Below are 144,179 nucleotides of genomic sequence, written 5' to 3' on the forward strand. Positions count from 1 at the left end.
TCTAAATTTCACTCTGTCACATCTTTTTCTCTTTTCTTTAATCTCTTTGGCCTAGTAGTGAAATTGCTGGGTTAAAGATTATAAACAGACATAGTTTCTTTGGGGGCATAGTTCTTTCTTTCTTTCTTTTTTTTTTTTTTTTGTGAGGCAATTGGGGTTAAATGACTTGCCCAGGGTCACACAGCCAGTTAAGTGTTAAGTGTCTGAGGCCAGATTTGAACTCAGGTACTCCTGACTCCAGGGCCAGTGCTCTATCCACTGTACCACCTTGCTGCCCCAGGGGCATAGTTCTAAATTGCTTTCCAAAGCAACTGGACCACTTCACAACTCTACCAATAGGCTGTTTTCCCATAGTCCTTCCAATGTTTGTCATGTTCCTTTTTTGTTGACTTTGACAGTTTGATGAGTATGAGGTAGAACCTCAGATTTGCTTTGATTTGAATTTCTCTAATTATTAGTGATTTGGAACATTTTTTCATATGGTTATAGATAGGTTGTATCTTTTCCCCTGAGAACTACTTGTTCATATCCTTTGACCATTATCTATTGAGAGTTGGTTTTTATCCTTATAATAAAAGATCAGCTCCTTGTATATCTTAGAAATGAATCTCATTTAAGTGACCTTTTATATCTATGTGACATATAGTTTGGGAGTTTACCTTGGTATATAGTGTGAGGTATTGGTCTTAACCTAATTTCTGCCAGACAGCTGGCCAATTTTTGTCAATATCTTAGCCTTCCAGCTATGGTCTTTTGATATACTGAACCAAAAGCTACTAGATTTGTTTGCTTAAGTAGGTTGTGGACCTACTTAGTTCCACTGAACAACCTCTACTTTTTGATCAGTACCAAATTGTTTTGATAATTACTGCTTTTGAGTATAGTTTGAGATCTGACATTTCTAAACCCCCTTCCTATGCACTTTTTTCCATTATTACTCTTGAGATTCTTGACCTATTGTTCTTTCTGATGATTTTTTCTAATCCTATAAAGTAGTCCTTTGATAAGTTGATTGATATGACACTGAATACCATTTTTATTATATTAGCTTGGTCTATTCATGAACAATAAATATTTCTCCAATTATTTAAATCTATCTTTATGGAAAATTGAGGATGTTTTGTTTTGTTTTGTTTTAAAGAAACAGGAGGCCTGAGTGTGGTTATATGCAAAGGGAAAATACAGAGGAGAAATTTAAGAGACATTGTTTTTGTTGTTCGTCCTTTGTTCTGGAAAAGGACGATGACATCAGGATGATGTCATGACTTACAGTAAATTGGATTTAAGTGAGGGAGGACAGTGGAAAGTCACCATCCTTACTCTCCTCCAGAGCCAGCTGGGTCCAGTGGCAAGATATAGATCAGAATGACTAAAGAAAGCCCCAGATGTTTAAGGCAATTGGGGTTAAGTAACTTGCCCAGGGTCACATACCTCGTGTTTTTGGTGAGATTTGAACTCAGGTCCTCCCAACTTCAGGGCCAGTGCCCTGATCCACCATCCCATCTAAGATAAGAAAAGATACATAAAAGAGAGGGAATGATTGATGAAGTGAAGTCATAGGGTAAAAAAGAAGGGGATGGGACAGAAGATACATGTGGAGGCAAGAAGGAAGCTTGTCTTTAAGAATGAAGAGAAGGGGGGTGGCTAGGTGGCGCAGTGGATAAAGCACCAGCCCTGGATTCAGGAGTTCCTGAGTTCAAATCCGGCCTCAGACACTTGACACTTACTAGCTGTGTGACCCTGGGCAAGTCACTTAACCCCAATTGCCCCGCAAAAAAAAAAAAATATATATATATATAAATATATATATATATAAAGAATGAAGAGAAAAAAATATATATATATTTATATATAAATATATATATATATTTATATATAAATATATATATTTATATATAAATATATATATATATATATAAAAAGGAAGCTTGTCTTTAAGAATGAAGAGAAGGGGGGCGGCTAGGTGGCGCAGTGGATAAAGCACCAGCCCTGGATTCAGGAGTTCCTGAGTTCAAATCCGGCCTCAGACACTTGACACTTACTAGCTGTGTGACCCTGGACAAGTCACTTAACCCCCATTGCCCCGCAAAAAAAAAAAAAAAAGAAGAAGAAGAAAAAGAATGAAGAGAAGGGAGGTTAGTAGGATGTGGAGTTTTTGAGAGGTAGAAGAGGAACTTTGAGGAAGCTCAAGCCTGAACTGACTGTTATCCTTGTCCTCTGTCTCACTGTGCCACAGTATAATACAATCACCCCTAGGAATGTTCAATTGCACTTGACCCCCATACAGCTGTCTTCTGTGTTATCATGGAGTGACCATCTCCAACTGTTTTTGCCCCAGTGACATTATTTCATAGCTATAGCTCTGAAAAGGGTAAGGGTTGTAATTGAAGGCTTGAGGAGGAAAGAGAAGGTTTAGGGTGGTCCCAGTAGTCCTCATTTAAGCTTCACAGTATATCGCAGTAGGAAGAGGATTGGACTAGGGATTAAAAGGCCTGGTTTCTGGTCCCAAATCTCCCTTTCGCCAGATGTTTGACCTTGGGCAAATCATTTACCTCTTCCCCCCCTCAGCTGCCTCAACTATCAAATTAGTGGGTTGAAGTAAGGTCCCTTCCAGCTCTAACACAGTAGGATATCTACATAAAGACAAAAAATAGTACAACTCTTAAAAAGTAGCATAAGAGTACAACATTTACTCCAATTCTAACCCAGCACTTCTTTCATTTTAGTTATTGAGACTTTTCTACCAATCCGTAGGAAAAAAAAAAAACAACTACTTTAAAAAAAACAAATCCAACCTTGAATGACCACCAGATCATTTCTTTGAAAACTGAATTCAGGTAATCTGAATCAACTTTACAATAATTTTAATTCTTTATTCATTTCTCCCTCTAGTATGTTTTTATTTTGTGCCATGTAAAGTTGAAAATGAGATGAGTCTTTGTGAGAAGTGGGAAATTTTAAGAAATATATCAAATATTATAATCTAATGATTTTTAAATGTAAATCCTAGGTCAATCTGAAAGGACCCTGGGTAGGTACTGTAAAGCTGGGATTGCTTCATGGCACACAGGCAGAAATTCAGCCTGTGTGAAAGAAGCCTGTGCCTAGTGGCCCAAGTTTGGAGCATCACTTGAAAGCTTATGCTGAGATCATGTTCTACAGGAGCTTTGCCACACCTCACCCCTGGGACACTGATTTTCACCCATTTGTCTTTCCTCCTCCAGTGCCTATACAAGGGTAGATTCACCTACCTACCTAGACACACAAAATGGGCTATTCTCAGCTAAACATCTTTACATGTTCTTTTAGCTCTGGTCTGTACTTCACTGTGTTATGATGTTATTTGTAGTACCCAGGGCTCTGATTTCATTGGTGTAGAGAATTTTCTGTATGGAAACTCCCTCTACCATGGCAGGTCAGCATCTACTCTACAACTTATTGTCTTAGAGTTGGCTAGGGTGCTGAAAATGTAAATCACTTGCCTTTGGTTACAAAGGCAATCTATTTCAAAGGTAGGACTTGAACACAAGTCTTCCTGAAGACAAGGCCCACCCTAAATTCACTGCATTAAATTGATTCTCAATTTTGCTGCTTCTCAGATCAGTAAGTGCTATATATGAATATCTCCCGATATTTCTACAAAGGATGTAGAGAACAGGAAATAATTATGGATGTCAAAATGCATCTCACAAACAACAAATCTTGAGTGCATATAAACAAAACATAGCTATATGTTTTACATACTAAATTTCCTCATTATGTAAACAATAGTTACAAAACAGAGGAAAGCATAATTTCTTTGTGTTTGGCTTCCAATTTAACTAATTAGGACAAGTAGGAAATAATAGTATGTTTAGTATTATCTGAATTTTTATAGAGGAGGAAACTGAGACAGAGAAATTACATGATTCATTCAAGGTTATGTCACTGAATGGTGTCAGAGATAGGATGGGAATTCAGGTCTCCTGATCTTTACTGTGTTACATCTGTATGTGGGGGAGTGTATGTGGCATAAGAGCAGTGCTTATATTTTATGTGCAACCAGCTGTTCAGCATTGTGTGTTTCTTTGGGGTTATTCAAAATTCATTTTCAAAACTACAACAAGCATTTTTTAAAAATTTGGTTTGGTTTTCTCTATATTTACATTGAAAGATCTAAGTGAGAGAACAGAAATAAATTTGGTGTTTATCTACAAATAATTTTTTCAGGGATCAAAACCATTTTTTTTTTTAACTGATCAACCTTCTGTGTGTGTCCCTGTGGTCTCCCATTTACTCAGGTCTACTTCTGACCTTGAGCCAGATGGGATTAGCCTCAATAGCTTACTAGATAGACAGGTGTTCCCTATTCCACGAAAATCAAACACTACAAGGGAATCATTTCAGAAAAGAAAAGAGAAAAGACTTGGGCTCTTAACAGGGACTGGGAGAATTTCAAGGGCAGCGTACTTGAACAGGCAGAGAAAAGCAGTTAGAACTGGTCTCTAGTGACTCCCTGTGGTATATGAAGGGAAGAACAGAAAAATCAGGCCCCGGCTCCTCTCCATTCCTAAATGATGCCATTGTGATCTCTGTGAGTTTTTGGTAGAGAGAGAAAATGATCATAATTCAAAAGTACAGAAATGGGTTTTGTCCTTTAAAAAATCACAGAGACCAAAGTCTAAAGCCTTCACTTTTACAGTTGAGGAAACTGAGGTCCTGAAAATGATTTTTTGCAGTTTGTTATAGAGCAGCCTAGGGTCATTCAGGCAGGACATGTCAGAATTGGACATGAACCCAGAGCTTTCTTCCTGAGCCCAGGACAGGTCAACTCTGCTGCCTTTATATGGTATTATTGGCTAAATCAAAAGCACTAGAGGCTTTATTTTGATGGAAATCTTTCTGATTCATTCAATATTTTAGATGTGAGAGTCTGTCACTGACAGATAAAACCCCAAAATATTATACAAAACATAGAATGCCGTTCTCCTGGCCATTGATATTGAGGCTAATGGTGTGTCTCCACCTCACGCTCCTCTCAACCAAACCAGGGGCATAGTTGAAAACCTACAGGCTATTCTGCCTCCATCCCCTGGGACAAGACAGGGCAGGACTTTCTCCTCTTAATCTCTTCCAACTGATACCTCCTCCTTTTGTTCCTCTAGAGAGTGGAGAAAGGAAATGTATAGGGGAGATAGGGGAAAGAAGTAGCTCCCGACAAATGACCTCAATTTTCTCAGTAAACTAAGAGGTGACATCCTCTGCTGAAGGAGGGGAGAGGAGAAAGTGAAACAGGCTCCAAAGGAAAGAAGATTTGGCACAGCCATGGAAGGGAAAGAGATAAAACCAATTAGGGAAGAAAAAAAGGATTGTCACACATTTAAGGCCGGGTTGAAATAAAATAACCTGAATTTGGAATAGCCAACTTCTAGAACAAGGTATCTATACTCATTTCCTCCACTTTCTCACCCTTAACTCACTTCTCAAACCCTAGAAATCAAGCTTGCATTAGCAACATGTGACTGAAACTGTGCTCCCCGGTGATCACCAAGAGTCTCTTTTAGTGCTTATTTAAATGTCTTTTTGCTCTCTCTCTCTCTCTCTTTTTTTTTTTGCAGGCAATGGGAGTTGAGTGACTTGCTCAGGGTCACACAGTTAAATGTCTTTTTATCAGTCTTCATGCTTCTTGACCTCTCTGTAGCACTGAACACTGCCAGTCATCCCCTTTTCCCTGGATTCTCTTAAGTTTTCATGAGAGTGCTGTCATGATTCTTTTCATACTTGACTGGGGAATCCTTTTTTGTCTTCTTTGCAAGATTGTTAGCCATCTCATGCCCATTTCAATGCATTATATGGTTCAGTCCTGGGACCCCTCCTCTCTTTTCCCTCTATACCCTGTTGGTATCTCATCAGGTCCCATAGTTTAATTAACACCTCTATTCAGACAATGGCATTAGCCATAAGAACTCTAGTCCCACATCATTAAATTCCTTCTGGACATCTCACACTCAACATGTCTATCACAGACAGAACTTAACATCTTTTCCCCCAAACCCACCCTTCTGCTAACTTCCCTATGTAACCCACAAGCCCATTGGTATGGGACTCTCTCTTTACTGATCAAAATGAAGGATCTGCCCTATGTGAGGGGTGGAAAGCTCAAGCTTTCACCACTCAGTTCCCTTTTGGAGAATTTGAATCTTCTTCATGACATTCGGTTGCTTCAGGTACTCCTCGCTTCCAGCTGTGAGAGGGAAAATAGAAGAGACCAAACCCACTTCAGATTGCCGAAGGAAAAGACTCTAAGAAACATGGGGCTAGCAGTCTCCAATATGTCCTTATTCCCAGCTTGCTACTCTAGAGACCTCGGAGAGTTTTCCTATGGGTAAGATCAAGGACACTCTCTTGTTTGAGTTATCTCCCAGCGGGAGGGCACCTTCACTCTTTTGTTTGGTATACATTCTTCCATGTAAACCTTCTGTTTTTCTATTATTTGGATTAATTCGTTTCTTGGCTATTTGCCAGGTGTGTTCATTGTGAAACTGGTATTAGGTGGAGAAAGCTCGAGCCTGGGATAAAGAGGTCGGTGCCCCCACTTCCCCTCCAAATGATAAAGTTAGTTCAAAACTGAGCATATTCTTTAGAAGAAGCAGACTGAGATAATTGTAACCTGGTACCCTCTGAGGAGGACAAAACAGTGACCTCCAACTTCAACCTTCTGCTTCCCTCCTGGCAGAAATAAAAATCTCCCTTGAAGAAGAGGGAAAGGGGGTGTGAAGAGGATAGTGATGTCTATTCTGCCTCCCTTTGAGTCACACACATGTGGGACCCCCTCTATTGCTACACCTATTTCTATTGAAGGCACCACTACCTTCTAGTGGGTGACCATAGCCTAGGACATATTTTCGACCTTTCGCTCTCATTCATTGCCCATTACTACCAATCAGTTGCCGTGTTTTATGGATTCTACCACATCATCTCTCACATCCAACCCAATCTCTCCATTCATACCACAACCAACCTATTTCAGGCCTTAATCACTTTTTACCTAGAATTGGTCTCCCTGTATCCAGCCTCTCCCCTCTCTAATCTACTTGCCACATAGCTGCCAAATTGACATTCCTAAAGCACAGATCTGATTTTTTTTTTCACATTCTTGACAAAGGATCTTCAGTGGCTCCCTCTTACCCATAAAATACAATCCAAACTCTTCTCTTTGACATTTAAAACCCATTCATCATTAGACTCCAGCCTCCCTTTTTAGGATGATTAAGCATTATTCCCTCTTAAGCACCTTATGCTTTATCCAAAAAGACCTACATGTTGTTCCTTGTACAAGACTTTCCTTCTGTAACTTCTGTGCCTTTAAGCCAGTGATCCCTCACAAATGATTCTTTTTTTTTTTTTTAGTGAGGCAATTGAGGTTAAGTGACTTACCCAGGGTCACACAGCTAGTAAGTGTTAAGTGTCTGAGGTCAGATTTTAACTCAGGTCCTTCTGACTACAGGGCCAGTGCTCTATCCACTGTGCCACCTAGCTGCCCCTACAATTTCTAATTTGTTAAACTCTCCTGAACCAATCAACAATATTGTTGAATTGTCTATATAAAGATGTGAACCTAAAAGTAAAAGGTTTGCCTAAGAATGTCTGGAAAAGTTGGCCCCAACCAAATTCCCTATTGTGTTTTTACATTCCATATCTGGTGATTCTTGGATTTTAAAGGATAAGTCTAAACCCTTCTCCAGGTCCTGGTTTTAAAGACATTCAAAGCAGCTCTCAATTTTCCTTCTTTTAGTCAGGAAACCTGATTTATTAAAAAATATATAAATTGCTTCAAATCTATAATTGGGAGAAAAAAGCTTTCTCAGTAGACTGACCTATTATTCTTGATTTATCTTGGGCTGTAAAATGAAATTCTATTACTTTACCCACATGATTATGCTTTAGAAAGTCTGATATGCAACAGAACACATCAGCCATTGCTTCTACATCAGTCTCCCAGATTAATTGGCACAGTATGTATTAGATTGCACTTTACTGGAGCATTAAACTGAACTTTCTATTACCAAAATCTGTGGATCAGAAGCACAATATAGATTACTTCATAAACATTTCATTTCTCTACCTAAAGTAGCAATGACTGGCAGGCCCAATCTTAAATCAGAGCATTTGTAGTAGGACAGGCAATTGATAATCTTCTAAAGCAAAATACAGTTAAGAGTGAAAGAAGGAGAGGTATAAAATGCACATTGATATTTCTTTGACTACATAAATACCATAAAGGAGAGTGCTATTCACTTCTGTTGAAATTTTTTTTAAAAACTATGATTATCTTAATTATTTTTAAAGACAAAATCACATTGTTGTTTCACTGAGTTGGGGTATTTAAGGGCAGTAAGCATTTATTGATATGTAAGAGATTTATACTTGAACCTTATGTGAATATTATTCACAACCCAAGAAAATGACAAAAAAGAAAAAAAAAAGAAGACTCATGAGATTACAGAACCACAGTTAGATAGGACCTCATTCTACAGTCTATTCTATAAGTGAGCAGGAATTCCCTTTATAGCATTACTGAAATGATTCAGCCTTTTGCTACATAATCTCTAGCAATCTCACCACCAACAGTATTAATTATGGAGAAGTTTTGCTTTATATCAAACCAAAATCTGCCTTGATAACTTTTTTGTCCATTGGCTAGTGAAGCCAAGCAAAATAGACCTAATTCGTCCTCTACATAACAGCCCTCCAGATATTTGAAAACAGTCTTTATCTCTCCCTCTAGAAGATAATCTCTTTTTCAAGATAAACATCCCCACTTCCTGTAACTGATTTTAATATGGCATGATCTCCAAAGCTTTTGACATCCTGGTTGCCCTCCTCCGAATGTGTTTCAGTTTATTGATTTCCTTCCTAAAATAAATGCTGTATCCAGAATTTAGCACAGTACTCCAGGTGTGGTCTGAACAAAACAGATTGCAGTGAGATTATCACCTCCCTCATTCTGGGCCCTAGGAATCTATTTACAGAGCCTTGGGTAACATTCTCTTGTCTGACTGCCACACAAATCATGCCACTTTTCTGAAGATTTAGTCTACTTACAAATTTCTTTAATGAACCTTGATAATAATGCTACAATATGGCAAGGTAGATTTGCTTGCTGTCTGCTCCTTTTTTCAAGAATGACTATCTATCTATCTATCTATCTATCTATCTATCTATCTATCTATCTATCTATCTATCTATCTATCTATCTATCTATCTATTCTATCTAAATTATATGTAAATATATGCTATAATATAAGTATATATTATATACATATAACATATAAATATAACTCAAATTAGAATACCCAAATTTGAATACAGAACAATTAACTAAGTCTCTCAGTTTTTTCTATGTTAGAGTTCTTTCTTTCCTTTAATTATTTAGATGCTTGTGTCACCACTCTATTTCTAATGTGGAGAAGCCAAGAACTGAGTAAGGTGGTAAGAATGCTATTCTTTTCATAACTCAGAGAAGCTATTATACAGTGTCTTCTATTTTATGCTTGTATTAAGAATGATTTTCAGTTCACTGGCAGGTCAGTCTAGTAGAAAAATATTGGACACCAAACGATGAAGAACAGTCAATACAACCTAAAGATGAGTACAAAGACAAATTTCATGAAATGGCTATGCTATTCCAATATGTGTAACTCTACTACCATCTAGTGGTTCTATTGCACACAAGTGTAACAAATTAATTTACTAAACTGTTATTGTTGGCTACTTTGTCACTACAGAACAAGGAAGTCAAGTATTTACTGGCCAGCATGGTTTCTAGGTTCTTTTGGCCTTCTCATTGTGTTCATCGCATAAATTTCTCAAGGAAGTAGTCCTAGTCCATGACTATATCTTTTCCATTATCCATTTCCCAGTATTAATAGCTTGTCTGGTAAGGTCACACCCAGTATATTGGCAACATTATGTTGTTGTTCCAGTCGTGTCTGACTCTTCATAACCCCATTTGGGTATTTGGGGGTTTTTTTTGGCAAAGCTACTTGGAATGGCTTACCATTTCCTTATCCAGCTCATTTTACAGATGAGGAACTAAGTAAAACAGGATTAAGTGAATTGCCCAGAGCCACACTGGTAATAAGTGTCTAAGGCTAGATTCGTTTTTTGGGGTTTTTTTGTTTGTTTTTTTTTTAGTGAGGCAATTAGGGTTAAGTGACTTGCCCAGGGTCACACAGCAAGTGTTAAGTGTCTGAGGCCGGATTTGAACTCAAGTACTCCTGACTCCAGTGCCGGTGCTCTATCCACTGCGCCACCTAGCTGCCCCTATGGCTAGATTTGACCTCAGAAAAATGAGCCTTTCTAACTAACTATAGGTCTGGCACCCTATCCACTGTGCCACCTCGCTGCCCAAGTAATATGACAAATTAGTGATAAATTCTTTGGCCCATGACAACCACATGTGACACTTATGATATGCTTTTCCTTTCTCCCACACTAGCTCATACAGACACATCTATATGAGACCCTTTGGTTATGTGCAAGTGTATACGGGTAAATGCTTACCAAAAAGCTCTCCATAAAAAAAAAATAAATAAATAAAAAGTTTATATAGGACACACAACACACTTTTAAGTTTAAGTGGATTAAACTTTAAATTTAATCTGCATTATTAACATTTTCATCATTACTTTCTTTTTTTTTTAATTAAATTTAATTAATTAATTAATTAATTTTTTTTTAGTGAGGCAATTGGGGTTAAGTGACTTGCCCGGGGTCACACAGCTAGTAAGTCTTAAGTGTCTGAGGCCAGATTTGAACTCAGGTACTCCTGACTCCAGGGCCAGTGCTCTATCCACTGCGCCACCTAGCTGCCCCTTCATCATTACTTTCTTAAGTCTAGACACTCAACAAAACAATAACCAAGCCCTTATTTGTAGCAGTTGAGGCATAAATGCTCACACTGCCAATTTAATAACCAGCTAGGAAACTAGTTCAGTTGGCTTCCTCACATCCCTGGTTGTATAACTCAATCGCTACCCCTCCTTCTGCCCATAGAAAGACCACATGTCACTACATTATCTAGCAAATATGTGTAAATCTAGATTATCCACCAGGTCACACTCTATTTAAGCTGCCAACCCAACAGTTTTTCTTGTCCCTGTGGGTTAGCCTTGTTAAGAGGTTACAACATTCCCATTGGCTAAGAAGAGGGTATTTAGTGTACAAATACTTAGGCTGCTCTGAGTCACTTGCAAGCCCATGATGCCACCATCATAGCAGCACTAAATGGTTTGGATTAACCCTCCTTGGCAAGGTCCAAAATTAACCTAAGAAATAAAATGGAATGTTTTTCAAAATGTTTAAAACGTGAAATCTGTTGTCTGTATATACTTTATGAATCCCTACTTCATTGGTTCTCCTTTCTCTTAACTTATTACCCACTATATTAAAAAATCTAAAGGCTTAGCATGCTGTGGTCATATAAGTTACATATACATATATCATGTACATCATATATGTATGTGTATATACACACATACATACACAGAGAGGTAGATATAGTTCCAAAAGTCTCAATGCAGGTTTAATCTATTTATTCTTTTTTTTTTTTTTTGCAGGGCAATGGGGGTTAAGTGATTTTCCCAGGGTCACACAGCTAGAAAGTATTAAGTATCTGAGGCTGGATTTGTACTAAGGTCTTCCTGAATCCAGGGCCAGTGCTTTATCCACTGTACCACCTAGCTGCCCCTAGGCTTCTTTTTCTTTTCTTTTCTTTTTTTCTTTTTTTTTTTTTGCAGGGCAATGAGGGCTAAGTGACTTGCCCAGGGTCACACAGCTAGTATGTGTCAAGTGACTGAGGCCGGATTTGAACTCAGATCCTCCTGAATCCAAGGCCGGTGCTCTATCCACTGCACCACCTAGCTGCCCCTGCCCCTAGGTTTAAACTATTTAAATATTCAAACTTAAAATGGAGCTAAAGCTTTTGAGACACTGTATAATATGAGGGAAAAAAGACCAAACATTGGTGACTTGAGGCTGCTACTTGCAGCCATCTTCTGGATATTCTGCCAAAGTTGCCCACTCAGATATTTGAGTAGGGCTGAAGGAAAATTCTGATCAGATTCATGTATAGCTAAGGTAAAGGAATTGGAGAAGGGTGTCCACTCCCCATCTCAGAATCACAAATAGGAAAAAAAGGAAAGCTGGGAGTTCAGTGAAGAGAATAGGTTTTTTGTTGTTTTTTCCCCAGCTACCAGCTCAATAGGATTCACAATGACTGTCTGGCAGTGTTGGGAACCCTAGGTCTTCGCTCCTTGAGACTACTGAGGTGTATCTGTGCTCTAGCATCAGAAGCTTCTGGCTTCATGGCTTCTGGTCACCTAGATGTCATGAAGCTGAAGCTTTGGGCTGCTACTGCATATGGCCCAGGCACATCTTCATGTGTTCTGGCTTCTGGCTGCTCATTCCTGCCCTCTCCTGGAAGCCTAGAGAGGGAAGGTCAGAGGAAAGAAGGCAAGAAGTAAGCAATGAATGTGGGCAGCTAGATGGCTCAGTGGATAGAGCACCGGCCCTGGATTCAGGAGGACCTGAGTTCAAATTCGGCCTCAGACACTTGACACTTACTAGCTGTGTGACCTTGAGCAAGTCACTTAACCCTCATTGCCCCACAAAAAAAGAAAAAAGAAAATAAAAAGTAAGCAATGAATGCAATAATGTTCAGATCATTCAGATTGTGTCAGACTTTTCTGTTTCATAGCTTCCTGACTTCCAGTTCACTAAGGGCAAGACAGTTTCCACTGGTCTCTCCTTGTACAGAAGTATGAGGACAATCTCACTTCCCACTGAGGGAGCTGATGGGGCAGTGGTTGGAGCACTAGGCCTGGGATCAGGCATTTACTAGCCATGTAAACCTGGGCATGTAATTTAACCTCTGTTTGCTTCAGTTTTCTCAACTATTAGAATAGGGATAATAACAGCACCTACTCTCATGGTTGTAGTAATGATGAGATGAGATGTAAAAAGTGCTTGGCACAGTGTCTGGTTCAGAGTAAGCCCTATATAAATGTCTATTCCCTCCTCTTCCAATGGTGTTTTCCGTTCCGTTGTCTATTTCCCTCTGTAGTCAACTTACTGTATCTTAAGGTCTCTGTAAGAATGAAAAAATTGATGTGGAAGTAATATCTCTATATAAAATAAAGGAAACCCCCAAATAATGGTCATTTCTGTGCCATTCCCTTCTAATTATCGAGAGATAGAAGCAGAGTAGCAGAAAAGGGGGCAGAGGGTGCTCACCACCATAGATTTGTGCCATATTGTAAGCATTAATTTAACTGTTGGACTTTTGAATGAGAAATCCCTAGCTAATGGAAATGGTATGGAAACTGACATACTACAGAAGGAGCTAGATCGTATCAGTAGTGATATTCTCTCTTTAAAGGAAGACAGAATACAGAAGAAAATTACAACTAAATACAAGGATGGCTCACAGGCTCTCCTTCAATAGGTGAATAAAAGCATTGAAACGGTTAGTTTTATTGTAATACCAGAGGCAACAAAAAATATTTTCCCGATTTGGTCAACTCATATTAATGTCTACAAAATGACTATCATGAAGACAAATGGAGCTTATGTTCCAATAAGTTTTGCTGAGAATGAGGAGATGAAATCTGCAGAAGCCTGGGTAAAACCCTCTATGTTAAATCAACATATTCTGTGTGAATTTAATGCAAGAAGAGGAATGGTGACAATGGATAAAAAGGTTGTTTTTGTTCTTTCATTCAACCAGTAAACATCTAACAATAGGTGAGTCAATTCCAAATCAGTTTTCTGTGTAGTCAGGTCAGGTCATCAATTTCTAGAGCAAAGATCAAAATCAATTTAAAATTTTAAAAAAAAGGAAAATGATATAAGGGATATAATGAATATAGCTCTTTTGTTTAGTCATTCTTCAGTTGTATGCAATTCTTCATGACCCCATTTGGGGTTTTCTTGAAAAAGAAACTGGAGTGGTTTGCTAATTCCTTCTTCAGCTCATTTTACAGATGAGGAAACTGAGGCAAACAGGGTTAAGTGACTTACCCATGGTCATACTGCTAGGAAGTGTCTGAGGCCAAATTTGAACTCAGGAAAATAAGCCTTCCTGACTCCAGGACCAGCACTCTATTCACTGTGCCACCTAGCTGCTCACATTGATACTGAAAAGTGGAAAATGGAAAAAAGAAAACAAAATTTAAAAGGGGGAAACCACCATTTTGTAAGGAATTTTTCCAATGTAAATGAATTGTCACTGTAAGGCATGTCTTCTTGCCTTCTGCAACCTGTTCCTCATGTCTGGAATGCACTCTCTACTCACCTCCATCTCTTAGAATTCCTGGTTTTCCTCAAAACTCAGGTCAAAGATCACCTTCCAAATAAAGTTTTTCCTAAACTCTTCAGATGATAATGCCATCCCTAAAAATTATATATTGTATATGTGGGAAGGGATTGATCTGGGTATCTCAAAGAATTGAATCCTCCACTCCATTTAATGAAAATATAGGATGTAAAGGGAAGGTAATCGAGAAAATAAGATATAAAGGGATGCTCCTTTGGGTCCTTGAGTGAGGTCACTGAATAAGAAAGAACCAAAGATAGACAAATACAGTGGGCTAACCCCAGATCCCTTTTCTCTGCCCACTCACTGATAAGAGTGAACTCGGAAAGAATTGGAATTTAAGAGGGATTAGCTGGAATATCATTCAATAAGAGAGACACCTATAGAAGAAGTATTTAACTTTTGAAAGTTCTCTCTTCACCCTTTTCCTAGTGTTTCTAGCATCAAAGAGTGGACAGATTTCCATCTCTTCCCCTCCCCTTGAAGCAAGGACATCTTGTGATATTGTCACAAAACAGTATTCCATGGAACAAGGGTTGAACTGTATAGTCAAGAAAGGCGGTGTAAAGGTGAGACTTCCAGGACTAGGAGCTGAGATCTTGTTAGGCAGGTCCCAAATCCAAGCTTCCTAATGATCTTAGGGTATAGGTTCCAGCTCCTTCTGAAAAGCCCAGTAGAGTGACTGGTCCAGCAGACACTGACCTTCTTGAAGAGCTTCATGAAAAGAACTTAGAGGACCTTGTCGGGTCAACAGTGTAAGTTGCCTTGGTCATATGTGGTCCCTACATAGATGCTTCTCTGCTTATAAATTACATGTGTATCCACTCTCTCTATTGACTCTGTGTTGTTGGGTTTGGGGTTTTTTTTTTTAGTTTGTTTTTTTTTAGTGAGGCAATTGGGGTTAAGTGACTTGCCCAGGGTCACACAGCTAGTAAGTGTTAAGTGTCTGAGGCTGGATTTGAACTCAGGTACTCCTGACTCCAGAGCCAGTGCTTTATCCACTCCACCACCTAGCTGCCCCGCTGTGTTGTTGTTGTTTTATAAGAGAATGTACCCTAGGTTTAAGAGGAAATTGTTTTATTTCTAAAGTTCTTATTCTGCCACTTCAGTAAATGTCTTTGCTTTGAGAAATGTGCCATCTAGCTCACTATCAATAAATACATTGGTGGTTTTAGGCACCCACAAAGTACCTTGGATCTGAGAGAGTCACCCCTAGGGGATTAACTTTTGAGTTCCAGTTAGAGGGCTAACCCAGAGAGATTTTATATATACACAGCCCAGGTATGACATGGATCCCTACTCTTACCTTCTGAACTGGTTCACTCTCCCCAGTCTGCCACTCTGGTAAGTCTGGGAATTCCAGGAAAATCCAAACACAACAGTGTTATGACTAAAAATTATCTCAGGATCCTAAGAATAACCCTTGTGTGAGAGAGAGAGAGAGACACTCTCTTTACTTATCACTTTTGTACCTGAGACCTCACAGTATGCCTCTTGTTCACATAAAGTAATTCACCATGAAGCCATTAATTCTTAAACGTAAAACATTTATAAAACTTTGAGTCAAAAGAAACATTGTCATAAAATTTACTCAGCTGAAGGCAAGAACAGTAATAATCCTAACATTTCTTAATAAAAAACAAAACAGGAATAATCATAATATGTCTACCCATAAACAAGGATCATACTCTCCCACTAGTACACAATGTCCTTGAGGGAGAGAGAGTAAATGACACACACTTAGAGAAATCTAGTAGGAATCCACATGAGTAAAGAAACAAACGTACCTGGGACAATTCAAAATTCTGCACTCTAAGCCTGAATGTCCTTGTTATATTCAGGAATAATCTATACTACATGAAGTCAGGTGTTCCCCTCTTCATCCTCACTGTTCTCTCACCTGGCAAAGTTGCTCCTATTCTGCTCTCAGGCCGGTGAAGTAATAACAAGCTCTTTTTGCTCACTGCAACCCTTAACAAAGCCCTCCAAAAAAAAGTGCTATGCTTTTTCAGGAGTTCCCTTAAGCCAGAAACCTGCCAAGCTCCTCACATACACAAAGCAGAAGATTCTGCTTTGTCTAATCAGATCCAAGCATCTTCTCACAGCAAAGCAAAGCTAATAGTAAAGCTATCTTTCTCTTTCTGTTCCACATTGAACCACAGTGGGACGCTGAGGGCAAAACAAACATCCCTGATAATCTCTAGATGGCACTTGTTGTTCAGTCATGTTCAGTCAATTCTTTATGACCCCATGGACCATAATGTCCACAGGATTATCTTGGCAAAGATACTGAAGTGGTTTGCCATTTCCTTCTCCATTGGATTAATGCAAACTGAGGTTAAGTAACTTGCTCAGGGTCACATAGCTACTAAGACCAGATTTGAACTCAGGTCTTCCTGACTCCAGGCCCACTGGTTTATCCACTGGGCCATTTAGCTGCTATACATGGCATTAGAAAGCAATACATTCTGAGAACTCTTCCCTTCCAGGAAGGTTCAGGTCTCTTTCAATGACCCTTCTGCATCTACTCCAGACTTTCTCTAGCCCATTAGGAAAGCAGCATTTCTCTTACAATCAACAAGTTCCCAGCAAAACATTTGGTTCTTCAGATGTCTCAGTCAGAAGCCTTCTACATCCCTATCTCATTGTCTCTTCTACTACACTCAGCTTACTTTCTTGCTTCTTCTATGCTTTCTTATCAACTTCTAATACCTCAAATTAGAGCCTCCCAGTGTTCAATTACTCATCTTTACCTTATGAGGTAAAAACCTAAGAACTCCATCTCTCTCCCAAGTATGAAACCAACAATCCTTGTATTATCTTCCTATAGTCCCCAAACAATGATTAGATCTATTGTTTTGCCAGTTATAAACTTAAAAGAGAAACAGCATGTTGTAATGGATAAAGAGCCAACCTCAAAAACAAAAAATCCTGGGTTCAAATTCTACCTCTTACTGTCTTTGTGATCCTGGGCAATTCACGTAATCTCTAAGGGCTTTAGGCAAATAACTAAAACTATAATTTGCCAACCTAAACTGGTAGAAGGATTTTTTTCTCTGGGAGTTCCCTTTCCCAGTGAAATCACAGGTCCAATTCCTAGCTCTATCGACTTCAAAACTCTAAAAACAGTCATATACAAATAAACTTAATGGACTATAATAAGTCCTACAGCCAGGCTTCAAACAGGTCCTCTCAGTACAAAATCCAGTAAACAATTCTCTAGTTGATCCTCAGATCAGTCTAGGCTCTCCTTAACATTTTGTTTGTTGGTGGTGGTGTGTGTGTGTGTGTGTGTGTGTGTGTGTGTGTGTGTGTATACGAGCGCACAGGGCAATGACAGTTAAGTGACTTGCCCAGGGTCACACAGCTTGTAAGTGTCAAGTGTCTGAGGCTGGATTTGAACTCAGGTCCTCCTGAATCCAGGGCCATTGCACTACCTAGCTGCCCCTCTCCTTAACATTTTATACTCATGTCAACTAGCATTTATTAAGCATCTACCACACGTCAGGCACTATGCTGAGTGCTGGGGATATTTAAAAAAAAGGAAAAAATAAAAATAAAATCCCTTATCTCAAAGAGCTCAGTCTAATGGGAGAGACAACATGCAAACAACCATGGATGAACAGGATACATATACATGATAAATTGGCAGAAGTCTCAGGAGGAAGGCATTAAAATCAAGGAGGAGTAGGAAAGACTTCTTGGAGAAAATGGGACTTTAGCTATGACTTGAAGGAAGTCAAAGAAGCTAGCAGATGGAGATGAGGAAGGAGAGAATTCCAGGCATGAGGGACAGACATTAAAAAAACTGAAATGAAAGATGAAGGGTCTTGTGTAAGCAACAGCAAGGAGGTCAGTGTCACGGGATTATATAGTATGTGGCATGTAAAGGAGGAAGGTATAAGAACAGTGGAAAGGTCTGAAGGAGCTAGCTAATAAAGGGCTTTAAAACCAAACAAAAGTTATTTAATCCTGGAGACAAAAGGGAGTCACTAGAGTTTATTGAGTAGGAGTGAAGTGGGGTGATATGGTCAGATCTGCACTTAGGAAGATTAGTGTTGTGTGTGTGTGTGTGTGTGTGTGTGTGTGTGTGTGTGTGTGTGTGTGGCAATTGGGGTTAAGTGACTCACCTGGGGTCACACACCTAGTAAGTATTAAGTGTCTGAGGCCGGATTTGAATTCAGGTTCTCCTGAATCCAGGGCCGGTGCTCTATCCACTGCGCCACCTAGCTGCCCCAATTTATTTTTTTAAAAACATATTTCCACATTAGTCATGTTGTGAAAGAAGAATCAGAACAAAAGGAGAAAAACACAAGAAAGAAAAAAACAAAAAACAAGTAAAAATAGTATGCCTCAATCTGCATTCAGACTCCATAGTCCTTTGTCTGGATGTGCAAAGCATGAGGTGATGAGGGCCTGACCAGGGTGGTGGCAGTGTGAAAGGAGAGAAGGGGACTTATAAAAGAGATGTGTCTAAGAGATACTTCTTTACAAGTTGATTTTTATCATTTTTCTTTTCCCAAATTATTCTTTTTCTTCCCCCTTCAATGACCAAATTGTTCCCATACAAAGGGGGTGGTACCATAATGCATGTTTTTAAATATTTATTCATGTACATATCGTCACCCTCTATAGAATGGAAGCTCCCTGAGGGAAGGAACTTTCATTTTTGTCCCCATAACCCCAGAGCCTCCAACAGTGCCCAGCACTGGATGCTTAAAAAATGCTTGTTGATTGATTGATTGTTGAACGAATGAGACCAAAACAGCCTCAAAAAGTATCTTAAATACAGCAGATACTTCATCTTGTCTACTAGAGAAATATGGCAGCCAAAGCCAACACTGGCTTCTCTTTTTTATTCTTTCTTATAAAGTGATATTTTTCTGAAAAGATATGTAAAAGGATATCTAAAACAAATCTAGCAAATTCACAATGTTTTTAAGTTTTGCATTATCCCTTAGCTTTCTACAGCAAACAAATAAAACTATTCAAGGTCTTATTAGTAAAATATCATGTAGATATAAGGTAAGTTTATAATAAGGTAAGCTTATAACAATAAGCAACTTGCTTCATGAAAGATCAACAAGCGATGGAAAGAAAGACAGTTTTCCCGAAAGCTTAGCTGAAGATCCAATTAAGACAGATCACTGAGAGAGCAATGAAGGATGAAACTGAAGGGACAGCAAATGGAAAAACTCTGTCACCATTTCTATAATATTTCTCATTGACAGCACCACTTTTGGACCCAAATGTCACAGAACCTGATGGAAAGTGAAAGCATGAGGGAAGGGAATGTGAATAAAAGAAAGGATGCAATAACTATATCTGAACAAGTACACACAAGTACATACAGGTTTGAAGTCTTTGAGAGATTCATTCTCAAAATATATGAAAAAGGAGAGGATGCTGAATGATTGGAAAAATTCATGGACATTCTTACTACCCCAAAAAGCAATTAAGAACATATTAATAACTATAGAGACACATGCCTACTGTCCTGATCCCCATGCCAAGACCACCCCACTCATTTTACTCCTCTCTTTTTATTGTTAAGAGACATCCTGTTTTCCAGAGCTAAGGCCCAGCAGACAAGCTGTGCCCTGAGCTTGGCATAACAACAATTCTTTGCTTTCACCCTCTGGATGAACTTAATCACAGCAAAATCCCAAAATTGTTTCCGCACCAGCCCCAGGTGGTCCCTGCGCTGGGACAAGCATCAAACTTGTCTCATTGTTGCTATTAACCCCTCATTGCCACAGCTGCAGCTCACTGCATAGCCATTGCTATATGTATTAAAGTTTGGCATCATCACAAAGGTTTGGCATCTCCTCCTTATCACAACAGACCCTTGTACATGTGTCTGGTTTCCCTCCTCCAACGGAAGAAAAAAAGCTTTTTGCTTACAACCACTGTTAGATCTTTGGTTTTCTTTTGCTTTTATTTTATTTCATTTCTTAGAGTCAACTGTGGTTGTGATAACCAATGTGAGCTCTGGTATTTCCAGAGTTAACAGTGGTTGAATAGCTGTTGCAGCTCTTTGGTGATTTATTTTGTTTGTCAGAGCTAGTAGTTGGGGCATTACTTCTGTGAGTTCTCTGGTATTTTATTTTTCAGAGTTGCATAACCTCTGTGACTCTTTTGGTCATTTGTTTTCAGAGTTGATACTACTTTTCCAACTTACTGAGTTTTTATGAGAACGATCTACATACATATTAAGGGCCACCTTGATGATGTCATTAGAGGGGAATGAAGAGGTTTTCAAAAGGGCTTGACTATTAAGCAGCATTCGATTAAATAACACAAAATACTGTCTTAAAGTCTCTCCTCCAAAAAGATGTCTCCTATGGAGATATCAAAATCACACAGGTTTCCTTGGGAGATGAAAAATCAGAGATAACTTTGTTCAACAACCCTTCAATAATATCAAGTGAAGCATAAAAAAGGACTCCGGATTCTCACCAAACAATTGTCAACTGGGCAGAACTGGCTGCTAACCTGTGAATGGCCAGAGACAAACAGAGCAGGCTAGAGACAGGTAAGTCAGGAATTAGAAGGAAGTTTTATTTTCAAAGTGAGGAGAAAGGCTTGCAAGCAAGAAGGAGCTATAGACACATGTGCCAGGGCCCCGCCCCTCGTGAGGGGACCTCAGACAGTGTGGGAACATCTCCATACTTATACTAGTGGCTGCCCAGTGAATTGTAGCCCTGACAATAAGGGAGCCTCAAACATGTAACAAGTTTGACATACTGCAGGATTTTCTGAGTTTGTGCTGTGCTTGTCCGGCTCAGAGAACACCTGGTGATTTTTTTTTCTTTTTTTTGTTTTTGTTTTTGTGGGGCTATGGGGGTTAAGTGGCTTTCCCAGGGACACACAGCTGGTAAGTGTCAAGTGTCTGAGGCCAGATTTGAACTCTGGTACTCCTGAATCCAGGGCCGGAGCTTTATCCACTGTGCCACCTAGCTGCCCCTGAACACCTGGTGATTTTGCCACAGTGTGAGATCATCCAGAGGGTGACAGCAAAGGATTGTTATCTTGCCAAGTTCAGGGAACAGCTAGCTTGCTGGGCCTCAAATCTGGAAAACAGGGGTTCTCCTAATATTTTATCATTTCCCCGTTTTGGACATTGTTTGCTTGCAAGCAGAAAAGGGGAGGAGCAAGAATGTAGAGGGGATAAATGCCCACACACATTGAATCAAGGCCTTGGTGGCTAGCTAATAACAAAAGGGAAGAGGAAAAACAACTAGAAGAGTATATTCAGTCCTCATCCAGAATCTTGGGACAGATGTCTCATCTGGAAGTCAGCTGCTTCTAGGTCCATACTAGATGAATCTTGAGGTCTCTGGAGGGTTCTGTTCAGGGGTTTTCTTCAGATGATCCAGGAGTATATACCCACAAGTTTGGCAGCTGTGGGAGTAGTGAGAAGGACCAGGTAGGAGCCCTTAGAAACATAATTACATTGATGTCAGATTAGAGATCACTCATGATGCATTAGTTTTGAGAAGAGAGATTTACATGTCACCAAGGTAACCAAAAAAACTAAGATACAAAACATCTTGAAACAAAAGACCAAAGCAATACAATAGGGGAAGCTAGGTGGTGCAGTGGATAGAGCACAGGCCCTGGATTCAGGAGGACCTGAGTTCAAATCCGGCCTCAGACACTTAACACTTACTAGCTGTGTGACCCTGGGCAAGTCACTTAACCCTGATTGCCCCACAAAAAACCAAAGCAATACAATAATTATCACCAATATTAACTAACATCAAGTCTCCTTTTATCCTAATAACCATTTTTTATATCCATTTAACCAGCATATCTTGAGTCCCGGATGTCTCATATAGTTATCTGCTCTTTAGATATCTTTTCTGGGACAATAGACTTTATTTTCAGGACAGCTCTGAAGAGGTCTCTGCTTCTCTGGCTCCAGACCTATAAGCTCCTCAATAATTCTGCTAGTGACAAAACTTAATACAATTTGGCACAATCAATTAAATTTGGTTCTCCAATTTTGAAACTTCAGAGAATTTCAGTTTATATATGCCATTTGCTATTTCTATCCTTACCTAGACCTGTATCTGATATAAAAATCTTTTAAAAATTTATTAAGATTGGGGGCAGCTAGATGGCACAATGGATAAAGCACCGGCCCTGGATTCAGGAGGACCTGAGTTCAAATTCAGATTAGACACTTGATACTTACTAGCTGTGTGACCCTGGGCAAGTCACCTAACCTTCATTGCCCCACAAAAAAAAAATTATTAAGATCCAACTGTAAAATGAACTCTCCTGCCTTTTAATATTATCAGACAGATACTTTAAAAACGGGAAAATAATTTCTTTCTTTACCATTATCAAAACAATTTATATGTAAAATCCAATTGATCCTTAATTAACAAATCCTTAATTCAATTTTGAGATCCCATTACCAAAATACTCAAAGCCTGAATTTCTATTATAGATACATTTGGAAACCAATCATATATATCTGTATATAAATCCTAGAAGAAAAAAAAACAGTCAAATCCTGTCACTTTTCTCAAAATTTACCGTTCCATTTAACTAGAAAACTTTTATATTACATCTTTGTCTTATTACTTTGTCTAATCATTTCCCCCTTAGGAGGATATCATACCTGTATTATACTTTGACCCCAAATACAGATTAAAATTGTAAAATGTTCATACTTGCACCTTATAGTAGTAACTGAGATATGTTCCATTATCAATCTATTATTTAATCGATCTAGTATTGTACATACAAAACATCTTGATTATAGAAATTTGCTATAAAAGGAAAAAGAGGGACATAGTTATATCAATGTCATATATCACAATATGGGAAGAAACTCCCTTAATTCTCTTTGATTCCAGGCACGAGTCATCACTCATAGCCGATCATGTAGTTAAAGAATGTTTACAGCAAGGCTCAGGATTAACTAGGTGGGAATTTTCCTTTTCAGAAAGGAAATACCACAATGGGGAAATAGAGTCATAAGGTTCATACTTTGGGCCGGGCCAAAGTCATCCCCAAAACTTTTCCCAGGCAAAGACATCCACTTTTGGCAGTTCCCAGAATGCAACACATGGTATTTTCTACTATTGGCTTCATGACAATACAGACAACTATCCCCATAATCAAAACTCAAAATAATAGTAAATTATAGTCCCAGGAATTTTTATCTTAAATAATAAAATTTCACTAAACCACAACTTAGGGCTTGAATATCTTTCCTGGTGTTTCCCTAACAGCTTACATTTTATTTATCCTTGACTTAAAAAATTAAAACTTCCCATATTCTGGGGCTTCAGACATACAGCAAATACCTGATAGTTGACTCATTAATATGTTGAAGCTACATCTTTAAACCACCCTATACACTTTCATAACAGCCAAAATTTCAAATGAATATTCACTATTATAGTAAATATTACTATTATCTGCTTTATATCAAGCATAACTCATTAAATATTGAATAGCTTTCAAATATCTATATTTTATCACATCCTTTTAAAAGCCTAATTCATATGTAACAGTATCCAGATTAAAAAGTCGTTTGGTTTTAACAGCATTTCTGTTACAATGGTCTCTCAAGTTTCACAATATAAGAAAATTTAGAAATACAATAATAACATAAACAATATCATGTATTAAAACCCGAACCAAAACTTCAGATGGCATCAATTGCTTGTTCAAATTATCCCATGTAAAAATCATTGATCTTATTACCTTTGGCATTTTAAAACCACCTTTAAAGTTATCAGGCATGGAACAATTACATCCAATTAAAGAAATAATAATAATATAGTGCTTACTACATACCAGGCACTATGTTAAGCACTTTACAATCATTATATCCTTCTGATCTTACAACCCTAGAAGGTAGTATTATTTATTTCTTTACAGATCAGGAAATCGGGGCAAACAGAAGTAATATAAAGCCTAAAATTACACAGCTAATAAATTTCTGTAACCAGAATGTAATTCAAGTTTCCCTATATTTTTCCAGCATTTTTTTTTCAATAGCTGTATTTTGGACACTTATCTGAAATAAGAGGGATTAACAGAATAAGAAGTATCCCTATCAGTGAGATCATAGATTCATTCAAGTGTCAAAGTAGTGAATTACCTTTTTTTTTTTTTTTTTTTTAGTGAGGCAATTGGGGTTAAGTGACTTGCCCAGGGTCATACAGGTAGTAAGTGTTAAGTGTCAGAGGCCGAATTTGAACTCAGGTACTCCTGACTCCAGGGCTGGTGCTCTATCCACTGCACCACCTAGCTGCCCGAATTACCTTTTTTTTTTTTTTTTTGGGTGTGTGTGAGACAAATGGGGTTATGTGACTTGCCCAGGGTCACACAGCTAGTACACATCATCAAGTGTCTGAGGCTGGATTTGAACTCAGGTCCTCCTGACACCAGGACTGGTGCTCTACCCACTGCACCACCTAGCTGCCCCCGAATTACCTTATTTTTAATGGAAGCCTGTAGAACTGCATGCCTACTTCTCCAACTCAATATTATTTTTATGAGATAATTTACATATATTGGAAGCCTTGATGTTATTACTGGAAGCCTTGATTTTTTAAAATAGTAAATTGTGAATATAATGATATCATTTGTATAGTGCTTTAAGGTTTGCAAAGTGTTTTACAGTTATTATCTCATTCAATCCTTACAATAATTCTGGGAAGTAGGTTGTATTACCATCCCAACTTTATAGATCAGGCATCTAATAACTGTTAAGTGACTTGCCTGGAGTCAAACAGCTAATAAGTATCTGAGTCTAGATTTGAATTCAGGTCTTTCTCACCCCACAGAGCAGCTGGGTGGCACAATGGGTGTCACCACTTCATTTTCTTTGCCAAGAAAACCCAAAATGGGCTCACAAAGAGTCTGAAATGACTGACCAACAACAGTAACTTTTTGACTCCAGGTACAGTACTCTATCTACTATACCACTTAGCTCCCTCTATAAAGATAAAAGAAAATAATGGAAACTGTATGAAAGCTGGCGGGGGTGGGGGGAGTAAATTATAGTGGCTCTTCTGTGATTATAAAACAAATTTCATCTCAAGGATTGAAGGAAGTTAATTGGTTACCACCAAAACAAAATGGGGTAAAATTTCTACTGTTACACAGAACTACCAAATAAAATTTTTGTGCATTGCTATAAAAGTTTTGTATTCTTCCTCCTTTTTTTAAAAATTATTTTTATTATTTATTGGTTACATTTGAGTTCCAAGCTGTTTTCCTCCTTCCCAACCTCACACTTAAGAATGCCAACATTTGGCACAACTCTCTCTTCCTTCTTCCCTCTCCTTCCCTCCCTCTACCCTCCCTCTGTGTGTGTGTGTGTGTGTGTGTGTGTGTGTGTGTGTGTGTGTATTCTTTCTCTGGAGGTGTATAGCATCTTCCTTCATGGGTCATTTGTAGTTTATTTAAATATTCACAGGACTCAAAATAGCTTAGTTATTTACATTTACTCTTAGAACAATATTGCTGTTTTGCAAAAATTATCTTTGTTCTGCTTATTTCACTCTTCACTATTTCATACATGTCTTTCCATGTTTCCCTGAAATGAACCTGCTCAGCATTTCTTATAGCACAGTAGTATTCCATCACAATCAAATACCACAACTTATTCCCCAATTGATGGGTGACCTCTCAGTTTCCAGTTCTTTGCCTTCACAAAGAGAGATGCCATAAATATTTTAGAACATATAGTTTTTTTCCTTTCTCCCTGATTACTTTGGGAACAAATCTAATATTGATATTGCTGAGTCATGGGTAGATACATAGTTTTATAACTCTTGGGGCATAATTTCATATTGCTCTCCAAAATGGTTGGGTCAATATAACCAAAAAAAGGAAAATATTGACCATTGGACAGGATGTGGGAAAACTGGCAAGCTAATCCACTGTTGGTGGAGTTGTGAAAAGATTCAACCATTCTGGAGAGCAATTTGGAACTATACCCAAAGGCCTATAAAACTGTGCATACCCTGTGATCCAGCAATACCACTGCTAGGTTTATATCGCAAAGACCTCCCACCAAAAGAGGAAAAGACCTATTTGTAAAAAAAAAAATATTAATAGCAACTCTTTTTGTGATGGCTAAGAATTGGAAATCAAAGAAATGCCTACCAATTGGGGGATGGCTAAATAAGCTGTGGTATATGATTCTGATGGAATATTATTATGCTATAAGAAATGACAAGCAGGATAATATCAGAAAGGCCTGGAAAGACTTATATGAATTGATGTATAGTGAAGTGAGCAGAACCATGAAAATGTTGTACATAGTGACAGTAGTATTGTTTAATGAAGAACTGTGAATGACAACTATTCTCAGCAGCACAATGATTCAACAATCCCAAAGGACTAATGATAAAGCATACTATCTACTTCCAAAGAAAAAATTGATATTGATTGAACACAGACTGAAGCATGGTACTTTTCACTATCTTACATTTTTTTCTTTTATTTAAGTTTTCTTTTCCTTCCTTCCTTCCTTCCTTCCTTCCTTCCTTCCTTCCTTCCTTCCTTCCTTCCTTCCTTCCTTCCTTCCTTTCTTTTTGTGGTGGGGTCACACAGCTAGTAAGTGTCAAGTGTTTTTGAACTGAGGTACTCCTGAATCCAGGGCCAGTCCTTTATCCACTGCCTCACCTAGCTGCCCCTATTTAAGTTTTCTTATACAAAATTACTAATATGGTAATATTTTACATAATTGAACATGTATAACCCATATCTGATTGCTTACTGCCTCAAGGAGAGGGGAGAGAAAGGAGGAAAGGAAGAATAGAATTTGGAATTCAAGACTTTAAATAAAAATGTTTATTATTTTTAAAAAGAATACAAGAAACTATAACATAGTACAAAATACAAATGCAAGGCTTTGACAATTCAAACGTATAGATCACCACCAGAATTTTTAAAAAACAAACAAATAAAACTTACTTGAGATTCCAAAAAGCAATCAAAAAAAGCCAAAATAGTTGGGTCCGTTCACAGTTCCACCAACCCTCCTTCCTTCTTCCTATAATTAAGAAATTATGGTTGTGGAACATTGCTTATGTTAAATTTGGTTGATGTAGCTCAATTGTGATTTTGTTGTTGTTGTTGTTGTTAAAGGATAGCTCTCTAGGAAGGACTGGGAAGGAGAATATATTGGGAAATGAAGGTTGTATTAAAAGAAAGATATCAACATTTTTTAAAAGAGTTTTCATTGTTCCTTGACTTTCTACAAAAAAATCAAAGCAAGATACCAAATGTCTTTCTGTTTTTCCTGTTTTATATCATGTGTTGATGTATATGTATGTGGATAGATTATATGACTCAGATTTTCTTGGTTTCTGTGATTTTTCTGAAATTATAGTATTTATAGTCAACCATAAAGCTTAGTACTTTGTAGTAATTATATCTTCTTTTAGATTTATCACTATTGTTGCATGTATCTGATTCATTTTCTAGACTAGATTGTAAATTCCTTCAGGTCAGGGCCTAGGTCTTATACTTCTGACTCTCCCTTGGTACCTGGCATTCAATAAATCTTGCTGATTGATGGATCTCTTCCCTCTCCAATCCACCCACCTCACAGTTGTCAATTTTACATTTCCCCTTCTAACCATGTTACTCCAATCCAGATACTCAAAAATCTTCAAAGGTTTCCTATTGCCTGTGATAAACCACACAATCCTCAACCTAGCATTTAGAATTTTCTACATTCTGGCTCCCACCTGCCTTTTCTGTCTTATAACATATTCTTTCCCTTCATTCACTTTTGATTTATAAAATATTTTGGGGGGGCTGGGCAATTGGGGTTAAGTGACTTGCCCAGGGTCACACAACTAATAAGTGTCAAGTGTCTGAGGTCGGATTTGAACTCAGGTCCTCCTGAATCCAGGGCCAGTGCTTTATCCACTGCGTCACCTAGCTGCCCCTATAAAATATTTTTGATAGTTTGGTTGGTATGGAATTTAATAAATAGATTCACTGAAGTAAGATGATCATTTTTATTATATTGGCTCAGCCTACCCATGAGCAATTAATCTTTTCCCAATTATTTCAATCTGACTTTATTTGTGTGAAAAATGTTGAATCACTCTTGATTCTAGCCAAACTGGTCTGCTAGCTATTACTTGTACATGGCCTTTCAGTTCCTATCTTTATTTACCTGCCTCCTTTACCTTGGCACAAGTGCTGTCCTGTCTAGAATAAACTCCTCACCCCTACCTCCTGGAAACTTTTCTTTTGTTTAAGACACATCATGCGACAGCTCTTGTGTGAGGCCTTTCCTGATTGCCCCAGTTTTTAATGTCCCTACTGTAACAATTGGAGTGACGCCACCTGCGGGAGAGTTACTGTAGGAAAGCTCCGCCATGAGGAGAAGGTGTCTGAGGGCAAGCCATGTGGCTTTTCTTTGGCATCAGGAAGTGATGTTCGCTCGTGGGTACTGTCCATCAAAGCTACCAGCCAATTAGCTTGGAGCTGTGTGTGAGTGTGGACGGGATGTTCCCAGTTTCACAGGAGGTTTGTGGGAGGAAGAAGGGGCGAGGCTGGCTCCCTTGCTCTCTTTCGTCAGGACTCTCATGGAGAGTGGAGCAGAAATGCAGGCTTCCTGAGACAGATAGCTGAATCTAGGCCTCTTTCTTTCTCTCTTCACCAAATTCTTATTCTCCTTAATAAATGCTTAAAAGTCTAAACTCTTGCTAAAGCTTATAATTTATTGGTGACCACCCATTAGATATTTTAGACAGTATAGCTAGAATTTTAGCCCCTTACACTTCCAATTGAAACAATTTTATATATATATATATATATATATCTGTGTGTGTGCATATATACATACATATGCACATATATACACACATATATGTGTGTATATACATATATACACACAATATACACACAAATATATGTATATATATGTGTGTATGTATATGTGTATATATATGTATATGTGTGTGTGTGTGTGTGTGTGTGTGTATATATTAGGTATTATATATTAGGTGGCAAAGTGGATAGAATGCTGAACCTGGAGTCAGGAAGACCTGAATTCAAATCCAGTCTTGGATACCTACTATGTGACCCTGAGTGAATCACAACTCTGTTTGCCTCAGGTTCCTCATCTATAAAATGAGCTGGAGAAGGAAATGGCAAACCACTCCAGTATCTTTGCCAAGAAAATCCCAAATGGGGTCACAATGAGTCAAAAACAACTGAACAACAATTTTGTATTTACTTTTATATGTACATATTATGCTCCCCACTCACCTCATTCAAGAGAATATAAACTGGAGGACAACTTTATTTTTATCTTTCTAGGCCCACTTCTTTGCAAATAATAAGCACTTAATAGATATGTGTTTAATTGATTCACAAATTCAGAGCTAGAAGAGATTGTAGCGTCAACATACTAGGCCTATCTTAGTTTATTGTACTACTAGAGTTGGACATTACTACAAATGCCTTTTTATAGGAAAAACCTCATTCTCATGAGAAAATTCAGTAACTCCAAAAAGAATAATGGAAAAGCACATGCCCAACTTGCTATAATCAATAGGCATTAATATTTTATCTTTCTCAGAAAATTCTTACAGATTCACTTGGCCACTGAGCTTCACTGACTCCCAACACTGCCTATCATCATCGATCTTTTAACCTTCTCCTTCTCTCTCCTTCTCTCTCTCTCTCTCTCTCTCTCTCTCTCTCTCTCTCTCTCTCTCTCTCTCTCATAATTTTGTACCATTGTCATTTGATTTTCTTTTCCAAAGATTATAAAAAATGATCAGCCTTGCTCAACCAGGGGAAAGGAGCTTCTTCATGACCCAAAGACTGTATCTGGGTTTGAGTGTCTCTCTCCTCATACAATTGTGACTAATCCATAATGATGTCTTGGCTAAGCCAGAAATGCAGAAAATTGAGTCTGGTTTTCAACAATTCTAGTGAAGGCCAATTTCTAACTCTGATGAGGATGAGGGGGTGGAAGGCAAGGAGGGGACGGGGGAACATGGGTCTTTCTTCACTGAATTTCTGGGCAAAGAGACCTTTTGAAATCTCTAAGTACAGTCTTGATGAAGTTTGGCTGTCTGCACTAAATTTTTTTTTTAAGTATGACTTTACCACCAAATTCATCCAGAAAAGATTCTGAACAGAGAGCTGAATATTCATTTCCTTATATTTTAGTATATAGGTTTTGACAAGTGTCCTGATTTGCAATCTGTTGACTCCTTGATCTGAGATCATCTTAGTTAAGTCAGCTTCCTCTGTCAGAACTGGATGTGTCTTATCTGTTATATTTCTAATTTAAACAATTGTCTTCCTAGGGCAGCTAGGTGGTGCAGTGGATAGAGCACCGGCCCTGGAGTCAGGAGGACATGAGTTCAAATCCTCCTCAAACACTTAACAATTACTAGCTGTGTGACCCTGGGCAAGTCACTTAACCCCAATTGCCTCACCAATAAATGAATGAATGAATGAATGGATAGATAGATAAACAAACAATTGTCTTCCTGCCATAACTTCTCCACACAAACACTTTTTTTTTTTTGGTGAGGCAAATTGGGGTTAAGTGACTTGCCCAGGGTCACACAGCTAGTAAGTGTCAAGTGTCTGAGGCCAGATTTGAACTCAGGTCTTTCCTGACTCCAGGGCCCATGCTCTATCCACTGTGCCAGCTAGCTGTCCCCTGCCATAACTTCTCAAGCCTGGGCAGCCTCTGATATCGATTAAGGTCAGTCTCTCTAATAATTGCTGGCATTCTGTTTGCCCCCTCAGGAAGCTACAGGCTTCTCCTAGACAAGGCTCTGATTTCCTCTGAAGACAAGTCCTGGTTTCCATTTTTTTTTGTCTGTCAGTCTGACTGGTTTTCTGTTTATTTATTTGAAATCTTTAGTCTTTTTTCAGCTTTTGTCCTGTGCTCTGGCCCAATCTGACATGTCAGGTCTCATTTCTAATAATGTATGTTGAAGTGTTTACATGAATGTGGTATGGTACAATGGGAGGGTGAAATTTTGAGATACCCCTCCCTGCACAGAAAGTATTCTGGCTAATTGTAAACTTTATGTAATCCTAAAACCTAATAGGTTCTGAAAAGTGGAATTGTTACAGTCAAGATAACTCTAGAAATTTTCTAAATCTTGCTGAAACAGTTTACTCCATAAGAAAAAAAAAGGAGAGGAGAAGGGAATAAACTCATTGACAGCTACAGGAATATATATATATATATGTATGTATATGTATATACATATGTGTGTGTGTGTGTATATATGTATATGTATATATTTTGAAAATGGTTTTATTTAGTGAGTGCTGAAAGCTTGGCAAAGCAAAATTGGCATGGATCTCCCAAACATTGCAGTTTAACTGTTGTTTTAAGGTTAAATACTGACAGGAGCTTTTCCCTCCCCCCACCCTCTTTCAGAACATATGATTAACCTTTAAGTGACAAGAAAAGAACAATTGGATTCAGTTTAAAATATAGCAGGCATTGTGCTAAGCACTGGGGATACAAAAAGAGGCAAAAGATAGCACCTGCCCTCAAGAATGTTATAATCTAATAGGGGTGATAACATACAAACAAATATATGCAAGGCAAGATATATACCATATAAATAGGAAACAACAGAGAGAATACATTGGAATTAAGAGCAGTTGGGAAAGGCTTTCTGTAGAGAAAAACACCCTGAAAAGAAAACATGTGACTAAGTGTCCGGAAGCTGTCTGGCAGCTGGAAGTTACCACCTGTAACTCTCGTCTATCAATGCTATCAGCCAGTTAGCTTGGAGCTGTGTGTGAGGACGGCCCAGCTTTCGTGTTTCACAGGAGGATTCTAGGAGAAGCGGCTAAGGATCTCTCGCTCTTTTGGTTTGGGAACTGGCTGGTGGCAAGAGACAAATTCTCTCTCTTAGATAGCTAGGTGAAAACAGTTTTTCCCTCTCTTTTTTTTTTGCTAACCCCTAATATACTTTAATAAGTGCTTAATGCCCAAAGACTGGTGCTAAAGCTTCTAATTTAAGGTGACAACTCATCACTTTTTAAACATCACAGTTAGAATTTTAAGCTTAACACTAGCCAGAAGGAACACCATGTCCCCAAGACAAAGATTTCCACTATATGATGTTTATTATTAAAAAAAGGAAGCTATGCTACAGGTAAACTGTCCTAGAAGACTAATAATCCAAGTGAGAGATGATGGGGATTAAGGCAATAGAAGTAGGGATAAAAGAATTAGGTTAGTGTAGCCAAGAGAAGCCAATACTTAGGGTGGGAGGGAGTCAAAAGTGTTATCTCTGAGTATTTGGAGGGCCATAGGGCAGAACAGGGATGAGACTTGCTCTGCTTGAACCCAGAGAGAAAAGCTAGGGTTGATGAGTGTACATGCTTCAAGAGGCAAAATTAGGTTTGATGTAAGGTCACTGATCATCTATCTAGAATAAATTGAGATCAAAAGAGATTAAGTGACTTGCCCAAGGTCACACAGCTAGTAAGGGATAGAACCAGAATTCTAACTCAGGTTTTGTGACCTCAAATTCTTCATTCTGTCCACAGCACCCCAAAAATGTATGAACATTTAGAGCTATCCAAAAGTAGAATGTACCAAGGGTTCCTCTTCATTAAGCAGAGGTGTTATAAAGCAGATTCCTATCCCTTCCAACACTGTGAGTCTGTTGTCATTATTGAATTAAGCAGATCAAATGTGCTTCTGTAGCAAGTTTAGCAGGTATTTAAAAGCATGGCTAAGAAATGCCCCTTCCTGTGGGAGAGATAGTTAGAGGCAGTGAGAGGAAGAGGGAGAGGGAAGTTTTTCTGAGGAGAGGGTTCTGAGGTAAATGGAGACCGTTAGAGGAGCTGTTGGGTTTTTTACCTTTGGACCAAAACAGAAGAGACTGCAAGCTAATTCTCCTTAGAGCTACAGATTTCAGGTGGTGGTGAGTTTGTGTTTTTTGAGGCAGAGCTAGCTCTTTGGAGCTGGCTGGGCCGGAGGCAGGTTCTGGGTGCCTGGGGCCTTTTTACCCCAGAGATTTAGATTCCCTAGATCTATTAACCTCACTTGTGTTTTGAGCATGTTCCCATTAATAAACCTGTTTTGTGTTTTGAAAAAGGCTGTTTCCTTTCTTACCCTAATACTACATTGAGCTGCCCACTTAACTCTTCCCATACTAAATTTGGCCCTTACACTTCTATAGTATAATTTCAATCCCCTAAAAAGGTTAACACCCATAGAGTGACTTAGTCACTGGGAGGATCCAGAGTTCAGAAAATAAGTAGCAATCCTATTGGCCCTTTATTCCTAGTGTCTCAATTTCCTCATAAGTACGTTGCCACACCCTTTTCTTTACTTGAAATCCCTAGAAGAGAAACTTTGGCAAGGAAATCCTCAAACAAGACTCTTTTTTTTTATCTTCATATATAATGTTCTACTAGTCTGAAAAGGAATATCATGTGTATTCAGGGCTGTCTCCTACGTGGGGAAGTAACTGGATGGTTTTAAGGAAGGCACAATAGACATTTCTACTCTCCTCCCCCCACCCTTCTCCTGGGAAGAAATAAGTTAGGCTGCTCTGCTCTCCTCAGAGAGTGGGGTTACTAAGCTATTATATTCACCTGTTCCTGTAAATATTATTAGTCTAGTGGATGTGATTTTCAGGTACAAGCTAAACTTCTGATCACTGTTTCTTTTTCTTTTTAAATTTTCATTCATTTTTAACTTAAATACAAAAAGACAAAAAAGAACATTTCCATGTACACAGCACAATATAGAAAGACAATTCAATATAAAACCACGAATTTCCATTTCATACTTTTTACTTTTTTTGAAAACTATGTAATAAATACTACACATCATTTTCAAAGCTACCCTGTTTTTCTGTGCTTTCTTCTAAGTTTTCTTTTGTTCTCTGCTGTGTACTTTTTATTGTTTTTCACACTCCCTCCTCTACCCTGCCCTAGAGAAGGCTACCATTAGACACAAACAGGTATATATATACACACACACACACACACACACACACACACACACACACACACACACACATATACACACACATATACATATATACATATACATATATATTTGTACACAGAGATAAATATGTGTGTGTATATATATATGTATATGTGTGTATGTAAAACCATATTATGTATACTTCTATTTATCAGTTCTTTCTCTAGCTGTGGATAGCATCTTCTTTCATAGGACCTTAGTATTTAAAATACTCAAAATGACTTAGTCATTCAAAGTTGTTTTTAGAACAATATTGTTACTATGTACAACATTCTCTTGGTTATGCTAATTTCACTCTTCATTATTTCATGGCTTTCCATGTTTTTCTCAAATTAACCAACTCATCATTTCTTATGGAATTATAATATATAATTATAGTAGTATTCCATCACAATCATATACCACAATTTTCTTAACCATTCCCCAAATGATTGGCATCCCCTCAATTTACAGTTATAAATATTTTGGAGCATCTAAGTTCTTTTTCTTTTCCCCTAATCACCTTGGGAAACAACCTAATAGTGTTATTTCTGGGTTAAAGGGTATACACAGTTTTATAACTCTTTGGGCATAATTCCAGATTGCTCTGCAAAGTGGGTGGATAACATTCTGGAGAGCAATTTGGAACTATGCCCAAAGGGCAATCAAACTGTGCATAGCCTTTGATCCAGCAATACCTCTACTAGTTCTCTATCCCAAAGAGATGATAAAGAATGGTCAAGGGATATGAACAGGCAGTTTTCAGACAAAGATATTAAAACTATCTATAGTCATACAAAAAATGCTCTAAATCACTATTGATCAGAGAAATGCAAATTAAAACAACTCTGAAGTATCATCTCACACCTATCAGAGTGGCAAACATAACAAAAAAGGAAAATGTTGGATGTTGGAAGAGATGTGGGATAACTGGGATGCTAATCCACGCTGTTGGTGGAGTTGTGAAAAGATCCAACCATTTTGGAGAACAATTTGAAACTATGCCCAAAGGCTTATAAAACTGTGCATACCCTTTGATCCAGCAATACCACTACTAGGTTTATATCCTAAAGACATCCTTCCAAAAGAAAAGGATTTATTTGTACAAAAATATTTATAGCAACTCTTTTTGTGGTGGCTAAGAATTGGAAATAAAAGGAATGCCCATCAATTGGGGAGTGGCTGAACAAACTGTGGTATATATTTGTGATAGAATATTATTATGTTATAAGAAATGACAAGCAGGATAACTTCAGAAAGGCTTAGAAAGAATTATATGAACTGATGTATAAGGAAGTGAGCAGAACCAGAAGAACATTGTGCACATTATGCACAGTTTGAAGAACTGTGAATGACTTAACTATTCTCAGCAACACAATGATCCAAAACAATCCCAAAGGACTAATGATGAAGCATACTATCCACCTCCAAAGAAAGAACTTATATTGATTGAACACAGACTGAAACATGCTATTTTTTACTTAATTTCTTTCATTTTTTAATTTGAGTTTTCTTGTACAAAATGACTAATATGGTAATGTTTTGCATAAATTGCACATGTATAACCAATTTCTGATTGCTTACTGCCTCAGGGAGGGGTGAGAGGAGGAAGGGAAGGAGAGAGAGAATTTGTAACTCAAAACTTTAAATAAAAATGTTTATTATCAAAAAAAAGGGTAAAGGACCCATATAAAAAATATTTATAGCTGCTCTTTATGTGGTGACAAAGGATTAGAAACTGAGGGGATGCCCATCAATTAGGGAATGGCTAAATAAGTAGTGGTATATGAATGTAAGCAGGCATATTTCAGAAAAATCTGGAAAAACTTACATGAACTGATGCTGAGTGAAGTAAGTAGAAACTGAACATTGTACACAGTAACATTAGCACTGTATGATGATCAAGTATGATTTACCTAGCTCTTCTAAGGAATATAATGGTCCAAAACAATTCCAAAAGACTCATGATGGAAAATGCTATCCACATCTAGAGAAAGAACTGATAGAGTCTGAATGCAGATCAAAGCATACTATTTTCACTATTTGGGGTTTTTTTGTGTGTTTTTTTCCCTTTTGTTCTCTTTCTTCTTTCACAACATGACTAATGTGGAAATATGTTTTACATTATTACTGTGGGGGCTGAAATTTAATAGATGGAGCATTAATTGGGTGACTTGCTGAAATATTGGGGTCCTGGAAATTATGAGGGACCTTTAGGTTCAAAGCTCCCTCCCCTCTGAACTGCCCTTTTAGATATTTCTCCCAGGCCAATAAGAAAGGAGCCTTACAGCTTCTTTTCCACAAAAGGATCAGATTTTATTACTTGGGAATTAATTAAACAACAAAGGTGAAATTAATAAAAATCAAAGATAAGGAAGTAGGAAAAAGAAATACAGATAAATTCTCTTAACTCTAAACTAAGCCTATGCAATCCCCAGATCGTTTCCAATTAAGCTAATTCAAAGGAATTTGTGTTCACTCACCACACTTGGGATGTCTGCACTTGCTTGCACTACCAGAAAGGCAGAAGAGAGAGAGAGCCAGCATTCTGGAAGAGCCTCAGCCTCCCCTCAGGGAGCATTCAATCTTCTTCCCCCAAAAGGGGAGGTCCTTCAAAAACTGCCTATGGAGAGTTCTCCTTCTGGCCTCAATAGCATATGTAACTTCAGCGTGGGCCAGGTGTGACCCCTCCCAAATGAGTCAGCTAAAACTCCAATTTTTTTAGCACAAATAATTTTTACCACATTACATATGTATAACCTCTATCAGATTACTTGCTATCTGGGGAGGGGAAGGAAAGGGAAAAAAATTTGGAACTCAAAATCTTTCAAATAATGAATGTTGAAAATTGTCTTTACACCTAATTGGAAAAATAAAATACTATTAATTAATAATAAAAAAAATGAGAAACTTTTTTTAAATGGTTGGATAAGTTCACAGTTCCGCCAATAGTGAATTAGAGTCTCAATTTTTCCTTATCCCCTCCAGCATCTGTTGCTTTCCCCTTCTATCATTTTAGCCAATCTGATATCTTAATGTTGTTTCAATTTACATTTCTCTAATCAATAGTAATTTAGAGAATTTTTTATATAACTATATATAGTTTTGATTTCTTCACTGAAAAACGGCCTGTTTATATACTTTGACCATTTATCAACTGAGGAACGACTCAGTCTTATAAATCTGACAAATTTCTCTGTATATCTGAGATGAGACCTTTATCTGAGAAACTGTCTATTAAAAAACTTTCTCTCAATTTTCTGTTTTCCTTCTGATTATGGCTACATTGGTTTTATTTACATTTTTTTTTGGTGGGGCAATGAGGGTTAAGTGACTTGCCCAGGGTCACATAGCTAGTAAGTGTCAAGTGTCTTGGGCCAGATTTGAACTCAGGTCCTCCTGAATCCAAGGCTGGTACTTTATCCACTGCACCACATAGTTGCCCCCACATTGGTTTTATTTATACAAAATCTTTTTTAATTTAATATAATAAAATTATCAATTTTACACCTCATGATGCTCTCTATCTCTTGTTAACTCATAAACCATTCTACTATACATAAGTCTGATAGGTAATATGTTTAATGTTTTTCTTATGATATCTCCCTTTATATCTAGGTCATCCATTTTGACCTTATCTTCATAAATGATGTAAGATATTTGTCTATGCCCAATTTCTGCCAGATAATGAATTCTTATCCCAAAAGCTTAAATCTTTAGATTTGTCAAATACAAGGTTACCATAATCATTTGCTACCATGTATTGTATGTATACTCTGTTCCATTGATTTACCTTTCTATTTCTTAGCCAGTACTACCAAATAGTTTTCATCATTACTGCTTTATAGTATAATTTAAGATCTAATACAGCTAAATGTCCTTCCTTTACATTTTTTCATTAGTCCCTTTGATATTCTTGACTTTTTGTTCTTCCAAATGAATTTTGTTATTATTTTTTCTAGCTCAATAAAAATTTTTTTTGGTAATTTATTTTAGATGGAATTAAATAAATAGATTAGATTAGGTAAAATTGTCATTTTTATTATATTGGCTCTGCCTACCCATGACAATTAATATTTTTCAATTTGTATAAAAAGTGTTTTAATTATTTCTGCTGCTCAAAGTTCACTTTGAGGTGACATTTTATCTTGTTTGTGAGAGAAATTTGGAGAGCCCAGTATTTCCTGTTTTATTCAGCCATCTTTTGGTCACTGTTTTTCTTTTTTCTTTTTTTTTTTTTTTTAGTGAGGCAATTGGGGTTAAGTGACTTGCCCAGGGTCACACAGCTAGTAAGTGTTAAGTGTCTGAGGCCAGATTTGAACTCAGGTACTCCTGACTCCAGGGCCGGTGCTTTATCCACTAGCTGCCCGGGTCACTGTTTCTTAATGGGGAAAGGAAGACCTAAGCTTTATATTCAGAGCTTGACTCTCTTCCCACCAAATGCTAGTTCCACAATAAACACACATAGAAAGTAGCAAAGAGGGGGAAGCTAGGTGGTGCAGTAGATAAAGCACCGGCCTTGGATTCAGGAGGACCTGAGTTCAAATCTGGCCTCAGACACTTGACACTTAGTAGCTGTGTGACCTTGGGCAAATCACTTAACCCTCATTGCCTAGGAAAAAAATATTAGCAAAGAAACTCAGTTATCCAAGTTGATAGCAAAATAGAAATCAGAGAAAACATACAAAGGAGAATATATATATATGTATATTTTATATGTATATTTTATATGTGTATATGTATGCTGTATGTATATATATGTGTGTACACACACACTGTACCAGACAATACAGAATGAAGGCATTTTCCCTTTGCGAGGGAAGTAACAATTCAACCAAGAGAGACAATCTTTAAAATCTCACCTAAGGGGAAATTCCCCAAAGTTTCTAGTGAAAAATCTCTTTCTAAAAGTTAATGGAAATCAACTAGTTGATTGATAATGGGAAGCAACCCAGTGGAGTCTCAGGACCTACCTCATGTGACAATTAAAAAGTTGAGAGATATAGTTTCTGGGTAATTTAATCATTTTATTAATAAGGCCAGCAGGTTATTAATAAAGGATGGTCATTTGGCCCTCTCTTATACTAAAAACAATCATAGTGGAAGACTCACAGTTTATACCCTTCAAAACAATAGGTGGTTTATCAAACAGCAATCAAATCTAATCTGTTGGAGGGACCCCTAGACGGAGACTCTCTCTACTCAGACTGCCCCTAGCCTTTGCTATCTAGACCAAAGAATCCATCTCCACCCAAGCTTGAGTAGAACACAATGGGTTTCCCCACTCTAGATTAAATTCCTTGCAAGGTTGGGTGGGGTCTGACCAAGGTCTAGGTGTCAATGCAATCTCATTTTCAGTAATTGAGATTTAAGAAAAATTGGTCTGTCAGGACTTTGGTAGAAGGGGAGAATTCTGAATCTCCCCCCAAATTATTGGTTCTTTTTTTTTTTTTAAGTGAGGCAATTGGGGTTAAGTGACTTGCCCAGGATCACACAGCTAGTAAGTGTTAAGTGTCTGAGGCCGGATTTGAACTCAGGTACTCCTGACTCCAGGGCCAGTGCTCTATCCACTGTGCCACCTAGCTGCCCCCAAATTATTGGTTCTTAATAATCATTTCTCACAGCCAGACCCTGAGGGTTACCCAAACAACCCTGAGGAAGAATATGAGCTGTCTCCCAATTTGAACAGGAGCTGGAAAAGTGGCTCTGGAGTGGGCACTATACATTTATACTACCTACTTCACCATACTGCTGTCTTTTTTTAAATTCAATTTTAAGTTCCAAATACTCTCAGTCTTCCTTCCCTTCCCCCCCTCATTTCTCTTTGAGAAGGCATTACAAACAAAATTCCATGTATATTCATGCAAAACAAATTCCCACATTAGCCACATTCCAAAAATAAAAAAGAGACAAAGAAAAGAAAAAGAAACAAAGAGAAGAAAATACACTTCAATTTGCAATCTGAGTTCCTTAGTTCTTGCTCTAGAGGTAGGATCATGTTTCATCATGAGTCCTGTGGAATCATGTTTGGTCACTCCCAGGATCGCTGTAGGGATCAAATGAATCAATACAGGAAAGAATGTTTGACAACCAAAATGCAGTAATATATGCATTTATTTATTGCTGTATACAAAATAGTACATTGGGTGCTGGAACAGAAGAGAATATCATGAACTATGGTGAACATGGATGGAACAAGAAAAGATAACGATTGCAAAACCAAACCTTCTTCATACCATTGGTTTGCCCACAAGGCACCAGTGGACTGGTAATATCCAATAAGTGATAGTTATGGTTTCAGGACTGAAACAATCACTATTTGTTCTTTCAGAAGACATTACCTGTTAAGTTTTGCCAAGCAAATATAAATACAAACTTCATGCAGATCCATGGGCTGAAATGCTTCCCTTCCCTATAGCTCTATTATGAGGAAGTTGAACTTGGTCACCACTGCCCCAGGCCTAAATAAGAGTTTGGGAGCATCAATGAAACTTTCATTAAAGAACCATATCAGTCAGTAGTAAGACTTTATTATATTGCATTTCAACTCTGACAAAGCAAAACTTAAGGCTAGATATGGGATATCTAGGGGCAGGTTTATGGGGGAACAAGAAAGAATAGAAGAAAGGATTGAGGAAGGGAGTCTGAAAAAATGGAAGGTCAAGGTTGAGCCCTTGAGGAGCATAGACAAAGTAAAAATTTATTATTTTTTGCTAATAGAAGCAAGTGCATTGCCAACACAACACAGTGTCACAATCTGGTAATGATTTTATGATAATCATAATGAGAAGTCACTTCATTCTAAGTCTCAGCTGTCTCAGTGAAGAGGATGGTATGGTAGAGCTTGCCACAGGAAAAGAGCTTTCTGTCATAGTAGACATGACTAAACAAAAAGAAAAGTAAATCAGCCTTCTTATTTTTACTGTTGATGCCAGAGAATGTCTCAAAATCCCTCTAAGCTGTGGGCTAGCTTTACATGTATACAAATTCCCCATTTCCTTCAGAACAAAGCTCAAGAACCACTTCCTACATAAAGATTTTTCTGATCTCTACCCCCAAGTATCAGTATCCTATTTCACCAACTGCCTTATATCCAATTACCTTTTATTTTGTATTTATTCTGTATACTTTTATATATTGTATGTAGCAGTATGGTGGTATAATTGCTCATCTAAACTAAAGAGCAGAGTTCTAGTTACTCCCTCCTTAAGGCCACACCTTTGTGTGGGGTGGGTCACTAGGTCCCAGACCTTCCCTGTTTTCCCCTTTCAGCAAGATTTTTTAGTCACTCCTTAGGCTCCCAAATACAGGAGAAGGGGGTTTCTTTCAAATTATCCATGGGAAAAAAATGAGAAAAATAAGTGATCAAGGGGACAACTTCTAATATCAATTCCAGCTTACTCATTTGTCTAGAAAGATCTTGGTCCACATTTTCTTTCTGATCTGGGAAGTTATTAAAATGACAGTCAGGATGACTGGAGATGGCCCCAGATGTTTTTAAGGCAACTGGGGTTAACCGACTTGCCCAGGGTCACACAACTAATAAGTGTCCGGGGTCAGATTTTGAACTTGGGTCTTCCCAACTTCAGAACCAGTGCTCTATCTAGTGCACCATAGCTGCCCCTAACATAATTTATAAATTACATAATAAAGTAATGATGTAGAGCTTCTCCAAACCCATCTAGAATTGATTTAATTGAGTTTTTGTGCTAAGGACAATAGTTTTTTATCCTAAATTTCTAAAATTAGTGTTATCTATCAAGGCTTGTATATACATTCAGAGTGATGCCGCAACGTTGCCACTATCCCAATTAACTCTTACTTCTCTTAGATACTAAGAAAACTCAAGCGATAGTCAAGGCTCTAAATTGTGCCAATTAGGTACGTGGCAGTCTTTTCATGAGTGTATTCAAAAGCAAGAAGCTGTTAAAGAAAAGGTCATGTTACAACTCCTAGCATAGAATTTACAACCTTTCATCTTCTTCTTTTACCAGTTATAGATTCTACAACAAGCTGGCAATATGGTCAAATCCCACTCACATGCCAATACTGGGAACCCTGGCTATTGCAATTTCCTTACAAAGTGAAGTGATATCTTTATAAAGATTATAAAGATCATGATAACCACTGGTAACAGTCTGAATATCAGTCTTTGTGGCCATTTTGGATACTGGTGTTCATCCCTATCAAATTTCTCCTTAAAGAATCATTTGTGGGGCAGCTAGGTGGTGCAGTAGATAGAGCACTGGCCCTGGAGTCAGGAGTACCTAAGCTCAAATCGGCCTCAGACACTTAACACTTACTAGCTGTGTGACCCTGGGCAAGTCACTTAACCTCAATTGCCTCACTAAAAAAATAAAAATAAATTTTAAAAAAAGAATCATTTGTGACTACTGAGGTAGAGGCTGGAGGGGCAAAGGCACATAGCAATAAGGGCAAGACACACCTTACATTTACTCCCAGCTAAGCCTTAACAATTCCCAACAGAACAGCACTCATCAGGACCAGCTACAAGAGATTAATAAAGTCTTTGACCTGGAAAGAAGGTATCAAGCATTTTTTTAAGTGTCTACTATGTGCCAGGCACTGTGCTAAGTGTTTTACTATTTCATTTGATCCTCATAACAACCCTGGGAAATGCTATTATTATGTCCATTTCATAATCAAGGAACCTGAGATAAAAAGAGGTTAAATGACTTGCCCAGGACCACATAGTTAGAACATGTCTGAGGCTGGATTTGAACTCACATCTTCCCAGCTCTTTCCACCTTGTCACATGAAATGGTAGACACTGCTACAGGGTACAGCCCTTTACCTTGGAAGGTCAAATCCTCTTCTTTGGACGAGGGTGAATTTACTAGCAGTCACCCTGTCCCTTTGCTTCAGATTCCATAGGTGATTAAAGACTTTGGCTGGGGCTGCTAGGTGGTACACAGGCCTTGGGTGAATTTACTAGCAGTCACCCTGTCCCTTTGCTTCAGATTCCATAGGTGATTAAAGACTTTGGCTGGGGCTGCTAGGTGGTGCACAGGCCTTGGATTCAGGAGGACCTGAATTCAAATCTGACCTCAGACACTTGACACTACCTGTGTGACCCTGGGCAAGTCACTTAACCCCCATTGCTCTACCAAAAAACAAACAAACAAACCAAAAAAAACCTTTGGCTTTCAGCTACAGCTGCAGGTGAAGGTCAGGGTAAGAGCAGGTGGAATTCACCTGAAAGTCTTTGAGCCATTTCCTCATAGGCTGTTTAGCAGTACAAGCTCTAATTCATCCTGAACACATATGCTACAAAGAAGGACATAATGATAATTAGAGCATTTAGGTATTTAAATAAAATTTGTAGGAAGCCAGGAAGAAAGCAAGAAGACTCATCATGGATGTTATTCTCTTTGTCCTGACCGATTTCCCAACACATTGTACCTGGCAGATGAGGCAAGCAAGACAATATCATTGGGTTGTTTAGACAATCTTACAGCTTACCAACCAGTTTTTGGTTTTCAGCAATAGCAGTACCCCCTAGCTTCCTTCATTTGCTCCCTCCTTGTGTTATTCTTTGAAGCACAGGATCAAGGTAAGGAATACCTTAGTCATAAATAGGTAGAACAACGAGATCTTCTGAACAGGATTATTGTTATGCCTAAGGGAGGAGAAGGTGCATGTGTTGAAAAAAAATAAAGGTTCCATCTTGAGCTGGAGTCAGCCCAGGTCTTCTTGGCCATTTCCAAGAGTGTGGTTTTGGACTGGACTTCTGAAAACAATAACAGTACTCTAGATAGGCTTCTTTCATGAATTCTAGTAAATTCAAAGATGCAAAAGTTTTGTTCATGGCCTGAAATTTTTATTTAACTCTTGATTCCACTGGATCAGTTTATAATAGCTTGTTATAAGTTTATTGAATAAGTTCATATTTACTCAGTGACTTCTCAGTACTCCACGAACCAGAGTCACCTCCATCCCTGAGAGTAGCCTGCAGACAATTGCTTAGAGCTATATTAGGTCTCATTACAAAACATCAGTAACTGTCTCGGCTATATCAACATGGTGCAGATTTCTAGGTATCAATTACCAAAATTATCATTTAAATTCATCATATTTCAGATTAAGATTACATCCTTAGTATCCCCAGTCCTCATAAACTTTATAGCTTTTAAACTAAGCTCTCTAATTAGACTTCCAGCTTTCCAGTGTCTCCTGCGCTATTTCCCAAAGCCAAATCAAATGAGATAAGCTATGTAACATATTTTGAAAATCTTAAAGCACTACATAAATGCTAGCTATATTATTAAATTATTGGTTGATAAGCAGGAATATGCATGTTTAAATAGACAATCATTAACCAAGGGAAGAACACAATTTCTCTGTTTCTACTACACAAGTGCTTTATTTCATAAAATCAATCATAGCATTCAGATTAAAGAAGATTCAGTCTCCTAATATGAAATATGCATCACATTCTAGGTATCATTACTAATTTTAATAGAGCTTATTGAAAACATTTTTAAAATTATGGTTGTAACACCAAAAAAGCACCAACATAAAACAATCTTATGAAATAAAACCCAGAAATAATCAAAGCTATATAGTCATATGGGAAAATGCTCAAAATTACTATTGCTTAGATCAATGCAAATTAAAACAACTCAGGTACCCCTCACAATTATAGGAAATGACAAATGCTAGAGGGAATGTGTAGCAATAGATACACTATTGAATTGTTGATGGAGTTGTGAACTGGTTCAACCATTAGGGGCTATAAAATTGTGCATTCCCTTTCACCCAGCAACACCAATACTAGATCTCTATCCCAAAGAGATCAAAGAAAAAGGAAAAGGACCCACATATACAAAAATATTTATAGCAGCTATTTTTTTGTGTGGTGACAAAAAATTAGAAATTGAGGGACTGACCATAAATGAAGGAATGGCTGGGCAAGTTGTGGTATATTAATGTGATGGAGTGCTATTGTGCTATAAGGAATGATGAAGGGGATGGTTTCAGAAAAACCTGGGAAAACGTATATGAACTGATGCAAAGTGAGGTAAGTAGAACCAGATCATTGTACACAATAACAACAATATTGTAATGATGACAAACTATGAAAGACTTTGCTACTCTGATCAATACAACCATCCAAGACAATTCCAAAGAACTCATGATACAAAATGCTATCTACCTCCAGAGAGAGAACTGACGAATTTTGAGTAAAAAATGAAGTATAATTTTCTCACTTTATTTTTCTTGCTTTTTTTCTAGCATGGCTGATATGGAAATATGTTTTGCATGATTTTACATACATAATTGACAATGGGGCTGGAGGGAGAGAATTTGCAATTCGATTTTTTTTAATGTTAAAAATAAAAAAAATTTTAAAGCAAAAAAATAAATAAATAAAACAGAGGCAAAACAAATCCCATATAAAATAAAATAGTTGACACCAATCTAAGAATATTAGGTCATTTGAATGCATCTCCAAATCACCCATATGGGGAAAAAAATCTATGCATGTATCTTCCAGTGCTGCCTTTCTGTGCTGATTTCATTCAGAGACCAATATAGAGTAGTTATCACTTTTGGGGGGGGGGGTGAGGCAATTGGGGTTAAGTGACTTACCCAGGGTCACACAGCTAGTAAGTGTCAAGTGTCTGAGGTCAAATTTGAACTCAGGTCTTCCTGACTCCAAGGCCGGTGCTCTATCCACTGAGCCACTTAGCTGGCACGAGTAGTTATCACTTTTAATCTCACAGCTACAAAGGCATGATGGCATCATTCTCCAGCAGTTACTATTCTGAATGCAGACAAATACTGCATGGATAAACATTATGCCCAATTAATTTATCAAACCTAATAGAAATCTAAAATTTAAATTTCTCAAATTTCAAGCTTGCTCAATGGGTTCTGACTACTTCTCTAAATCCATAAGCTTCTGTGAAATTAACCTTAAAAATCATTACAAATTTCAAATCTAACTCCAATTCCTTGAGTTGGAATTATCTACTCAGGGGTATTCTCCTGTCCTGGAGTTTCTAAAAGACAGATTTTCTGTGGCAAATTCCCTTTTCACCAGTACATTCCTTTCCAATGTATCCTAGATTTTCTCCATTGTCCTTGTGTATCTCTAATGTATCCTAGATTGTCTTCCTTGTTATGGCTTAGGAATTCTATATGAATTACTTAAGGGTACAATGTGAGCCTTTACAAGTGGATTGGTTTTCTCATGTAAACAAGATATTTACATATAACAGGTATTTCTCCTAGTGGAGTTTATACCTCTACAGGCATTTCAATTCTGATCTTTCTGGGTATCTTGTCATTTTCTTATCCCAGTGAGACAGATAAATGGCACAGTGGATAGAGTACACTGCCTGGAGTCAGGAAAACTTGGTTCAAATCCAGCCTCAGCCACTTAGTCACAACCTCTGTCTGCTTCAGTTTCCTTATCTCTAAAATAGGAAGAAAAATAGGACCTACCTTCAAGTGGTATTGTGAGGATAAAATGAGATATTTGTAAAGTGCTATATTAGCTATTATCAATATAATTAATTATTTAATATTATTTAATAATTAAATAATATTTATTATTAATTATTATTGATATTATTAATAATTATATATACATATATAATCTAAACGTCCTTAAATGTCTGTTAACATTTCTGTTGCTTTTCGGTTGGCCATTGCTGGAGACTGAGAACTGGAAAAAAAAGGCAAAAATGTAGACCTTGTATTAATCCCTGTTTAAGGAAAGATCTTACCTCTTTCTTCCTGTTGTTTGGAGCCACTGGTCTAAATTATTCCATCAGTCACAGCTTGGTATCTCCATTTTACCCTTATTAAGTTTTTACGGCTCTTTCCCGTAGCATCAAAAGCATCTCTATACATTTCGTGTTGCATTTAATTGAGCTTCAAGTTTGCGCTGAGTTTAATTAATTAAAATAGACAGAACACCCTGAAGGGTAGGTAAGGAATGGAGCTGGCCTGGTGAATGCTGAAATTGTTCAGAGGGTTATTTTAGCTCTATAGGCTTTTTCATGGAATCTTGGTTGACAGTAAAATGATCCAGGAAAAGTTAAATAAAGTCTAAATAAATATCTAAGTATGCTTTTCCAGCCCACCTCCAATTAACCTCAAAGTTGAGAGATCAAGTTAGAAAGGTCCAAGGTTATTAGGCAGTCAATAAACATTTATTAGCTTCGTGCCAGGCACTGTGCTAAGCAATGGAGATATTCATTCGGAAAAAGAAAAACAGCCTCTGCCCTCAAGGGGCTTACAATCTAATGGTGGAAGAGAACACACACACACACACACACACACACACACACACACACGCCCGCGCAAGATGAAAAAGAGAGGGAGGGTGGAACCCAGAACTGGGGCATGATAGCAAAGTCCAAAGGATGCAGCCCAGTGGGAAATGTAGCTATGACTGGCCTGGTCACCCTACTTAAATGGAGGTTGGGGTGTGGGGAAACTCTTGTGTTTTTCCCTATAATCAGAGGGGCCCCAGGGTCAAAGGAAACTGATGAGGACATCTAGTTCAAACTCCTCAATTCACAGATAAAGAATTTAAGCATCCTTGACTCTCCCTAACACCCCATATTGAATCAATCATTGCCAAACCTCATCAGTTCTACTCCCTGTCGCATCTGTCCCCTCCCTCAAAATTATTTTGTATGTACTATCCCCTCTTGTTTTCTATATCCTGTTTTTCCTGTCCTTTTTGGGGGGGTGGGGCTATGGGGGTTAAGTGACTTGCCCAGGGTCACACAGCTAATAAGTGTCAAGTGTCTGAGGTCGCACTTGAACTCAGGTGCTCCTGAATCCAGGGCCGGTGCTTTATCCACTGCGCCACCTAGCTGCCCCCTCCTATCTGTCTTTGAAGCCACAGTGCCTTGCACTTCGTAGGGGGGCAATATTCATCCCTTCTTGCCCTCTCCCTAGCACTGTCAATGAATACTCTCTCCTCGCTAGGTTTTCATGACTTTTTTCACCTAGTTCTCTAGAACTTCTTCGAAGTTCTTTTAACTTTCATACCATTTCTCCTCCAGTCCCCCCCTTCTCTGCACTCACACAACCACTACTGCTGCACAAGCCCTCATCACCTCACAGCCGAGCTACCATAGCGATAGTCTTCAAATTGGTCTCCCGGCCTCAAGCCTCTCCCCACACCAATCCATCATCCACTCACCTGCCGAAGTGATTGTCCCAAAGTACAGGTCCGACCCGTGTCTCTCCTCTCCACGATACATTCCAATTACCCCTAAAACCCACTGTAAAATCCTCAGGGATTATCAGCCTTCTGGCAGGCTGGCTTCTTCCAACTTTTGCAGTCTTCCTCCTTTATTCCCCTCCACCATGATCCAGAGACCCTGGCTTACTACTTTCTGTTCCTCCCACGGGACGCTCTATTTCTACCGCATTTGCCGTGGATGGCCACTATTCCTGGAATGCTCAAGCATCCAAGGCGCTTTCCCTTGCGCAGGAGGCTCATCCCACAGGCTGACTCCCCTTCCCTGCAGCGCCTCGCGCTCCACTTACGCCACCGGTATCTTGTATAGGATTTCATGTTTACACGTTGTCCTCCCCCCCCCCCATTAGAATACGGGCTCCCAGAGAAGCCGGGTGCTCACTAAACACCCGGCACGTGTTTGTTATACCAGTAGACCACTTTGGATCCCCCGGCTCAGTACCCAAGCGCCACGCTCCACCGCTGGGGGTGTGGGGTGAGGGGTGGGGTTGCGGAGGCAGCCTCGGGTTACAGACCCAGAACTGGGGCTCTGGGCTTGTTGGTCGCTAGGGGGAGCCCCGGCTCGCACCCCGCCCCGTCACCCCCTTGATAAAAGCGGATCCCGTACCGAACCCTCTGCCCATCGAATTCGGCGCGCCCGGCCATGGCTTCCCGGCTGTTCTGTAGGTCCCTCCGAACCTGGAGCCGGCTGACCTCCCAGCCTTTGCTCCCCACCGCCCCGAGTACTAGGCGAGTGTCCGGCCAGGGCCCGGAGTGGGGCGGGGAGGAGGGAGGGTGGGAGTGCGGAGAATGGGATTTTTTTTAAGTTTCTGGGATCCCTTTGAGAGTGGGTAGCGCCGCCTGGGTAATGGGCACTGCCCAGGACTGAGGCCCCCATCCCTGCGGGGGCGTGGGTGACCCCAGAGCGTGGGGAGCCGACCCAGAGCCAGACTTCTTGGCGGAGTTCTCCTCCCCCGGCCCGGTCCCGCCATCTCGGCCGCGTCGGCACCAGCTGTTGCTCCAGCTGCGGCTCCAGCTGCGGGCCGCGCGCTCCGCGCCCCCGCCGGGAAGCGGCTCGGACCCTGCAGCCGAGAGCCCTCCTGGGCTCCTCCCGGGGCTGCAGCCGGAGCAAGTGGGCGGGCTGGGCCAGAGGCCGTGCAGGAGGGACCGGGGTCGTGACCGTGAACTTTGGCCTCCTTTCCCCGAGTTGGAGGGACCACGGTCGAGACCCTAAACTTCGGTCTCGTTCCTCCCCCCCAACCCCCCGCGGGGTCATGACGTGAACTTTGGCCTCCTTTCCTCGCTGCAGAGGCCGTGGTCGTGACCGTGAACTTTGGCCTCCTTTCCCGGAAGCCCCAGCCCCGAGCCTTTGCCGGTGCCGCCACAGCCGCTAAATTTAGCCTTTTGGCAGCCTGGCTCTCACGGGACAGCATCACGACCGCGGGTCAAAGGCAGTCCTGGCGGGCGAGGCTCCGGGCCCGGGACGGGAGGGGAGTTGGGGGAGGGGGCCGGCTTTGTCCTAGGGGATCGGATTGGGAAAAGCCCCAGTTAGACCGTGAGCGCCTCGAGGGCAGGGCCCTCTCTTCCACGCCGCCTGGGCCTGGCACGTCGTGGACCCTGCATTAATGTTTGATTGCAGAGCATGACTTGTCTCTTGGGGTTTGACCTGCCTGAGTAGGGACTCGCCCCCCAGACCCAGGACCTCCAAGAGCTCCTTTAGGGGGATTCACCAAGGGAAGTGTGTGGATTTTATCAGTCCATTTTAACCTCTGAGCAGTTCTCAGACTTTTTGGACTTTACTTCCTTATAATTATAAAGGACCCACCCACCCCCTAAGAACTTGTGTTGGTGATGGTGACAGTGATCAACATCTTCTTTTTTAGAAAGGGAAACACCTTCCTATATGCCCTCCAAAGTCCCCAGACCCCACTTTGACAACCACTGGTGTGCATAACATTCTTTTTACACCACGATCCTTCTTTCCAAAGCGAAGGATCCAATGGAAAGGCTCTATTGTGAAAAGGAAATCAGTTAGTATTGATCACTTTGATTTGTGTTTTGTTTCATTAAACTCCCTTTAGGAAAAACTAGCCTGGAAAGCTTAGCCAGACCAACATAGACATTAAGTCAAGGCCCTAGATTCTTAAACCATGGGTCTCTATTCCATATGGAGTCGCATAACTGAATGTGGGGGTCACGAAAAATTTGGCCACAATAAAAGGTTATGTACCTATATACCCCGGGGTATATAGTAAAAACTTCTTCAGTGAAAAGGGGTTGTGAGTGGAAAAAGTTTAAGAAACTCTGGTCTAGGTGACTTATAGATTTAGTGAATAGATTGATGATTTAGTAGTAGATGATTTAGAGTAAGGCATATTTTTGTAGGAATAAAATAATCATAGGATTATAAGACTTTATAAAGGCTTAGTTCCTCCTTACAAGGAGCTAGAAAAAGGAAGGGGGGGGGTGTTGCCTAAGGGCTAAGTTCTGACTGTGGGAGAAAAGGTTAAGTTCTTTCCAGTCTTAGTGGACAAAGCTCCCTTTTTTCTTGAGCTAGAGTCTTGAGTAAGAATCTTCTAAGGTTGGCAGCTAGAAGATTGGGGGGGGGGGGGGAGGAGTGACTGGTAGCTCCAAACTTCAAATACCTCTTTCCTGGTTACAAAAGACATCACCTGTAGGGAAAGGACTTTTGGATTAATTTTACTTTGATAGCTGGATGTTATTGTTGGTTAAGAGAACCTGGGAGGAGAAATAAGATAACCTGTCTTGTCCAATTGAATTATATTCAAAACATGGGTTTGTAATCTATTTTTTTTTTTAATTCCTCGCTTTTGTTAGAAAACTTATCAGGGCAGCTAGATGGCGCAGTGGATAAAGCACCGGCCCTGGATTCAGGAGGACCTGAGTTCAAATCCTACCTCAGACACTTGACACTTACTAGTTGTCTGACCTTGGGCAAGTCACTTAAACCTCACTGTTCAGCCAAAAAAACAAAACAACAACAAAAACTGTCTCTGACTCCAGAGGAGTGAGATGGCCTGGCTTGATATGCAAATGCTAACTTTTGCAACTTAAATCATAAGTGCCTGGTCCTCAGTTTCTTTTTATTTCAGATAATTAATTTTAATTTTTGGCAGTCTTAAAACTGAAATTTAGAACTCAACCAGAATTGGAGGATGGTGTATGCAAGTTGTGTTATTCACAGTTTTTTCTCATGGATGATTTGTTCTTTCTAAAGTGCCTTGTAAACCTCAGAGTGTCATTTTATTCTCATCCTTTTTATAAGATTCCATTAGAAATAGTTAACAATATTAAATAGTAATAGTTTTTATGATGAGGTGAATTCTGTTCACTTGATAAGTGTTTGAAAATTGTGGTTTTGGAATTCACTCATCGTTCAAATAGGATTGTTCTCTCTGGGCAAGTAACTTAACCTCTGTTGGCCTTAGTTTCTTCATCTATAAAGTGGGGATACCATTGGCACTTACCTTCTAGTATTGTTGTGAGGATCAAATGAAATAGGATATGTAAAGTGATTTGCAAACTTCCCGTCACAATATAAATGCTAATTATTATCATTTTATTGTTATTATTATTGTCATTATAAGCCTAGGCAGATATCCAACGCATTATCTTTCTGGTCCTGAAGTGACTCTCCTGAAAAATTGTTCAATGAAGTCATGGATGATAATAGCCTGATGGGGAGAATGGGACAGATTATTTAAAGCAAATTTGCTAATGGGTTTTTGAATTTTTTTTTTTTTTAGGTCCTCACACTCAGGAGGAGAAAGTCGGCTGGAAAGTGCTTCTGCCAAAACCCTGACAGAAGTCGGCATTAGAAGAATCTTCTCTTCCGACCATGACCTCTTTAGGGAAAGCGTCCGGAAGTTCTTTCAAGAGGAGGTGGTTCCACATCACACAGAGTAAATAAGATAATTTTTGTTTCTATTTTGACTGTTATGAATTTAGATGTAGACTTGCTATGGCAATATCTTACAGAGGTAAGGCCTTTTCCTTGTCTGCTTAGTGTATTTCAGAACACCAACTGGCTGTTGGTCAAAGACCCCCGTTGTTAATGACCAACTGAACCTGAAGTACTTAGTTTAATTCTGAATTTTTTTGTGAGTTCAGTGGTAATGGAGGTTTTTTCCCACCAGATGAAAATCGCAATTGTTTGGTCTCTTTCTCCATCATTTCTGAATCTGCGTATCTTCAAATCCTTATGACAAGAGTTGTCTGGCTATTTATTTTATAGCTTTCAAAACCAGATGGCAGCTAGGAAGTGAAGGGGATGGAGCACTGGGCATGGAGTCAGGAAGACCCAAGGACACATCTGGCCTCAGATACTTACTAGCTATGTGACTGATCCTATGCAAATCATTTAACCTCTGCCTGCCTCAGTTTCCTCAATTATAAAATTGGGAAAATAATAGTACCTACCTCCCAAGATTCTTGTGAAGATTAAATGAAATTATATTTTTAAAATGCGTTGGCAAACCCAGCATGATATAAATGCTAGCTATTATTATTACTCCATTATCTACTTAAATGGAATTATAGAATGGATCGGGACCAAGGTCATTCTCTAGAAATGGAAATTTACCTTGTCAACCTCAGAAAAAAATAAATATAGCTTGCATTTCTCTGGGACTTTAAAAAGTTTTTTCAGTGCAACCCTGTGAGGGTGGATAGTACAAAAATATCTCCATTTTACAAAAGAATGAGAAACCCGAGTTAAGAGACTTGTCCAAGGCCACATAGCTACTAAGAGTCAGACTCTGGACTCTATCCCAAGTTGTCTAACCTCCTTCCAAGTCCACTGTTCTTTCTGCTCTAGCTTGCTGCTTTTCCTCACCCTAATATTCAGTTTCTCACCAGGATTCAGAGGCATCATAGTGGATGAAGGGAGAGAGTTTTGAAGCTAGGAAGAACAGAGTTCAAATCCATTCTCTGACATGCTGGATAGGTGGTCACACAATTCTTTTTTTTTTTTTTTTATGAGATATTTTATTTTTTCCGTTACAGTAAAGATAGTTCTCAACTTTTGTTTATACATGTTTTATAATTTCAGATTTTTCTCCCTCCCTCCCCTCCCTCCCCCCTCCCCTAGACAGCAGGTAATCTGATATAGGCTATATCTATATATCTCTATACATATACATATATATATATATATATACACACACACATATATATACACATAATAACATTAATCCTATTTCTGCATTAATCCTGTTACAAGAGAAAGAATCGAGCAGTGATGCAAAACCTCAAAATAGAAAAAAAAAACAAACAGCACCCAAAACAAAAGAAATAATATGGTTCAATCAGCATCTATACTCCACAGTTCTTTCTTTCTTTTTTTTTCTTGGATTTGGAGATTCTCTTCTATCATGAGTTCCCTGGAACTCTTCTGTACCATTGCATTGGTGAGAAGAATATAGTCCATCACAGTAGGTCAGCACTCAATGTTGATGATACTGTGTACAATGTTCTTCTGGTTCTGCTCATCTCACTCATCATCAGCTCACGTAAGACCCTCCAGGTTTCTCTGAACTCTTCCTGCTCATCATTTCTTACAGCACAATAGTATTCCATTGTATTCATATACCACAACTTGTCCAGCCATTCCCCAATTGATGGGCATCCCCTCAACTTCCAATTCCTTGCTACCACGTAAAGAGCAGCTATAATATTTTTGTACATGTGGGTCCGGTCACACAATTCTTAAAGACTATGTGTTACAGAGCTGGTACTGACTTGTATTAATAGAGCGTTTCTTCACTATGAATCATACATACTACATAGCAGTGATAGCAGGTAACTTCCTTATTTGTTCCTTGACTCATATACTTTATGGTAATATTCCTAGTGAATCATCAGAGGGGAGGAACATTAATAGCTGGCATAAGTTCTAGGCAATCACCCAGTTCTAAAGCCTTCTCTTTGTAAATTCCTCACAGCACATCCACTTTTACATTTTACATTGAGGCCTTCAAACTAGTGACCTCTTTCCTAATTACCTTCAAGTGCCATTAAAAAAAAAATTAATGACCATCTTATTTATTTATTTATTTTTTAGTGAGGCAGTTGGGGTTAAGTGACTTGCCCAGGGTCACACAGCTAGTAAGTGTTAAGTGTCTGAAGCCGGATTTGAACTCAGGTACTCCAGGGCCAGTGCTCTCTGCCCCCCTGACCATCTTAATTTAAAATTTGAGTTCCAAAATCTGTACCTCCTTCCCTCCCTCCCCTCCTTGCCCTCCCCTTCCCCTAAGGCAGTAAGCATTCAGATATAGATTATACATATGCAATTACGTAAAACATTACCATATTAGTCATTTTGTATAAGAAAACTCAAAAGAAATAAATGAAAGAAATAAAGGAGAATAGTATGTGTCAGTCTATGTTCAGTTCATATCAGTGCTTTCTCTGGAGGTGGATAATATACTTCATCATTAGTCATTTGACATTGTCTTGGATCTTTGTGCTGCTGAGAATAGTTGTCATTCACAGTTCTTCATCAAACAATATCGCTGTCACTGTACACATCATTCTCCTGGTTCTGCTCACTTCACTATATATCAGTTCATTTAAATCTTTCCAAGCCTTTCTGAAAGTCATCCTGTTTGCTATTCCTTATAGCACAATAATAGTCCATTACAATCACATACCACAGCTTGTTTAGCCATTCCCTAATTGATGGGCATTCCTTTGTTTTCTAATTCTTAGCTACCACAAAAAGAGCTGCTATAAATATTTTTGTAAAAATAGGTATTTTTCTCTTTTTTGGGATGTCTTTGAGATATAAACCTAGCAGTGGTAATGCTGGCTCAAAGGGTATGCATAGTTTGATAGCTCTTTGAGCATAGTTCCAAATTGCTCTCCAGAAGGGTTAGGTATGTTCACAACTCCACCAATAGTGGATTAGCATCCCAGTTTCCCCACATCTCCTCCAACATCCAACATTTTCCTTTTTTGTTATATTTGCCACTCTGATAGGTATGAGATAGTACCTCAGAATTGTTTTAATTTGTATTTCTCTGATCGATAGTGTAACAATTAGAATTATGCCACCTGCTGGAGATTTACTGTAGAAGCATTCTGCCCATGAAGGGAAGGTCTTTGAGGGCAAGACCAGGAGTCTTTTCTTTGGCGTCAGGAAGTGACTTTGGCTAGTGGGAGGAAGAAGGAAGAGCCTGGCACTTGGTCTCGCTCTCTTTCCTGAGGACTCCGGTGGAGAAGGGAGCTAGAAATGCGCTCTCCCTTTAATAGATAGGAATCTAGGCCTTTCTCTCTCTCTTTACCAAATTCTTATTCTCCTTAATAAATGCTTAAAAGTCTAACTCTTGCTAAAGCTTATAATTTATTGGCGACCATTCATTAGATTTTAGACAGTCTAGCTAGAATTTTAGCCTTAACAATAGTGACTTAGAGCATTTTTTCATAGGACTAGAAATAGCTTTGATTTCTTTGTCTGAAAACTTTCTATTCATATCCTTTGACCATTTATCACTTGGGGAATGAATGACTTGTATTTTTGTAAATTTGATTCAGTTCTCTCTATATGTAAGAAATGAGGCCTTTATTAGTGATGCTTGTTACAAAAATTATTTCCCAGTTTTCTGCTTTCCTTATAATTTTGGTTACATTGGTTTTGTTTGTACAAAAGCTTTTTAATTTTATAGATTTAAAAATAATTATTTTACATTTTGTGATGCTGTCTATATCTTTTTTGGTCCTAAATTCTTCCCCTGTCCATAAATCTGACAGATAAACTATTCCATACTCTCTTGATTTCCTTATGGTATCACCTTTTCTGTATAAATCATTTACCCACTTTGACCTTATTTTTTGACCTAGTTTCTTCCAAACTATTTTCCAGTTTTCCCAGAAGTTTTTGTCAAATAATGCTTTTGTTCCAAAAGGTTGTATCTTTGGTTTATCATATACTAGATTACTATAGTCATTTACTATAGTGTAATTTGTACCTATCCTATTCCACTGATCCACTATTCGACTTCTTAGCTACAAGATTGTTTTGATAATTACCACTTTATAATATAGTTTGATAACTGGTACTGCTAGACCACCTTCTTTTGCTTTTTTTTTTTCATTGATTCCCTTGATATTCTTGGGCTTTTGTTCTTCCAGATGAATTTTATTATTATTTTTATCTCCAAAAAATATTTTTGATAGTTTGGTATGGCACTGAGTGAGTGTCATTTTTATTATATTGACGTGGCCTACGTATGAGCAATTAATATTTTTCCAATTGTTTAGATCTGATTTTAGAAAAATATTTTATAGTTGTGTTCATATAGTTCCTGAGTGTGTCTTGTGCCATTTTTTAAAAGACCCATTTTAAAATAACTTAAATATGAGATCTTTAAATGTGAAATACTTCAATGACCCATTTTTCTTATTTCTCTTTTTATTGGAGGGGGGCAACCTCATAGTTAACTCATCCCCTTCTCCCAATGAAAAAAAGAAAAATACCATCTTTGTAACAGATCTACAGGTTTGCACTGTTCAAAGATGCATATCTCATTCTGCACCTTGATTTTTGTGAGGAGGCGGGCAACTTATTTCATCGGAATTGTGGTTTAAAAAAATGCATTGATGATCCAAGACAATTCCAAAGATTCATGATGGAAAATTATATCTACATTCAGAGAAAGAACTAATGGAATCTGAATGCAGATCAAAGCATACTATCTTCACTTTTGGATTTTTTTCCCTCATGTTTTTTACTTTTGTTCTATTTTTTACAACATGCCTAATATAGAACTATGTTTTACATGATTGCACATATATAACATATATGAGATTGCTTGCCATCTTGGGGAGGGGATAAAGGCCAAAGGGAAGGAGGAAGGGAGGGAGAAAAATTTGGAACTGAAAATCTTTCCAAAAATGAATGTTAAAAATTGTCTTTGCATGTAATTAAAATATAAAATATTATTAAATAAAAAAGAAAATGCATTAATAAGAAGTATTTCAAAGCTGTTTGTCCCTACAAAGTTGTTACTTTTGTATAAACTGCCCTCCAGGTTTTCTTCTCTGCACCAGTTTATAAAGTCTTCCCAGTTCACTCTGAAATTGTCCATTTCATCATTTCTTTTTTCTTTTGTTTTTAGTAGTATTTTATTTCACAAATACATGTAAAGATTGTTTTCAACATCCATTTTTGTAAGATTTTCAGTGCCAAATTTTTCTCCCTCCATCCCTTTCCTCCCCCCTCCCCAAGACAGCAAACAATCAGATATAGGTTATACATGTACAATCATATTATACATATTTTCATATTAATCATGTTGTTAAAAAAATCAGAACAAAATAGAAAAACCACAAGAAAGAAAAAATAACAAGTGAAAATAGTATACTTTGATCTGGCATCCAGACTCCCTAGTTGTGTTTTTCTTGATGTGGAGAGCATTTCTATAATAAGTCTATTGGAATTAACTTGGATCATTGTATTGCTGAGAAGAGCTAAGTCCTTTCACAGCTGATTCATCACACAAGTGTTGCTGTTACTGTGATAATGTTCTCCTGGTTCTGCTCACTTCATGCAGCATCAGTTCATGTAAGTCTTTGCAGGTTTTTCTGAAATCTGCCCTGCTCATCAATTTCTCATAGCACAGTAGTATTCCATTACGTTCATTTGTCACAACTTGGTCAGCCATTCCCTAATTGATGGGCATCCCCTCAATTTCCATTCTTTGCTACCACAAAAAGAGCTTCTATAAAGATTTTTGTACATGTGGGTTATTTTCCCTTTTTTATGATCTCTTTGGGAAAAAGACCTAATAGTGGTATTGCTGGGTCAAAGGGTATGAACAGTTTGATATCCCTTGGGCATAGTTCTAAATTGCTCTTCAAAATGGTTAGATCAGTTCACAACTTCACCAACAATGTATTAGTGTTCTCATTTTCCCATATCTTCTCCATTTATCATTTTCTTTTTTTGTCATATTAGCCAATCTAATAGGTATGAGGTAGTACCTCAGAGTTGTTTTAGTTTGTATTTCTCTATTCAATAGTGATATAGAGCATTTTTTCATAAGATAGTAGATAGCTTTAATTTCTTGATCTGCAAACCGCCTGTTCATATTCTTTGCCTTTCTCAATGACATGTATGCTTATAAATTTGATTCCATTCTCTACATATTTTAGAAGTGGGGCCTTTTTCAGAAATACTGGATGTAAAAATTGTTTCCCAGCATTCTGCTTTCCTTCTAATCTTGGTTGCATTGGTTTTGTTTGTGTAAAACCTTTTTGAGTTAATGAAATAAAATTGATCCATTTTTGCATTTCATATTGTTCTCTATCTCTTGTTTGGTCATAAATTCTTCCCCTCTCTATAGATCTGAAAGGTAAACTATTCCTCTCCTAATTTGACTATGGTATCACCCTTTATAATTAAATAATGAACTCATTTGGACCTTATTTTGGTATATGTTGTAAGGTATTGGTCTGTGCCTAGTTTCTGCCCTACTATTTTCCAGTTTTCCCAGCAATTTTTGTCAAATAGAGAGTTCTTATCCCAGAAGCTGGAGTCTTTGGGTTTATCAAACAGTAGATTACTATAGTCATTTACTATTGTGTCTTGTGTGCACTGATCCACCACTCTATTTCTTAGCCAGTAGCAAATAGTTTTGATGACTGCTGCTTTATAATATAGTTTTAGATCTAGTATGACTAGGCCACCTTCCTTTGTTTTTTTTTTTCATTAATTCCCTTGATATTCTTGAACTTTTGTTCTTCCAGATGAATTTTGTTATTATTTTTTCTAGCTCTGTAAAATAAATTTTGATAATTTGATTGGTATGGCATTGAATAAGTAAATTAATTTAGATAGAATTGTAATTTTTATTATATTAGCTCAATCATGAACAATTTATATTTTTCCAATTGTTTAGATCTAATTTTATTTTTGTGAAAAGTGTTTTGTAATTGTGTTCATATAGTTCCTGGGTTTGTCATGGCAAGTAGATCCCAAATATTTTATATTGTCTACAGCATTTCATCATTTCTTATGATATAATGATAGTCCATTATATTCTCTATCATGTTGTTCACCTGTTTTCCAAGTGATGGACACCTCTTGATTTTCTATTACATGACAACAATCAGTAGAACTTCCTTTGACCTAAGAAAAAGGAATAGAGTTAGTGCACACCCCAGTAGCAATTGTCTTAGTTAATTTGTAATAAGTAAATATCTGAATTTCTCGGGGTTCCATTTCGTGGAAGCCACATTGTGGGCTCAGTTGTCTTCCTTTTCTCCAGCTGGAAGAACAGTAGAACAGGATTCCCTGCTGTTTCCTCCCCTATTACACAGGCTTTTTCTCAGGCCTGTCCTGCTTTTGGACCATATATTGTGATGCTTAACCTTCAGGCAAAAAGCCAGCACCTTATTTAACTCAAGAGATAACAGCAGCATCAAGCATTGCCTGTTGTTCCTACTGGGTGCTAGCCAGGCCTAACATATCTACAGGAGAAGAGGAAAGAGAAGAGAGAAGGAAAAAAAGAAAGAATAGGAGAAGATACCACCAATGATTATATAAGGTGTCACAGATTAACATGCTCCTTTAGAAGATAAGTAAAATAGAAGGGCTAACCATCTGGAAAATAAGAAATTCTCTAATTCTTAACTCTTTTCAATTTGTAGGTGGGAGAAAGCAGGAGAGGTAAGTAGGGAAGTTTGGGAAGCAGCTGGAAAACAAGGCCTACTAGGTGTCAATATTGCCGAGAAATATGGCGGTATTGGTGGAGACCTTCTTTCTGCAGCTATTGTCTGGGAGGAACAGTAAGTGTTTAGCTGCATTTTTATTTACTAAGTATGTTGATTGATATTTTTGTGATGAATAATAAATCACAGTGTGCCAGATCTGGAAAAGACCTTAGGAATTATTTACTGTAATCCCTTTATTTTACTGATAAGGAACTGACCCAGAATGCTATGTGACTTGTCCATGGTCACATGGTAATGAAGTTATACTTTCAGTATAGCTTCCTGGCTCCAAATCCAGTGCATTTTTTCCACTAGGTAGGACACATTGTCTCCTCAACTACTTTCAGACATTAATGCCATATTTCCTTATGAAGCCTGAGCACTTGGATTAAATCACTGGGGCCATGGGACTGGAGAGAGAGAGGGGAAGGATGGCTGCCTTTGAAATTGCTCAATCTGTAGATGTTGAAAATAGTTATTGAAATATTTTAGTCAAATATTCTTTTTTTGTGGATAGTCAAATATTCATGAAAGACCATTTATGAGGCTGACATTTGATCCTTTAAAGAAAAAAAAAAACTATTCTTTTAAAAGTATGACCAAAGTAAAAAGGGAAAAAATGGTCCAATCATAGAGTGAGAGAGGGAGGGATGGCCCAGGGGGTATCCATACAATATCGAGAAAATAGGGAAATAACATTAGGTTGTTCTAAATGTCTTATGTTCTTCATGGTTGGGGGGAAGTATCCATCTGAGTGAGATAACAAATACATCAAAAAATTAAAGAAATCAATATCAGATAGAATCAAACAGCACCAATAATACCTGTTTTTTGTCGGGTTTAATTTTTTTTTTACCCCATTGCTCTTCTCATCCACTCCCACCCCTACCCCCTTAACTTTCTAAGAGCATACTCAAATTGTACAGGCCCCGGATTTAGTCTTCATTCAGACATCGTTATGCCCTATATTGCAAACTATGGATCAGAAGAACAGATTAAACGATTTATCCCTGACATGACTGCTGGCAAGTGTATTGGAGCCATAGCTATGACCGAGCCTGGGGCAGGAAGGTAAGCTGACAGATTTTGTTTGGATGTTCTTAGCAGTCCTGCCAGAAGATGGCCTTTGTTTGCCAAGAATTTTGGATCTATTGCAGGTTTCTTTGTGAAAAACAACTGTACTTAAGTATTCAATTTATGACTTGGGAAAATGTGTTTCCCTTCCGTAGCTATGAAGCTCTCATTTGTTGTTGTCGAGTCATTTCAGTCGTGTTCAATTCTTTGTGACCCCATTTGGGGTTTTCTTGGCAAAGATACTGGAATAGTTTGTCATTTCCTTCTCCAGCTCATTTGACGGATGAGGAAACTGAGGCAAGCAAGGTTAAGTCTCTTGCCCAGGATCACACAGCTAATAAGTGTCTGAGGACAGCTTTGAACCCCAGAAGATGAGTCTTCTTATCTCCAGGCCCAACACTTTATCCACTGTGCCAGCTGGTTGCCCTTGGCTATGATTACAAACTATAAATTTACTCCAAAATTGATAATGCTGTTCAGTCAACACGCATTTACCATCATAGATTTAGAGCTGCAAGAAACCTTAGAGGCCACCGAACCTAACCCCTCATGTATAAAATAAGGAAATGGAGGCCTACCGAGTTTAACCAACTTGCCCAGCTTCACACTAGTAAATATCTGGGTCAGGATTTGAAACCAGGTCTTCCTAAATCCAAGTCAGTGTTCTATCTATAGTACTATATATGGGTACTTCCCTCCAACCTTGAAGAGAAACATTCAGGAAAAACTGAGTTCAGATATGGCCTCAGACACTACTGTGTGACCCTGGGCAAGTCACTTACCCTCTGTTTGCCTTAATCCACTGGAGAAGGAAATGGCAAACCACTCCAATATCTTTGCCAAAAAAAGCCCACGGACAGCACGCTGGCTTACCAGGCAGACACAACTGAGTGACTAAACAATAGCAACAACAAATGTGCCACATACTATGCTAAGTGCTTTATAAATATTATCTCCTTTGATCCTCACAACAACCCCGTGAAGGAAGGGCTATTTTTTCCCCTCATTCATATAGTTTAATATCATGTAGTTTGGAAGAGAGGACAGCCCCAGCAGCTGAGAACATCAGGGAAGATGTGGCTTAAACTGTATCTTAAAGGAAAGAGGAGATGGACTCGGTATTGAGGGACAGCCAGGGCAGAGACCAAGAGATAGATGGTGCTATGGAAGAATATGTAGAAATTTAGTGTGCTTGTATCTTAGCAGGAGTACAGGGAAACAAAGGTATGGGATAATGCCCAGTGCCTGGCCCATTACAAGTGCTTCGTGAATGTTTACTGATTGAGTCATTGAAGGGGTAGTTTGGGGCCGCGTTATGAAGAGATTAAAATGCTAAACAGAGGGGTTGATCTTATACCAGGGGGACTGGGGAACCACTAAGAGGAAAATTTTCATGTTGACGTTGTCTCTGCTGGTTTAGGATCTCTATTGTTTTCCTGAGACCATTTCCCCCTGTTAAGGTCTGGCAAATCCCGCTTTGAAACCCCTCTCTTCCCTCCCCCTTTTTTTTTTTTTTGCAGGGCAATGAGGGTTAAGTGACTTGCCTAAGGTCATACAGCTAGTAAGTGTTAAGTGTCTGAGATTGGATTTGAATTCAGGTCCTCCTGAATCCAGGACCCATGCTTTATCTACTGTGCCACACAGCTACCCCTCCTCTCCCCCTTTTATTATGCTTCCTCTCCTGCTTTGGAGCATTGAGAATCTAGACCTTAGCCCCTGGATAACAGAAGACTAGAGTCAGGCCTCGCAACCTACAGTGTGGTGAGATTCTGAACTCGCCTTCACCAGGAAGCATCATATCACACATGCTTCCTGGCCTTGGTTCTGCTTGGTCCAGTAACATGGTAGAGATAGACATTTGTTCCCTAGATACTGAGTTTTGTTTTTGTTTTTACAATTCATTCATTCAACACATTGATTTGTTTAACACATTCAGACTCTCATCTATTTATTGTATTGCCTTAAACTTCTCAATCTGGCCAGGCATGGTCGAGCATACTTGGGGTCTCTGCTCCTGGGAATACTGTACTAAACTGTGCTATTATCATCCTAGTTTAACAGTTGAGGAGACTGAGGCAAACATGTTAAGTGACTTGCCCAGGGTCACACAGCTGGAAAGTGTCAGGTCAGATTTGAAGTCAGGTCTTAGTTAAATGCTTTCACACCATGACATCAATTATTTATGTACCTACTATGTGACAAGAACTGCATTTGTGCTAGGGGTACAGAGACAAAAAAGGAAGTTTTTTCCACTTTACTAATATGCCTTATACACATTCCCCCCTCCCACCAATTTCATGGACAGTTACCTATGATGTGCAAATTACTATGTATATGTGTATATATATATATATATTATATATATAAATCTTTTGAGTACAGCAGAAGATACAATGCTTATAATTTTTGTAACATAAAGTTGACAGTATTTTCCTTTATGCCCTGGGAAAGCATTTTAAAGAAATATTTAAATCTGCCTTAGTTATCAATTGTCCCTCATGTTTTATAGTCAGTTATTTCTGTATTGTTTTTATTGTTAGATTTTTACCAGGTGGTGACACCAGTTTCTTTTAATTTTTTTCCCTCTTTCTGATCAATTACAGTGACTTACAGGGAGTAAGAACAAATGCAAAGAAAGATGGAAATGACTGGATTCTCAATGGTAGCAAGGTATGTAAAACCTAGCACTTCTAGCCATACCAATTTCAGTCCAATTTCCAAATTTTTATCTTCTTTTTAGCTCCCATATGTGTTGTGTTTCCCCATTAGAATATAAATTCCTTAATGACAGGGACTCAAAAGATTTTATATAAAGTTTACATTTAAAAATATTTTTATATTGTATATATCAAGTATTATTTTACAGATAAGGAAAGATGAAGACAGATAAAGGTAAAGTGACTTAGGGTCACACAGCTAGTAAGTGTCTGAGACTGAATTTGAACTCATGTCTTCCTGACTCCAGGGCCCAGGGTCTATCCACTATACCTCCTAGCTTCTGTCAGTTTTGTGCCTTGTGAATAAAGTACAGTATATCTTTCTAGAGCCATATTCCAATCATCAGTCCCATTCCACCAAAATGCAAGTGATAGCTCTGAGGTCAAATTTACCTGCTGGTTTTAAGGTTGTTTGTTCTTGCTTATTATGCCTAAATTATGTATAAATATTTAATACCATATGCTTTATTACTTGATCCTTTCTTAGATTTCATCTCCTAAACTCCCCTATGTATCATCTAAATTCCTTCACAACATGGCCCCAACCTACTCCTTCAGTTACTCAATCAATAAACATTTATTAAGCACTTATTATATGCCAGGCACTGTGCTAACCTTTTGACATTATCCTATACTATTATTCCCCTATTCTCATGATGAGATCCACCTGAACTGGCCTTCAGTTCATCCCTTATACACACGATGCTGTACTTCCTGTCTCTTTGTTTTTGCACTGGCTATGTCTCAATCCTGGAAATATGTGTATCTTTTAGAACCTACCTTTACCTGGTATGAATAGGTATCTCAAATACAGGAGATTTTGTATAATTTAAACTAGGACGAAATGCCTCGGCCAGTGGGCTTTTGCTCACCCCAGGCCAAATGAAAGTAATATGCCCCCTTTAACCTCATAGAACTTTGTAAAACAGTACAGTAGAGATCTTTTATGTGGCATTAAAGGGAAGGTAGCTTTTTGGGGCCCTTCTCAAGAAGTTGGGCTCAACTTCTTTGAAAAGGAAATCCAATAATAAATTATGAAGGAGAAATAGTCAAGAACATGTGTGAAGAAATATTCCTGTCCTTTACATAGCAGACACTTAATAGATATTTGTTTAATTGAATATAATTAAATTGAAATAGCAAGTTGGAAAGACCATGGGGTCTGTAGTCAGGGGATCCAAGTTCTAGTAGTAGTTTTGTTTATTTATAGTAGTATTTGTTAGTCTTGACGCTCTGAAGTTCCCCCATCAGTAGAATAGGGGTTTGAATTTGGAGTCAGCTCTTGGGTTTGACTCTTAGCCATTATGCCTATTCCTTGTGTGACCTAAGGGGAAATGCTTAACTTCTCTTGCCTTGTTTTCTTCATCTGAATGTGTTGGATTAGAATCCCTCTAATGTATGTATAGTCTAGCTTGAAATCTATGATTCTTTGATCCTTAACTATCGCCTAAGGTTATTGTAAGGATTAAATGAGGTAATGAGCATGAAATTACTTTGTAAACTATAAAATCCTATAGAAGTATAAGTTGTTGTTATTATGGCTTGATGGTGACAAGTTCAGTTCTTTGTCTTTATCTCTTCCTTTTATATACTAAAGATTTTAGGTTTTCCATACTAATTTCACATTATTTCCGCTCACTCACTGGCCTAACTGATGTTCCTTCATGCATTATAGTCCACCTCCTGTAATAAACTCCTTAGTCATCAGTGCCTCTTAGAATTCCTGGCTTCCTCTTTTTTTTTTTTTTTTGGTGAGGCAATTGGTGTTAAGTGACTTGCCCAGGGTCACAGCTAGTAAATGTCAAGTGTCTGAGGCCATATTTGAACTCGGGTCCTCCTGACTCCAGAGCCAGTGCTGTATCCACTGTGTCACATTGCTGCCCCTGGCTTCCTCTTAAATCTCAACTCAGGAACCACTTTCTATAAGAGACTTTTCCTGGTTCCACAGCTGGGAGTGCTTCCTCTCCTTTCTGGTATCCAAATTATTTTATATTAATTGTATTTATTTATATGGGAGAACAGGCCTGTGATCTTCAGCCTTTTCTTTTCTTTTTCTTTTTTTTTTTTTTGTCCTCATATTCTCAGCACTAGGGACTTAGAGGATTAGCAATAAGAATGTGTTGAATTACACAGAATCGAAATTGTAAATATTGTTACGTAAATGCCACAGTCCTTTGATGTGGCTTTGCCTCAGCCTCCTTCCTTGGTATTTCATTCTAGGGTGGTTTCTAACTGCCCAATGGGTAATTATTTGGGGTTTGAAAACAGAGAGTTCTGCCTGTCATTTTTTTTTTTTAGTCTTACTTAGCAAAACAAAAATTGAGAGACACTGCTCTTGGCAGCACTTGGATCTTTTCCTTTCCATTGCTTTCTGAGAAATGAAGTCTGCCATAATTTAGCTGACTCTACAGAAGTAGAGAGCAGGCATCAAATAATGCCTTTGTCTCATTTTGAATGAAATAGCTTTCTTCCTTTTCAGCACACAGACTTGGAATACTATAGGACAGGAAAAAGGACTAGACCTGTGAGATCATTGGCATAGGGAACTCCTACCAATGCAGACTGACCCCTTTGCCACAATTTAGAGAGTTGCCTAGACCACTAAGAAGTTACTTTGGCTTTTCCAGGATCACTCAGCTAGTATGTATCAGAGGTGAGACTTGAATTCAGGTCTTTTTGGCTATGAGGCAAGCACTCCTAACATGACACTATCTTGTCTCTCTGAAGTATTATAAAGTATTTTGATGTTTATGTATTTTCATATAGGTCTTCATTACTAATGGGTGGATGAGTGATGTAGTGATCGTCGTTGCTGTTACAAACCGGGAAGCTCGTTCACCCGCCCATGGTATTAGCCTTTTCCTAGTGGAAAATGGAACAAAAGGATTTATCAAGGGAGGAAGCTTCATTAACAATGGTGATTTGAAAGCTCAGCGTAAGCCATAGTGACAAACAATAGTTTGGTTACACAACAATGTTTGATTCAATATTGAAAAATTCTACGGTGGCTAGTTAGGCAATAATGCGCACTTAGAGTCAGAATACCTGAGTTTCAAATCCAGCCTTAGACACTCTTACTATCTTTGGGCCTAGAAAAGTCACAATGGCATATTTTCCTTAGTTCCTTATCTGTAAAATGCGGGATAATAATAGTACCTACTTCCCAGGGTTGTTGTGAAGTTCACGTGAGAAATTTAGTAAAGGCACTTAGCACAATTACCTACCACATAGTAGGTGCTATATAAATGCTTGTTACTGTTGTTATTATGTTAATTATTATTATTATAACCTGCAACACATATCATGTTCACATAGTTTCTACCTCTATCATTCCTATCCAAATGATTTTTTCCCACACATCATGTTTTCAGTAACCAGGTAAAAATCTTAGTATATTTCAAGATTTCTTAAACTTCTTTTCACTTGTAACTGTATGGAAAGATACTATTTCCTTGCTCTTAAAAAGACTATGGCCATATAATATAATTTTTTTTTCTTTGCTTATGTCCTTTTTAAAAAGGATACAGCAGAGTTGTTTTTTGAAGATGTACGTTTGCCAGCAAGTGCCCTACTCGGAGAAGAGAACAAAGGCTTCTATTACCTCATGGCTGAGCTTCCACAGGTAAGGTCACTTTGTATTCATGTCTGTATCCTGTATAGAGGTATGCATTCCTACCTCTGTATAATACGAATGTGAAGTAGAACAGGAGTAATTGGAACCTTTTTGGATGGTAGAGGTGTGTTTCCATTTGTTCTTATTGGTTTTGACACTTGGAAATTCACTTTATAGGTTAAAAGAATGTTTTAGGAATATTGGGCAATTAGCATTGAAATGTCAAATGTATGAGGAGATGGAGTCAAGATGCAGCTGTGAGAGTCAGCATTTTTGCCTAGTTCTCTGAACATCCCTACTCCCTAACAATCTAGAAAAATCATCTTGGGAAAGCTAAGAAAAAGTAAACATGGGCTTCAAGAGAAGGATAAAAAGGTAAATATAAATGAAAATTCATAGCAGTAAAAAAGGCTAAACTGTTTACATTATTTTTTGTTGTTGTTGTTTTTTTGTGTAGGGCAATGGGGGTTAAGTGACTTTCCCAGAGTCACACAGCTAGTAAGTCATAAGTGTCTGAGGCTGTATTTGAACTCAGGTTCTCCTGAATCCAGGGCCAGTGCTTTATCCACTGTACCACCTAGCTGTCCCTGTTTACATTATTATAAGGAGAGATGAGATATGTCACCCCCCTCAGAACTTTATTATGACCAAGGGTCTTAGTGGGAGTCTAATTAGTCAGAGATTCTATTATATTTGGATGATCTTTTAAAAAAAGAATGGAGGTGTAGGAAAGAGGAATATCCTTGGAGAGGGGAGAAAGGAAAGGAAAAATGAAGAAAATTCTGTCACATAAATGGGATCTACAAGGAAGAGTCGTATACAATGGGGAAGGGACAGTGAGAGGGAACAGGCAACACTTGAAACTCACTCTCATCTGAACTGATTCAAGGAAGGAAGAATACACAAAACACACAGTTGGGTACAGAAATTCATTTTATCCTAGAAGGAAGTAGGAAGGAAAAGGAGAGATTTCTGAGGAGGTAGAGCCAAGATGGCAGAGTAGAGAACCACTTAGCTGAGCTCTCCCAGTATTCTCCTTCAAACTTTAAAATGAAATGTGGAACCAGCCAAGATCACATAAGATTTAGCAGCTACCTCATTAAAGGAGTGGAGGGCTTGAAATATATTCTGGAAAGCAAAAGAGTTGGAATTACAACCAAGAATAACCCACCCACAAAACTGAATGTACTCCTTCTGGGAAAAAAATGGATATTAATGAAATAGAGGACTTTTTTTTTTTTTTTTTTTTGCAGGGCAAAGAGGGTTAAGTGATTTGCCCAGGGTCACACAGCTAGTAAGTGTCAAGTGTCTGAGGTCAGATTTGAACTCAGGTCCTCCTGAATCCAGGGCCGGTGCTTTATCTACTGTGCTACCTAGCTGCCCTAATAGAGGACTTTTAAGCATTCCTGATGAAAAGACCAGAGCAGAAGAGAAAATTTTATCTTCAAATACAAAACTCAAGGGAAGCATATAAACATGAAAGAGAAATCATAAGGGACTCAACTGTAACCCTTCCTCCTAATGCAAGATGATACATGTGTCTCTTCTAAGAACTTTATTATTATTAGGTTTCCTTAGAAGGACATGGGAGCACGGCGTGTTGCACGTGGCTAAAGCACTGAACTTGGAGTCTGGGAAGACACCTCTTCATGATCCAAATCTGGCCTCAGACCCTGGGCAAGTCACTTAGCCCTGATTGCTTCAGTTCCTTGTCTGTAAAATGAGCCAGAGAAGGAAATGGCAAACCACTTCAGCATCTTTGCCAAGAAAACCCCAAACGTGGTCACAAAGAATTGGACATGACTGAAAAACTACTAAACAACAAAAGAAGGATTTTACATTGAAAGAGGGTGCAGGAGTGAGTTTACGATGTTGGAATAATATAAATAAATGTATAGGTAAGAAAAAAGAATGCCTTGGAAGAAGGGAGAAGGAAGAGGAAGAATGGGAAAAATGACATAAAAAGGTGTGCAAAGAAGAGATTTTATAATAAAGGGGAAAACGAAGGGAGGGCAACACTTAAACCTTACTTACATTTGTATTCATATTCAATTGTTAGTAGAAATTTATCTTACCCAACAGGGAAGGAAAATGAGAAAGGGATAAGGTTGGGGGGTGGGGAGGGCAATGAAAAAAGGAAAGGCAGATAAAAGATGGCAGTGGTCAGAAGCAAAGCAGATTTTAAAGGAAGGATGGGACAAAAAGAGAAGGATAAACAGAAAAACAGGATGGAGGGAAATGCATAGTGAGTAATTATAACTGTGAATGTGAATTCGACAATATGTTGTTTACAAGAAACACATTTGAAACAGAGGGACACACCGAGTTTAAAAAATGGAGTGAAGCAGAATATATTATGCTTCAGCTAAAGTTTTTAAAAAAAGGGTTAGCAATCATGATTTCAGACAAAGAAAAAGCAAAAATAAATCTAATTAAAAGAGATAAACTCCATTTTACTAAGAGGTGTTATTAGATAATGAATTGATATCAACACTGTACATAAATACACCTAACAAAATAGCACCTAAATTCTTTAAATTTAAAAAAATAAGTAAAATGAGTTATAGGAAGAAATAGACAGTAAAACTATACTAATTGAGGGAACCTCCATTTAATTTTCAAGCCAGATCAATCTAACCATAAAATAAATAAAAAGTTAAGAAGATGAATAGAATTTCAGAAAAGTTATGTATGATTGTATATGTATATATGATAGACCTCTGGAGAATATTGAATGGAAATGCCAATAAAACTAACAACCTTAATGAAATGGATGAATATTTTCAAAAAATATAAATTGCCCAGATTAACAGAACAGGAAATAGAATATTTAAATAACTCTTCCTTAGAAAAAGAAATTGAACAAGTCATAAATTAGCTCCCTAAGAAAAAAAAATTCAGGATCAGATGAATTTACAAGTGAATACTACCAAACATTTAAGGAACAATTGAATAGTACATAAACTGTTTGAAAAAAATAAAGGAATCTTACCAAGTTCCTTCTATGACACAAATAATCAAGGAGAGCAAAACCAGATGAAAACTATATACCAATTTCCCTTATGAATACTAAACCTGGATTTCTAGTCAGTATGACTATAGAGAGAAATAATGGAGACAATCTAATCTGGCGACCCTGGCCTCAGCAGTTTCAGAATTATCTGGAGCAGATTTAGTGGCATGACGATAATAAAGTTACTGCTCATCTAGCTCATAGAAAATTTGGCAGTGATGACATAGTAGGATGAACAAAGGGCAGAATTTGGAGTCAGTACTTATGTTGGATCCCAGCTCTGCTGTACTTAATAATAAACCAGGAGAGAGTCTTCATAATGGAGATCAGTCAGCTCAGTAACACATACTACATAATGCAAAAATGACACACGGCCTGTAGGCAGCTGTTATATAATGGAAAGATCACCGGAGTACCTGGAATCAGAAGACACGTGTTCAAATCCTAATTCTACTCACTACTCAGCATATGACCTTGGGCACATCATTCTTTGAGCCTGTTTCCTCATCTGTAAAGAGCAGTTGGGCATTAGATGACTTGAGAAGGTTCTTCCAGCTCTAATCGGTGATTCTATGTAACTACTTTGAATAGAGTTCATCAAGTAGAACATAGGATTTAGGTCGGGAAGTCACTGTTAAAAACCAACCTCCTTGGGGCGGCTAGGTGGCGCAGTGGATAAAGCACCGGCCCTGGATTCAGGAGTTCCTGAGTTCAAATCCGGCCTCAGACACTTGACACTTACTAGCTGTGTGACCTTGGGCAAGTCACTTAACCCCCACTGCCCCGCAAAAAAAAAACAAAAACAAAAACAAAAAAAACCAACCTCCTCATTTTACAAATTAACATGCTGAGTCCCAGAGAGGTAAAGCCCAAGATCACATAGAGATGTAGTCCCTAGTAAAGGTAGGATTTGAACACATGTTCATTGACTCCAGACCCAGCCCTCTTATTATTTCACAGTGGCTGCCAATGGCGAAGTGCCATTTTTTTATTCATGTTTTGGAAGTAGTATTGAGTTGTTTAAATTTCACTATACCATGTTTTCCTATTTGTTTACGTCTATGATTATTCCTTTGGAAGCAATGAATTGGCATAAATATAAATAGCCACATCATTGGCAGTCCTGTAACAACAATTTTTAATGGATCCATGATCTTATCAGTATTGCTGTTAATTCTCTTGGTGGGAATCTCAACCTATCCAGTACTTTTACAGAGGATTATTCTGATACGTCATTGTAATGTGGAGGTGATCCTGGTTCCTAAAAGCTATGCCAGCTGAGTATAGACTATGGCGGGTTATTATGAATGAGAGGCTCTGAATCTGAACTGAATCAGTGTTTTGAAAACCAACACAGCTAAGTACAGAGAGGCTCATCACCAAGAGGTTGGCCACTAAATGGTAAATTCTTTGGCCATGGAAACTATATAATAACAGTCCCCAAGCAAAATCAATATTTTTTCCTAAAAGAAAAACAAAGTCAGGTGAAACCAGTTTAAAAGAGATCTTGACTATAGACCCAATTAAGTCAAATCATTGCAGGAGAAATTTAATAAGGATGAAAATGAAAGGAGGAAATTGAAAGAAAATGAAAATAAAAAAAATAGAAAGGATCTAGAAGGATTTTTATAACAGATACTATTCCCTTCTTAAGTGTTGTTCCATAATATCCTGTAATACTTTAACTTTAAAAGGTCAAGATTAGTAGCAGATTGCCAGGCTGGAAACCATCATCTAAATCACATTGGATGGTAAATTTCAACTTTGCAAATAAAATAATATAGATAAAATCATCTTCTTAGTTCAAGGTGACAAAGTTTAAGCTGTAAAGGGTTGGACTCCTCTATGTCCGGTTTTAGAGTTGATCACCCTGTAGTGATGAAAATATTCTTGTTTTTTCAAACATAATAGTTAATACTGTAGGGGGCCGCTAGGTGGTGCAGTGGATAAAGCACCAGCCCTGGATTCAGGAGGACCTGAGTTCAAATCCAGCCTCAGACACTTGACACTCACTAGCTGCGTGACCCTGGGCAAGTCACTTAACCCTCATTGCCCTGCACAAAAATAAATAAATAAATAAAAAGAAAAATACTGCAATACTTTAAGGTTACTTTATATACATTATTTCCATCTTAAAGATGAGGAAACTGAGGTTTGATGGCTTTGTCCATGTTCACAATGTTTGTTAGTAAATGTTAGAGGCAGGATTAATATAAGATGTCATCTCCTGAGACCGGGTCCAGTGTATATTTCATGACGCCACACTGCCTTTCAGAGTGATCACAGAGCAGGCCGTGTTGGTGCAAAGGCAGCTGTCATGTTCTGACTTGGACAAAGCTGACCCCATTGTGAGTAGCAGAGTTGGGATGGGACTACTTTCAACACATCCCATGGTCAAAATTTGCCCTTGGATCCTTTTGTCCTGTTAGACAGAGGTTAGCCTATGCATTCTGGGCTTCTTCCTTTCTCCTTTGCATGGGTCATCAGCATTTGTTCCACATGGAGCCTGATAGAAAAAGGCCACCACACTCAGAAGCAGATTGGTAATGAGCAGTGATGAAAAGGCAGTGCAATCATAATCAACTGACAGTCCACCATAGACAAGGCTTTCCTTGTTCTTTAGCTCTTAACTGCCAAATATGATGACCTTTTTACAGTCTTCATCCTTCTTGACCTCTCTGTAGCATTTGACAATATTCTACCACCCTCTCCTGGACCATCTCTTCTTTTGGGGTTTTCATGATGTTGGTTCTCCATTACCCTGTCTTAACTACACCGTCTTAGACTCCTCTGGATTTTCATTGATAGCATGCCTACTAGAGGAGGTGGAACCCAAGGTTTTGTCTTGGGTCCCCTTTTTCTCTTTTTCTATACTCTTAGTTGCAACTTGTTACTTCATCGTATAGTTATCATCATCTCCATGCAAATGCCTCCCAGATCCCTATTACCTCTAGAAATGAACTTAGCCCTTCTGTTTGGCATTTCCTCTCCTTCTCAACATGGCCCTAACTTTTCAGCCTTATTACTCATGACTAGGAGGTCCAGTCAAATGGCTCTACCTGACGTTTCTACTCCATTTCCATGTTTTTGTAGTGTCTATTGCCCCGTGTAGCCTGGGATAGAATTCCTCCCTGCTTCCATCTCTCAGAGTTCTTTCAAGACTCGGCTCAAGTGCCACCTTCCACATTAAGTCTTTACTCTTCCTTTCAGCTGCCGGTTTGGAACCGTACGTGGCATCCCCAAAGTCTTAAGTGCAGTTTTAAGCTTATTAAAGTTTAAAACTAGATGTCTCCTGAGACCATGTCCCGTGTGCATTCGTGGTGGAGAGTTAGGTGCCATAGCTTTAGTAATTATTTACTATTTACATTATAATTTTATATTATTTATTTTCATTATTAATGTTATATTATTAACAAAGAATTAAAAGTAACCATTCCAGTATCTTTGTCTTCGGGGTTTTTTTTTGTTTGTTTGTTTGTTTGTTTTGTTTTTGGTGAGGCAATTGGGGTTAAGTGACTTGCCCAGGGTCACACAGCTAGTAAGTGTTAAGTGTCTGAGGCCAGATTTGAACTCAGGTCCTCCTGACTCCAGGGCCGGTGCTCTATCCACTGCACCACCTAGCTGCCCCCAATATCTTTGTCAAGAAAACCCCAAGGGGTTCACAAAGAGTCGGACATGACTGAACAACAACTGAACAAATAAATGGTATTAGTCAAATGCAATACAGGTTTGATTTTCATCTATTAATAGTTACACTGGGGGCAGCTAGGTGGTGCAGTGGATAAAGCACCGGCCCTGGATTCAGGACTCCCTGAGTTCAAATCTGGCCTCAGACACTTGACACTTAACTAGCTGTGTGACCCTGGGCAAGTCACTTAACCCTCATTGCCCTGCAAAAAACAAAAACAAAACAAAAAAATAGTTACAATGAATCCAAGTGAAGTCTCTGAATGGATGGGTGGGGCAGGGAGTCCCACCCAGACACAGAAAGGCTTGCTTTTGTACCTGACAAAAGTGCCTAGCTTACAATAGGCATTGAATAAAGAATTGTTGATACGATATGGAATTTTCCCTTTAAGTTCTTTTTCCCCCCTCACAAATGCTTAAAAAAAATAGCTCCTTTCTGGGATTTAGGTATTAAATTTGTAAAGAGTATTTTGGGGGGCAGCTAGATGGCGCAGTGGTTAAAACGCTGGCCCTGGATTCAGGACTACCTGAGTTCAAATCCGGCCTCAGACACTTGACACTTACTAGCTGTGTGACCCTGGGCAAGTCACTTCACCCCCATTGCCCCGCAAAAAAAAAAAAAAGAGTATTTTGGGGGTTTACTATAACTAATAATTTATTGAAAGGATTTTCACAAGTAATCAGAATGATGTTCAGGCTCTCTCTCTTTTGTTTACAGGAAAGGTTACTGATTTCTGATCTGGCCATTTCTGCATGTGAATTTATGTTCGAAGAAACTAGGAATTATGTCAAGCAGAGAAAAGCTTTTGGGAAAACAGTCGCACATATACAGGTAAGCTTAGATCAAGTAATTTTGAATATCTTGATCTGTGTTTCTTATCATTGTTATATATTTCACTATGCTAACAAGCACCTTTCTGGTGTAAGTTGGTTCAGTTCCAGTCAGCATTTAATGTGAGTTTGAAGTATAACATCTTATAAATAGTAGCAATAGTCAGCCACCAGAAACAGGACAAGAAGGGATAACTAATATAGGAGAAGTATGGTTTCTCCATCTCTATTTCTAGGCATCTTCATTTGTTTGAATTTACATTGGAGTGACAGCTCCAAAAGAAGTCTTTCAGACATACAGTTGGTTATTACCTTCTAAAGACATGAAAATCAGTCACCATTGGGGCAGCTAGGTGGCCCAGTGGATAAATCCCCGGCCCTGGATTCAGGAGGGCTTGAGTTCAAATCCGGCCTCAGACACTTGACTAGCTGTGTGATCCTGGGCAAGTCACTTAACCCCAATTGACTCACTAAAAAGCAAAAAAAAGAAAATCACCATCGATGCAGTGATTGCCAGTGGTCTATTAAAATCTAATGAATGACATAGTTCATTTTTAAAGGAAAAACAGCAAAGTATCCTTCATGTCCCCTAAATACATCAATTATATTCATATGTAAATAAATATAGAAGTATCCTTTATCTCCCCATAAATACATTAAATTATTTTTAAGTGTATTTAGGAGAGATAAAGGATACTTTTGCTATATCTGACACTTACTGATCATAATTTCTTATCCATAATATGAAGAGAATGACAAGGATCCAAGAATCTAAGAGGTAGAAGTGTCCTCAGACACCAACTAGTCCAGTTTCTACCTAAAGAGGAATACCATTAAAAAATGTGCTTGACAGATTCCTCCTTTTTTGGATCAAGTTATTTTGTTCTTTTCCCCCCATACAATATCTAGTGGCTCCTTCTTACCACCACTGCAATGTTTAATTGGTTTTCCAACCATGAGTGGAATCAAGAAATCGGGGCTTACCTGAGAGTCTTGACATATCTCCCACCATTATAGTTAGAGACCTTGTTTTCTTTATCTTTGTAGATCTTGAACGAGGCTAAACATAGTAAGCATTCAATAAGTGTTGGAATGATTGAAAGAAAATTTTTTCAGTCATTTATTCTCTTTAAAGCCTTCCAGGGACTCCCTGTCATCTTAAAGTTCGTTTTTCTTGTAGAGTTTGGGGGATGTGGGTGTGGGACATCACATGTACTGTCAGATTGATTGGTCATTTTGCTGAACTGTTTTTTATCCCCTTTTTTGTTCTACAAGGTATGACTGGTGTGTAGGAGTAGATTCAGAAATCAAGTGATATAAAAACTAGAAATATTGATTGAAATGTGAAATATTTTAAAAGTGAGTAGGCAACCTATGCCCTGTGGGAATGGGTAATCTAAGATTATAATGAGATGGACAGAGAACCATGACATTTTCATACTCAAATGCTGTGCTTAATGTTTACTGGTAAGGAAAACATTTACTTCTGTAGCTTCTAGATTATTTCAAGGCTTTTTACTTGGGTGTTTACCTTTCCCATGGATCTGTGTGTCATTTGAGCTCTCTAATACTGCAGGGAAACTAAGAAAAAAGACTGAAGAAGGAGACTGTGTTTGTTCAAGAGTGCCAAACACTAGGAAAAGGCCAAGCAAAACTAGCCTGAGAGGAAACTATAACATATATGTGTATACACACATATATAAAATAGATACACATACATGCATGCATTTATGTTTATATATGTATGTATATAATACATACACACATGCATGCACACACATACACAAAGCGTGGATCCTAGAGGATATATTTTGTGCTCCTTACTGCATGCAGGTGATCAGTGGCAACATGCTACAGTCTATGAAGTATCGGCTATAGTCAATGAGCATCTATCTGTTGGTCTTTCAGTCACCCACAGTTTTGTTCCTATGGAGGTTGTGATAATTATTTCATGAACATATAGTCACAGAATATCATTCTAAGAATATTGGTTTCCATAGGCATCTCCCAGGTCTCTGTCTCAGGCCCGTTTATTCTTCCTCAATGCTGTTTTCAGTCGATGATCTCATCAACTCCAATCTCATTAGACTCAATTACCATCTCTGTGCTGATATTTCTCAGACTACTAACTTAGCCCTAACCACTTTGCTGACCTCCAGTTTCCAACTGCCCCATTGGGTAGCTCAAATGGGATGTCCCTGTAAATTTCTTAAACTCATCATGTCCAAAACAGAACCTCTTCTCTTCTTTTCAAAACCATCTCCCCTTCCTTCTTCCCCCTCATTGTTGAGGTAACTACCATTCTCCCAGTCACCAGGCTAGTAACCTAGATGTAATTCTCTCCTCTCACTCTAATCACCCACCCTCCCCTATATATTAAATCTGCAACCAAGTCCTAGCATTTTATCTTTGTAACATTTCCTCTTTTATGCCCCTTTCTTTCCTCTGACACTGATACCATCCTCGTGTAGGACCTCATTACCTTGTACTCTTTGTTGTTGTTGAGTCATTTCAGTGGTGTCCTGACACTCGATGACCCCGTTTGGCATTTTCTTTTTTTTAACTTTTAAACAAACATTTTTATTTAGAATTTTAAAAATTAGGTGGGAAGCAGCAGTACAGAACTAGAAACAATGGGTCCAAATTTGGAGAGCAGATAATCTGTTGTAAAGAAAAATAATTACATTATAGTAACATGACAAAATGGGATGCTTGGAAAGCAGTAGGTTCCCATCACTAAAGGTCTCCAAAAGAGCTAAATTATAACTTGTTTGGGTTTTTTAATTGAATGCTACATTTAAAAAGCACAGAGAATTTATATACATAAATCAAAACATGCAAAATATAGGACTGTATATAAATTATAAATTCTATCTCATAACAGTTGCTCTAAGTATATAATTCTATAATTTCATTTTAAAAGTTCTGCTTACATGTATTTGATCTTCCCTTGAATGAATCTGAAATATTACAATGACTCCTTAAGACTATTAATATTACATTATTACTAGGGCAGCTAGGTGGCGCAGTGGATAGAGTACTGGCCCTGGATTCAGGAAAGACCTGAGTTCAAATCTGACCTCAGACAATTGACACTTACTAGCTGTGTGACCCTGGCAAGTCACTTAACCCCAATTGCCTCACGAAAAAAAAAAATTACATCATTACTAACAAAACCTCCCATTAACCTTTCTTCTTCTCCCAAATTCCCTCCATAAATGGGGAAGTGGAGGTTAATCCACACTATGTATTTGGCATTTTCTTGGCAGAAGATACTGGAGGTTTGCTATTTCTTTCCTCCATTTTAATTTACAGATGGTTAACTGAGGCAAACAGGGTTAAGTGACTTGCCCAGGGTCACATAACTATTAAGTGTCTGAGGTCAGATTTGAACTCGGGTCTTCCTGACTCCAGGTGCAGCTCTGTATCCACTGCACCAGCTAGCTGCCCACCTTGTGCCCAGATTATTGAAATAGCTGATTGTTCTCCCTAGCAAAAGTCTCTCCCCACTTCAGTCTACCCTCTACTCAGATCTCAAAATGATTTCCAAAAAAGCTGGTCTAATATCTATTACCTTCCTCCATCCCCCACCTAATAAACCCTGGAATCAAATACAGAACCCTTTTTTCAGGCATCCAAAGACCTTACAACCCAGCCAATCTCCCCTTTACCCCCACAGTCTCCTGACCTTGGGAATTTTCAGTGGCTGTTTTCCCTGACTGGAAGGGTCTTTTTTCTCATCTCTTCTCTCTGTTTCTCACTTCCCTGACTTCCCTCCCACATTTGTAGCTAAAATCACCTTATTTCTAATGCTTTTCCCTCCAGTTTACCTTTTGTATAGCTTGTTTGTAATGGTTGTGTGCATGTTGTCTGTCTGTTTATTGGATGGTAAACTCTTCAAAGCAGGGACTGTCTTATTTTTCTTTGTATCTCCAGCACTTACTACAGTGAATGAGAGACTGAATGTTATTTTGAGAGGAGAATCCAAAGAACAAACCTATAAAGATCATTTTGGCAACTGTGAGAGATGGATTAAAGCGAGAGAGAAATACTTAGAGGCAGGGAAATTAATTAGGAGGCTATTGCCAGAGTCAGGGACTTAGCAAGTGTTTGGTGATGACTGTGAGGGAGAAGGCACAGCAAACATAATAAAAATTGGGCTTTGGGGTCAGGAGCAGGTTGGGATTATTGAATTCTTTCCTCTCATTCTGTTCATTTCTTCTTCAGTTCTGAGCCCACTCATGTCCATTGTGGTGCCTGTCCCTAGCTAGATGTTATATTAAGATAGATAGAGGGGGCAGCTAGGTGGCACAGTGGATAAAGCACTGGCCCTGGATTCAGGAGGACCTGATTCAAATCCAGTCTCAAACACTTGACACTAGCTGTGTGATCCTGGGCAAGTCACTTAATCCCCATTGCCCTGCAAAAAACAGATAGGTTAGATACAGTAGTAGAAGTCCAATTAGAAAACAAGAGTGATCCCTGGAGGACAGTATCTGAGACTTCTGGGAGGATGTGGTACTACGCCTAGAACTTGAAGGATATAAGACATGGAGGGGAATAAGGAAGCAAAGACAAAAGAGGCATCTCCTTGTCTACATTTCAGATAAATCAAGCAGTTATGCCCCAGTTCTCTCCTTCCCCATGCCCTGTCCCACATTCTGCAGATAAACAAACATAGCCCTCCCTGTTCCTACCTCTTTCTGAAGCTAATGACAAATTATGAAGGCTAATAACACATAATCAAGGCTCTGTTCTCTCCTTGAAAAAAACAAGCCGCCCTTCCCTGCTTTCAAGGGCAACTGCAAATAACTGATAATTAACCCAAACTGCCCTTCATTTTCTGCTTTAGATACTCACAGAAATGACTGGTGATCAGAGTCCGTTATGACAAAGCATGTTGTAGTGGAAAGAGACCTGGCTTTGAAGCCAGGATCTGAGTTCAAATCTTATTTCTGATAATTACTACCTGTGTGAACTTAACTTCCCTAGACCTCAATTTCCTCCTTTATAAAATGAGGGAGTTGGACCCTTTGAGTCTCTCCCAAATCTATAGCTGTGCTTCTAGGATTCTGTGGCTCACAAGACTCCTCTGTGGACCAACCTGTGCCTTCTCCTGCCCTAGTTAGAAATAACTGTCAAACTTCTTTATCTGACCTGGACATTGAGCTTTGTGAGCTATGCTCTGCGTGTGTGTGTACACTTTTCAAAAAATACAGCAGGAGACATACGTGGGCAAGATACAGTCAGGGAACCTATATTTTAGCTTGTCTAGTGTGTAATTTAAGATTCTAAATGTGGATTCTAATGTGTTCCCCCAGTTTGGGGGAAACTGACTAAAAATCACTGATAAAACGAGTTTAGGTTTTTAAGGGTTTATTGGAAAATAGAAAGAAAAAGATTGAGAACAGAATTCTAACAGCCTGGCATTCCTATCTTTCCTCAAATCTCCTGTGAAGTCCTCTGCCGCCACCACCATCAAGTCCGGAAGCCAAAAAGGCCCGCGCTCTCTGCGCAGGCTCCCTTTCCTCCTTCCTGTCTCCTCCCAGACCATAGGAGGCTCCTCCAGTTGATTGGCTGGTAGACTTGATAGACAGCACCCATGAGCAAGCGTCATTTCCTGACGCCAAGGAAAAGCCACAATGCCTCTGAAGCATTTTCCTCATGGTGGAGCTCTCCACAGCAAGTCTCCAGTAGGTGGCGTCATTCCAATCATTACACTAGGAAATAAGGATTATGAAGAGTAGTCATGTAAAAAAGTTCTGAAAATAAATTATAGCCAGCTTGTGGAGGACCTTGAATAAGAGACCGAGTTTGTATTTTGAGGAGGAGAATCCAAAGGTCAGACCTATTAAGATTATTTTGGTAGCTGTGTGAGGGATGAATTAAATCAGGGAGAAGTGAGAGGCAGGGAGATTAATTAGGAAGCTATTACAGGAGTCAGGGACTTGACAAATGATTGAATGAGGACTATGAGGGAGAAGGAATTTGTGATGATTTGTGAGATTTTTACCCTAGGGGGCAAGTTAAATGGTGATTCTATATTCAGAAACAAGGTACAGGTTTTGGGGAAAAAGTGATAAATTAATGTGGAGTTATGAACTTCTGAATGGACAGCTGGATAGACATATTCAATAGAAACATGGATATTCAATACTAGAATTCGTGGAGGAGAGGTTGTGGCTCTATATTTGGGAGTCCTCTATATAGAAGTGATAATTGAAGTCATGGGAATAGATAAGACTTCTAAGAGTGCATAGAACCTGAAGAGATTGCCAAGGTCAGTATCTTTGGAGATATTTATGCTTAGAGGGGAGATGAGAAAACAGTAAGGACAACCAAGAGTGAGAAGCAAGTAATGGAGACTGAGAAAGGCATGGAAACCAGAAAGAACAGTGCCACAGAAGTGAAAGGAAGGAAGAGTGTCAAGGAGGAAGGGGAATGAATAACAATAGTCAAATATTACAGAATAGTCGAGGACGAAGATGGAGTAAAAAACCATTTTTATTAGTAACTGTTAAGTCACTGGTGACCCGACAGACCTTGATTTTAGCAGAATGGGGCTTGGAATCACAGAATTGGAGGATCCCTCAGCAACCCAACCTTTATCTAAATGATATTTACCAGCAAATGATCATATATCTTCTGCTTAAAGAATTCCATTGCTGGGGAACTTGTTACCTAATAAGACAGGAAGTACAGGAGTGCTGGATTGTGAATCAAGGGATCTGGGTTTAGATCCTTTGCCTACTATTTACTCCGTATGTGGCCTTGGACAAATTGTTTAGTCTACCTGGTCCTCATTTTCCTTGTCCCTAAAATGTGGAGTTTGGATTGTTGACCTTTGTGGTCTATTTCTGCTCTCAATCTTTATTCCTACAGAATACATAACTCTTAACAAGGTGAAGGTTGCTCTCACCCATGATCCTTTGCCCCCCTCATCTCCACGTAGGACAAACAAATAACATTCTCTGTGCCTGAACTCCTGAGAAGTTGCCTAACTCTTCTCTCTCTTACTCCTCCTCAGTAGGAGGCATTAAACACTCACACGCATGCACTCATGCTGGGTGTCATACAAAGCAAGTGAAAGGGACAAGTATTCTGATCTTTGGTAGCTTCCACTTCCTAACAGTGTGTGTTGCTATTTGATTGTAAAAGAGCCAAAAAGGGTGCCAAAACCGTCCACCAAAAGGCTTCGCTGCCTGCAGGGCTGGAGAAAAACGTATTGATCAAGTGACCTGTTGGATGGGAAAAAATCCAACTTCGGATACTGCTCAAGAAGTAATGGGTATTAGGGGCAGCTAGGTGGCGCAGTGGCTAAAGCATCGGCCCTGGATTCAGGAGGACCTGAGTTCAAATCCGACCTCAAACACTTGACACTTACTAGCTGTGTGACCCTGGGCAAGTCACTTAACCCTCATTGCTCCGCCAAAATAATAATAATAATAATAATTTTTTTTAAAAAGAAGTAATGGGTGTTGTGTTTCTGAAAAAAATACTTTTGGGATACTTTCTTTTTGAACATAAAATACTGTTTTAAACATAAAATAGGGGCAGCTAGGTGGTGCAGTGGATAAAGCACTGGCCTTGGATTCAGGAGGACCTGAGTTCAAATCCAGCCTCAGACACTTGATACTTACTAGCTATGTGACCCTGGGCAAGTCACTTAACCCTCATTGCCTGGCCAAAAAACCAAAACAAGGGCAGCTAGGTGGCACAGTGGATAGAGCACCAGCCCTGGAATCAGGAGTACCTGAGTTCAAATCCGGCCTCAGACACTTAACACTTACTAGCTGTGTGATCCTGGGCAAGTCACTTAACCCCAATTGCCTCACTAAAAACAAAACAAACCAAAAAAACCATAAAATAATACTAAGTCGATGAACTGTGGACTTAGGTAGGGGTGTGCCGAGCCAGCTTGAACCAGCTCCTGAGAGCTTAAACTTTTAGTACAAAACTTTATACCTTGGATATCACAGCGCTAAAATCAGGGCTTGATTTATGTTTTTATTAATTGGCTAGGTTTAAGAAAGTGATGGAGAAAATGTTAATGATGCAAATTGAACTTAAAAGTGTGCCTTACTTATTTTTTTTTAAGTACAGTTGTCAATCATTGACCAAACACCCTTGGACTGGGGAGACCTGGCTAGACTCTTTACTACTTTGGCCCTGGGAACATCAGTTCCCCCTTCTGGGCCTCTGTTTCTTTCTTCTTTAGTAAAATGAGTATTAGGTTAGACTTAGGGGTTTATCACCTTTTTCATTTCATGGATCCCTTGGCACTCTGCTAAAGCCTTCTCAGAATAATATTTTAAATCCTTTTATGGTAGAAGGAAATGCTGAATTTCAGCTAAAAGTTAGTGGAAATATGATGCAATTTTTTTCCATCCAACTTCACAGACCCTTTGAAATCTATTCATGAATCTCTTGACATTTCTAGGACTTCAAGGTAATAACTCTGGACTACAAAATCACTAAGGGCCTTTCTAACCTTGAATTCTTTGTTTCTTTAAGCTTAGAAGTAAATTTGTACTTCAGTTATGAAGGTTAATCAGAAAGTATTACTCCATTCCTTGCTCAGATAGTCTTAGGAAACTTGTGATTTTACATCTAACTATGGAGAAAATAGAAAAAAAATTATCTCAGCAACTTTCTCACCGAAAAAGTGTGAAGTGTCTTACATTTTTAATATAATGTGAAGGGACAGAAAGATAGAAGTATGTTGGTTAGTTAATCAACATTTATTAAGTGCCTACAACCTTCTAGGAACACTGAGAGTAAAAACAAAGGCAAAAATAGCCCCTTTTCTCAAGGAGTTCACAGTCTAATGAGGGAGGCAACATGCAGACCACTATGTACAAACACTATATTTGCTGTCGTTGGGTTGTTTCAGCCATGTTGGAGTCTTTATGGCTCTGATTGTGGTTTTCTTAGCAGAGATACCGGGATAGTTTGCCATTTCCTTCTCTAGCCATTTTGCAGATGAGGAAACTGAGGCAAACAGGGTTAAGAGGTTGGATTGGAGTCTTCTTGACTCCAGGCCAGGTACTTCATCCACTGCACCACCTAGCTGCCTTGCACGCGCGTGCGCACACACACACACACGATTGAAGGTAGTTTTTGAAGGAAGGCACTGAGATTAAGGAGGACAGAGAAGGACTTCTTGTAGAAGACAGGACTTGAGCTGAGACTGAAGAAGCTGAGCAAGCTAGGAAGAAAGGATGAGGAGGGAGAACCTTCCAGGCATAGGCGACAATCAGTGAAATGATCCAAGTCAAGAGATGGAGTGTCTAAGAAGGAACAAGGAGGCCAGTGTCAGTGGATGGCAGAGTGCATGGGTATGAGCAAGGCTTAAGAAGCCTGGAACCAGGCTCTGGCAGGGACCAGGTTCTGAAGGACTCTGAAAGCTAAACAGAGGGTTTTATATCTGATCCTGGAAGGAATGGGGAGCCACTGCAGCTTATTAGTAGGGAAGGTGATACGGCCAGACCTGTATGTTAGGAAGATCTGTTTGACGGCCTGAGTGGAAAGAGACTCGAGGCAAGAAAACTAGGCAGTAAGGTATTATGACAGTCCGGTGCCTGAGGAGGTGAGGGCTGTGTCAGGCTGGTTGCAGTGTCAGGGGCGAGTAGGGGCATCTCTAAGAAATGTTTCAAGGGGGCAGCTAGGTGGCGCAATGGATAGAGCACCGGCCCTGGAGTCAGGAGTACCTGAGTTCAAATCCGGCCTCAGACACTTAACACTTTACTAGCTGTGTGACCCTGGGCAAGTCACTTAACCCCAATTGCCTCACTAAAAAAAATTTAAAAAAACAAAAAAAAAAAACAAAAAAAAGAAATGTTTCAAAGGTAGAAATGGCAGGCTTGACCACTGATTGGTTACAGGAGATGAGAGTGTAAGGAGCTGAGGCATGACACCTCGGATCCCAGGCCCAGGTGACTGGGAGGATGGTGATAACCTCAAACAGTAACAGGATAATTCAGAAGACAGTGGGTTTGGGGAGGAAGAGAATGAGTCAGTCCAGGATGTGTGTAAGATGTCTACAGGACATCTAGTTTGAGATGACTAATAGGCAGTTACTGATGTGAGATTGGAGGTCAGCAGATTTATAATAGGGTTGTACAAGTAGGTCTGAGGGTCATCTGCATAGAGAAGATCATTTTGATAATATCACCAAGTGAAATAGTATAGAGGAATAAGAGGGCCCAAGACAGTCTTGGGGGGGGACCCCCCTGGCTGTTAACAGGAACGAGGTGGATGGAATCAAGAAAGGAGACGAGAGGAATGGTGAACTGGGTGAGAGGCAAACCAGAACAGAGTAGTGTCATAGAAGTCCAGAAAGAAGAAAATATCAAGAATAGGGTCCAGTTAATACTGTCAAAGGCTACAGAGATTAGCCATTAAGCTCTGGCAGTAAAGATCTGTTTTCTAAGACATTTCAAATTATTCATCATCATAGCTAGCATTTATATAGCGCTTTAAGGTTCACAAAACCCTGAACATATATTTCTCATTAGGTCCTCAAACATAGTACCTGGGGCAGCTAGGTGGCGCAGTGGATAAAGCACCGGCCCTGGATTCAGGAGTACCTGAGTTCAAATCCGGCCTCAGACACTTAACACTTACTAGCTGTGTGACCCTGGGCAAAGTCACTTAACCCCAATTGGCCTCACTAAAAACAACAAAAAAAAAAAAAAAAAAAAAAAAACATAGTACCTGGGAGGTAGGTACTATGATGGTTGTCTATTTTACAGAGGAGGAAACTGAGGCTGATAAAGGTTAAATGACTTGCCCAGGGTCACAGAGCCAGTAAGTGTCTGAGGCCAGATTTGAACTCAGGTTGTCCTGATTCCAAGTCCCTCACTCTCAAGCACTGCACCACAATTACCTCCCTTAAGTAGCTGATTTTAAAAATCCTTTGAGGAACTGGAAAGAGCATTCTTTACCTCTAGTATAAGAGCAATGAAAGTTAAAACCATCAATTTGAAATAAGAAACTTCATAAGAAAGGATTGTCCTGTTACCCAATTGGACCAAGTTATACATCAAACTTACACTTTTTGTTTTTGTTTTTTTTGGGGTTTTTTTTTTGCAGGGCAATGGGGCTTAAGTGACTTGCCCAAGGTCACACAGCTAGTAAGTGTCAAGTGTCTGAGGCCGGATTTGAACTCAGGAACTCCTGAATCCAGGGCCGGTGCTTTATCCACTGCGCCACCTAGCTGCCCCCAAACTTACACTTTTTAAAATAATCTTTGTTACAACTTTTGGATACTTTGTGGCCGTGTGTGGAAATGTACCATGAATCTTATTTTTGAACAGGGGCCTAAAATTTTCAACTAGCACTTATGTTAAAGCGTTTTTAGATCTAGTAATCCAGACTCTATATGCAAGGGAAATTGAAGAGAATAGCAAGATTGCTAATTTTCTATTGAATCGAAAAATGCAACTCAAAGAATCACAGAAACACAAAGGTTTAGTGGGAATGACCATTTCTCTGCCTTTTTTCCTGCTGCCTAATTGTACTTAGTTGGAATTGGAATCAGTTTTCTAATCTCATAAGTCTCTATCCATTCCAAAGCCGTGAAGGACCCACATCTCTTGCTCTCCTGGGCCCAATATGTACTCTTGCTTTTCTGATTCTGAGATAAAAAGGGAAGAGATTGGGGTTTGGAGAGTGAACGTGCCTAGAACATGACTCAGTCCCAGCTTCCCACAGTGAGTTACAAAAATCATAGGGTTAGACAAACATTTTAATCTTAATATGTGAGAAACTAGGTTAGCTATTTCTTCATTAACTAGTTTTATAATTAACAAATCCAGTTGGATTAGATGACCTCTCAGGTCCTTTCCAACCCTGGCTCTAATCAATTTATCACACAGAACAAGATGTTTTCCGTATATTATTTGAATCATTGTATTTATAATTAGCATGAATTAATGTTTAATACCATGGGGAGCTTAGAATTCATTAGCAGAAAGTTGGAATATAAATGAAATACTGTGATGCTATTGTTAACTTTCATTAGTAATTAGATTACTTGGGAAGAGTGGAATGTAAGTTCCTGTAGAGAAGGGTGGTGTTTGTTTAGACAGTGTTCACAAGTGCCCCAGCTGATAAAAACCCATGGGGATGAGAGATGGAATCTTGTGTGAGGAATGTCAAGTAGTTCAGTCTGGGCTAGACTATATAGATTGTGAGAAGTAAGGATTTATTAAGCATCTACTGTGTGCAAAACACTGTGATGAGCTCTAGGGATACAAAGAAAAAGGACCATCCTTACCCTCTAGGAGCTCACAATCTAATTGGGGAAGTTTTGAAAGTTCTTTGTATAAATTCTGTTAAGTTTAGCTAAAGCTAGACCATAAAGAGTTTTAAATAAGAATCAGAGGAGTTTTTGTTTAATCCTAGTGGCAATAGGGAGCCACTGGAGATTTTTTAGCAGGTGTGTGTTCTGGTCAGACCTGCACTGTAGAAATTTCACTTTGGCAACTCTATGGAGTATGGACTAGATATTAGGAAAAGTAGGAGGGAAACAGAAAGAAGAGCAAGTGTGAAGCTATTCTAATAGATAATAAAAAGCCTAACCTAGGGTGGAAAGTAAGAATTCCAAATAGGCCCCATTTGGGCTCAAAATAGTTTCAAGGATACCTGACTTACTCATTGAGAGTAACTTCTTCATGGGGGCAACTAGGTGGTGCAGTGGATAAAGCACCAGCCCTGGATTCAGGGGGACCTGAGTTCAAATCCAGCCTCAGACACTTGACACTAGCTGTGTGACCCTGGGCAAGTCACTTAACCCTCATTGCCCCACGCAAAAAAAAGAAAAAAAGAAAAGAGTAGCTTCTTCCCTGGGAGAATTACATTTAGTGAGCTTGATCCTTCCATGTTTTGAAAACTGTCCTAAGTTTGCCAATGTGGTATCAATTATGTGGCACCAGTGTGTTATTGTCAGTTAGTCAATAAACACTTATCAGCACAATACCTAATACAGAGTAGAAACAGCTTAATAAATCTTTCTACCTAGCTTTCGATCTCAGTGGAGGAGAATAGTATTTACTTATCTTTTTTACTTGGTGACTGACTGCTAAATTTGCTCAAAGGGGCACCTGGAGATGGAGTCCTCCTTTCCGGTCCACGGTAGAGAAGTTTGATTGATTTTTAAGTAGAATTCTAAATGGAAAAGCGAGAAGAGGAGAGACAAGCAGTGGTAGAGGAGACTTCCAGCCTCCTCCTACATTGGAAGACATCGCTCTGATTCTGGGAAAAAGCTCCCAGACTGGCGAAGTCAATTTCTTTTTTTTTTTTTTTTAATTAATAAAGTATTTTATTTTTTTTCCGTTACATGTAAAGATAGTTCTCAACTTTTGTTTATACAAGCTTTACAATTTCAGATTTTTCTCCCTCCCTCCCCCCTCCCCTAGACAGCAGGCAATCTGATATAGGTTATATATATATATACACATAATAACATTAAACATATTTCTGCATTAGTCATGCTATAAGAGAAAAAATCAGAGCAATGATGAAAACCTCAAAATAGAAAAAAACAACAGCATCAAAAACAAAAGAAATAGTATGGTTCATTCAGCATCTATACTCCGCAGTTCTTTTTTTTTTTTTTTTCCTTGGATTTGGAGATCCTCTTCCATCACAAGTTCCCTGGAACTCTTCTGTGCCATTGCATTGGTGAGAAGAATATAGTCCATCGCAGTAGATCAACACTTAATGTTGATGATACTGTGTACAATGTTCTTCTGGTTCTGCTCATCTCACTCATCATCAACTCACGCAAGACCCTCCAGGTTTCTCTGAAGTCCTCCTGCTCATCATTTCTTACAGCACAGTAGTATTCCATTGTATTCATATACCACAACTTGTCCAGCCATTCCCCAATTGATGGGCATCCCCTCAACTTCCAATTCCTTGCCACCACATAAAGAGCAGCTATAAATATTTTTGTACAGGTGGGTCCCTTTCCCCTTTCCATGATTTCTTTGGGAAAAAGACCCAAAAGTGATATTGCTGGGTCAAAGGGTATGCACAGCTTTATCGCCCTTTGGGCATAATTCCAAATTGCTCTCCAGAATGGTTGGATCAGTTCACAGCTCCACCAACAATGGATTAATGTTCCAATTTTGGCGAAGTCAATTTCAGAGGGCAGATGGCAGCAAAAGCTTCGTCAGATAGACTTTTAGAACTAAACTATTAAGTGTGCCATCTCCTGGCTCCATGCCTTTGCTATGACTATCTACTGTTCCCGGAATGTTCATCTTCTCTGTCTCTACTAGGCTTGCTTCAAGACTCAGCTCAAATCCCATCTTTCCTAGTTCCCCCAACTTCTAGTGCCTTCCCTCTGAGGTTACCTGCCATCTGTATTCTCTGTATTATAGATACATACACATATATATCTTTTATGTGCAATTTCTTTGCATATTATCCCCCCCCCCATTAGTTTGTGAACTCCTTGAGACCAAGAGCTAAGTTTTTGCTTTTTTTTTTTTTTTTATCCAAAGCACTTATCTATCACAGGACTTGGTACATAGTGCTTTACAAACGTTTGTCCACTGACTGAATTCATAACAGTCAGTCAACCTTGTCCCTCCATGGACCAACCCATGTTCTTGCTTTCCCTGTTCTCCCTTTCCAGGGATTAGAGGGACACTTGTATACTCTAGCAGTGTTACTGGAATAAGACTGCTTCTTAGCTTCAAAGGCCAACATCTCCCACTGGATCTGGGGCCATCTCCAGGCATCCTGATCTATATCTTGCCACTGGACCCAGATGGCCCTGGAGGAGAGAGTGAGACTGGGGACTTTGCACTGTCCTCCCTCACTTTAATCCACTTCACTGCAAAGTCATGACATCTCTCATGGTCCTCTTTGAGATTGAAGGACAAACAACAACAACTGGAATAAGACTGGTTCTAGGGCTGTTCCGTCAGTAGTATCAAGTCACGCATCTTCCCTTGGGTTCAAGACAGCCCTCCTTTGTGACTGAAGCTTAGGATTTGCTTTGGCATATATGTATGCTATTTCTAAATTAAAAGGCCTGAATTGTTATTGCTGCTGGCAAGATGGAAAGGGGAAGATGGGGGCGGCTAACTTTATAAACAGCGACTGTAACCATTGGGGATGGGAATGTACGCCACATTTGTGAGTCCATTGCTGTATGGAACTTCCTGGACAAGGAAACTTCCTGTGCCAGTGCAGTTTGGCATCTTCTGTACCAGTCAGAGTTGTAGAAAGTGGCTTGGAGCACCAAGAGATGACTTGTCTGGATCCACAAAACCAGAAGCTGGACTTGAATTTTTTTTTAAATAAAGAAAGAAGGAAGGATAGAAAATCTAATCCAAGGTGTCAGAACCTTGGGCAGCATCCTGTCCTGAATAGGAGCATTTTCTTAGGTTGTCTATTGCTTGTTAATTCATCGAGTTCTACCTTATTATAGGCTGGGGATGATGCTGTCCTTGTCAGTTTTGTAGGCTTGCTTGTTTAATTGGTTTTGTTCTTTAAATATCTAATATTTGTGTGTGTGGTTTTTTTGGGGGGGGGCAGGGCAATGAGGGTTAAGTGACTTGCCCAGGGTCACACAGCTAGTTAAGTGTCAAGTGTCTGAGGCCGGATTTGAACTCAGGGAGTCCTGAATCCAGGGCCGGTGCTTTATCCACTGCACCACCTAAATATCTCATTTTAAAAGACATTTTTAGCACTAAGAATTGGGTTAAAATTGCCTAGTATGTAGTGATCTGGGGCCTAACACAAAGCTAGGTGGCACAGTGGATAAAGCACTGGCCCTGGATTCAGGAGGACCTGAGTTCAAATCCGGCCTCAGACACTTGACACTTACTAGCTGTGTGACCCTGGGCAAGTCACTTAACCCTCATTGCCTGCCCCCCCCCCCCCCCGCCAAAAAAAAAAAAAAGGATAAGAGGATATAGGCCTCCCTATTTCCATCTTCATCAGTGGAGAAGCACCTGTGCTAGTGAACTAACTAATCCAGCCAAGTAAGCCATGAAACAGAAAGGGAAGCCCTGAGTACCATTGCTTGGGACCAATACAGAAGAAACAATCTTGTTTTCCAAAGGCTAGGTCATAGATCTTTTTAATAGCTGTGTCAAGAATTATTCAGCCACCAGATGGCACTCCAACTTGAAAGAAATCACTTTCTGTTGTTATATTGGAAGTATGACCTTAGGTTCTAAAAGCCAAGGAGAATGTTAATTTTTCCATCTCTCCCCTGCCCCCCATCTTTGCAATTTTACAGAGCACTGAAAATTTGGGTCTCAATTGGAATGGTAAGGGTCTGACTTCTGAACAAAATGTAACATAACCATCTGGGGCCAGGAAGGTCCCTACACTGTTTACAATTCTTGACAAACCATGCATTTAAAAGTTTTCACATGTTCCCTTTTTAAAATTTTTCTCTTCCTCCTTTGGACACAAGACGGTGCAGCACAAACTAGCTGAATTGAAAACACACATTTGTGTGACCAGGGCTTTTGTGGACAGCTGTCTCCAGCTGCATGAGGCAAAACGTCTGGACTCTGCTACTGCTTCCATGGCAAAATATTGGTATGTATGTTCTAGTAATTGAAGGGTGGTGGTTTTGCAGATGGCTGTGGAAGTGGGCTGGTTTTACCCGTAACTCTGAGCCCCTTAGAGGGAGGAGGCTGTGTCAATGCAAAAGAGTATTAGTAGGGCAACCATTTTCATCTGTTGAAAGGTCCCACTGAAGCAGTTTAAGCCAAGATGAGAATTCATCTGTCAGGAGGATTGTTAATAAACTCTTAACTCCTCTCAATTGGAATATCCGAAGGTTGACCAAGGACCAGTGATTCATCCTTATTAGAAAATTGTCTATTTTTAAAGTTGCTTGAAGCATTAGTTTCAAGGAGAAAGAATTATCTAATCAAACATTGTAAATGTCATTTTAAGACAAGAAAAAAACAATTTGAATACGTTAAAAGTTCTGCTATTGAATAAAGGGAATATAATAATTATGAACAAGAGAGAGTTCATTCAAACTTCATATAGACTTTTAAGACCTAAGGATATGAGAACAAAGAGATAGCAAGTTTCTTTCCTTCTTTCTTTCTTTCTTTCTTTCTTTCTTTCTTTCTTTCTTTCTTTCTTTCTTTCTTTCTTTCTTTCTTTCTGTTTCTTTCTTTTTCTTTCTTCAATCCTATTACCCTGAAAGCACTGTGGAAAAAAAAATATGTCATTATTCATTAACTTCAACTTCAGGCTGGCCAAAAGGAAAGCAAGCAGAAATAAGCAGGCTAGTGCTTGTGTTTTTAGACAGATAATTTAAAGGCAGGTTGAAAAACAGTATGTAGAAATTCTGAAAGGTTCCCATTTGGGGTGATGTTTTAAATTGGACTATTACCCACCGCCCCCTCTAATTTCAGATGCAACAGAGAAAAAGATAGATTTCAAAAAGCTTTGCTATCTACCATTCTCAGAATTTTTTTTTTGGAAAGACCTAGTACGGTACAACTCATATTAAGAGATGAAACAAGGAAATAGCTAGTTGGAAACTAGAAAATATTTCATGTACTTACCGAGTTAAGAGATTTTCAAAATTCCAGATGTCATTACCCCCAGAGTTTCTGTCAACCTTGTCCATAAATAGTTGGGTTATTATACTTTTTCTACAAGGCAGACCTGCCTCTTGAACCAAAAATTATTTGAGATAGAAAATTCTTTCTGTGATCAATATTTTATGTTTACCTTGAGGTTTTTGTCTTTTTTTTTTTTCTTTTCAGTCTGGGAAGGAAGGGGGGAAATCTGAGTGTCACATTGTATTTTTTTTTACTAGGATAGATAAAATTCCTACCCTGTTATCTTTTCTTGGAATTTTGCCATCAGGTTGATGAGGTTGAGGGGAGGGGCAGGAATCCAACACTTCATTTTTTTAAATCCTTCATGTTAGACTGTACTTGAAAAACAAGACTATACAAATATGGTTAATTATTTTTAATATAAATATATATTTGCTATATTAAAGGCATATAATTTTAATTAGTTTTTTTCTTTAGTGCTTCACTATTACCTAAAAATGGTCAGTTTCTTATGACTGTGACAGAAATTACATTTATAACTGCTAATAAATTTGGTAATAAGAAGTCTTTCTTTCAAAACTGAGATTTAGGGCGTGTGTGTGTGTGTGTGTGTATACATACAAAGAATTGTTGAAGTTTGAGTAAATTTGAGTAAAACACAGAATCTGAGTCAAGTAAAATTTAACTCAAGTTCATCCTGAACGTGTTATCATTGGAGGGTGGGGCTGAATTATTTCAACTTATAATAGACTAAACTTTATACTTCATTTGTATGAACACAACCTTAATAAAAATCTGGCAAAAACAATAATTAACCATGAAGATTCTATGCAGGAATTTAAAATTTTATTTTTATATGTGTTTTTGGATGAGCAGCTATGTTGTACAGAAAATATTTGCTAATTTTATTCTGTAATTCCATTTATTAAGAACAGATTCTTTCAAAATTTGCTGCCTTGGGGGAGTGTGAGATAGAGAAGGGGGAGGAAGAGAAAGTAGATTTTTGTTAATTAAAAAAATTAAACTAAATTTACAAAATAAAAGTGGTCATTTTTGATAGACAGCCTACATGATCTATATAGGAGAGTTGAATGGCTCCATCAACTTGTATAATTACACAGTCATAACTAATCCATTCCCTGATTTGATGCCACAGAATTTCCATTCCACAGGAATCAAGTTTAAAAGCTCCTTTTTCCTCCTGTATTTTGACCATTTAGGGCATCTGATCTACAAAACAGTGTGGCTTATGATTGTGTCCAGCTCCATGGAGGATGGGGATACATGTGGGAATACCCCATTGCAAAGTGAGTATTTCTTAGGGGAAAAACAAAACAAAAAACTCTTATACTCTTTTTGAAGATGTGCAAATAAAGAAAGATGATGAAGTCCATTGAGTATAAATAAAGGGCAGAGAAAATTACCCATTAGCCAGATGACAGAGGATGACCATTATATGTTATAAAGCACATGGTAACAAGATTGCTTTGTGGGCCTTCAAACAAACATTTTAAAATCAGGTTCAAAATGGGGAAAAGTGAGGAGAAGGGAGTATCATTGGAGAGATTCATTTCATTCATTTGAATCCTTAAAAAATTAGGTACTTAAGATTGATGTTGACAATTGGGCTAATATCTTAACTCTTGAAGTTAATTGTGCAGGAAAACTAATGCAATTCCTCTTAGTAAAAGTCCTAAAATAAGAGTGTTTAAAGGTACCTATCCTGTGACTAAGCTATATGTTTACAACTTGTCTGTGGAAATGTGCCAATTTGTAAACAGGCAGACAAACACATTCCAGAGGTCTCTCCCTCCCTATAACTAACTCCCTCCTTTCACTGTTGTGTTTGCCACATCGGTCTTCCCACAGCATTCTGCCCTCACTGAGCTAGGGAATGTTTTTTTTTTTTCTCTGACTCACTCAGATTAACAGTTTACCCACAGTCCCCACAAAAAGAAAAAATCAGGCTTAACACACAAAAGTTTGCTGTATTTCTAATCCAATAGTGAGAAGGCTGTGGGATTTATAGGAACCATCCTGATTTTATTTAAACTTTATTAGATTATCTGAAGGGAGGAAGAAACCCACTCTGTTTCTAAATTTGGCTTCAAACTCGGGCAGTGCTAGGTTTTCAAAACCTCTCACTTTGCTTGGCTTAGTTATAGCCATTTTGATGTGCTTCTAGTCCCTAATGAGAATAGCAGCTGTCAGTTCTATCAAAACAAGACAAAACAAAACACCCCCATAGATTGGTTAGGAATAGAAACAACATGCACATAACCTGTTAATTTTCTCGTCTTTTGTAGACACTGATTGGTTCAGCCTAATCATACCATGTTTATTTTAGTCTTTAAATAAAATCGATCAGCTAAGGCTTCTACCAGGCCTTCTTTTGCTCTGTATAAACCCTCTTGGAACTGTCTCCAAAAAGTCTCAAATCAAAACCAGGTAATTTCATCCCTGTATCTGGGTGATATTAGACATAAATTCGTATGCCATCCTCAACTCCCCACTTTCTTTCACTTCTTATATCCAGTCTGTTGCCAAGTCCTGTTGATTTTACCTTTGTGACATTTCAAATACCCCCACGGATTCTCTCCTGTGACACTGCCGTCATCCTGGGGCAGGCTTTCATTACCTCAAGCCTGGCCTATTACAGTTGCCTGCTGGTTGATCTGCCTGTCGTAAATCTCTTTCCCATTCCGGTGCATCTTCTGCTCGGCTCCCAGTGATCTTCCTAAGCATGGGTCTGACCCCATCCCTTCACACCCCTGCTCTCATCCCCACCACTATCCAGTAAATTCCAGTGACTCCCTATCACGTCTAGGATCAAATGTGAAATCCTCTCTTTGATGTTCAAAGACTTTGATAACCTGATGCCTTCCTACAGTTCCATATACTCTGTGATCCAGTAACAATGGATCAGACAACGAGAGGCTCTTCTTGTCCCCCATCCCCTCCTCCTCTTTGCCTCCTGACTTCCATGATTTTCTTCAAATGCCAGCTAATATCTCACCTTCTACAAGAACCCTTTCCTGATTCCCCTTAATTCTAGTGCCTTCCCTCACTTGGTAATCTTCATTTTATGCTGTCTATAGCTTATTTGTACAAAATCGTTTAAATGTCTCCTTCATTAGACTGTGAACCCCCTGAGGACAGGAACCACCCTCTGCCTTTCTTTGTAGTCCCAGAACCTAGCACAGTGCTGAGTACATAGGAAGCACTTAATCAATGACTCACTGATTTGAAAAGGCAAAATAATCTTTCATGTCACAGTTCTGTAACATTTAATTTTTGTGTTCCATATTATGAAATAATTTCCAAGTCTGTTTTCATAAATCTTATTCACAATGTATTCACAATCCATCATGGAATGCGTGAAGAAGTAGTTTATTTGGCTCTTGAATAGAACTACTTTTGGACCCTTTCATGAAGGATAGAATATTCAGACAGTATGTTATCATCCCAGCAGTAGAAATGAAAAGGGAGTGAAATAAAGGAAGGTTACGTACTTCTTTCATTTAACTTTTACCCCTATTTCTAGAGTCACTGGTATGGAGTAGCTAAACATTAATTTGGGTTTTTGAGGAAGTCACACAAAAATGGAGAGGGACCAACATCTGCACACTTTGAACACAACAGAATTGTTGGTCTTGTCTTTTTCAGGGATAATCACTTTTAGGTAGTTAAAAGCAAAAGGTATAGCTTGATGGCATGTTGTGCATAAGTTGTCTGAATCTGAGAGACTCATATTTCTGCCAGAGAATAATTATTAACCATCATGGCAGTCCAGGGGTTATATGATCATTCAAATGAACTGGGGTTTTTTCCTCTTAAACATAGAAGGAAGGATTAAGATGGTTTTAGCTATATAACCCTTAGTATCACAGAGTTAATTAGACAGGTTGTAAGGTATTAATATGCTATTCTTTGATACTTGGACCTGACCTGTGATTTCACTAGAACAGAGAATGAGGATATTCTATCAGTTCAAATCATCTCCAATGTAGAGTTCTGGACACGTACCTGGAGAACTGAGAGATTAAGTGGTTTGCCCAGGGTCACATAGCCAATATATGTCAGAGGAGAGACTTGAATTCGGGTCTTTCCATTCTGCCATAATTCTTATTCAATGAAAAAGTTTTTGTTTTATTGCTCAGAAGATAAGAGAGAAGCTACAGTGTTGCAATAAGACACATGTTGATAAGCCTTGTTTTTATATGGAAACTTTAAAAATAGCAGCATTGGGGGCAGCTAGGTGGCGCAGTGGATAGAGCACCGGCCCTGGAGTCAGGAGTACCTGAGTTCAAATCCAGCCTCAGACACTTAACACTTACTAGCTGTGTGACCCTGGGCAAGTCACTTAACCCCAATTGCCTCACTAAAAAAAAAATAGCATTGGATTCTGGAGTTTTAAGAGATCATTGAGATAATTTTATTCCACTCTTGTTTTACTGTTGAGGAAACTGATGGTTGAGTGACTTGCCTGAGGTCACAGGCAGAGTCAGGGATGTACTAGAATTCAGTCTTACATTTTCATACTCCAAACACAGTGCTGCCTCATACTGCCCCCTTCTAGTTTATTTCAGTCTCACTTAGGGTTTCATCTCATTGTATCAGAGAAGCAATGTGAGCTTTGGCACTTTGTGGCTGGGTGTGATTAAACATTCCTTCTGTTTCTTTTCCTGTTAATATGTTCACGGCTGGATTTAACCAGTAACTTATAAAGGGTTGGCTGAGTGATTTAGAGAAGCAGTATGGTACAGTAAAAGAACACTATTTCCAAAGTCAAGACCTGGGTTCAAATTCCACTTCTAATACTCACTACCTGTGGGCCCTAAGACCTCCACAGGTATGTTTTATCATCAGTAAAATGAGGCAATTGTACTAGATAGCTTATGTGATCCCTTTCTTCTCAAAATCTTTGATCCTAAGAAGTCAGTGTGAGCTACTTTGGAAGGTCTGTGATATACGGGGAAATGACCAAGTTAAGCCTAAAAACAAACATACAAAAAACATCACTATTGGTTTCTTTGGGATTGGCAAAATAGAACGTAAACATTGTGAGCATTGGCTTTGGTGATTGAAGCGGGGAGAAGGGGAAAGAGAGACAGATTAAGAGACAGAGATGAGAGATGGGTCAGAAGAGAAAGGGGAATGGAGAAGGAAAGAGGAAAGGAGAGAGAAAGAGAGGCAAGGGAAAGAGCAGAGTGTGAGAGAGGGAGGGAGGGAAGAAAATAGGGGAGAAAGAAGGGGAGGGGAGTAGAGAAAGAGAGACAGGGGAGAGAGAGGTGTGTGTATGGGAGGGAGAGAGAGAATGGGAGAGAAAGAGAAAGCACTTAGAAACCCCACTGTCCCTAGATGTAAGTTTCAGTGGCTGGTGTGCAGTCAGACTTTTAAAAATAGCTTAGGTAGTGCTTAAACTCAAATATTTGTTAAGTGTCTGCTATTTGCAGCAGCCCCCATGTTAAATGCTGTGGAGGGGATATCCAGGATTATAAGGTATATGGAAAGAATGGAGGCAGATTCCAGAATTTTTAGGCCACATTTTCTACAGAGGTGACATGTTATATTTGTCTTTTTTGTATAATAACCCAGTTTCCACTACTGAAAGAAATGGTAGATGTCTTAGAACACACCTCCTAGGAAAAAGAATTAAGCTAATGTTAACCCTCTTGTCTTAGCTAATCAAAATTGTATGAACTAATGTGAAAAGGGAACTGGACTGAGTGTGGAAACCTGGGCTCTAACTCTCAGGCCTTCCATTGATTAATGTTAACCCCTAAATAATTGCCATCAATTAGAAATGCTAAAGCTACTGAATCGCTCTGTGATTTGATGTACTTAACCATAAAGTGAAAATAATAGTAAACCTCCCTACCTCAAAGAGCTGTAAGAAGAAAAGGAGACAAAACGGAGAATAAAAAAGTAAAGAACACTGGGAAAATGCAAGATGATAATTAGCATAATCATTATTATTACCATGGGTGAAGTTACACTTACAGCTTTGTGTGGAAGACTCAGTTCTCTCTGTCTGTTTAACCCTGTGTATCACTGTAGTTTAAATATTGACCTTCTGTGAATTTAGGAGACCTCAGTTATCTCTGTAGGAATATACCTTCCTAAAACATTGACTTTATAGCTACAGGAACCTAGTGGAAAAATGTAAAGCTTTTTTTTTCTTTTCCAAAAAATTCTTGGATTGAAATTTTACCTAGAAACACTGAGACCTGAAGGAAATTAAGACTTTTTATATTTAAAAACATTTCATTTCATCCTGTGATTATGTTGGTAAATTATAGAAGATTAAATTGGAAAAAAAGTAACTATGTGGCCTAATTAAATTTGTATTTTTTTTTAGGAATTACAATCTATGTGTAATAGTTCATGTTTTGTCAGATTATCTAAAGAAACTAATATGTGTTTTGTAGTTATTTCAATCCAAGGATAATACAACCATGTCACAAAAGAAAGCTTTTTAAAAATATTGCCCCTCCCTCCCTCTTGGGAACTATCTAGCATGAACTTTAAAATAATTACCCATTATCTGGTGTTATATAATTTACTTTTTTTAAGGTTTCTGTTATTCATTCTTTTTCCTCCTCCCCACCCAGAGCATATGTGGATGCCCGAGTCCAGCCAATCTATGGTGGAACCAATGAAATAATGAGGGAGCTGATTGCTAGAGAGATTGTACGTGAAAAGTAAACATCTGCCCCCATCCTGGAATCCAATTACTACTGATCTGGATTTAAATCTCTTCATGATAGAATTCAACCTGGAAAGGGAAGACATGTTTGAATTTTTTTTAATACAGGATGAAACAAAGTATGGAGATGAAAAATTGCTTTGTTAAGGGAGAGTTCTTTATATACAAATTTCTGAAATTTTCGTATGGGAGGCTCCAGTTTTAATACAATTTTACAAAGGCTCAGAAGGAAAAAGGATAATACATTTTGAGGTCTGAATGGCTCAAATTTGAACTTAATCTAAAATTTTAAAATGACTCTAATTTGAGTTTGAGTTAATACAGTCCAACTTAACTTGGAACAATTCCAACTGACTTTTGCTAAAATTATCCACATAATTTCTTCAGTTCCTCTGCCTGATGAGGCCTTACTTAGTATTGACCTTTCCATTTTAATTTGTAGGAGAACTATCATTTGCTCCCTTACCATTCTTTAAAAACTTTGGTACATTTTATGAATCTCAAAGGATTGGCTCTTATTCCAGAATAAAATAATTAATGTCAATAAATGCAACAATTTAATTTGCAAATAAACCACATTATTTAAGAATACGTTTTGTGTATGTTAGTGAAACATCAAATAAAATATTTTAAATGCTTAAATTATTTTTGTTAACCATGAAAACTAAACTGGCAGTCTGTCATTGTGCTTTGTTGATTTTTTTGTTTGGTTGTTTTTTTTTTAATTTCTCACCTGGTGGAGCAGTTGGGGGTGGGGAGAAAGACAAAGAGGTATTATTGGAAGCTGGTTGTCTCCTAAATTTATACACATATAAATTTTAGATCCATATCCATTCCCCCATGCTCCAGGGTAGATTTTCTTTCTCTGTGGCTTCTGACTCGAACAAAATATTTTCTTGACTATCACTAGATTTCCTTTGAGGGAATATTTTGATCAGCAGCAACTTGGATGAAGACATAGATGGCATCTTATAAAATTTACAGACAGCACAGTTCTGGCAGGGATAGCTAGCAAATTACATGACAGAATCAGTACCCAAAAAGATCCTGACAGGCTAGGATGTAAGCTCCCTCAAACAATGTGAAATTCTAAAATGTGTCCACAAAAGCCTACTCTGATGCCTCTTCCTGGTACGGAAGTGATCTTGGATTCTCTAAGTCTGTGGCAGCAGCCCCATGCTCTGAACAAGTACTACCATGCTGGAAATGGACTGGTCTGCTCTCCAACGATCATTCTAGCTAAGTACAGAGAAACTGACGTAATCAGAAGACTGAACTTTTGGTGATAAATTCTTTAGCTGTGGCCTACCCATTAAACAAAGAAAAATAGCAGCTCATGGGGTCCTTTCTGTAATTCTGCAATGATGCTATCAGAGGATATTAAGAACCACAGTTTTCAGATTATTTATAAGCATTAATTCATTTGTCAGATATGAATAGGATAGACTTTTTCACTAACCAATAAGTGGACATATTGCTGGAGAATTTTTTAAAATGACACATCTGTCTTTAAAATTCTTGCTACAAATAAAACCAGGTGAAAGGAAGTTGCACCTAAATTGAAGGATGACTCACAATGTCTCCTTAGAGAAATGGGTAAAGTAATTGATGGCATTTGTTGTGTCATACTTCCAAAGGAAACAAGAAACTTTTCATGGGACACTTGTTCATCTTCTGTTGTAGTACTTATAATGAACAATTTGCAAACAAACAACAAAAATAACCCACGAAAATAATTGCACTGTATGCACCAACATTGATCACAAAGATGGTGGTTGAGATGTTTCAAAGACCCTCTACATTAAATAAACATATACTTTAGTGCAGTAACTTCAGTGCAAAGGTAGCAGAGGGGAGAATAGCAAAAATGCATTGGAAAGTATGGATCAAGATTAACTAATAAAAAGGGTCAAAAGGTCATAGACCAAAGGGAATCTTCATGCCTGCCATAACTATTTTCTTAGGGAAAGAGTTGAGACTGGAAATGTTTGCAAGTATGCAATAATACCACAAATAAAATGAAATATTTTAACAGGCAGGAAATGACTGGTTACTGATGTGGGAGCCATTTCGAAATCAGCTTTCTGTAAATTAGATTACCAACTTTTTAGAGTAAAAATAAAGATAAAAATAAATGCCAAATGGGAAGATAGAACATGCAGTTGAGACAACTTCAACTACCTGACCTATTTAAACATGGTATTAAAAATAGGAAACATAGGGACAACTAGGTGGCACAGTGGATAGAGCACCAGCCCTGGAGTCAGGAGGATCTGAGTTCAAATCTGGACCCAGGCACTTAATACTTACTAGCTGTGTGACCCTGGGCAAGTCACAACCCCAATTGCCTCACAAAAAAAAAAAAAGGGGGAAACATAAAAGGACACTTAAAATTCCCACCATTTCCTAAGAAACCTTAACTAGTGTAAATGATTTGCCTCAATATAAAGACCAAAAGAGTTGCTTGCTCCTGGCAAGCAACCAATTAATGTACCTGGAAAATATGACAACCTGTATTTAAAATATTTTGGAGATAAGCTAAAGTTGTAGGAAAAGTATCTCTTTGCTATGAGAGATATGAAACCTGTATGTAAAATCTTTAAGAGGACAGTTAAAAGTTATATGAATACCTACTTAAAATTTATAAAAGCACAATTAAGAATTCTAAAATCAAATTATTTTTATTAATATATTTTTGGCTTGATACAATAGATACAAATACCCAGGCTCCTTACAAAATAATTTCCAAAAATGTTTAAACAAAACTACCTGAAAGTGATTGATGCTTGTATTTTGTATTTATCATAGATTAACACAAATATTTTGTCTTAGTATTTTGGTACCAAAGTTATCCATTTCATGTGACCTGAGTTTTGTTGCCTTTTTACATCGCCTTCATTCATATCATTGTCATATTGGGGTTTTTTTTTGACCCATACCAGGACTATACTTGAAAGCTTAGTTCTTGACTTGGGCATCACAGAATTGGACTCATAAGGGATAACTCTGAAATAGCATTCATATTTGTACCTTTTTTGGAAAAATTATTATTGCACAATCTAACTGAGCAGTCAGATGTGTATCAGATACTCCCCTAATATATCAGAATAAGAAACTAATTCTTAGAAAGAATTTCTTATATTGCAAAATTCTTCTTGTATTACACAATCTTATTAATGAGTAAATTAAGTTAGGGTTATAAACTCATAAATTATTCAAATCCTACTCTTCATGAAGCTTGCCCTGCCTGTGCTCTTGAAGGTTCTTCCAGCATAGAACAAGTTCTGACAGGTCTTACCAAGTTTGAAAGACTTTAAGTATGGGTCCAGTGATGGACTGCCTCTGTCTCTATCTGCTGACCAGTCTAGTTAAATTGGGAAATACTTGTCATGAGCTTCACTGCAGCATAATGATTTTTTGGGGGGAAGGGGTATAGCAACTACTGAAGTTAAGATGACAATCATATATGTGAATTATATTGTACATTTTCTGGCCTCTCTGCAGGATTAATAGCAGTGAAAGGTTTCCATATTTCTGTGTATTGCTATAGTGAGGTACATAACCATTACATTTTTGCAAGGTTTGAAATCTTAAATTTTACTGCCAGTATGTCCTCACATGCATCAAATTGTCAAAGATGATAAAAAATTGAAATAGTTGCTATTGGAGAGTTTGTGGGATGACTGGTATATTAATACACATTGGTGAAGCTGTAAAGTAGCCAATCATTCTGCAAATTAATTTGTGACTAAAAGTTATTAAATTATTAAAACCTTTCAGGGTCAGCTAGGTAGCGCAGTGGATAGAGAACCAGCCCTGGAGTCAGGGGGACCTGAGTTCAAATCCGGCCTCAGACACGACACCCACTAGCTGTATGACCCTGGGCAGGTCACAACCCCAATTGCCTCACCAAAAAACAACAACAAAAAAAACACTTTTCAGCTTAGCAATCTCAGTACTGGTCAGATATCCCCAGGGAGAACAATGATAAGAAAGGTCCTACATATACCAAAATATTCTTAGCATTCTTTATTGTAACAAAAAAGTAGGTGCCCATATATTGGTATATAACTATTAATTAAATGAGTTGCTATTGAATTGGGGAAAAACCCAGGAATTCAGGGAAATTTGGGAAGACATGTATGAACTGATGCAAAACAAGTAAGTATAACCAAGAGAACAGCATTTCAAATAAGTATAATGATAACACCACTAAAAGTAGGTCTGTGCAATGACTAATCTTGACTACAGTGGACTAATAATGAAATATGTCTCCTTTCTTTTATTCTTTTTTTTTGTTTGTTTGTTTTTTTTTTGTTGTTTTTGGTGAGGCAATTGGGGTTAAGTGACTTGCCCAGGGTCACACAGCTAGCAAGTGTCAAGTGTCTGAGGCCGAATTTGAACTCAGGTCCTCCTGAATCCAGGGCCGGTGCTCTATCCACTGCGCCACCTAGCCGCCCCCTGTCTCCTTTCTTTTAATAGAAAGAAGGTAATAGTATGCAAGTATGGCATGAGGCATATGCTATCAAATGTGGTCAATGTGTTAGTTTGTTTTGCTTAATTATTCTCTTTATTCTAAGAGAGGATCCAGTGTCAGGATGGCTGAAGGGGTATTGGAAATGCTGCAATGTGGGAATATGTTTTGCTTGAGGTATAGGAAGAAAAAGAGGCTAGGACTGAGGTTCTCTTCTTCCTCCTCTAACCCCCTTCCTCTCACCCATCCCCCAACATAGGAGACAGCATATAAAGTAGGCCTGAAGGAATCATGGACAAGCAGGGCAGCTTTAAAATTTACATGTTGAATTTATCATATACTTAAATACAAAAGCAAGTTCTACATAACATTTGAAGTTTCATGCACACATCCTACAATGAATATGAAAATGCTCATTTAGACTTCAGAAGGAAGAAATGGCAGCTTTATAAAGAGAAAGTATACATTTTTTCTAAGATAATGGATTAGTGGTTCATGTGTCTATATACATCATGAATACAAAATTATACTATAAAGCACTATTTGACACACAAAGATACATAGATGTGCTATGTGGACTTTTGATTTCATTGACTTCCTTTAATCAAAACTCCCTCCATTGAAACAGATTGACACCTTTCCTGTAATTTAGTCTTGAAAGCTACATGAAGACACTGAGAGGTTGGGTGGTTTGCCCAACACAACCAGTATGTGTGGAAGAACTGAATCCCAAGACTTCCTCTACTGTGCCAGTCAAGAAACAATTATTAAGCAATTACTGTCCTAAGCAGTGGGAATATGATACAATAAAGGTAAAAATACAGCAAATGTCTTCAAGGCACTCACATACTAATGGAGGACAACATACAAATAAGAGGGAAAACAGGAATTAAAAGAAATGAGGATTATTGTTAGAGAGGAGTCCATGGAACATTTTCATTTCTTCTGAAACCATTTTGTAGTTGTCCTCCCTCTCCCCCACCTTTTTTTTCCTCTTGTCCACTTTGATTTTTTATCCTTCCTCCCCAAAAAGAGAAATAGAATCATGTGGTATATTTTGGCCCGGAAGTCAGAAACAAAAAAAGGAAATTTAGACTTTGTAACCTTGTAACCTTTATGTATTTTCAAAAGTTAGTCTTTGTGTTTTGCATATGTAAAAATTTGCATCTCATGCAGGACTGCCTGAAAAAATCAGTGCAATACTCTAAAGAACATAAAGGACCAGGACAGCAAGACAGCAACACTATATAAATAAGCAAAGGGAGGTGAAAGCTTGAGTGGATTTGGTTTGAATTGAAATGTTCTGAATGACAATTATTGTTCAAAACCTTATTTGTAATATTTCTTTCCTTGAAGTGTCATTGAAAACGGCAATATACAGAAGCATCTTGGTTCAGATGTGCTATTTAAAATAGCTCTGCTGAAAAGCATTTGTTAAATTATAATGGCTTATGGTTTCTAGTGAAAGATTTTTATTACATTATTTTAGGAAAAATATTTTTGGCTCCTTGGAAGGTTTGTCTCTGGAGTCATTGGGAAGAATGCACATGAATGTTACAACTAAACCTTGGTTTTCCTTTGCCCATGATTTCCCTATAAATGTTGAAAATAATGTATTACCCTTTTTCAAAAGTTTACTTTTCCAGTTGGAATATGTAAAAAAATGTTTTGAGCAGTTGTCAGATATGCATTTTTCTTCATTATTTTTATCACATTTTGCTTCATAAAATCTGCCTGAAATTATTTGGGTGGCTTGTAACCATAAACTTCCCTCTATCTTCAAGTCTTTTTTTTCCCCTTGCATCTAAAAGCAGTGAGTAATTTAGTTAGATATTATATGGAGAAAATTTTATTTGGTCTTGGAATAAATAACCATAAATTTGATTCCAGCCATGAGAATCAATAACTGTCTGTATTGTTTTTATGTTTGTTTTTTCCCCTCAAAGCTTTGTCCTACTGAATATTATGTTTACCATAGGCAATTTTCGACAGTTTTATTAAACCTGCTTTAATATTTCCAAAATTACTTGACATATTGACTTATAAGGGAATAGAATATTTACACGTCATTTTCAGGAAGATCAAAAGTCTTCATTCTCTTCATAATATAGACTTTAAGCTTTTACCCTAAGGCTTTTGGCAAAACCTGTATAAAATTCAAAGTATATTCAAGGGGAAGGTGCTATTTATTCATTGTAGGGACACAGAAGGCTTCCTGCAGAAGGGGCCCTTGAACTGAGTCTGGAAGGAAAAGAGGATTTCCTAGAGGTAGCGGAGAGAAGTGAGTATACACTACATCCAGTTGTAAAGGCACAGATATGAGAAATGTGTGAGAAATTGAAAGTTAGTGAGTCTGGCTGAGACCATGGAGTACCAGAGAGCAGTCATGTAAGAAGACTGGAAAGGTAGGAAGGGGCTTTAAATGACAAACAAATGACTTTATATTTCACCCTGGAAGTAATAGGGAACCATTAGACTTTGAGGGGGAAGGGAGTTGATGTAGTCAAACCTGTGCTTTAAGGAAATTGCTTTGACAGCTCTATGGAGGATGGATTGGAGGGAAGAGAGGTTTAAGGTAGAGAGAATGATTGAGAGCAGACTAAAAATAGACCAGAAGAGAGGTGATAGAGGCCTCTGCAAAGGTGGTTGCTTTGTGGGTGGAGAGAAAAGGGGACTTTACAAAAGAAGTTATAGAGGGAGAAATTATGGTATTTAGCAACTAATTGGATATATGAGATGAAGGGACTGAGGACTTACGTATGACAGGTTGTCAAACATGGGAGAATGGAAGCAACGGTAAAGGAAGTTTGGGAAATCTCTGACTGACCTCAGAGAACCTGAATTCAAATCCCAGCAGATTGAAGAAAGTATGTGGGCCTGTTTTCTCATTTATAAAATATGAGGTTTAGATTAGATGACCATTAAAGTCCCTTATAGTTTGAAAACCCATATCACTTTAACATCCATCATATCAATTGCCTTAAAACACTCTTTCCATCATGTCACTGCTTTGCTTAAAAATCCTAACTTGGGCCAGCTAGGTGGCACAGTGGATAAAGCACCAGCCCTGGATTCAGGAGGACATGAGTTCAAATCCAACCTCAGACACTTGACACTTACTAGCTGTGTGACCCTGGGCAAGTCACTTAACCCTCATTGCCCCACAAAAAAAAAAGAAAGAAAAAGAAAAAATCCTAACTAATTCTCCATTACCCATAGAAGTTCAAACTCATTGTTAAATTCAAGGTCTTTTATTACGTCACTCCAACCTACCTTTACAATCATTTCTCGAATATTAACTTTCCATTTTAGCCAAACTGGCAGAGCCTTCATCTTAAAAATGTTTTGTTCTTTTTTGTATCTATACCTTTATTCACATTGTTCTATCTAAATTCAACCCAGCCTTCAAATCCCAACTCATTTACCTTCATCGTTCCTTCCCAGACAACTCTGATAGTTTCTAAAATTGTTTATTATTAGATTGTTATTTAGTTTTGGGGGTATTTATGTATGGTCTCCCCAACTACGGTGTGAACTTCTTAAAGACAGGAACTATTTCTATAACTTTATCCTACTTTTCCTGTCCACAACAGTGCCTCACACACCTTGCACAGAGTAGGTCCTCAAAATACTATGAGGCCCCATAGCCTTGGAGTCAGGAAAACTTATATTCATATTCTTCCTTTGACACATAGTAGACTGTGTTACTATAGGAAAATCACTTAATCTCTTACTGCTCCCCAAATAACTCTATAAAACCATAGGTTGTAGAGAAGGTGATGATCTGCAATGCTAACCAGAATTCCCTACAAGGATGAAATCACTGCCCCAGACCTTTCAAAATTGGTACATTGTATCAAGCCAGACTTTCCATATCAACAATAATTTATTAGATATCTAATCTTCAGATCATTGTAGCTAAGTTTTAGGAGAAATTCAAAGTTTAATAAAATGTAATCTTTACTTTAAAAGAGCTCACCATTTAGTAGGGGCATAAACCACTAACACAACTAGGTACATGTATTAAGTTTATTAAAGCTTCAAAATAAAAGTCTCATGTTAGAGGGAGAAGACATTTACCAGTGGTGGGGGGGCAGTATCAGAGAAGGCTTCCTACAAATGCATGGTAGTCAGTTGGGATTTAAAGGACAAAATACAAGTCCAGCTCAACAGACAGAGGAGGAAAGAGAAGGCATTCCAGGTGGAAGGAATAGGGTAAATATAGACAGAGAGCTATGAACATACTGCATATGGAGAGAGCCAAGTCAATGCTCAGTTGGAGCATAGCTTATATAAAAGAGTGGTATGAGTCTGGAAAAGTAAAGTATTGTGAGATTGATGGTCATATTGTGGAGTCCATGGGAGGTGTTGAACCTTTACTCCTTGGGTAAGGAGGAGCCAAGCAAAGTTGTTGGCTTTTTTTAAAAAGCAGAATAGGGACATGATCAGATCTGTACATAAGAAAGATTATTCTAGTATCAGTATGAAGGAATGGAAAGAGAGGAAAGTAGAGGCAGGAAGACAAATGAGGGAGGCTATTGCAAAAGTCCAGGAGTGTGGTAATGAAGGCCTACAGTCAACCATTGGGAATATGGAGGAGGGGAAGGTGATGAGAATTGTGAAAGAGGTAGAATTGACAGGACTCAATAACTTACTGGATTTGAGAGTTGAGAAAGTGGGAAAAATAGAAGATAACCCCAAGGTTTTGAACATGGGAGACATGGGGGAATGATAACACCAATGGTAGAAATAGTGAAGTCAGAAGCATGACTAGGTGTAGAGGGGAAATAATGAGCCTGTTTAGGATGTGTTGAGTTTCGGTGTATGATCACTAGCTGATGAACTATTTGGCCATAGCATCTCATAAAGCAAAGTACAAAATAGCCTTGAATCTTGTTTAGTGCCCCTCTCCTTTTTCAGCAATGGTGACTTAGCAGAGAAAAAAGGTAAAAAGAGTGCTAAGAAATCACTGCTTTAGATCACCTACAACATTAACATAACTTTTGTTGTTCCAAATGTGAGATCTTTTTCCAGGAATAAAGAAGTTCATATACTCCTTGTGGTACTGAATTATATCAAAGTGGACATTCTTGCTATGAATAGAACTATTAGGCTGATATAAGATAACATTAAGAAATTGTAGATTAAGGGAAGGAAAAGATCACAGATTCTACTTGAAACAAATAAAAGAGTTGGTAGTATCAATTTCATCATGCAGAGACAGGCAACCAAAAATGTCATTTCATGGGATATTTGGTCATCTTGCCTTCCAATTCTCATGATTAATGTAAACAAAGATACTACCATGAAGATAATTGCAGCCTATGTGCCAGTGAATATAGCAGAAGATGATAAGGAACCACTATTGGTTTCACAAGGGCTGAAGTACTGTGCCTACTCACTGTTTTGTATTGAGGCATGTAGTTAGGACTTCATTCAATCCTGGCAATCCTGGCCTCTAATAAAAGGGGAAATAGGCTCCCTCTTCTCACACTCTTTGGCTCATTAAAGCCTCACTCTGGGGCCCAAGGAAAATATTTACATATGCTGTAGTTTAGGTTAATGTTTCCCAGTGATTTTTGTTCCAAGCACCCCTTTCAACTGGAACAAAAAAAGTGTTGTGATCCACTAGAGGAACAATATATTTCTCATAATTTTTTAAGATTTATTAATTAAATGCCTACAGTAACTACAATAAATTTTGTCCTCCCAAGAGCTCAAAATCAAAATTTACTTTATATGTGTTTAAAAATCTAAATTGTGGGTTCTAATCTGCCCCCCACCCAGTCTTGGGAGGAAGCTGGCTAAAATCACTGATAAATTCAGTAAGAGTTTAGGCTTTTAAAGATTTATTAAAATATATATTATAAGTTAATGAAGAGAGAGAGAGAGAGAGAGAGAGAGAGAGAGAGAGAGAGAGATTGAGAACAGATTCCTTATAGCATGGAAATCCTACCTCAGATCTAATTCTATATAGCCAGAGAGAAAGAAAGGAATTTCCTTTCTTAGCAGCCCATGTGAAATCTCTCACCACCACCAAGCTGGTGTCTGAACAACTAAGAAGCACCACTACCCACTCCTTCCCCCCCATTCTCCATCTGCCACCATGCTCATTTCCTGGACAAAAAGAGGTCAATCCTCCACAGCTTCTCCCAGACGTCATCTGTGAAACAGGAAGCAGGGCTATCCACACACACAGCTCCAAGCTAATTGGCTGGTAGCTTGGATTGACATGACTACAGGCAATCCTACAGATGTAACTTCCGGATGCCAAGTCACATGCTTTCTCCGCAGGGCAGAGCTCTGATTCTCATATATGATTATAAAATATAAAATTTTGTTCTATTGATAATTGTGAAAACTCTAAATATTAAAATTATAAAAAATAATTTTGATTATCTTATGTGGGACATTCTATAAGAATTAAAGGAAGTAATCCAACAAGACTCCACATACTTATGGTTATCTGCAAGATTTCATATTGAGCTCCTTTATCTTATGAAGTTTGTTGAATATAAATAACATTTTAAATAACATGTTTTGACTTGAAAGATTTTTAACATAATATAATAATCATACAAAAATTTAATTTTGATATTAGGCTTTTGAAAAATAAAGGTTTGAGAAATGTGAGTCAACACCAGACAAGCACAATCTTACATTTGGTCCTGCATTGACTTTATTTCTATATTCTGATTTAAAAGAATAAATTGAAAATATTTATTCACACATATATGTGTTGGAAAATGGTTGGACAATTTTACAAGAATGAATGGTTGGACAATTTTATAAAACCTCTTGCTGAGAGAAAGAAATTAATTTTTTATCATTAGCCAAAAATTTATGACTGTCATTTTTTAATATTTGTAGTACAAAATCCCTTGATGTGACAAATTTTGATATGAAAATAGTTATTAAAATTTATTTCTAAAAAATTTCGATTACTGATGTCTTTCTTGACAGCCTGATCCAAAGATAGTTCATTTTCTTTTTTTTTTTAAATAATTTTTTTATTTTTTAGTGAGGCAATTGGGGTTAAGTGACTTGCCCAGGGTCACACAGCTAGTAAGTGTGTGTTAAGTGTCTGAGGCCGGATTTGAACTCAGGTACTCCTGACTCCAGGGCCGGTGCTCTATCCATGATAGTTCATTTTCTAATAAGAAATTGTATAACATCACAAAGCATAAAGTACTATTCTCAGTCGTGTGGTTCCAAAAGTTTTCCTTAATCATGCTTTTTACTTGTCTTGAACCTTTAATATGCTTGTATTTGCACCCTGTAATAAGTGGAGTTCATTAATTTATAAAAAGATGTCTGATTAATATGATAATCTTTGAAGCCATGTTATATCACATGTACATTCAATCAGGTGAAAAAGATAATTAGTGAGGGCAGCTAGGTGGCACAGTGGATAAAGCACTGGCCCTGGATTCAGGAGGACCTGAGTTCAAATTTGGTCTCAGACACTTGACACTTACTAGCTGTGTGACCCTGGGCAAGTCACTTAAACCTCATTGCCCCGCCAAAAAAAAAAAAAGATAATTAGTGAAATAGACAAGTGACTCTTCTCTCAATTCAAGTAGACAAATAATAACTACAGCAGGAAAGCCACTTAACATCTCTGGGTATGAAAAACAGAACACTCTCTCTCTAGATAAAATGGTAAATAATTGAGATTGGGCCTCAATTTAAATAAAATAAATTTTGACAAAAACATCTAACACACTTCTAAGTTGCTATGGCATTCTCTTTGATTCCAAAACTTGTTTATACATGTTGCTTTATGTCTATAGTATGTTCATATTAATTTTAAAATTTAATATACAAAACAATGCTCGCAAATTGTCCACTCATGGATTTTATTCCATTTATGCAAATTTTACAAGACCACTTGAGTTGTTTTACTTTAAAATATTTAATTAAAATTAAAACGTCTTCCCCACTTGTACATCCTATTAACTGGTGACAAAATAGCATATTCTCTTCCACTTTACTATAATACAAATATCTTATAAATATAATTAAATCTGCTAGATTACAAACATAAGTTGTTTCATCTACTTGCTAAATACAATTGTCACTTTCGTTAACTCAATTACCGATTGAGCATCATCAGACATAGAATTTATCTGATGAAGTACCATATTGCTAGAAATGGGTATCATCTCTACATTATTAAATTTCCAAAATACTCATCTCCAAAAATACAATTTAGTAATTGTTTTGGCATATGGCAAAGTTAACTTTTCTGCAATAGGGTAAGTTTCACCATTTTTTTTTACATTTTGCTAACTTACCAAATATGAAGCTTCAATTGCTTTTCTATTTGTTTACCCATAGAAACAAATGAATAAATATTATGTTTTCAAATCTTGTTTTTTCTACTTAAAAACCGTCAAGGGGGGCCGCTAGGTGTCGCAGTGGATAAAGAACTGGCCCTGGATTCAGGAGGACCTGAGTTCAAATCCGACCTCAGACACTTGACACTTACTAGCTGTGTGACCCTGGTCAAGTCACTTAACCCCCATTGCCCTGCAAAACAAAACAAAAACCAAAAAACGTCAACAGGCTTGTCAAAATATAGCTTCCATGTCTTGAATATAACATAACTGAGCAATTATTTATTGAGTTAAGTACCATTAAAGAATTTTTAGCACAAATCCTTGGCCAGGGGTTTAAAAACCACTAAATGTGAAGCACTGGCTTAGGTTATGGCTCACTTCTAAATTTTCCCCCCAATAGTACTATTTTTGATATGAACCAGATATTAAATAGTTAATTTAGTCTTACACACAAAAGTAATATTAAATGTTTTTTCAAGAGCTCTAGAGTAATTCGACACCATTCAGCTCTCACATAATGAGGACCCAGGACCTCTGGACCTCTTGCATTTACATGGTGACCTCCAATCATAGACACATACTCTTGGGGTATATATGGTAAGATCAAGAAAGAACCATCATAAAGGAGGCGGTTCATACCCAGACTCAGGTTTGATGTCCTAGGCAGAACATTAGATTTGGTACCATATGTTTATAGCCCAGAAAGGCTAGACTTGGAAGTTAGGGCAATCTGTCCCTTCTCTTACCATTCTCAAGAAATAACCCAAAACAATGCTTAAACAATTCTTAGCTGGAAAGAGAGAGGGAGACCAAGGATAATGTTTCTCCCTTTCATTTATTCACTGAGTCATCAACTCTTCTGGTTCTGTAGCCAATGGAAGGACCCTTCATCATGTCAAAGTAAAAAGCCTTATTGTCTAGAGTCACATGTGGCCCAAAGCTTAAATGTGATGACTTTGAGTATTCTGCATGGGATGGCTCCTCCAGATTGATTCAACTCTACAGAGAAATTCTTTTAAATACCTGATAAGATCCTTTCCTCTAAATCAACATATAATTTGACCTACTGTAGCTTCAATGCAAAAGAGCAAGATAAAATGTTTTTAAAATATATTTAATAATATGGGATTAAGAAATTAAAGTGACCAAAGTCTAGAATCTTCTCAAAAGTCTCAGATTTGTATATCCTGAATAGAGAGAAGATATTGAACATGGGAAGCATGGAATATATATAAATAGGAAATTACAATTACTGCTGTAGGAGTCATTTCTGAATGAATTGTCAACTGTACAGACTATTAATTCATTATAGCAAAAGTCAAAAACAATACCAAATTAGAAGAAAGGATAAAGATGAGATGGTACTGCATGCAATTACAACAGTTCTAACCCAACCTTTTCAAATATGCTGCATACTCTCAAAAATGGAAAGTGCATAAATGTAATGACATTTAATCTGATGATCATCATAAGGAAGCACAAAGGGAGCCGAAATCATCTCTGTTAACTGATACAATTTTCTTGCATGTTAAAGAGACAAGGCAAAGACAGTACCAGGTAAAAATGTGAGATCATTCATGAAACATTATAGAGAAGAATGATATGATATTAAGAGCAATTTTGCTTTACAAAACAGCAAAAAACCAAAGACAGGAAAAGGTCAGTAAAGAGGAAAAGCTCAGAAAACTTGGCATACAGCAAGGGGATGGAATGGATTTAAGATTAATTTAGGAATGTGAGGGCCAAATCTAATATATGGAACTTTAATTGGGTGACTCGCCGAAATATTGGGGTCCCAGAAATAATGAGGGAACTCTATGTTCAAAGCTCCCTCCCCTCCGAACTGCCCTTTTAGATATTTCTCCCAGGCCAATAAGAAAGGAGCCTTTCAGCTTCTTTTCCACAATAAGATCAGATTTTATTACTTAGGAATTAATTAAACAACAAAGGTGAAATTAATAAAAGTCAAAGATAAGGAAGTAGGAAAAAAGAAATACAGATAAATTCTCCTAGCTCTAACCATCCCCAGGTCATTTCCAATTAAGCTAATTCAAAGGAATTTGTGTTCACCCACCACACCTGGGATGTCTGCGGTTGCAGAGAAGAGATAGCTAGCATCTGGAAGTGCCTCAGCCTCCCCTCAGGGAGCATTCAATCTTCCTCCCCCAAAAGGGGAGGTCCTTCAAAAACTGCCTATGGAGAGGTTTCTCCTTCTGACCTCAATAGCATACATAACTTCAGGGTGGTCCAGGTGTGGCCCCTCCCAAATGAGTCAGCTAAACTCCAATAATTTTTACCACAGGAAGAATAGATGAACTTGACTAAATACATTCAGAAGAAATCCTGCTAGAGGCAACAAAATTTTAAAAGTACTCATGGGGGCAGCTAGGTGGCTCAGTGGATAAAGCACCAGCCCTGGATTCAGGCGGAACTGAGTTCAAATTCAGTCACTTGACACTTACTAGCTATGTGATCCTGGGCAAGTCACTTAGCCCTCATTGCCCTGAAAAAAAAAGTACTCAGGGATTGATTTGGGGGGGGGGGGGATTTTTTTTTTTTTTAAAGCCTGAATATCCCTATATCATCCAGGCTGGAAGTGCAGGGTGTACTTGTAGGCCCAGGGCCAGTCTGTTTCATATGGGAACTTTACTTGTTCCATTTCCAACTTGTTGGCCCCTCATTCCCTGGAACTCACCATATTAAAGCTGAGTTTAGTGCAGTTCAGCTTAGGCTACCACAGCTCAAGACTCCTGAGCTCAAGAGATCTACCAGTCTCAGCTTACCCAGTAGATAGAATAACAAGCATATGTCACCATACCCAGCTGATCTTAAAGATATCTCAAAGAGAAATAGCAAACTAATGGAAAAATCACAGATAGTATTACTATTTCCACTTCCCTCCCAAGGGACTAAAAAGACTTTAGCAACTATCTACCAACATGGCTATTTTCTCATCTCTATAAAATCAATATTAAAAAGATCTCTATGTGTTTCAAAAGTATCCAATAAAAATATGAAAATAAAATAGGTAGCCTTTCATAGACAAGTTTCTCCAGCAGAACACATTTTCAGGGATATACAGTTAATTGAAAAGTATAGAGATCACAAAATCTCACCATGTTTGTTGTTTGTGGTTTACAAAAAAGCATTTGATTTAGTAGAGCAAATTGTAAGGTTTAAGAATGTCCTCCAACAAGGTTTTGCCTACACATATTTTAAGATCACAAAATTTCTTTGATTCATGTAACCAGAGATATCTTTGTTCAGTGAACTTCTGATTATCGATATAAAGCTAAAAATAAAACAAGGAGATAAATACTGACAATTATATTCTCCATGTTACATAGGATATGTTGGTTAGAGTCCAAATGGAAGGTTAATTGCTTATAAATTCCCAGCGAGGTCCCCTAAATATTCCCATTATTAATGATAAATAGCTAATAAGGAGTTGCTATCTAAGATAAGTAAGGGAGTGGAAGAAGAAAGGAAATAAACATATTTTAAGCACCTTTTACAAACTGATTACTGTGCTAAGTGCTTTACAAATGTTATCTCATATGGAGAGGATAACTCAGATTGTAAGAATGCACCTACCTACCCTTGATGAGAAATTCAAAGTCCCTTTCTTCCTCTCTTCTGTCCTTTACTAGGGTATTCATTTTTTGAACATCCAAGCCCAGAACTTGACTGTTTCCTCAATGATTCCTAGACATTCCTAGACTTCTAAGGGATGATGGTCTTTTCCTTTCTTTTCTTTGTGTGTGTGTGTGTGTGGGGGTTGGGGTTAAGTTATTTGCCCAGGGTCACATAGCTAGTTAAGTATCAAGTGGCTGAGGCTGGATTTGAACTCAGGTCCTCCTGACTCCAGGGCCAGTGCTCTCTATCCATTGCACCACCTCCTTTCAGTGTGTAGGCAGTACTGTCATCATCTAGTCCTCTTGAGCTTGGCTTCCTGGCTACCCTGATTTCCTTCGAGTCCCAACTAAAATCCTACCTTCTATAGGAAGTCTTTCCCAAAAGCTCTTCATTCTAGTGCTTTCCTTCTATACATTATTTACTATTTATCATGTATTAACTTGTTTGTACATCTTGGCTTGCTTGTTATATCTCCCATTAGATTGTGAACTCTTCAAGGGCAGGGGCTGTTTTTTCCCCCTTTTTCTGTATGTTTAGTACTTAGTATAATGCCTGGCATATAGGAAGGGCTTAATAAATGCCTTTTGAATTTTGAGGCTTTCAATACTTTTCTACTTTTTTCTCATTGTGCTTATATTTCAATGATTGCTCATATCTGATTTTCTTAAAAGGAACACTTGAAAGTCATCAAAACTCTTTTTGACCTGTAGCATTATGCCCAATGTTACAGGATAAATTATACAATTCACAAAAAGCTCTTTGCAAACCTTTTAAAGCTCCATGTAAACGTCAGCTGTCACTACTTTGTAAGCCATTATTCTGTGCTTTTTTGTTATATCATATTGTGGTATTTTCTTTCATTTTCCACAGTAAAGAGTCTTGTATATTTCTGCATTGAGTTCCTTGGTACAAGATATTTCTATTTCTTTTTTTTTTTTTTTTTTGCAGGCAATGGGGGTTAAGTGACTTGCCCAGGGTCACACAGCTAGTAAGTGTCAAGTGTCTGAGGCCGGATTTGAACTCAGGTACTCCTGAATCCAGGGCCAGTGCTTTAACCACTGCACCATCTAGCTGCCCCGATATTTCTATTTCTTACCACTTACAATATTTTGTCTTTTAGCTGGGAAAACTGGAACATGACCATAGTATTTCTGGGTGAGTTAAATGTCAGTTTCTTCTTTGGTTGCATCATATAGAGTCTGTCAACTTGCACATTCCATTTTAGTTCCAATACTTCTGAAACTTTTCTTCTATGATTTCCTGAAATATAGTATTAAGTCTTTTTTGTTTCTTTATGATTTTTTCTTAAAAGTTAATGATTCCTATGATTTTGAGCCCTCTTTTTCAACTCAGGTTTTTTCTTAATTAAAGGAATATCACATCTAATTTTTATCCATTTTGTTTGTGCTTTAATAATTCTTGTCATAACATTAAATGTCTTAGTCTATCTAACTTAATGTTATAACCATTCCAAATTGCTTTCTAGAATGGTAGGATGTTGGCCAAAGGCAACTTTTGTGATTAGAAGGACATCAAAAGTGATGATACTGGGGGCAGCTAGGTGGCGCGATGGATAAAGCACTCGCCCTGGATTCAGGAGGAACTGAGTTCAAATATGACCTCAGACACTTGACACTTACTAGCTGTGTGACCCTGGGCAAGTCACTTAACCCTCATTGCCCCCCCCGCCAAAAGTGATGATACTGAGAAGAATTGAGTAATGATTCCAGTTGATGCCTTCATTCTTTCCAGTAAGTTAGAAGGCTAGGTTATCAGTTATCAGTAAGTAAAGTGAGGGACACAATTTAGTAGGGTATGAAAGAACAAAAGAAAAGGTTTGGAACAGTTGTTCTAAAAAGAGTTAATTTTCTTCTTGCACAGTTCAGTTATATTATAGTTCTGGGGAGAAGCTAGGTGGCACAGTGGATAAAGCACTGGCCCTGGATTCAGGAGGACCTGAGTTCAAATCCAGCCTCAGACACTTGACACTTACTAGCTGTATGACCCTGGGCAAGTCACTTAACCCTCATTGCCCCACCAAAAAAAAAAAAAGTCTGGGTTCCACCCTAGATGGTTACCATTACTACTAGGTATATTATAGTTCCTACATACTTTCTTTCTTGGTCTCTCTCTGTCTTTGTCTTTCCATCCCTATTGTTTCTGTCTTCTTCATTTTCTATCTCTGCTTGCATAGTCAAGTGTAATTTTTTTCAAAGGAAGGCCTGCCTCAGTTCCCTGGACATTTTTTTCTGCCTCCTCAAATGTGCTGTGGCAAATATAGGAATTGAAATGTAAGAATGGTGTGTCTTGAATAATAAAAAGAAAAAGGTTGTGAACTCTGCTTTACAGAAGAGGTAGTGCCTAGAGATGAATTATCTTATCTCCTTAATTTGCCAGTTGAAACCTATATACAAATCCTAGTCCCATATGGCAATTTACCTCAATTCAAGGACAAGCTTCCTCTACTTTTGAAATACAACATACCAACATTTATTGAGTACAGACTTCATGTGTTTTAAGTGATAATAATGACAACAATAATGATAGCATTTGTTTGTTTGTTTGTTTTTGCCGAGCAATGGGGGTTAAGTGACTTGCCCAGGCTCACACAGCTAGTAAGTGTCAAGTGTCTGAGGTCAGCTTTGAACTCAGGTCCTCCTGAATCCAGGGCTGGTGCTTTATCCATGGTAACACCTAGCTGTCCAATAGCATTTATTTATTACTTTGATGTTTCCAAAATACTTTACAAATATTATTTTACTTTATTCTCACAACTACCCTGAGATGTAGGTACTATTATTATCCCCATTTTTCAGATGATGAAACTAAGTTAGATAGAAGTAAATCAACCTGCAAGGGTTACATAGTTAGTAAATATCTGAGGATGGATTTGAATTCTGGTCTTTCTTACATCAGGTCCAGCATTATATCCACTGTGCCACTGAGATGTACCTTTAAAAAAAACAAAATAAAACAACACCCCAAAAGCACTACACTAAGAAGGCAGCATCACTGTCCTAGAAAAGTTTATAGACTAATTAGAAAGACTGAACACACATCCACCCACTTACAAGAAACAGCTGAAAGCCCCTTCCAAGGTAATCTGCACCTGAAAAGTGATTCAGAGGTATGTGTAACAGAAGCCTGGTGGGAAATGCAGGTTAAATAATTTTTCCTTTGATTTCCATAATTTCAGAGATATGTTTCTACAGGAAGAAAAATTCCCTAAGGCGTCACAACAAAATAAATTCCTAATAAATCAGAGTAATACTTATGTCAAGTACTGTGCTCACAAATGTTTGAAAGAGTGCCAATAACTGTTGTTAATTAATTACCTCAGTGAAGCCTTATCTTGCTGGATGAGCAGGTTTTTGTTTTGGGTTTTGTTTGCTTGTTTTTTTGATGGGGGAGAAGTTTTAAAGATAGCTGCTTTGATTTGGAATTGTACTTTAAAAAGTGATTAAATGACCATAACCTTTGGCTCAATCAATCAACTAGCATTTATTAAGTATCCACTATATGTGGAGACACTATGCAAAGCAGTGGAATTTCTACTGTTAGGCATATACTCCAGGAGAGTCAAAGGGAGAAAGGTTCCATATACAGCAAAATATTTATAGAAGTACTTTTGGTGGTATAAAGAGTTGAAAACAAAGTAGATGCTTGCTGACAGAAGAATGAGAAACCAATTGTGGTACATGAATCTTATAGCATAGAAAGCATATGAAACAGATGCAGTGAAGAAAAAGAAGGAAAACTATACAATGGCAATGGAAATGGACAGAACAGCAAAAAGAAACAATACAAAATTACAGTGATCAAACTTAGAGAAAATGCATTTCCCATGCTTCATTGCAGAGATGGGAGACTAAGAATATGTTGTAAGACATATAATATATTGTAAGATGGAGAGATATTTCACATATTTTAAGACAGTTGATTGGTGTTTGGTTTTGCTGACCTTCTTCTTCTTCTTCTTCTTCTTCTTCTTCTTCTTCTTCTTCTTCTTCGTAGGGCAATGAGGGTTAAATGACTTGCCCAGGGTCACACAGCTAGTATGTGTCAAGTGTCCGAGATCAGATTTGAACTCAGGTCCTCCTGAATCCAGAGCCAGTGCTTTATCCACTTCGCCACCTAGCTGTCCCTTTTTCTTCTTTTTTTTTTTTCAAACTTTTTTTGAAGGGATGATTCCTTGTGTAGTGAAGGGAAAGAGGATATATTAGAAATAAACATGGTGAAAAAAATGTATCAATAAAAATAAAATAAGTTTTTGAAGACATTTGCTTTGAATAGTTCTTTTTGCTGAGATGTGGATATGCATTGATATGACTGTTTTTAAAATATGCTAGATCTCATACATCCAAATGAGTATTATTGCCTTAAAGACATGCCATATTGAGAATAATTTTTCCTAATGATGTTCACTCTACTTTTTCTAACAATTAATTTCATACTCTTTGGAACACTACTTTGTGTTTCAGGCAGCAAATTTTTGAAGGTAGGTTTTACTTTATTTCATTATTTTGTTCATACCCAAATTTTGACTGCTCTATAAAATAGCAAGATATTGATTTTCCGGTTTGGTTTGTTAACTGATTCTAGATGGTATTCCCCTGAATCAAACAAGTTTTTGAAGAGAGGCAGCATAATTATGATCAGCAGAGATTTTCCCAATCCCAGTCCCTCCACTCTGTCTCTGTGTGTCTCTGTCTCTCTGTCTCTGTGTTTCTCTGTCTGTGTCTCTGTCTGTCTCTATCTCTCTTTCCCTCCCTCCTCCTACCCCTTCCGGAAAGGCAAAATTAGTCTTATTACTGTATAATCATACCTTAGTCCTTATAGCTATAGCTTTTTACATATTAGTCTATTCCTAGAAATAATAGGTAGTAAGGTTGTGGTAGAAATGTAATGCTGTGTTCTGGCACTGAAAATAAAGGTGTACTGTTTCTTTAAGCGTAATTCCTCTCTTCTCTCCTCCCCCTCCCCCACCCCACCCTCTCTCCTTTTGGCTGGAAGAATAAAGAAGAGGATAAAGTAAAACAATCAGCAAAGAAAAGCATAACAGTTTATTTTATTAACATGAATTGGAGAAACATGGCAACTAGCAGGAACAGTTTCAGATACTGGTTATCATACACTGTTTATTAATTTAATACACTAAAACAGATTTATGCATATCAACTATGAAGATAAAGACTAATCTGTAGTTAAAGTTCTGGAGTATGGGGCAGCTAGGTGGCGCAGTGGATAGAGCACCAGCCCTGGAGTCAGGAGTACCTGAGTTCAAATCCAGCCTCAGACACTTAACACTTACTAGCTGTGTGACCCTGGGCAAGTCATTTAACCCCAATTGCCTCACTAAAAAAATAAATAAATTTAAAGTTCTGGAGTAGAGTGGAAAGAGGGTAGTAGGGTTATAAATAGCCCTTCTAAGTGGATGTGAGTTTTGAGATAATCTCTTAGGCAAATATAAGTAAAATCGTGGTTTTCTCAGAAATATGAATGGGAAGATAAAGTAGGTAATATGTAAAGACAGGTAGAAACAAGCAAGGGATGATCAATCAATTAGCAAACATTTGTTGAGCACCAGGCACTATCCTAAGCACTAGTAAAAACAAAGACAAAAATGAAATGGACCTTTTCCTTAAGGAACTTGCATCTTATCTAGAAACAATAAGCTCATATAGTCTACAAGCATTTATTAGGTGGGGAGAGGAAGGAAAGAGAAGATGCATTGATTCACTATAGCATTCACTGTGTGCCAGGCACTGCATTAAGCACTTTACAAATATCATCTCACTTAATCTTCACTTCCAAAGTAGGTGCTATTATTCTTCCAATTTTACAGTTGAGGAAACAAAGACAGAGGTTAAGTGACTGGCCCAGGATCACAAAGATGCAAAGTATCTGTAGCCAGATTTGAATTTAGGTCTCTCTCCCTGACTCCAGGCCCAGTGCTCTATCCACAGTTCCACCAGTTGTCTGTATGTATTAAACACCTACTTACCATGGTGCTAAGTGCTCCAGATACAGACATGTTTAAGGAAATAGAGTACTATCAGGATATAGTAATACTAGTTAGGGAATCAGAAAAGGTCTCATATAGAAAGTGGTGCTTAAGTGGGGGGGGGGAGGCAGTTAGGTGGTGCAGCAGATAAAGCACTGGCCCAGGATTCAGGAGGACCTGAGTTCCAATCCAGCCTCAGACACTTGGCACTTAAAACTTACTAGCTGTGTGACCTTGGGCAAGTCACTTAACCCTCATTGCCCCAAAAACAAATAAATAATTAAATAGAACTTTGAAGGAAGCTTCCAAGAAGTGGAAGTAAAGAGGAAATTCATTTTAGACTTCAAGGTAGGAGATAGAAGGTCATATATGAGGGAGAGCAAGTCAGTTGGACAAGATTGTAGAGTGAATGAGGGAAGTAAGGTGTAACAAGCCTGGAAAAGGTGGGCTAGTACAAGATTTAGAGGGGCTTCAAATGGCTAACAGGAGTTTGTCTGATCTTAGAGGCAATAAGGGAACCACTGGAGATTTTTGAGCAGAAGAGAATGTGATCACACCTGTTCTTTAGGAATTATCATCAGTGGGAATGGTGAGAAATAATGTTGATCTTCTTTGAGTATATGGAAGAAGTATAGAAAGGTCTTTCCTTACTAGTGATGGATATATGTGTTATTATATCCTGGCCTATTTCTTGAGTCCTGAAAAGATTCTGTCTGAGGAAAATTAATCGTGTGTGTGTGTGTGTGTGTGTGTGTGTATGTATAGATGCATGTGCATGTATATGTGTACACATGAACATGCACACACATGCACATTTTAATGTATGTACACATGCATATATACACACATATTTATAGCCCATATACATGCTTGAAGATGTTGTTCATCTTTTCTTTCTTTCTTTCTTTTTTTTGGTGAGGCAATTGGGGTTAAGTGAGTTGCCCAAGGTCACACAGGTAGTAAGGGTTAAGTGTCTGAGGCCAGATTTGAACTCAGATACTCCTGACTCCAGGGCCCGTGCTCTATCCACTTCGACACCTAGCTACCAAATATCTTTTATTTTCTAAGAGGACCAATGACATCATAGGGTGATAAGTGAGGCAGAGTTGCACAAAGTCATCAGCCTCTCTCTTCCATAGTCTTCAGAATCAGTGTCAAGACAAAAATCAAGGCCACTCGTGATGGCCAGAAGTGCAGTGAATGACCTTGGCATTTTTGAAGTCTGCCTACCTCTAAGCTATCCACAGCAAGTGCTTCAGCTGACTTCATGGCCATTGAAACAAACTGTTCTTGTCCACCCATTCCCCCCAGGAGGGCTTCACATGCTTGGGGTAGACATCCCCCCTAACTCACCTACAGGCTCAGTTACCCTCAAGGATATATTAAGAATAATAAGGAGTAAAGAGAGCAGAGGAAAGGAAACAGGCCAAGGTCTACTGAAATAAATCAGAAGTAAATTGATGAAAGCTGGATTTAGCAGAGTAGTTGTGAAAGGCAAAAGGAGTACATCTATAAAACAAGAAAATAATTTGCAAGGTTAGGTGATGGATTGCACATAAGAAGCAATGGAGAGAAGTCAAATATGTGGGTATTTGTATAAAAAATTCCTAGATGACCCCTTTCTCCACTCTAATACCATCTTTTTACCCCCTTACATTTACCAACTCCCCCCTCCCTTACTTTGAAACCTGGTTATGTAAGTCTTTTGGGGGGGGCAGGGCAATGAGGGTTAAGTGACTCGCCCAGGGTCACACAGCTAGTAAGTATCAAGTGTCTGAGGTCGGGTTTGAACTCAGGTCCTCCTGAATCCAGGGCGAGTGCTTTATCCACTTCACCACGTATCTGCCCCTATGGAAGTCTTTTTTAATATCAGAAGAGGATCAAAGCACAAAATTTAAAGAGTCCAAAGACTTCACTTTGAGTCCTGGCATATTCACTGCTAATAAGTTAATTTGGAACATTGTGTAATGGAAAAAGCATAGGACTTGCAATCAGAGCATCAGCTCTGCCACTTAATCTGTGCCTGTGGGCAAATTGCTCAACATTTCTGAGTCTCAGTTTCCCCATCTATGAAAAAGAGAAAATAATTAAAATACCTCTGTCACAGGTTTGTAGAGAAGATCAAGTTAATGTATACAAAGCATTTCATAAAATATAGAGCTATAGAAATGTGAGGTATGATTATAACTAAGAAGAAGACTGAGGAGGGAGGAGATACTTTTCCAGAGGCTGGAGTGAGCGGAGAAGCTGGTTAACAAAAAGGGCTTTTAAAAACATAAATAATCCCAGTGTGCTTTTCTGGGATGAACCAGAAAATATTAGGGGGAAGGAGGAAGAAAGACTATACTTAGGTCTAAACAACAGTTTTCAACATCCACATTATTGACTAGTCAACAAATTTCAGGTATTCTGCATTTCTCCCCCAATCCTTCCTTCAAGATTTTGAGTAGATCTAAATGCTTTTATTGTAGCAGGAAGCTCTGCTTTATGTATATTTTAGAAACTGAGATTTTCTTTTTATTTCCCAAATACTTAAACAGATCCACGATTTGGTTATTCCGTCTATTAGTGCAGATACAAACCCATGCTATTTCCTTTCCTTGGCCATAGCACTCTTTATTTCTCTCATTCATCTGGCACTAACCATTTTTCGACTTATTTATTTGCTCAAGTAGGTGATAAGCTGCTACAGGGAAGGGACCTTGTGCTGATTTAAGTATTTGTGGTACCTAGCACAGAGAAGGTAATAAATAAATGTGTTGTTCATTGATTACTCACACTACCCAGCATTGTCCGAATTTTTGGCTCTAAGAAATCAGTTTTTGGAAACTTTTTCCTTGTTGCACAATACCATATGTGATTGATGAAATATTTTGGATAACTTTTTTATAGGCTGCTATTATTCTCACCAATAAATTCATTTCGGACATACTGGCTGTGACCCTGGCCAAATCACTTAACCTCTCAATGCTTCCACACAGCTCTAACATTACAAATTACAGAACAGTTGTAAATCTGCATTTGTAGAGGGAGTTCCCTATACCAAAAATATCACGGGTGTGTCTGAACGCCCTCCAAAAGTAAAGAAGACAAAATTTTCATATCTATTGTAAAGTACAAACTGTTCTTTATAGAGTGATCCGACCATTTCCATTTACCATAAACCTTCAGTCTTTTGTATTAGACTCCTTTGTTATAAATTCCTTCCCTGTGTCTTTTCCATAGGTTTGTTAGGTTAATGTAGCTGTAGAGACAACTGCAGTTGATCATTATTATCCTGAACCTAAAGTCCATATGAGCTTCATTTTTTTTTCAAGTACATTCGGTGTAATTTGGTATTTAAGGAGGCATTGTATATTTCCACTTTCCTAAAGAGGCAGTCTGACATATCAATCAATCAACAAGCATTTATTAAGCTATCGCTTGTTAGGCTCTGTACTAAGCGCTAAGGAATACAAGAACAAACAATTTACTCTCCCGGAACTTGAGAGCCGGCCTTGAAGCTAGGAGAAACAGGATTTAAGTTCTACTTCTTATACTTACCGGTTCTGTGACCCTGGACTAATCATTTAAACTCTCGAAGCCTGAGGCAACTGTAAGACTATTAAATGCATAACAGTTTTCAATCTGCTTGGGTCTAGTTCCCTAACCAAAGACATTTCTGGTCAGGTCAAAAACCCCAAACAAAAACCAGCCCCCTGGCATTAGTGAAATAACAGGTTCGATGTTAACCTATTTAGCGTAGTGAAAGAATAATCAACCTGAAAAAAAATTTCTGGGTTGGAAAAGTGCAGCAGTGTAGTTTAATGGAGTGTAAAACCAGGCACCCAGATTGAGAGATTTATTAGATGTCCGGAGTCAAGTTACTCCTTTTACCATCTTTTTAAAAAAAAATTAATTAATTAATTTGACTGCGTTGCAGCGAGTTGACACTAACTTTCAAATCATTCAAACTAGTTGTTATCCAGAGGCTAAAAGTCTCCAATGACAGACTCCTGGTTTCACAAGAGTCTAGTTAGCTTAATTGCCTCATGCCCAGGAAGGAATCTGTTTCAGGGAGCCTGGAATTAGATGATTTCAGGATCTGTTAGCAGGTCGGGGGATGGATATGGAGTTTTTGCATTGACTGGCGTAACTCGAGTTCAGACACCCCTGACTTTGTAACGGTGAGAAAGAGGCATCTGCTTTTGAAAGGGATCCAGGTGAGCGTCGGAGACGGCGTCCCAGGTGGGTGATCCGGTCACCCAGCCGGGCGAGCCGCAGCTTGACTTTTTCCTAGCGGCGATGCCTTTCGTGAAAACCTGACTTTTTTACAGTGAGCAGGTGCGGGGGGTAGGGGGGAGACACGACGGGCTAAAGCAGTGACCAAGGAGCAACTCTATTCGACCTTTTGCGCATGGGATAAGCGAGGGATGATGCGCAGGGGAGGAGGGGGAGGGGGAGGAGGAGGAGGAGGAGGAGAAGGAGAAGGGAAGGCAGGGGAGCTGCACCGCGGGATTCGGGCTCCTAGAACGCTGCGAAACGCTTCCTGCGGGTCCCGCCTCCTTCCCGGGGCTTTCCCCACCTCTCACCGCCCTCAATTTGCATGGTGCGGCCCCCTCCCCTGCTGCGATTGGCCGGCGCCGCGCCCGGCCCCGCCTCCCCCGGCAGGGTTCCATCCCCCGAGCCGTCCTGAGCTGCGGGCAGCCAGCGGACTGTTAAACCGCGGCGGCGGCCCGGGCGAGCTGTGGAGAAGAGTTGGCGACGCCCCGGGCGGGGGGGAGGCGGGCAGGCGGCGGGCGGCCAGAGACCACCTCAGCAGCCCCCACCACGGCCGGACCGACGGTGCTGCGGCGGCGGCGGCGGGGAGCAGGGGCGCCCCAGCAGGCGAGTGGCTGGGGTCTCCGCGGCGGACTGAGGGGAGAGGGCTTTGCCTTCCCGGGGGGCGCGGGGAGCGCCCGAAGCCGGGGACCGCAGCGCGGGGAGGGGCGGCGGGCGGAGGGGGGCAGGAGGAGCGCTGGCCAGCGGGCGGGGAGACCGCCCGACCGACGGACCCCTGAGCCTCCTCGGGGCTGTTAGCCACGGAGTCCCCGGCAGAAGCTCGCGCTCACGGGGAGGGGTCGGGACCGGAGCCCAATTTAAACGGCCAAAACCGAACAGCTTGGGGAGAGCCTGAGGGGAGGGGATCGGGGAGGAGGGAAAGAGAAAAGGGCGGGGCTGAGAGCTAGGGGCGGGTCTCCAGCCGTGGGTCACGTGGGGAAGGGGAGGGGTCTGTCCCGCCTCTCTTTTGTTTTGGCTGGCGCGTGCGCAAAAGGAAGAGCACGTGGGTGTTTTTCTCCTCCCCTTTCCTTTCGTGGTACCACCCGCTCATCTTTTCGCTCCTACCTTCCTGGATTCCTTTTTGATATATTAGGGTGTGGTCATAGTTGCAATGATTGTGTGTGTGTGTGTGTGTGTGTGTGTGTGTGTGTGTGTGTGTGTGTGTGAGAGAGAGAGAGAGTGTGTGAGTGAGAGAGAGAGAGAAGCGTCTTATATTCTGAACTTTAATTCATGTGCTCCATTGGGACGTTACTTTCCTAATTGCATAGCCGAAATTGGACCAACCTAGCACACTCCTAAGAGCATGGAATGGAGCTGGACTTGTTGGAGGAATTGAGACTGTATTTGGAAGTGGAAAGAGTAGTCCAGTTAGCTTCCTCCCCTCCCCCAAGGAGGGGAAAGGGATAAGTCTGACTTCGCCTCTGAGGGAGGCTATACCAAAACTTCTCTCACATATCTTTCTTTCATTGTTTTGGTAGAAGTTTTTGTTCTTTGTTGTGTGGTGAGGTGGAAAGTTCCTGGATTTGGAGTCAAGAGATTTGAGTTTGAATTAGTTCGGCTCACCACCTGTGAAACTTTGGAGAAGTTGCTTCACCTCTTGTGCCTCAGTTTTCTCATTTGTAAAAATGAGGGTAAAGGACTAGGTGATCACTCGTAGCTCCAAATTCTATAAAGTAGAACCCTTACTACAAGCCTAAGAATTCATATTAAATGAACAAAGTGGTGTTTAGCTTTAATGTCATCACAGCCATTACCTTTTTTTGTCTTCCCTGAACTTAAAAGGTTTGAAGAAAAGGGAATGTGGTATTTCACTCTCTAGGTCATTTGTAGCTTGATAGGTTCCTGTGGAATATAGATCAGCTGACTTCTGGGTGATGTTTGCTTTTAAACAAAAAAAACTAATTTGAAGTATTTATAGATACTGTGTCCTGAAGACAAAGTCCCCTTTCCCCTTTAACCATAGGAAAAGTAGTGATGTAAAACAAAACAAAAAAACCATTTTGGGCAAAAATCAAGCATGTCTAATTGTGGTGGGAAAGTCTTTGGGAAAAAAATCCTTGAATAAGAGACTAAGAATTAAACAAGGAAATATGTCTCAGCTTCCTTCTGTATGTTCAAGGCTTCTCTAGAACCTTTAGAGATATAAACAGGACACTGTATCTGATCTCAAGCAATTTAGATTTGTATCTCTTTGTCTTAGTATACAGTAGACACTTCATAGTAGGTTTCATAAAGCTTTCTAACTGGAGGATTGTAAACAAAGTGTGAATCCTCAGATGCGATTTGTTGGTCATACATTCTGTTAAAACAAAGCAACCTTTCTTTTCTCTGCTTTGATCTACTTATTTGTTCTGTAGCTAAATCTTGTTAGTTTTCATTTTATTTCTTTTTCTCCCTGTAGCCACAGCCATAGTATAGGTCCTGGTTACTGCTATTTTGCCCTTCACTTTTCCCCAATTCCAAACATCATCAGAGAACCTGGAGGGTAGGGTCTTCCTGCCTGCTATGGCAGCCAAGCTCTTATCTCTTACTTCCCCTTGTTCTGTGGTTCAGAGGTGACACATGCTAAGATGAAAATCGCTTCTCCCTGTATTCTCATTTCTAACCACTTTAACACTTGCAGATCTAAAACTGGAGAGTTATCTTAGAGATTGTCTAGTGCAAAGCTGTCATTTTTTAGAAGGAATTGAAGCCTAGGGGGAAGTTAAGTGACTTGCCTAATGTTACACATGTAGTGACAGAGTTGAGACTTAAACCAAAGTCCTCTGACTTCTTCTACCTTACTGGGGTCTTCAGTCCATATCATATGAAAAACTGAGGATTGTTAGCATAGAGAGAATACATGTCTCCATTAAAGAATTTGAAGGGCTGTCATGTGGAAGATGAATTAGACTTTTTCTTTTTGGCTTCCAGAGGGCAGAAGCAATGGGTAAAAGATGCAAAGAAGCAAATTTGAGAATCATGTTAATTATGATAAAAATAACTAGTATTTATGTAGTGCTTTTGGGTTTGCAAAGTGCTTTACAGATATTATTATTTTTTCCTTACAACAACCTTGGGAGATGGGTGCTAATATTATCTCCATTTTTACAGATGAGGAAACTGAAGCAAATGAAGTGACTTGCCCAGGGTCACACAGCTAGTAAATGTGTGATGTTAGATTTGAACTTTGGTCTTTCTGACTTCCATGGATAGTGCTCTACCCACTGTAGCCACCAGCCTGAGTCCTAACAAGTACAGCTGTTTAAAAGTGAAGTGGTCCTCCTCAGGAGATAGTGGGTTGTCCTTTTTTTGGAGTTCTTCAAGAAAAAACCACAAGTTGGGTATATTGTAGAACGGATACCTGTTCAGATATGTGTTGAATTATGTGGTAGCTGAGGTCCTTTTAAAATCAGCTCTCTTCTATTTCCATTCGTTTGTATAGGGCTGCTCCACATGCCTGTAGTATTGTTCTTCCTTACCTCCACCTCTTGTAATCAGGAACTTCCTGCCAGAGAATTACTGATAATCCCCAGCTCAGATGCCACCTTCTTGAAGAAGCTTTTCCTTATCATGCTGTTTGTTAATACTCCTTCCTAAAAGTGTTTTGTATTTACTTAATTTTTCTAGGCTATGTGTTTAAATACCAAGAAGGTTTTAGTCTCCATTTTAATTTACAAAATTTTCTAGGGAGATGGACTGATTTCCTTCAAAATCTATGGTTTGGAATATGGACAAGTATTGTGACATATGGTGTCTTTTTGATCTCATACCTAGCTAGATTCTGTGAACACAAAGACAAAAACAAAATAGTCCCTACTCTCAGGGAGCTTACTTCCTGCTAGGGGATATACAAAATGTTTGTGAAATGAACACAAACAGAATATGGGGTGTGGGAGGGAGAGAACACTAATAACTGGTGTTTTCTTGGAATAAATAGTACCCCAGTGGAGTCTTGAAGGAAGAAAAGGATCTTCAAGGTATAGTGGAAGATTGAGTGCATTGCAGTTAGGGGGATTGCCTATGTGAATGCATAGAATTGGAGATGGAATATTGAGTTCAGGAACAACTGTTATTGTAGTTTATCTGGAAAGTAGAGTTCAATAAGAGGAGTAATGTGAAATCAGATTGGAAAGATAGGTTGGAGTCAGACTGAAAGTCCTGAAATGTTAACAAGCTGAGGACTTTGTATTTTATCCCAGAAATACTTTAATGGGAGAGGCTTGGAATGTTTTTGATCAGGAAAATGACATCATCAGACCTGTGTCTTAGTATTTTGGCTAAGATATGGAGACTGAATTAGAGAAGGGAGGACTGAATCTGGGGGTCCAATGGGAAGTACTGAATGAATTCAGGGTACTGGTCTTGAGGACTTGCCTCATCTAGTGTAGAGGCCATGTCAATAGAAAGAAGACAGATATATGAGAGACATTGTGGAAGTAGAAATGATGTGACTTGGCAGTTGCTTCTAAATGGGGGAGAATGAAGAGTCAAGAGTTAATCTGAGTTTATACACCTGGGTGCTTGAGCAAGGAGTTTGTTTTTGTTTAGTTGTGTCTGACACTTTGTGACCCCATTTGGGGTTTTCTTGGCAAAGACACTGGAATGTTTTGCCATTTCCTTCTCCAGCTCATTTTACAGATGAGGAAACTGAGGCAAACATGGTTAAGTGACTTGCCCAGGGTCACACAGCTAGTAAGTGTTAGATTTTAACTCATGAAGTAAGTATTTCTGATTCCAAGTCCAGTGCTCTATCCACTTCACTGCTTAGCTTCAGGGGAGGGGGAGTGGAGTTTACCTCAAAGTAAATAGAGAAGTTTGGTGGTAGGGTTGGTTAGAGAGGGAAGCTATTTCTGTTTTTAACACTGTGAATTTGAAGAAGAGATCTCCAATGGGCAGCTTTTGATTCAAGACTGCAGTAGAGGGGGCAGCTAGGTGGCCCAGCGGATAAAGCATGGGCCCTGGATTAAGGAGCACCTGAGTTCAAATATGACCTCAGACACGACACTTACTAGCTGTGTGACTCTGGGCAAGTCACTTAACCTTCATTGCCCCATTAAAAAAAAGACTGCAGTAGAATTTAGGACAAAGATTAGGGCACTTGTATGTATGTGCAATGTGTGTAGGTATGCATGTATAGATATTTATGATTTGAAAGTAGAAAATTATTAAAAGGAGACTGAGAATTATTGAAGGAAACAAACATTTATTAAGCATGTATTATATTCCAGGCACTGTGCTAAGCACTTTACAAATTTTATTTCATTTCATCCTCAGAACAACTTTGGAAGATAAAAATTATTATCCCCATTTTAGAGCTGAAGAAACTGGGGCAGAGAGAGGTTAAGTGACTAGGGTCATATAGCTAGTAAGTATCTGATGCTGTACTTGATTTTAGGGCTTTCTGATTCCAGGCCCATTGCTCTGTCCACTGCACCATCTCAGAATATTAAGATAGGTAGGAGTAGAACCTGGAAAGAATAGTGATGGAAATGATGGCAAGAGACAATATTTAGGTGTTGGAGGTGGTTTGTTATGTTGAAAGTTGTAGAGAATTAGTTAAGTAGAATAAGGACTGATATCTGGATATAACAGTTACAAGATCACTGGTAATCTTGGAGAGAGCAATTTCGCTAAAGTGTTGAGGTCATATTGGAAGTCAGTCACTTGGAAGCCAGTGGTTGAAAAATGAAGTCAAGAAGTGGAGGCAGCAAATTTAGACCCTTCTTTCTAGGAATACATCAGTGAAAAAGAAGAATGAGATAATGAACTGGTAGCTTTAGGTCAATGATGGCAGGAAGGATTTTTAATGGTGAGGTTGACTGAAGTTTTTTGTTTGTTTTGTTTTTGTAGATAACTTGTAAAGAGCAAGGAAGATAGATAGTAGATGATAGTATAGAGAGAATATTGATGGAATAAGGCCTCACCTCAGCCTACGTTAGGCATCAAACATTGGCCAAAACTAATGGTTTTTTCTTTAATCTTCATCCTCAACATTTCTGCTGACCTCTTTCTCTTCCTGGATAACTCTCTTTTTTTTTTTTTTTTTTTTTTTTGCGGGGCAATGGGGGTTAAGTGACTTGCCCAGGGTCACACAGCTAGTGTCAAGTGTCTGAGGCTGAATTTGAACTCAGGTACTCCTGAGTCCAGGGCCAGTGCTTTATCCACTGCGCCACCTAGCTGCCCCCTGGATAACTCTTCTTTCTACGTTTTCATGATGTTCATATATGTTGGTTCTACTTGTCTGACTATTCTTTCTTGACCTCTTTTGCTGGATCTTCACCAATGTCATGTCCAATAACTGTGGGCATAACCTAAAGGAGGTTCTGAGACCTCTCTTCTCTACACTGTCTCGGTGATCTCATCAACTCTCATTGGTTCAAGTATCATTTTGTGCAAATGACTCACATATCTATATATCCAGCCCTGGTCTCTCTTTTTAGCTCAGATGCCTCATCAGCAACTGCCTCTCTTGGATATTTCAAATTCGATGTCATTTGACATCCCAAATTCAACATGTTCAGTACAGAAATCATTATTTTCCCTCTTCCTCAAACTCACTGCTCTTCTTAAATTCTCTGTTATTGTTGAATGTTTCAGGCCAACAATATTTATTTAATATCTACTATGTTCCAGGCCCTGTGCTAAGCTCTGGAGATACAAAAAAAGGCAAAAAGAGTTCTACTTCTCAAGGAGCTTATAATTTAGTGGAATATATGCAAAAAACTGTGTGAAAACTATGAATACACACAAACATGCATTATATATATTGTATATGTATAGGAGTAATAGAAGGTAGTCTTAGAGGGAAGTCATTAACTTCTACTGTCTCTATTAAAAGAAGAAATATGTGAAGGATAAGAGTCTACAATGACAGTATTCACTTACCCTAACCATAATATTTCATTAAAATCTTTAGTTTGAAAAATACAAAGTCATTTAATCCCATTGCCATAAATTTTTCTATTGAAGGTATGTGCTTTTTACACTTTTATTTTCCATCAATATTGGGTTTCATTTGGTTGTTTATATGAGGATTTTGAAGCTTATGCACTTTCTATATAGTACAGTAGTGCCTAAACCTGGAGCCAGCAAGCAAAATCTCTAAAGGATTTGGGCATCCTGTGCCTACAAGGTATCCCTTCACTCATATAAACCCATCAGCTGTAACAGTGATACTGAAAAGGATTATCTCAGTAGGGACAGAAACCAGTAGTAGTAGAGCCCTGGGAAGAAAAATACATGGAGTTGCAGGGAGGGATTAATTGTCCCAATTAAGGCTGGAATAGATAAACACTCCTGGGTTTATTTCAACTGAGAATCTCTGGCCTGTTGGTAATCATAGTCCTCTTCAGTCTTGTTCTTGAGTAGTTTAGGTGGTAATCTATTGGATGTGGGGTATTAAGACTCATAGAATTCTGTTGTTTGTGGAATATCTTCCACTCTACCCAAAGGTGCCTCCGAAATCACTGGCAGGATAGGGGTGCTAGAACTGGATCTGGTGCTGATATAAACGTTCTGCACAATTTTGGAACTCCAAGTTTAGTTGCTACATACTTTCCAGAAGGATTCACCATGTAGTCCTGGTGAAAATGAAGAGTAGAGGCTTATTCAATCCACAATAGTTGATCAATTTTGAAACATATTGGTACTATTCTTTGACCTAAGGTGTCTTTCCATTATCCTTATGGCCACTTAATTTTGAAATCTTGGTATCATCTTTAACTTTTTATTTTCCTTCACTCCACATATGCAATTGGTTGCATATCATGTAGTTTTTTCCTCCATGATATCTCAAAAATGTTAAATCATTTAGTGACAATAAAGTAAAAACAATTTGAGTATTTGAGTAGGGAAATGGATACAAAAGTATTTAAGCCAAATCAATCATATAGTCAGTCCCTCTGGGCCCAGCATTTCCAAGTGAGATTCATGGCAGAGTTATTCTACTGGGAGGGTGTAGCATCCTCTGGGTCAATGTGAGAATTGAGTGCCTTAGTCCTCCTTTATTGCTACCCCTTTTATAGTCACTGGATGAAAAATAGTCCATGAAGGCAACATCATTCAGACAGTCAAAAATCATTAAGTATTAAGTGCCAGGCACTGTGCTAATGGCTAAGCATTAAACTAATCCACATACCTTTTGGCAGCAATCATTAGCTCACAAGTATCCCCTTATCTTGAGTTGTGAGCTACTTACACTTCACATATTAGATTTGTATACAACAACTGCAGTGATTTCTAGGGTAATGAAGAGGTAGGCTCCTCCCCTTCTTTGCTCTGTAGGCCAGATTGGTACACAAAATCCAGAAATGTTGTTGTCAACAGTAGATGCAAACAGTAACTTCATGGAACATAGACAGGCTATAGGCACCACATGCTGCTAGATGACAAGATGCCAAGAAACAAATATTATGGCCATTATTCCAAATGAGGATTCACTGACCACTTCTTGACTAGCCATGGTTCTTAGTGATGGTATTTAGTTTTCTGAAGATGATCTTTGAGCTTTAAGTTATGCTAGATAGACCACCAAGAGGATACAGTGAACTGGGTACTGAACTTCTTGGTAAAAAAGAGTGTCTTTGTGGCTTGTAGATGATACTCATAAAGATCTAGACTATGTTCTACAGATGGAAGGAATGAACTTCAAAAAGAAAGGTGGTTGTCAGAGGAAGGCAGTGAGGAGCTGAAAACACCAGCTGCTCCAGGTTCAGTGTTTGGGGAAACATAGGCAGGAGTAGATAGCACTGAAGAGGGTAGACAAGAATGTAGTGTCCTCTGGAATAGCTAGGTTTCTTTTTATGGATACAAGAAGGACAAAGTACAAGATAAAGACATTCAGAAGCAAGGGGAGTTTGTTAACTTCACAGTAGGTGGTTTTTTTATATGATAGAAAGGGAGGGCGGAGGATGAAAGGGACTTGAGAGGAGTAGAGATGAGCTGAATGGGAATGAAAGAGCAAGGAAAGGTAAATGGAAGGGAAGGTAAATGCGTTGGGAGACAGTGATTTTCAAACACATATTATTAGTGGAGCAGGAGGTACAAATTTATAAATAATAGGACAAGGAGAGGCAGTGTAGTGTAGTGGATAGGGAGCTGTTCTTAGAATTAAGAAGATCTGAGTTCAAGTCCTGCTTCTGATATGTACCGGTTACATGACCATCGACCAGTCATACAACCCATTAGTGCCTCAGGCAACTCTTGGAGACTGTAAATTACAGAGATGATGACCATCTACTTTGGTGGGGGGATTTTCTATGCCAGAAATGCCCAGCAAGAATGAATTCACAGGGGCAGCTAGGTGGTGCAGTGGATAGAGCACCGGCCCTGGAGTCAGGAGTACCTGAGTTCAAATCCTGCCTCAGACACTTAACACTTACTAGCTGTGTGACCCTGGGCAAGTCACTTAACCCCAATTGCCTCACAAAAAAAAAAAAAAGAATGAATTCACAGATATGATACGCGTCCCTCTCAAAAAATGTTAACAAAGGACTAGGGAAGTTATCAGTTGATGGGGGGAGGGAGGTCCCACCCTCAGTGGTGCAGGGATGATGAGATGATGATGGCCAGCATTGGTGGAAGTGTTTACCCAAGCACTAGGAACTTAGAGTTGGATCCAGCTGTTGAGCAGTTCAGCTCAATACATATATACAGAGCTATTCCTTGTGGATTACATTAAATTTACTTGTTGTACTAGCTCTGGATTTATCTCAAGAGAGTGGGGGATGAGGTACACCTAGAGTGTGTCCTACATCTGGAGAAGGCACTGGGTCAGGTCCTAAGCTGAGTTTCCTCTCTTTTGCCCAGGGGGGTGGGGGGGTGGGATAGGGTGGCTCGGGGCTCTTTATGGGGCTAGGGAACCTGGTGGGGTGGCACTAGAGCACTTGAGCAAGCTGAGGTAGAAAATCAGCCCCTGCACATACTCTCACTAGAAAAGTCACAAAGTCCATCCATCCATATATTTTTATTTTTTAATTTTTAATTTTAATTTTTTTAATTTTTTATTTTTAGTGAGGCAATTGGGGTTAAGTGACATGCCCAGGGTCACACAGCTAGTAAGTGTTAAGTGTCTGAGGTCAGATTTGAACTCAGGTCCTCCTGACTCCAGGGCCGGTGCTCTATCCACTGTGCCACCCACCTGCCCCCCCATATACACTCTCTCTCTCTCTCTCTCTCTCTCTCTCTCTCTCTCTCTCTCTCTCTCTCTCTCTCTCTCTCTCTCTCTCTCTCTCTCTCTATATATATATATATATATATATATATAAGCCTAGAGACACCTTTAGGCCCAGTCCTAGAATGGTTTTTAAAGTTAAATATAAAGACTAGGATTGTAGATTAAAAGCAGCTGGGATCTGAGGCTGGTAAAGACTAAAGCACTGAGAAATGACAGTTAACAGTGATAAAGGGAATAACTGGAAGTAGAATCAAGCAGCAAAATCCCTAACTATAATAACCCATCTTAATAACAGTTTTCTTAGTAACACCAGGAGTGGTTTTTTTATACAGAATAATAATTGATATTCCTAACAATGACATCAAGAAAAGTTTAAATTTTGTTCATATACTCTGTATAGGATGGTAGGTAAATTTTATGAATTTTCCATAAAAATGGTTAAGTATAAAAAATATTTACCTAAAAAAGTAAGCTTTAGTTACTTGGAAAATTAATTTATGTGGAACACCTTATCTCACTCATCTGGGATAAATAAGGTACCATGCAGAAGTAAATAAAATGCTGTTTGGTAATATGAACTTCCAATTTTCATCCTAAACCAATAGATTACACTTAATTATTTTTATTTTACTTAGTTTTCTAGCATTTCTTCTTACCTGCAAGGGGATATGAATGTTTTTTAGATTGGGAAACCAGTAGCAAAGTAGATGGAATGCCAAACCTGAAGTCAGGAAGACCTGATTTCAATTCCTGGCTCAGATACCAATGAGCTGTATAATTGAAAATCATTTAATCTCTTTCAGTCTCAGTTTTCTTATCAATAAAATGGGATTTAAAAATAGCACCTATCTCATTGGGTTGTTATGAGGATCAAATGTTATAGCATATGTAAAGTGCTTTGAAAACTTCAAGGCTGTTAAATCGTCTATAATGTTAGATGTTATAAGTATTAGATATTAAATATTATGTTATTGGGAGAATTGTTTTGAATTCTTCTGCTTTTAAAAACCTATTATTTGGGGCAGCTAGATGGTGCAGTGGTAAAGCACCGGCCCTGGATTCAGGAGTCCCTGAGTTCAAATCCCGCCTCACACACTTGACACTTACTAGCTGTGTGACCCTGGGCAAGTCACTTAACCCTCATTGCCCTGCAAAAAAGCCAAAACCAACCAACCAAACAAACAAACAAAAAAAACCCCTATTATTAACTCTCGTTATCTATTTGTTCTAACAGTGGCTTTGTGCCTAATCCTACACTTTCTCCCCTAATTCTCAGGTGGTTATTAGACATATTTGTGAGGACCACATGTAATTTTTTTGATGCTATACCTTACATATTCTGTCACATAAAATTAATTTGAGATTAAAGTGTAGGGCAGCTGGGTGGCGCAGTGGAAAAGGCACCGGCCCTGGAGTCAGGAGTACCTGAGTTCAAATCCGGCCTCTGACACTTAACACTTACTAGCTGTGTGACCCTGGGCAAGTCACTTAACCCCAATTGCCTCACTTAAAAAAAAAAAAGAGAGAGATTAAAGTGTATGGCTGAGTTAATTTGGTAGTGTACTTTAAAATGTAAACTTGCCCTATCTAGGTTTACATACCATCATTAGTGATCAAGTAGATAACTTGATTCTTCAGTCATGTTTTGTGAGTCATGCATTGATAACTGAAAAATAATGAGCTCTACTTGAAGTATAATTTGTTTGATGTCTTATGTGACCACCCAAGTGGTTTTATCTTTAGCTGAATTCCTTTAGTTTCAAAGAGAATTCCTTTTTAGGTATTTTTTTTAAAGCTGAAGAATTTCTTAGTTATATTAGTAATAAGCTCTTACTTAGAAACTTTTAAAGAACTGAGCTAACCATATCCAGGACAGGTCAATTACTGTAGCAAACTTCTGTAAGTTGAAACTTTCCTAATTTTTCTATAAAGAAATATGGAAAACATGACATTGTCGGACTGTTTACATGTTCCTGCTGAGCAACTGTGGAAGGCAGTAAAATGCATAAATGCTTCCCCTTTTATTTTATTAGCCTGTGAATTAACTCTTGTGTTCTGCCCTTTTTTTGTGTGTCTGATTATTAAAGGGAAATTATCAAAGGGAAAATGGTAACTATGATTTGTGTGTGTGTGTGTACACACACATATATTTATCTGTGTATTGATTCTCCTTGCTGTAGGATCTTAGAGCTTCTAAAAATTAACGAGAGTGATTTGGCTCTCTTTTTATTAGATAGTCCTTTTTATTACCTGAAATTACTCATTATCCTTTTCTATACATGTTAGTGGTCTGAAATTGTCCAAATTATAATTCTGTGAGTTTTAAATATTTAAGGAGTAGATTTGATTATTACTTTTCAGATTGAAAATTAAAAACCCTTCAATAGACAATAAAAATATAAATCTAAAAGTCACAGATTCATTAAGCTTTAGAATGAGGCAAGCAAGATTTTGAAATTTGCCTTTAATATGAATTTTCTCAGGAGTAGATCTTATGTATAGGCTTAAGATGATCAAACTAAGGGGAGATTTTCTAGAATGGTATGATTTGAATATTAGAAAGTTTGCAAAAAGTTCAGTTAGTTTTTATGAGGAAGATACTTTGATTCATAAATGTTTTGTTACTAAGTATCAAGTCCAACTCAATAAATATTAATTTTGTGTCTTCTTCCATCTCTAAGCAACCTGTGGAGTGTGAGTTTTGCTAAATATTCCGTGTAGACAGATTGTTGGATTCCATTTAATGCCAAATCCTAAAAAACATTTATTTCTTTAAAATCTTATTAAAATTAGAAATCTTCTTAAAATTACAGATTAAGCTACTAATGGAAACATTTTGGAAGCAACAGAGAAAAGTTTTTTTTAAAGGTTTACAAAAATTCTGCAAATAAAAGTTATTCTCTTTTTGTAGCTCATTAGGAGTGTTCCCTGGGTAAAAGCATAAATTGTAAAAAAAAAAAAATAGAATTTATGGCTCTAGCAATGATTTGACCATTTTAATACTTTACTAAACAAATTTGATTTTGTTTATAGTAACAGTAAACTTCAGAGTGAAAAAGAAAAAGCTTTGAGTCATTTTCAGACTTTTATGAAGTATGCAACTTCACTCATTTTATCACTTCTCAGGTATTTGGCTACTTCTTTTGATTTTTGAGGGAAGAGGGTGAATCTTGCAAGGAAAATATATACATAAAGTCAATTCAGGATTGCCAGCTTGAAGATTAGTTTTTGTATTTTTTAAGGTTAATTACTAATGCTACACAGAAAAGCAGAAAACTTTTTGTCTTTGCCTTATGCAAAAGACTTTAATTTTAGTTTAGGCAAATGCAATTGAGGAATTCTGTGGTTAAAAGTAGTTATGTAAAGATTGTCATCTGTATACTCACTGATCTTTGCCATTCGTACAGATGACAGAGTGGACAATATCTTGCTTGTTTGTTCTTTTTTTTTTTTTTACATTGAAAGAGTACTATTATAGTTTGCAAACTTGGAGTTTGAATATTTTGTAGCTTAAGCAACCCATAGCTAGTTTCATAGGTTGCTGGAACCAAAATAGTCATCATCTGATATCTCATCCTCTGATAAGCCTTTCTTCTCTTAGCTAGGCTTGTTCCATCTCTAGGCCCATATCAGAGGAGAAAGTGTAATCTTTTTTAGTGGAGGGTATAACTACATTCATGAAATCACTGATCACTTTACATACTGAAGAAGCAACTTGTAGCTTGTTATTCCAGTTTCCAAGTAGTATAGAAATGAATAATTTATTTTTTAATGTCTCCTCTCCCCTATTTCTCCCCTGTATTCCAGTCTCATAACTCCCATCTCCTTGGTCAACAGTTTTACCTAGATGTTTATAGGCAGCTCAAATATAACATGCCTAAAATAGATTTCATTATATTTTCCCCTAAACCTACCTTTCCTTCTGAATTCTTTATTTCTGTGGAAGATATCACCATTCTTCTAGTAACTCAGGATTGTAACCTGGGAATCATCCTTGACTTCGGGCTCACTCCCTGTATTTTATCACTTGCCAAATTTTGTTGATTGTACCTCTGCAACATTGATCACATTTGTCTCCTTTCTATTCACACCATAATCACCCATATTATCTCTCCCTTGAACTATTATAATACTCTTCTAATTGGTCTCTCCACACCTAGCCTTTTTCCTTTCCAGTCCATCTTTCACAGTTGCAAAATTAATATTTCTAAAACACAGTTCTGACCACATCATTTGCCTGATCAAGAACCATCTGTGGCATCCTCTTGCCTAGAGGATAAAACAAAAATTCTTCTTTTTGGCATTTAAAAGTCTTTATAAGCATACTCTAGCCTCTTTCCAGACTGACTGCATATTCTTTTCCATTATACATTCTTTGTTCTCACTGATTTGCTGTTCCCAGTATATGACATCGTGTTAACAACATTGTGTTACACATCTATGCCTTTGTATAATTTGTCCCTTATGCCTATAGTTCTCTCTCTCTTCTGTCTATTGGAATTCTATCCTCTATTCAAGATTTAGCTCAACTACTTCTTACAAGAGGCCTTTCATGTTTCTCTCAGTTTTTACTGTCTTTTTTTTCTATTACTTTGTATTTACTTATTTGTGTCCATTTAGTTTCCCTGGGTTGAATGTCAGCCCCTGAAGGGGGTTTCATTTTTGCATTTTTATTCCCCAGCTCCTAAAATAATGCCTGACACATTGGAGACACTCAATAAATAAATGCTTGTTGCATTGAATTGAATTTCAGGTTCTGAAGTCCCCTATTATAAACTAAACTCCTCAAGGGAGAAAGGACTATTATTTTTCCTGTTCTGTGACCAGTACCAAGTCTAGGATGCATGTTCAGTGAACGCAAATATTCATCAAAGGCGATAACGTTGGAATAGCAGAGCACAGAACTGGAGGAAACACTGGAGGGAGATTCTCCAAGATCCAGTTTGATATAAAAGAATTCCATTTTTTTTAAGTGTGTGCATCATTTGAACATTAATAATCAAGAATTAAATGTACATAAAAGGCTAAACCTTTTTTTCCCCAAAGAAACTCTTTGGGTTCTTCAGTGTGTTGTGTAAATTGAGCATTTTTGGTACCCCCTATAATATATCCCTTTATGAATTGAATAATCTGTCCAACTTCATACCAAATAAACATAATTTGAACATAATAACATTTAACAGCTGTTTCATTAGACATAATTTAATCTTCCTTTCTTTAATTTAAAAGGTAGTTTGGGAACTTTATAACTTGTCACCATTATTATATTACTTGCCCTAGTATAGGAGATAAGACTGAATCTCTTGTGTGACTTACCTTGGAAGTTGGTTGGGTTTTGATCATTCTTAACTTGACAAATAAGTATGAACAACCTCCTCTATAAAAACCTAGAAAAATCAGATTTTAGATGAAACCGCATATATTTGGTTGATGAACAACCTCAGGCTTTCCAGGTCTTTGATACAACAAAAAGAATTGCTGTAAATATTTTTGTGTATGTGGGCCCTTTCCCTCTTTGTTCCCTTTGGATCCCATGCCTGCTAGTGATATTGATGGATCAAATGTTTTTTCACAGTTTAGTATCTTTTGGGGTATATTTTCATATTGCTTTCCAGAATGGTTGGACCAGGGGGCAGCTAGGTGGCGCAGTGGATAGAGCACCGGCCCTGGATTCAGGAGTACCTGAGTTCAAATCCGGCCTCAGACACTTGACACTTACTAGCTGTGTGACCCTGGGCAAGTCACTTAGCCCCCATTGCCCCGCAAAACAAAAGAAAAGCAAAAACAGAATGGTTGGACCAAATCATACCTCCACCAACAGTGTATTTTTTACCCATTCTTCCACACCCCCTTCAATGATTATATATATTTTTTGTCATCTGATGGGTATGAATTGGAATCTTAGAATTGTTTAAATTCATATTTTAAAAATTATTTGTGATTTGGAGCATTTTTTCTACATGGTGGAAGTTGCTTTAAAAAAATCTGCTAATTTTATTAACATTCATTTATTTCTCATTTAAGGTAGAAGCTGAAATGTTTAGAAGACTTTTGTTATTTGGATTTGAATTTTTTTGGATATGTAATATCATAAGATGGAATTTACTGAATCTATGATTTTATACTCCTGCTGCATTGGTGATCTAAAGTATTAATAGATAAGAGGAAGGTCTGGATTTTGCTTTGATCATATACATATGTACATACAAACATATTTTTAAGGCACTAAATATTTTAACAATATTTAACAATAATATTGTGAGCACTTTAAAACAGATTTTGCTTTGCTCTATTTTATATGCTAAAAGTATAAGAAAATAAAAGCAACTCAGATATTTCAGGGCATGAGGAGAGAATCTTTCTCAACATATTCTATGAAAACTGGTATCTTAGACTATTTAATTTCAAAACAAAATCTAGACCTCTTGCTTATTTATTGATACTTTAAAGCCCAAATGTAGAGGGATTGTAAAAATACTAGATTCGGTAAAATCCTATACACACATATATTATACAACTTTATGTATGATACATGCCTTTAAGTACAATTATGTACAATACATGCCTTTAAGTGCAATTATATAAAACATCACCATATTAGTCATTTTGTATAAGACTCGAATAAAAGAAAAAAATGAAAGTGAAAAATAGCATGCTTCAGTCTGTTCAATAAATATCAGTTCTTCCTTTGGAGGTGGATAGTATGCTTCATTAGTCATTTGGGATTGTCTTGGCTCTCTGTATTGCTGAGAATAGTTAAGTCATTCACAGTTCTTCATCAAATAATATTGCTGTCACTGTGCATAATGTTATTCTGGTTCTGTTCACTTCACTTTACATCAGTTCATATAAGTCTTTCCAGGCCTTTCTGAAATCATCCTTCTTGTCATTAGCATAGCACAATACTATTTCATTATAATCATATACCATAACTTGTTAGCCATTACCCAATTGATGGACATCGCTTTTATGTCCAGTTCTTAGCCACCACAAAAAGAGATGCTATAAATGGTGTTGTACAAATAGGTCTTTTTCTCTTTTGGGGGATGTCTTTGGAATATAAACCTAGCAGTGGTATTTCTGGGTCTCAGGGTTTGCACAGTTTTATAGCCCTTTGGGCATAATTCCAAATTGCTTTTCAGAATGGTTGGGTCTGTTCACAACTCCACCAGCAGTGGATTAGCATCCCAGTTTTCCCACATCCCCTCTAACATCTAACATTTTCCTTTTTTTGTTATATCAGTCATTCTGATAGGTGTAAGGTGGTATCTCAGCATTGTTTTAATGTGCATTTCTCTGATCAATAGTGATTTAGAGCATTTTTATATTACTATAGATAGTTTTGATTTATTTGTCTGAAAACTACTTAGAATTGGAAATTTTTAAGAGATATTAAGGAAAGATTTAAGGAGGAATATAACAATTTCTTTCAAGTACTTAAGGGGTTATCACATAGATCTTGGTCATAGAGGGCAGAACTAGGACAAATAGATGGAAATTGCAAAGAAGCAAATTTATGCTCGATGTAATAAAAACTTTTCTAACAATGAGAGCTGTCTGAAAGTGAAATTGGCTGGCTGCTTCAGTAGTTGGTAGGTTCCATTTTATTTGAAAACCTCAAGCAAAGGCAAGGTGACCATTTGTTGGTTATATGGTAGAAGAAATTCTTGTTTAGGTATGGTTTAGAAAAGTATGTACACTATTTAAAATGGGAGAGTTTCAAATATATTGGTTGATAGTTTCTAAGTTATAATTATTTTCATAGT

At 38.3% G+C, this 144,179-nt stretch overlaps 1 protein-coding gene across 1 annotated transcript; it reads left to right on the forward strand.

Moving 5' to 3' along the window:
• The first annotated feature begins 49,139 nt into the window (after window positions 1–49,139).
• On the forward strand, window positions 49,140–100,091 carry ACADL (acyl-CoA dehydrogenase long chain). Its single transcript, XM_043998807.1, is given in 11 exon segments — window positions 49,140–49,314; window positions 52,332–52,487; window positions 60,235–60,372; window positions 61,204–61,368; window positions 63,975–64,041; window positions 66,855–67,046; window positions 67,609–67,710; window positions 75,120–75,233; window positions 91,677–91,804; window positions 94,014–94,100; window positions 99,408–100,091. Coding segments are annotated over 11 exon segments (1,329 nt in total). The 5' UTR covers window positions 49,140–49,228; the 3' UTR covers window positions 99,502–100,091.
• Window positions 100,092–144,179: the final 44,088 nt, after the last annotated feature.

Source organism: Dromiciops gliroides, chromosome 3 (assembly GCF_019393635.1).
Source record: "Dromiciops gliroides isolate mDroGli1 chromosome 3, mDroGli1.pri, whole genome shotgun sequence".
NCBI classification, from domain to species: Eukaryota; Metazoa; Chordata; class Mammalia; order Microbiotheria; family Microbiotheriidae; genus Dromiciops; species Dromiciops gliroides.